This window comes from Dipodomys merriami, unplaced genomic scaffold (assembly GCF_024711535.1).
Source record: "Dipodomys merriami isolate MVZ:Mamm:240054 unplaced genomic scaffold, mDipMer1.0.p SCAF_16, whole genome shotgun sequence".
NCBI classification, from domain to species: Eukaryota; Metazoa; Chordata; class Mammalia; order Rodentia; family Heteromyidae; genus Dipodomys; species Dipodomys merriami.
This window is the reverse complement of record NW_027202937.1, coordinates 4,864,725-5,005,891: the sequence shown is the minus strand read 5'-3', so window position 1 is coordinate 5,005,891 and position 141,167 is coordinate 4,864,725. Positions and strand designations below refer to the sequence as shown.

At 51.8% G+C, this 141,167-nt stretch overlaps 1 protein-coding gene across 12 annotated transcripts; it reads left to right on the top strand.

Moving 5' to 3' along the window:
* Positions 1–58,577: 58,577 nt before the first annotated feature.
* On the top strand, positions 58,578–129,165 carry Foxp4 (forkhead box P4). 12 transcript variants are annotated; one of them, XM_070023785.1, is made up of 18 exons: positions 58,578–58,658; positions 74,179–75,376; positions 95,445–95,676; positions 108,158–108,253; positions 115,449–115,571; positions 116,053–116,139; positions 117,770–117,917; positions 118,045–118,258; positions 118,433–118,537; positions 119,231–119,318; positions 120,352–120,435; positions 120,542–120,746; positions 120,829–120,905; positions 121,485–121,586; positions 125,820–125,941; positions 126,679–126,745; positions 127,066–127,235; positions 127,586–129,165. In XM_070023785.1, exons 3-18 carry the CDS (start codon positions 95,461–95,463, stop codon positions 127,731–127,733), a joined length of 2,052 nt encoding a protein of 683 aa, XP_069879886.1. In that variant the 5' UTR covers positions 58,578–58,658; positions 74,179–75,376; positions 95,445–95,460; the 3' UTR covers positions 127,734–129,165. The 12 variants fall into 12 exon arrangements, with proteins under 12 accessions (XP_069879886.1, XP_069879891.1, XP_069879888.1 ...); XM_070023787.1 differs by lacking the exons at positions 58,578–58,658; positions 74,179–75,376 and adding an exon at positions 76,849–77,152 and having other exon boundaries at positions 127,586–127,735; positions 127,830–129,165; XM_070023790.1 differs by lacking the exons at positions 58,578–58,658; positions 74,179–75,376 and adding an exon at positions 76,706–77,152 and having other exon boundaries at positions 118,048–118,258; positions 120,578–120,746.
* The last annotated feature ends 12,002 nt before the right edge of the window (positions 129,166–141,167 follow it).

Genomic DNA, 141,167 nt, shown 5'->3' with positions numbered 1-141,167 from the left:
ATCCCTAATCCCCCAAGTTTCTTCCTTTCTAACTACAGTCCCTGTCTCTGTCCCTTGGCCCGGAAACTCTTCTAGAGCTACCTAACGGAGACAGTGGCCAGTCCTTCTGGGAGCAGCACAGTGAACAGTAGAATGTACTCTACCCCATATCCAAGCTTCCAGTACTCTCTGGGTAGAGGTCCCGGGGCTTCTGCTATGCATTCTCCAGGCAGGGAGTGAGCACTCAGGCTCTGGTTCTAGCCTGAACAGCATTGGTACAGACAGAAGCAGGAGCATGTGCTGGCTGGAGAAGCTGACAGCTGCCTCTCTGTCCGGGGGGGGGGGGGGGGGGGAGGGGAGTGTTGCAGGAACTGTTTGGTGCTTTAGCTTACATACGATTTTAATAGTTAAAAAGCAGGCCCAGCACATGCCAGGCGCATAATGGGTGACACCAGAGCTTGGGAGCCCAGCCTCCGTGAGAGGCAGGCACTTGGAGAGCTTCTCTGTCTCGTCTGCCAGGCTTTCTGAGCTCAGCTGCCACCGCCGAAAACATCCACTAGCTAGGTGCCATCGTGTTTGCCTGGTGAAACGGAGACAGAGAGAGGGCTGGGCTGCAGATGGCAGAGTTCAGCTTCTGCTGCTCTTCTAAGAGCGAACTCCACCGACTGATGAGCGACGAGGCTGGCATTTCCAGGCACCTGCCAGGCTGGAATTAAACACCTGTCCATTAAACTGACAGCTCCAGAAAGAAAGGAGAAAGGAAGAGAAGGAAGGGGGAGGGCTGAGAACCAAGCCACCGGCTGACTCTTGCCCAGCAGGAGGTCAGGGGAAAAGCAAGCAGCATGTCTAGGTCCCTGCTGTCTGGTTTCTGAGACAGTGGAAAGAGAACACACAGACAGACAGAGAGCAAACTCACATTAATCCAGGCATTAGAGATGAGGAAGGATCGATCATGGAATGCCCCTGAGAGGCACAAAGCTTGAAGTCCTGTGGCACCTTGGCATTCTCTCTGCCCTCTGTCACACACACACACACACACACACACACACACACACACACACACACACACGATCTTAGTTTATTCTGTACCCTTTAGGCCAGGAACCCAGGGACCCTTCTGCACTGCCCTAGAGTTGCACATTTGTTGTTGTTGAACATTGCAGTGGCCTGTCTTGTCTCCTCTATCCCCAAGGAAGCTCATAGCGAAGAGAAAGCTCCATTTCTGCTTTACCAATGTGGAGTGTATAGTAGAGAAGGGGGCTGCAGTGGAGCGATGGATGGGCCTTGCTGGGGAAGGAACATCTAGGTGGGCAGATGAGCCGAGAGGGTGGTGTCACATTGGTACCACCACGGCCTGTGCTGTGGTTACCATGTTCAGACCACTTAGAAAATATCACCATTGCTTCTTGCCAGCCAAAGGCCAGATCTCCGACTGTCTCGGCCACTGTGAAGGAAATGTGTAGGACCTCTCATGAGTTAGCAAGTCAACATTAGCACCCAGCCCAGCAGGGGGCCTCAGGACCCTGCTCCACTCTCTGATGGGCATTCTAACTGGCCTCGAGCGGGGCTCATGACCTCAGCCGATGCCTCTGGGTGAGCAGATGAAAAGGCCAGGACTGAGCACAAGCTGAGGTGATTTTAGAGAACCAGAAGGAAGGAAGTCAAGACCAAACAGCTGAATCGCTTGCCAGGTGGCCAGATTTGGTTTGAGTTTGCAAACCCACCATGGCCTTGGAAGATTTGGTTGCAACTTGACCCTTGTTTTTCCCACCTTCGTGTGTGTGTGTGTGTGTGTGTGTGTGTGTGTGTGTGTGTGTGTGTGTGTGTGTGTGTGTGTGTGTAGTGTGCCAGTCCTGGGGCTTGAACTCAGGGCCTGGGTGCTGTTCCTTAGCTTTTTCACTCAAGGCTAGTGCCAGTAGAGCCACAGCTCCACTTTTGGCTTTCTGCTGGTTAATTGGAGATAAAAGTCTCACGGACTTTCCTGACCAAGCTGGCTTTGAACCATGATCCTCAGAAATCTGCCTCCTCACATAACTAGAAGTACAGATGTGAGCCACAGCGCCTGGAGCGAAGGTCATCTTCCAGGCTGTGTCACTCAGCCGCTAGCTGCAGGAAGGAGCAAAGCCAGACCTAAGCCCCTTCACCACAGTAGGGGGGGCGGGGACACAGCCTGTCCTGATTCCATCATCAAGCCATTCTGTCTCTAGCCAGTCCCAGCATCCGTCACTGCCTACTTCCCAGCAACTCCAGCAAACTGGAGATTCCCTGCAGCTCTCCCTTCTACCTGAGAGTACCTACTTAGCATAGGGGGAAGAGGAGGAAGCAAGTGTGAGGGAGGAAGGAGGGAAAGGGAAAGAGGGAGGAGGGAGGGAAGGAAGAAAGGAGGAAGGGAGGAAGAAAGGAAGGAGGGGAGGAAGGAAAGAAAGGAAGGAAGGAAAGAGAGGGAGGGAAGGATGGATGGAGGGAAGAAGGGAAAGGCGGAGACTAGCACTGGATTTGGAACCCTGGATCCATCTCTCTGTGGATCTGTCCAGTTTCTGCTAGTTTGGGTGTCCTTCACTCAGTTTTTAGTGCTTCAGTTTCCCCATCCCTTTCCCCAGCACCTCTGCTCTGAGTGATCAAACCACACTCTCAGATCCCATATCTAGACAACCTTGTCCTCCTGCAGACTTCTCTAGACCCCAGTGAGCAATATGTGGATTCCCCCTTCCTCAGGTCCTCCGTGACCTTCCCCTCCCCACTGCACCTCACCATACCCTCACAGGGGCCCCCAACTCCCAGCCTGTGTTTGTGAGCTCACAAGGAACCACAGAACACGGGGCCTTTCTCTCTGCCGTAATGAAACCCTTTAATCATATTCAAATAGGTTACTGTTCAGGGGGAAAATAGAAATATGGATTTGATAGCAATAAATTTCCCTGGCTGGCTAAGCCCAGTTCTTAATTGTCCTGTCCCAGGGCTCGCACATTTCATTGTTCGTTAGGTGCTTAAGTCCCCACTCTCATTTTGTGGCGGTGACATTACCGTTGATGGCTCTAATACTCTCATAATTTGAAAGGGGATTTGCATGATAGAACGCAGAGTATTAAAAGAAAAAGAAAAAAAGGGAGAGAGAGAAATGGGGGGAGTAAGACGGGAGGAAGATCTGGGAAGGGGGGGCGGCACGCAGGGGAGGGGGAGAGGAGGAACTCAATCCAGCTTTCACTTTAAAAAAGTCACTTTCTTCAAAGTCAAATCATTGTTTTCATTAAAAGGATAAAAAAAAAAATGGAAGAAAGAAAAAAAAAAGCCGAGGCGGCACATTGGGCTGACTGGGCACTAGTCTCCTTATTGCTCCTAATGGTTATTAATTATTATTATCCGTCTGTGCAAGGCTCTGTGGACGTGATGTCCGCGTGTCCTTGGGGTGGCTTGGGGTGACGGGGAGGGGCTAGCTGTGCCCAGGAAGGGTTGGTCCTGGGAGAAGGCACATGCCCACCTGGAGACAGATGCTAGAAGAGCCAGGCTCCAGGGAGGTAGGTAGAAGATGGCCACTTTCCTGAAAAGCAGGCCTCTGTTTTCAGAACCTCAGCCTCCTGGGTCCCAGCCAGCTCTTCTCTGTGTCCAAGACACTTTTGTTTTTTTCTTTCCAAAAGCCAGGGAGGGGATTGGAACTTCACCAACCTTGCTAAATAGAAGCCAGGCTCCAGTGATTCTCCTCTACAATCCTAGCTCCTCAGGAAGCTAAGATTTGAGCATCATCGTTTGAAAGCTGCCTGGAGAATAAGATCCATGAGACTTTTTGTTGGTGGTGGTGGTCATGGGGTTTGAACTTGGGGCCTGGGTGCTGTCCCTGAGCTCTTTTGCTCAAGGCTAGTGCTCTACCGCTTTAAGCCACAGCGACAGTTCCAGTTTTCTGGTGGTTAATTGGAGAGGAGTCTCACAGACTTTCCTGCTCAGGCTGGCTTTGAACCATGATCCTCAGATCTCAGCCTCTTGAGTAGCTAGGATTACAGGTGAGAGCCGCCCGTGCCCAGTCCTTGAGACTCTTACCTCCAGGTAATCACCAAAAAGCCAGAAGTAGAAGTCTGACTCACATAGCAGAGTGCCAGCCTTGAGAAAAAAACTAAGGGACAACATCTGAGCCCTGAATTCAAGCTCCAGTATCTGCATGTATGGGGGAGGGGTGCAGAGAGGAAGGGAGGGAGAGAGGAAGAGAGGGGTGGGGGGAGAAAGCACAGATAGGCATCTTCTGAGTACTATTTCCAAAACGGAGTTCCTCACCTCCCTCCTGCCCCAGTCCAGAAGTAGAAAGTCTCCTCACAAGTTTGGGTAGATTCCCCAAAGAGCCCCTCCCAGCTCATCCAGAGTCTTTCAGGCTCAGTGGAAAGCATGGCGGAGCTCCCGCTGGCTTCCTTGTGGCTGGGTGGGGAGGGCTCTGTGCTTGGTGACTTTGTCCTTCTGCCTAGGTCTAAATAGAAGCTTTGGGCCCAAGGTTCTGGCAGTTACCTCAGTACTGGATTCGGGGGCCCTGAGTTTGGAGGATGGTTAATCCAGCTTCCTTTGAGTGATGGGTCTGTGTTCACAGCAAGGCCAGTTTAGGGGATTCTACAATCTCTTGAGATGTGAAAAACAGCCATACCTTGGTCTCCTTCGACAGATGGTTCCAATGCCCAGGAGAGCTACAGGGCTGGGCATGTGTTCCACATTATGAGGGTGTCATCTATCTGCACAGGAAGATGGTACCATCCATGCACCCCTGGCCCCAGCCCTGCTTTTGTCATCTTCTGATCACTGCCTCTAGCCTGGCCCTTTTCCCTGGGTCACCGCGAAGCCCCACAGGGAGCAGTGGGTGAAGCCTGGCTTGAAGCTGCCCTTGTGCCCTGCTCCTGACTTCCCTCACCCACTGCTCCAGCCAACTCTCAGCCCCACCCCCTTAGAATGTTAAATAGAATAAATTCTGGGATTGGAATGAAAGCTGACTGTAGAGATTCTACTCACAGGCCTTTCTCCCTCTGGTGGAGCATCCAGCCTGCTGGGAAAGTTCAGCCACATGCTCTCCACGGTCCTTCCTCGGGCCCTGGTCTCCACTGCCCCCTGACTCATGTGCACTGGGGCTCCGTCATTTTCTGTCTACAAGCAATCTCCACACACACACTGCCCCTCCCCACAACACTGTTCTCAGGACTCCGTCCATGCTGCAAGGAGACTCCCGGCATAGGCCTGGCTGCAGCTGAAAAACCTACACTAACCCCATTGAAAAGGGTGGGAGGATAAAGGCACCGGAGGAGATGGCAGGGAAGGATTCTACATCACTAGATCACTGCAGGGAAACAAGTCTATCCTGGATCACAAAACCCTGAGTACCAACATTCCTTTAGTGTTCTTCATTTTGGCCAGTAGTAGGGCTTGAACTCAGGGCCTGGGTACTATCCTTTAGCTTTTTCACTGAAGGCTGGTGCTCTTAACACTTGAGCCATACCTCCACTTCTGGCTTTTTGGTGGTGAGCTGGAGATAGGAGTCTCACAGACTTTCCTTCACATCTTGATCTTCAGGCTCTCAGCCTCTTGAGTAGCTGGGACTACAGGCATGAGCCAGAAGCTCCTGGTCTGTTTTGTTTTTTTTTTGTTTTGTTTTTCCTTTTATAAGAACCAAGCTAGCCAGGCGCCAGTGGCTCACGCCTATAATCTTGGCTACTCAGGAGGCTGAGACCTGAGGATCACGGTTCAAAGCCAGCCCGGGCAAGAAAGTCCATGAGACTCTTATCTCCAATAAACCACCAGAAAACTGGAAGTGGTGCTGTGGCTCAAGTGGTAGATCACTTGTCTTGAGCTGAAGAGCTCAGGGACAGCACCCAGGCCCAGAATTCAAGCCCCACAACCAACAAAAACAAAACAAAACAAACAAAATAGAACCAAGCAGAGAGATGGAGGAGGAATTACTCTGCCCTCCTCTTTCTCCCTCTCCACACGGAGGTGGTGGGTCTCCTGCCCCTCCAACCAGGAGTGATGGAATGAACAAGATTCAGGCTTCCAGATTCACAGCACTTTAGACAAGCAGTCTTCAGAGAGACAGTCTGAAAGACACAAGAGAACAAACACCCCCCCCCCCATCCCACTCTCAAGCTCCCCAGGGGAAGAAGTGAAGGGGGGGGGAGATGAAGAGACAAAGTGATTCTTAAATATTTTCCTTCTTTGTAGTGACTCTGTGAGGAGGGGGTGAGGGGCGAGGGAGGCTGGCAGGGGTGGGGGGGGACAAAGGGGGTTTAATAGGCTCTGGTGACAGCACAGTGTCCACATTGGGAAAAGATTAATGACGAAAATTAATCGCCTGACCTTTCTTTCCAGGAGCTGGAGGTGAGGCGGGCCATTAAAGCCTCTTATGTTGTAATTAACGTTGGAGGGGACGGGAGAGCTGCCTTCGGAATGGATGTGATCATTTAATTAGACTTAGGCATGAGTGCCACAACAGGTCCGGAGAAGTCATAATTTAACTAGAGCTTTAAATTACACAGGCAGAGTGGCGGCTGGCAGAGTTTGACAGCAGGACAGCCTACCGCGGGCTCGGGGAAAACAATTCAATAAACACCCCCGAGTGAGTGAAAGGAAGAGCGCATGCGTGCGGGAGGCACAGACAGACCAGACAGAGATGTTAGAAGTTGGCATCCAGAGCGATGGGGAGGCCGGAAGGGGTAGCAAAATAAGGCACAAGAGGGAGAATCTCTCTCTCTCTCTCTCTCTCTCTCTCTCTCTCTCTCTCTCTCTCTCTCTCTCTCTCTCTCACACACACACACACACACACACACACACACACACACACACACACACACACAGCTAGCGGCACCTGTGTTTTCCAGGGCGAGTGTCCTTGAACACCCCAATCCCAGCGCAGAGCGCAGTCTACAGACGCATTCCGACTTGCGCGCGCGCGCAAGCAGGGAACCTAATGGTCAACTTGTCCTTGCGGCCTCGGGGCGCTGCCGTCCGTGCCCCACCAGCTCCACACAAAGCTCAGCCGTGAGGAATCGTCTTCCTTTCCTGCCCTGGAGAGTCTGGGGGCACCCCAGTGTCAAGCACCGCCTGCGATTTAGGAGCCTTGGCCGTGCACCCTTGCGCGGTGCAGGGACACGGGGCGCAGGGGAGCAGAGCCGAGCAGGGCCGGGTGGACGAGCTGGGGTCGGCGGCGCCCGGCCGAGGAAGTTCAAGGCCAGAGCCCTGCGGTGGGTTCAGCAGCCTCCCTCCGGGGCGCCAGAGCCCTCGCGCTGTTGCTCAACCTGGGGGATTAGTCACTTGGCAGCCGGACCTTCAGGACGGTTGGGGAGGGATGGAGGGGCGAGGGGAGCATGAATGCGAGCGGAGCGCACTGCAGCCCAGGGGGCTTTGGATCAGGTGCTGCCACCAGCTTGGTGCCATGCAGGAGCAGGGCAGTCTGGGTAGAACATGGGACACCTGGGGCCCTGCCTGTTCCGTTGGCAGAGACCTGAGGATCTTGGGACGTCCTAGGCCCCAGGCGACTCTGGTGGCCTTCCTATCCCCCTCCCCTGCCAGTCCACGATGCTAGGGTGCTGGAGAGGATGCTTGGAGTAAGGAAGGATGAAAGGTGGGCGGGTGGGGTCGTAGTCCAGGAGAGGCTGGACAGAACTCCCAACTTCCCAGCCTTGGGGTCTAACCAATGGGAAGCACCACAAGGTCACCCCACCGTGTGGGTTGTCAGAGAGTTACTGCTGCTGGAAGACAAGCCCGCTCCCACCCCTCTTCTTGCCATTCACTGCCCCTCCCCCCCAACCCAGATGGCAAAGTCTCAAAACCTGACTCCTGCCCCTCCCCCACAGGAAGGCGGGAGCCACCAAATGGTCACCCAAAGGACAGGTTTTAATCCCAGAGCAGGGAAGAGGTTTTCCATTTTAATTATACTTCCACAGTTTCTCCAAATGAGTGAGTTTCTTTTCAATTGGTGCTTTGTCCCAACCACTCTGGTCCATTGATTGATTAATTGACGGGCTGATTGATTGCCTAATGGGCCTCTTTGGTCTCTTCTTGCAGTTCAGGAGTCTGTCCCAAGAATGTCCATCCTGCAGTGGGAATCAAAGAGGAACCATGTCTTGAAGTGGCTGCAGCCATATCATGGGAGTAGGCTGAGGAGCTAGGCAGAGGGAAAGGGATCATCTAGTGGGACAGAGGGGAGACAAGGCTCCCTTGCTTAGACCAGGACTGGCCCAGGAAGCCTGGGGTCATGCCTTGGGTTTTCCTGGACTGGCTTTGCTGTGTGATGATCCATGAGACTCAAAAGCCCTGATAAGAACTCCGGAGGATCCGACCTAAGTCAAATGATGCTGCATGGCACTTGGAGGGCCAGATGGAAAGGGAGGAAGGAAGTAGGGATGAACTGGGAAGCAAGAAGTAGGAAGAGGGGAATAGGGAAGAATAGCAGGGGAAGGGTGCAGAGCAGGGGCAAGCCTGAGTTGGGCCCCATCTTGAGTGGACAGCACAACCCCTGCTTATAGATCTCCTTGTATTTCATGTGTGTGTGTGTGTGTGTGTGTGTGTGTGTGTGCACGTGCACGTGTGCACACGCCAGTACTGGGGCTTGAACTCAGGAGCCTGGGTGCTGTCTCTTAGATTTTTTTACTCAGGTTGGCCACACATCCACTCTGGGTTTATTTATGCTAGTTATGGAGACAATAGTCTCGCGAAGCTTTGCTGTCCAGGTTAGACTTGAATTGTGATCCTACAATTGTGATCCCGGGATCTCAGCCTCCTGGGATTACAGGTGTGAGCCACCAACACCTGATATGGCTCCTTCTCTTTCCCCAGAAAGAATTCTAGAATCACTGACACCAGGCCAGATGTCCTCACTCTCGCTGGGTAGGTGCTCATTGCTCCTCTCTCCTGTCCCACCATAAACTTCAAGATTGGGCTTGAAACTAGATTTGCAAATTACACTTTGAAGACAATTAGATATTCTGTAGCGAGGTACACAGGAGCTGTTACTGATTCATTTTTTGTTGTTGTTTATTCCTTCATTCTGCAGGCATGAATTGTAGAGACAAAGGGTGAAGGACCTGCTTGGTCTGGTGAGAATCCTCTGGGGCTCAGCAAGTCCGTGGAGCTGGGCAGAGGGGCCCTGTCCTGGGGCAGGGAGCCAGGACAGTCAAAGAAACTTCCAAGGAGAGGTGACACCGTCAGCTTGGTTTTTGTTTCCTTTTGTCTCTCCACTGCTAGCCCTTCATCCCTATTGTCTAGTTTTCACAGGCTGATATAGATTAGAGAAAGCTGGAGAACTTTGGCACCAAATTAGAATGGGGGTGGCAAGCTGCAAGGAGACTTAGCAAGTAGGAGGTAGAGAGGATGCTAGGTTTTTTTTGTTTTTAAATGAGTTTTCCATTGTGAAAATACTGTACAGAGGGGTTACAATTACATGATCAAGGTGATGAGTACATTTCCTATCAAGAATTGTTGCCTCCTCCTTTGTGTTTCCCTTCCCATCCCTTACCTCCCATCTCCACAACTACATTCCTCCCCCCACCCCCACCCCAAGCTAGGTTTTGTGGGGCATTGAGTGGACTGGTTTGTCTGGAACTCAGTTACTGCCAATGGAGCCAGCGAGATAGGTGGACGAAAACCTGTTTGGCAATGACCTTGAGACTGCATTCGTCAGCCATCACCCAGGATTGCTGCCTCATAAATCACACGAAGCCTCCGCCGCTTACAACGGGCCATTGTTTCTTCTCTCATAGACTTTGATTTGAGCTCAAGACCACTCCGTGCTCTCCTGGAGTCAGGAAAGTGACCACAGGAGCTCCAGAGGCCGGGCCAAGAAATACAAACAGCTTTAATTCCATGCTTTGGGCATTGCCATGGGCGCGCATGCCCACTGGCCAAAGTAAGTCACCTGACCAAAGCTTATCTTCATTGCAGTAAGGAAAGCAAAGGGTACAGCTGTAGAATCCTATCCCTAGGAGAGGAGACTCGGTGCCAGGGACCCCCTCCATGTCTGCTGCTGTGCTGTGGCCTGCACTTGAGTGACATGAACAGTGTGTACAGCTGGTGTTTCCTCTTCTCCAAACCTGTCACAGATGCCTCCCTTCCCAACACTCAAGCCTCAGGAGATATTGTGGTCCCATTTTTCAGAGGAGGGAGACTTTAAAGAGCAACCTGGCAGCTAGCCAGGGGTGACTCACATCTGTAATCTTAGCTATTCACTTTGAACGTCGTGAACCTTAGATCAGGGTTCTTGGCCGAGAAAGGGCATGAGACTCTTATCTCCAATTAACCAGCAAAGAAGTGGAAGTGGAGCTGTGGCTCAAGTGATAGGGCATTAGCCTTGAGTGAAAAATCTTAGGGACAGTGCCTAGGCCTTGAGTTTAAGCCCCAGTTCACACACACACACACACACACACACACACACACACACACACACACACACACACACACACACACACACACACACAATGTAGCCTGGGTTTGGAAGGTAGCTCAGTGGTAGAGTGCTTGCCTTGTCCCTGAGTTTGATTTCTCAGCACCACATAAACAGAAAAAGCCAGAAGTAGAGTTGTGGCTCAAGTGGTAGAGTGCTAGTCTTGAGCTAAAGAGCTGAGGAACAGCGCTCAGGCCCAGAGTTCAGGCCCCACGACCAACAAAAATAATAATCATCATAATAATGTAGCACAACCAAGTGACATAGTTGGAGGGAGACAGAGCTGAGACTCAACCAGGGATCCTCAGGTGCCAAGCCCAGCTTGCTTTCTTCCTCAGCTGGTTTAGCCAGATGAGTCTGCTGCAGTGCACTGGGCCGGTGAGGGGGGGCTGCTGATGGCTGACAGCTGGGAGGTGGAACAGAGGCCCAAACTAGGCTGGTGGCAGAGGGAAGGGAGACAGAGGTGCAAGTCTTGCCTGTTTTTACATTTTCTTCTTTTATTGAGGTAGTGTATGTGTGTGTGTGTGTGTGTGTGAGAGAGAGAGAGAGAGAGAGAGAGAGAGACCTGGGGCTTGGACACGGGGCCTAGGCACCATCCCTGAGCTTTTTTTGCTCAAGGTTAGACCTCTACTACTGGCTTTTTGGTCGTTAATAGAAGAATCTCACAGATTTTCCTGACAGGGCTGGATCTCAGCCTGAGATCTCAGATCTCAGCCTCCTGAGTAGTTAGGATTACAGGCGTGAGCTTACCAGTGCCCTGGAACTCAAGGTCTGGGTGCTGTCCCTGAGCTTTTTTTTTTTTTTTTCCTCAAGGCTGGCACTCTACCACATGAGCCACAGCTTCATTTCCAGGGTTTTGTTTTGGTAGTTAATTGGAGATAGGAGGCTCACTGACTTTTCTGCCCAGGCCAGCTTTGCACCATGATCCCTTAACTCTGAATCCTGAGTAGCTGGGATTACAGATGTGAGCCACTGGCACCGGCAAGGTGTAATTTTTAATAGAATGAAAAACATTCCTTCCAAAGTTAGCAAACAATTCATAGTCCCAGAAAGGTTCCCTCCTACCCTTTCCCCATCCGTACAACCATTTCTTGGACTCTTATCAACATAGGTTAAATTTCCTTGTCATTGTACTTTATATAAATGGAACCACAGGCTTGTTCTCTTTCAGGTCTGGCTTATTTCACTCAGCATAATGTCCTGGAGACTCACCCACCACAGATGTGTGGAAATTCACATGACTGCTACTTATGTTTCCCAGTAGTTTATTATAATGCAGAATTCATTGTGTGAATTTAACACAGTTCAATTAATTTTGTTCCTGCTGGTGAATATTTGGGATGCCCTTTCCAGTTGTTTAAACTTTACTAACATGGCTGCTATGGATATACAAACAAGTCTGTGTGTGTGTGTGCACGCACACATGTGCACGCACCCCTGTATAGGGGCTTTGACTCAGGGTCTAGGTATAGTCCGTTAGCTTTTTTCGTTCCAGCCTGGTACTCTACCACTAGAGTCACAGATCTACTTTCAGCTTTTTGCTAGTTAATTTTTTTTTTTTGTCGGTCATGGGGCTTGAACTCTGGGCCTGGGCACTGACCCTCAGCTCTTCAGCTCAAGGCGAGCGCTCTACCACTTGAGCTACAGCGCCACTTCCGGTTTTCTGGTGGTTTATTGGAGATAGGAGTCTCACGGTCTCTCCTGCCCGGGCTGGCTTTGAACCGCGATCCTCAGATCTCAGCCTCCTGAGTAGCTAGGATTACAGGCGTGAGCCACCAGCGCCCGGCAGTCCTTGAGATTCTTATGTTCAATTAACTAGCAAAAGCCGGCACCGGTGACTCACGCCTGTAATCCTAGCTACTCAGGAGGCTGAGATCTAAGGATCTTGGTTCAAAACCAGCCCAGGCAGGAAAGTCCGTGAAACTCTTATCTCCAATAAACCACCAGAAAACCGGAAGTGGCACTGTAGCTTAAGTGGTAGAGTGCTTGCCTTGAGCTGAAGAGCTGAGGGACAGGGCCCAGGCCCAGAGTTCAAGTCCCACGACCAACAAAAAAAAAAAAGGAATCTCAAAGACTTTTCCTGCTCAGCCTGTCTTTGAACCTCCATCCGTAGACCTCCACTTGCTGGGTAGCTAGGAGTGCAGGCATGAGCCACAGGTACTTGACTGTGGCTACCTATTCCTGTTCTAATGGCTATTTATTCTTCCACATTCATGTGGGGTTCATGAAGGAAATATTTGGTCAGTCTTGCTCATTGCTGCAAAGTAAAGGACCATTTTTTTTTTTTTTTTTTTTTGTGCTCATGGATCTTGAACTCAGGGCCTGGGCACTGTCCCTAAGCTCACAGGGACTTTTCTGCCTTAGGTTGGCTTTGAGCTGCAATCCTCAGATCTCAGCCTCCTGAGTAGCTAGGATTACAGGCGTGAGCCTCTGGTGCCTGGCGGGACCAGTGTTTTCTACAAAGCATGCAAGTCAAACATTCTATTGAGTGAATAAATGTGGCCTGAGTATGAAAGCCCCACACTTCCTAGTGGTTTAGAACCACAGGCTTCTTAGTTCAGTGGGTGACAGTCCCAACTGAAAGGTGGGAACAGGGCGTCTCCCCTCCATCTTCACGTGACTGGAAAACGGGGGCCAAGCTTAGTTCAGGACCTCCCATGTTGAGACTCCACCCCCACCCCACCCCCACCCCCAGAGACCCAGAAAGCTGCTCCTGAACTCAGCTGTCAAAGGACACTTTTGGACACAAAAAGCCCTTCTTGATTAAAGTAGTGCTTTCATTGGAAAGAACGGGGTCAGAGGTCAAGATGGAGCTAGCCTGGATTTTAAAAATGAATCTTGACCCCTACCTCACAGCATAGACAAAAATCAACTCCAGATGGATTGTGGGTCCCCATGTGAACAATCTGACAGTCAGGGCTGTCTAGAAGAAAACAGCGTATCTTCAGGGGCTTGGAATTGACAGTGTTTTCTTTAAAAGAGAATACAAAGAGCACTTAAACATGAGGATGTAATTGCTAAGTTAGCCACCATTACAATTAAGAACTTCTAGGCCAGGCACTTGTGGCTTACACCTATGATCCTAGCTAGTCAGGAGGCTAAGATCTGAGGATTGCAGTTCAAAGCCAGCCCAGGTAGAAAAGCCCATAAGACTCATCTACAATAAATTAATCACAAAAAGCCAGAAGCAGCACTGTGGCTCAAGCAGTAGAGCACTAACCTTGAGCACAAAGAGGCTCAGGAACAGCACCCAGTCCCTGAGTTCGAGCCCCATGATTGGAAGAAAAAAAAAAAGAACTATTCATCAAAGGACACTTTTTCTTCAAGCTAGGTGCTGGTAGCTCATACCTATGATCCTAGCTACTCAGGAGGCTGAGATCTGAGGATGGTGACTCGAGGCCAGCCTGCACAGACAAATTTGTATAAGACTTTCATTTCCAATTAACCAAAAAACTGAAAGTGGAGGTATGGCTCACATGGCAGAATACTAGCCTTAAGCCAAAAATCCAAGCAAAAGCAAATGGCTATAAGTTCAGGCCTCAGTATTGGTGCATGCCCCAACACACACACAAATATATTTTAAAGGGAGTGAGAGACCATCCATAGGTAGGAAATGGTATTTGTAAAATATATGACTAGCAGCTAGGCACTGGTGGCTTACACCTGTTTTCTCAGCTACTCAGAAGGTTGAGATCCGAGGATCAAGGTTCAGAGGCAACCCAGGCAGGAAAGTCTATGAGACTCTTCTCTCTAATCAACCACCAAAAAGCCAGAAGTAGAGCTGTGGCTTAGAATGGTAGAACACCAGCCTTGAGCAAAAAAGCTCTAAGACAACACCCAGGCCTTGAGTTCAGCAAGTGGGTATGGGGTAGTGTCAAGGGGAAAAGAATGAACAAAAGAAAAGAGGGAGACAGTACAGAATACAAGAATCCAATGTAGGGCTGGGAAGGTGGCTCAGTGGTAGAGTGCTTGCCTTGCATGCCTGAGGCCCTGGGTTCAATTCCTTAGCACCACATAAGCAGGAAAAAAAAAAGCCGGAAGTGGCACTGTGGCTTAAGTGATAGAGCACTAGTCTACAGCTGAAGAGCTGAGGGACAGCGCGCAGGCCCAGAGTTCAGGCCCCATGACTGGAAAAAAAAAAAAAATCCAATGTATAGCTTAAAAAATTAAGAAGAGTGAGAGAAAGGGTGGTTTGAGAGGGATTGGTGAGAATTTTGAAAGGGTGACATTGATCAAGATATATAATATTCACCGGGCGCCGGTGACTCATGCTTGTAATCCTAGCTACTCAGGAGGCTGAGATCTGAGGATCACGGTTCAAAGCCAGCCTGGGCAGGAAAGTCGGTGAAACTATTATCTCCAATAAACCACTAGAATACCGGAAGTGGCACTGTGGCTCTAGTGGTAGAGCGCTCGCCTTGAGCTGAAGACCTGAGGGACAGCGCCCAAGCCCAGAGTTCAAGCCCCATGACCGACAAAAAAAAAAAGATATATTATATTCATAAACTGCTTTGTTAAATGACAACTTCTTTATACAACTACATAAGGATAATAAATAGAAAAATTTTAAAAGAATATATTACACAATTTAAACCTAGAGAGAGAGAGAGAGATTATATCTAATAAACATAAAGTCAAGATCACAACCTGATCAGAGGCTTAGGGTTTGAGATAAATAGGAAAAACATATATGACGTTGGATGCTAACAGCAAAACATCCCTGCAGGCTGAGGGAGGCAGGAGGTGTAGCAGCAGCCGTGTGTGTGTGCGCGTGTGTGTGCGTGTGTGTGTGTGAACTCACACTAGTGCACAAGTGTCTGGCTGGACCTGTGTGAATGCTATGTCTGGCAGGACTGGGGAGGGGGGAGGGGAAGTGCCTATTAGCAGAAAGTAATCAATGTGCAAGCGCCTCACGTGGTGGGTGGGCACACAGCAAATATTTGTCGAATTGAATTGAAATCCTGAGGAGGGTGCTCATGGGAGATGTCAAGGTCAATGCGAGATGTCAAGGTGAAATCCCCATCCATGGCACTCACCAATGCCTTCTGGGGCAGCCCTCTGGGGGATTTGCCTCCTAAGCTGGCGGAAGCAGGGCTCTGGTGGCTGGCGATCCTGGCAGTGTTTTCCATGACTGGGTTAAGGCAGCCAGTGAGGGCACCGATGCTCCCGTCCCTATGGGCAGAGGAGACAGAGAGGACATGGCTGTTTGTATTGTGACCACTCGAGGATGGCAGTTTCATCCAAGTATCACAAGTCTTGTTTATTGTGACCTTGATGAACAAGTCAAGAGGGCTGAACTCAGACCCTTCCTCTCCCTGTACCCTAGTTTCCAAGGGGAATAAAGCATTGCCACACAGAGGGTGGCTGGGAAAGGAAGCTGCCACCTGGTGAGTGTGCAGATAGTGTTGGCCACGATTATAAATACGCGGAGGTTTCACTGGAAGACCCAGAATCACCGGTCCAGACCCCTCAGGTAAGAAAAGTGAGGCCCAAGGTCACAGAGGTGACGGAGGTCGAATCAAACACAGATTTTCTTGTTGCCAGCAGAGCCTCCCTGACTTCCAGATGACCTCTGCTCTGGGCGGCTGCATCCATGAGGATGATCGTGAGGGTACAGAGAGGAACACCCTAATTCTCACCCTCCAGAAGGAGGGTGGTCATAAAACAGAGGAACAGGAGCCACCGTGTCCAGAGTGGAGACTTCCAGGGGAAACAGGTGTCAGCTGGGGTTGTACGGCCCCGCGTGGCCAAGACCATCAGCCCCTCAGCCTGCAGCTCTCCTCATCCTCCACACACAAGCCCCTTTCTCCTCCCTGCACACTCATTCCCCTCCCGGGACAGCCAGACTTAGCATCTTCCAAAATCTGAGAACCCTTTGCCAAAGCACAAGGAGAATTTTTCTTTGCTTTTTGTCAGTCGTGGGGCTTGAACTCAAGGCCTGGCCACTGTCTCTGAGCTCTTTTGCTCAAGGCTAGTGTTCTACCTCTTGAGCCACAGTGCCACTTCTGGCTTTCTGGTAGCATTCGTTGGAGCTAAGAGTCTCATGGACTTTCCTGCTCTGACTGGCTTTGAACTGTGATCTTCAGATCTCAGCCTCCTGAGTAGCTAGGATGACAGGCGTGAGCCATCAGTGCCTGGCTACAAAGAGAAATCTTGGGCCTTGAACTGGCCCCAACCCTCTCCACGCCCAGTGTTGGCCTTCCCAAGGCCTTCCCCATCCTCTTCCCTAGCCCGGGTCTGTGCTCTTCTGACTGTCACATAAACCAGGAGCCCTCAAACACCCAGGACACTGTGCCTCCTCCCCGGAGGTCCAAGGCCTTAAAACTTAATAGTCTTTCAAACGCTGTAACGCTAGAGGGGACTTTTATGGACTCAGCGGGGATAATAATATAAAGGGGCTTCACCCCCCTCAAATGGGCTGCTCACAGCCAGAGGTCCCTTCACACACTAGGGGAAACCAGGGGCCTCTGTGGGGACCCCTTTACAGCAAAGACCACCAGCTCCCCACTCCCTGGACGGTGGCTTGGGGCCCAGGGGCCTGGTGGGGGCTGGGCCCCACTGGCCAGGCTTGGCTCAGGGAACTGGGCTGGGGGAGGGGCCAGGGAAAATGTCTTGCTGACTAATGAGCGGGCAATTGAAAACTCCACGTGTCAATGGGGAACAGATGGGGAGGGAAGGGAATTCCTGTGGCCTGGCCCCTGAGGTGTGGGCGCTAGGAGAGAGAAAGTGAGAGAAGAGAGAAGAGGGAGGGAGGAAGGCATGGAAGAGGGGGCTTGTGGGGGTATAGAGGGGAGGCCTGGCTATCATCCACAGGTGTACAGAGTTCTGGAATCCAGGTCCTGGGCCAGCAGGGGCCATGGCCGGGTGGTGGGCTGGGGAAGGTCACTAGGGCACTATAGGACTCTCGCGTTTTCAATTCTCTTTGCTTTGGTTTTGTGCTGGTCCCAAGGCTTGAACTGAGGGCCTGGGCTCTGTCCCTGAACATTTTTGCTCAAGGCAAACAGTCTACCACTTGAGCCATAGCTTCACTTCCTGCTTCTTTTGGTCCATCATTGGAGATGAGTCTCATGGTCTTTCCTGCCTGGGTTGACTTCAAACCATGATCCTCAGATCTCGGCCTCCTGAATAGCTAGGATTATAGTACAAGTGAGAATCTCCATCTTTAATTCTCTTCTGAGATCCAGATTTTCTTCCTTTCTTCTTTCTTACGCTGTGGGTGTCTCCTTGCCTGCCCTTCCCCTCCTCCCTGATCTCTTTTCCCAGCACCCCTTCCCCTTCCTCAAGTTTGGCACAAACTAGAAAACCAGAAATAGGCTTTTGTCCAGGCAGAGTATGGGCGGCCTCCAAAATAAACAAAACACTAAACAACACCGAATAAAGGTTGTAGTTGATCTGTCAACACACACCCTTATCCCAGATACACACACATGCACACATACACAGTCATACACACATGTACTCCAGACATGCCTGCAAACAAACTTACACTCACCCAGACATGTGTGTGCAAACACACATACACTCACCCGACACGCATGTACTTGCACACCCAGACGCATGTACACACACACACATTTTCTTCATTAGCTCCTCTAATACTGTCTCTTTTTTCTCCCTCGTCTTGAGTTCAATGTTGTTTTTTGTGTCTTTTCCACCCTCCCCCTCCACTTCCCCTCAATTTATTCCAGCTGTGAAAACCTTTTTCCCATCTCCTCCGTCACCCTGGCAGATAGGTGAGTGGCAGGCGGAGGAATCCACTCGGCAGCCACCGTTGGTAATCGATGTCAGATGTGGAGCTGGCCTCCAGCCCAGCTCCAAGCGGGGCTCCCGCGCCCCTGCTCCTGCATCTGACTGTCAGAGCAGCTGAGGCCCAGGCCAGGGTCTGGTAGAATCAGGAGCTGGGCTCAGAGGATGATGTGGTAGGAAGGACAGGAAATGGGCTGCAGGAGGGAGGAGGCAAAGACATCAGAGCCTCTGGCTTCAAGGCTTAAGCCTCTCTGACAGGTTGGCTTGGTTGTTAGGCTGGGATAAGAAACCCAGGACAGCCCAGAGCCAAGATCCTGGAAGTAGGGTCTTACCTTGGCCTCTTGTCAGCCATTTTTCCCCCTTGTGCCAGAACTTGGACTTGAACTCAGGGCCTAAGTGTTGTCCCTTACCACACGAGGCACATCTCCACTTCTGGCTTGGGGGAGGGGAGAGGGGGTGTTAGTTGAATCTAAGAATCTTATGGGCTTTCCTGCCTAAGTTGGTTTCCAGTTGAGATCCTCAGATCGCAGCAGCTTGCGAAGGTAGGATTATAAGCGTGAGCCACTAGAGTGCAGCTCTGTCAGCCATTTTATTCCTAAAAGTATTTGCCACTGCTATTGTTCACAAATATATTTAGTAAAATACATACAGCCAACTTGGGGCTGGATGTCATGGCTCATGCCTGTAATCCCAGCTGCTTGGGAGACAGAGCTAGCTGGGCAGATCATGGAGGCCAGCCTGGACCAAAGTATGAGATCCTATCTGAAAACATAACTAAAGCAAAAAAGGCGGGGCAAGGAGGGAGGTGCACGTGGTAGAGCAAAGTAGGAGACCTGAGTTAAAAACACCAGGGGGCTGGAAGCATGGCTCTACTGGTGGAACGTGTGCCTCAGAGCACAAGGCCCTGAGTTCAAACCCCAGAACTGCCAAGGGGAAAAACAAAAAAGGAATCCAGTGGGCTCAAGCAATACACCAAGTACAACATTCTAGAATTCCTCGTGTCTATTCTACCACTGATAGCGATGGAACCAGCTAACATTGGCTGAGGAGAGTAAGAACCTTCTGAGTCACTGTCTGTCACCAGTGCATTTGCACAACAATCCTGTGAGATAGAGAATACAACAGTCTCCACTTCACAGACGCAACAGAGAAGAGATCCAGAGACTGTCATCGGCCCATACAAAAAAGGATTGCCAGCAGGATTTGAACCCAGGCCATCTGACTGGGCCAACACCATAAGACTATCGGAAGAGACTAGGGAACTAGTCCAAAACCTTCCTTTCATAAAAAGGGAACCAGGGTCTAGAGAGCTGGGTGCTGTGGTTCATGTCTGTAATCCTACCTACTGAGGATCACAGCTTAAAACCATCCTGGGAAGGAAAGTCCTTGAGACTCTTATCTCCCAATGAATCAGGACAAAGCTGGAAGCCCCAGTGCCGGTACAATGTGAAGTTAAGGCTTTGCCTGTAACAGACGTGTATGTGAGATGGGGTGGGTGCGCTTCCAGCAGCAGGTCACTGGCTGTGTCCAGCGAGCCAGTGGCTCCGCTGAAGGTATCACAGGCAAGGAGAGAAGTCCGTGTGGATGTGTAGCCAGTTAATCTAGAAGCAGCCGAGACGGTGGGGCCCCTGGTGCCCCGGGACCCCGCCCCACTGCCCTTTGATGGATGGCATCTGTCTTCTGCTTTATGAGACTCACACCATGATTCAGCCCTGGATTTGCAAACCACTTAATAAGCATTTGGAAGAGATAGGGGAGATGCAGAGGCTGGAATTTCAGGGGTTTACCAAGACACAGACAGGAAGGGAGAAGCCCCCAGGAGGGAGTCAGCTGACCAGGTCAATGGGAGCAGGAAGATTTGGTTTCACAAAGTACTTAGGGTCCCGGAGCAAGAGACCACAGGTCTTTGGTGCCAACCCTCCCCCTCACCATTGGTCATCTTCTGACCAATGAAGACAAGGAGAGGGCAAGGGCAAGGATGGGGAGAGAGGAACTGTTCCTGTCGTCTGGGTGTTCCCAATCGCCAGGGACAGAGAGACGCAGAAATCAGAGGCCAGTCTCCCTCCCGGTGGGAGAGAGCAGCCCCCAGCCTGCTCTCCCCGGTCCAAACTTCTGCACATTGCAGAGCGAGCGCTGTTAGCTTGGAGCCTGTTGTAGCTCACCTGGGTACCACTGAGGAAGGGAGCAGGTGTCCCTGGTCTCCTGCATGAGGCTGAAGGTCCCAGGGGAAAAGGTTGACCACAGAGGGAATACTGACAGCCCCTGTGACTATAAAAATAGTCTCCCTCACACAGTCTGGAAGTGGGGTCCTTCTGGATAGTGAAGATGAGACCCTTACTAATAAAGACAGTGCCCAGTGCAAAAAGGACTGTGAGTGACCCTCAACTATCTGGGTTCCAGTCACAGCTCCACTATCTACTTAATACTTTGTGAGGGGCTGGCTGTGTGGCACTTGACTGTAATTCCAGCTACTCAAGAGGCGGAGATAGGAAGATGGTGATCCCAGATCAATCTTGGCAAAAGCAGGAGACACTGTCTGAAAAACAAACAGAAAGCAAAAAGACTGGGATGTGGCTTAAGTGGTAGAACGCTTTCCTAGGAAGAAGGAGCTCCTGAATTCAATCTTCAGTGCAAAAGAAAGAAGGGAGGGAGGAAGAGAGGGAAGCGAAGGAAAGGAGGGAAGGAAGGGAGGAAGGGAGGAACTTTGTAATGTACAGTATTCAATTAGTGCTTGAGGGGATTGCTCTGTAACAAAATTAAATCATGTTTGAAAGATGCTTCAGAACAAGGTTTGCAAATGCAGCTCCTTCCCAGGTATCTGTTAGTGCTAAATACCTCGTAATTAGGTGAATACCACCAGCGATTACCACAGGGTGATTCCCATTTGACATATGGGGAAGTTGGGTTCAGATATGTGTTAGGTCCTGAAGTCAAAGACAGTGGTAGGTGAAGACCGTGGTAGGCTTTGAACCCAGCACCATCCAGCTTCAACAGCCCGGCTCTCTCACTGAGATGCCATTGGACTCCTTCAGCTTGGGGTATGGAGGTCATGCTGGCAGAAGTGGACCCTACTTTTGTCCTCTCTGGTCAGGAGCAGAAGTCAGCACGGGAACCTTTTCCAGGATAACATCCTGCCCCTCTCCCATGGCATTCCCTCCACCACCCCCACCCACTGGCCTGTGCCCTCAGGCATTCCAGAGGCTGGGATTACCTTACCAAGCCAGATACCATTTCCACTGGTGCTTCCCAGCATCTCTTTTCCAAGACACCCTTTCTGGAGGCCTTATTCCAGTCTGTCTTTCCCTGTCTCTGCCAGTGTCTCTCCTCCCCCTTCCACCCCACCCCGCTGCCCAGTCACCTGCATCTCCTCCCCAGTCTTCCAAAGCTACTATACCCTTGCTCAAAGACATTAGGGCCAGAACCCTCCGCCCGCCCCTTTTTGGGACTCTTCCTTCCAGCCTCCTTTCCCCCACCCCTGCTTCCTGCCGCCTTCAACTTCGCAGCTTCCTCGTTCCCCCCCACACCCCTTCTTCTCTTCTGCCTTGTGAGGTGCCTCTTGCGAGTCATCTCCGGCTGCCTTTGTGTCTCCTGGGGTCAGTGTGTTGCTCTGCCTCTTTGTCATCGGCAGGGTGTCTGTGTGTCTTGACTGTGTGTGTGTCTCTTGCCACCATTCTGAGCTATGGCGTGTGCATGCGTGCATGCGTATGTGTGTGTGTGTCTGTCTCGCTGGCTGTGTGTGTCTGTCTTCACTGCCTTCTCTCCAGGTCTCTCCAGCAGCTTCAGGTTTGTCAGGGCTGCACTCTGGAGTCTCCCGCAGGAGACCCCCCCACTACTCCCCCACCCCAAAGTTCACCGCCTTGTCAAACGGAGCTAATCTCCTGCGGGGGAGCAAGCCTGGCTCCTGCTGAGGGGTGGGACAGGGGGAGGGGGCGGGCTCGGGGCTCCAGCCTGAAAACACCCCGGCCCATAATACCCCTTTTGTTCTAGGCTGGTGGGAGGGGGTGGGCGGTGGAATGAAAGAAGGGGGATCTGAAAGGAGCAGGTGAAAGACATGTGTCTTCAGCAGCCACAGATAAGCACTCACCCCCTTCCAATCTGACTGAGGCCTATTATCTTCCCGCCACAGTCATTACTATTAATATTAAACACCCCCAGCCCAGCTGGAAAACAACTTGAAGACACTGACTCTTGGTTCCAGGGGAAGACTCTGCCTGGACGGGCTGCCCGCTTCCCGGCTTGACCACCAACCCGCCTTCCCAGGCCCCAAGGCCCTTGAACTTCCCCGTGACCTCCCGGATCCTCTAGCCCCACGCTCTGATCTGTAACCTTTCTTCCTCTTTTCTGGACCCCCATTGCAGCGTTTTTTCAGGGTACTTCTCTGACCCTAGCACTCTTCTCTCCACTCCTCATTGTAATCTGGAATATGGCCATCCATTCCCACATCCATTCGCAGCAGCCTGTGAGATCCTCGCAAGGTTTTGATCCTCTGAGTCTCCCATTTTCTACCTCTAAACATGGAGCCCTTAGGACAATCTAGGGTTACTGAAGGGTTAAACAATGGGGCAGATGAAGGGGCTCTAGTGTGTTAAGTTTGATGCTTCGGGTAAAAGCACCCCTGCAGCACTCTATTGGGCTCACCCCCCACATTAAACTTTCCCCTGGCCCTATGGTGGTGGCTCATGCCTGTAATCCTACTTACTACTCTGAAGGCTGAGGTCTAAGGATCACGGTTCAAAGCTAGCCTGAGCAGGAAAGCCTGTGAGCCTCTTATCTCCAATGAACCACCAGTGGTTGTATGGTAGAGCTCTAGCCTTGAGTGGAAAAAGCTCAGGGACAGCACCCAGGCCCTGAATTCAAGCCCCACAACCAACCAAAAATAAATAAATAAATAAAAAAGGAAAAGAAAAAAAGCTGGAAACGAAGGTATGGCTCAAGTGGTAAAGTGCCAGGCTTGAGTGAAAAAACTAAACACACACACACACACACACACACACACAGCTTTCCACTGGCTTCCTCTGAATTCTCTCTCACAAGGTGTGGTAACAAGAGACATACAAGTAAGTAAAGCAGCAAGAGAAGCTAGTACAAAGAAGCTGGGAAAATGAGACCAACAAGCAAGGGATTAACTGGCAGTTAATTCAGCAGCTACTAGGAGGCAAAAGGAGTTGTTGCTGTGCCCGTTATTATGCCCATGGGGCTGCAGGGCGCCTACCAAGATTGGCAAAGGTTCTGCATGGGCTTTTATGTGCTCCTGTCCTAGGCCTGTGGCCCTAGATGGTCACTGCTGGGCAGGGGAGTCTGCAGACGTGGGAGAGGAAGGAGTTGAGGGTTACAAAGTCCCAGCCTGCTGCAAGTCCAAAGCTTCTCTTCTGTTGTTATTGTTTTGTTTTAGAGATAGAATCTTGCTACATAGTCTAGGCTGGCCTCAGTCCCATTACCCTCCTGCCTCAGCCTCCTGAGTGCGGAGATTACAGTTGTGCACCATCAGACTTGGCTAAGTCTAAAGCGTTTTGACCTCTTTGGTATGGTTTTGTGTGTGTTGTTCTTTGGAGTACTGTGTTTTGCTTTGTTTTTGCAGTGATGGGAATTGAACCTAGGTCCTCATACATTCTAGGTAAGTGCTTAACCACTGAGCCACATTTCCAGCCCCTGGTATCTTGTCTATTTATCTGAGAAGCCTATGAACTTTGGAATTTTCAAATAACACACCTGGTTTGGTTTAAAAAATAATATTTTAAAATGCTCTTTTTTTAAACAAAAAAAATCTCAGATGAAAAGGTATGTTAGCTTGTTCTGTTGCTTCCTCTGCCTCTTTTGTTTGCTAGCTGTGTGTAGCTGTGTGTGCTAGCTGTGTGTAGCTGTGTGTGCTAGCTGTGTGTAGCTGTGTGTGCTAGCTGTGTTTGTTTGCTAGCTGTGTGACTTTGGACGAGTTGCTCACCTTCACTGTGCTTCCATGTCTTCCTTTTCCAAATGGGAATGAAAATGTGAACTAATGCCTATCAAGTGCTTAGAGTTATTCCCGGCACATAGTGTGTAGTGTCTGGTGCTTACCCAACAGCCTTGTCTTTTGGTGACTGTACCCACTTCCTTCATAGAATGGCTGCTCCCCCATTCTGTGGAATTTTGTGGCGCTGCCAATCACAGTTCCCCAGCTCCTCTGATCTGGGTGGGGAGGGGAGATAGGGAGGCATGAGTCAAGTTTAGCCAATCATCACACACCATTTTGCTAGCCACCTGATTTGCCCAGGAAGTGAGCATATCACCCAACCTAGGCCAATAGAAGCCCTTCCCTGGGATTTTATAGACCTAGGGTGTTGTTGGGGTTAGAGGTATGTCTCAGGCGGTAGAGCACCAGCCACTAAACAAAAGCAAGCTTCAGAGGATGTTCGGTACAGCAAGCGCTCTCTTTGCTCTAAATGTGAGGATGGCCCACTTCTCCCAGCCCTCTTGTGGACCAGAGACACCCGCTCGGACTTCTTCCTTCCCACTCCCCCACTGCAGATGGGGGGCGCTCAGCTGAAGTAGGAAAGCAACAACAACAACAAAATAGCACCACCATGCACCAAACAACATAGCCAAGGCATGGCTGCAGTCAAGGAAAAAACTGCAAGAGAGAAAGATGATGGTATCTTTTGAGAGAAGGCAGTCCTTAAACGTTACCTGACCTCATCAACACATGTGTGCATGTGCTCACACGTGCACGCACACACTCACTTCTGTCCTTCCTGCCTATGTCACTCAACAAATCCCATTGCTTTCTCCCTAGACAATGGCTCCTGACACTCAGTTCTACTTCATGTCACTCAGCCTCCAGCATAGGGCAGACAGGAGAAGGCTCAAGGGACACAGGACTCTGGGATTGGGAAAGCTCATGCAATCATGGGGTGGGGAGCAGGTGTCCCCTTCTCCCACCAGGAGCCTTCTGAATCCCTCCATCACAGATCTCCAGCAGAGGGAAGAATGGGGAATTGATCCCAGCAAACTCTTTGCCATCTTCAAGGGAGCATAACTGTGCTACCTGCCTTGAACACAGCCCCAGAGAAGCTTTTCCTGAGATATTACTACTCTAGGTAGCAGCAACTCCAGGCTGATTCATCTTGTCCTACAATTCAGAAAGCTGAGCCATTGCTCCTGCCTCTCCTCCATACGTTCAGAAACTCAACTCAACCTTCTCTTGGATGTCCCTCTCTCCCCATGAATGCTGTGTGTACCTTGAACTACGAGCTCAGAGTCTAGACAGACTGCCCAGAAACCAGTCCTGGCTTTTTTTTTTTATTAGCTGTGTGGCTTTGAGCACATTGCTTACCTTCTCTCTGTCTGTATTTCTACCTCTTCAAAATGATAATGAGTATATGAATTCATTCATAGAAAATGTAGTAACTGCTCAATAAATATCAACCACTATTAATGGTGTGTGTGTGTGTGTGTGTGTGTGTGTGTGTGTGTGTGTGTGTGTGTGTGTGTTCAGCCTCCTTACACCATCTAACTAGGAGTTTCTTGAAGGCAGGAAAGGAATCTTGTTCATCTTTGAAAGGGGGCTTCAAAGTGCTTGGCAAAAGACAGCTTAGCCAAGTACCAGAGGCTCACACCTGTAACCCTAGCCACTCAGGAGGCTGAGATCTGAGAATCACAGTTTGAAGCCAGCCTGGACAGTAAAGCCCCTAAGATTTACATTTCTAATTAACCACCAAAAAGCCAGAAGTGGAGCCTGTGGCTCAAAGTGGTAGAGTGCTGGTCTTGAGCACAAAGAGCTCAGGGACAGCACCCGGGTCCAGAGTTCAAGCCGAATAATTGATCCAAAAAAAAAAAAAAAAAGACAGGAAGCTCAAATGACTGTGTGGTGAATAACTGAATGAAGGGCCTGAATACTGACCTTTCAATCCCCAGTCCTGTCCTTTGGTCCCGCCCCCTCTCCCGGGAGCCCGTGGGCATTGGACCTCACCTAGGCCAGTCAGGCTGCAGGGGGCTTGCAGAAGAGCAAGCATGGGAGCACAGCCGTGCTCGGATCTCGGTCCCACACCCTCCTGTGACACAGGCAGCCATGCACCAAAAGCTCCTCCTTGTCCCCTTGGGCAGGCGCGACACTCAGCGGCCACCACTGCACCTTAGGGGAGCACCAGGGGGGAACGCTGGTCATCTCCCACCAGCCTGCGTGGACGGGTGGCACCTCCCATCTGTCTGGCTGTTTGTACAGCTCAGGTGGGGAGAGGAAGGGAATGCCCAGAGCCCAGCCGTGAAGGTGACTCCTCAGCACAATGGCCCATTGTGCCCCGGGCTCCCGCCCCCTCTCACCACACCCAGCACCCAAGTCCCGTTTCCCTGCCCCCAGGACCTGGCCCCAGCTCAGGTGCCACTCCAGCCAGGCCCACGCTCTGGCCTTGCCAAGCCTTCCGCCCACGAGGCCTGGCAGCCATGCACCGCCTTGGGAATGGTCGCCCCCAGCCTTTGTCCTGCCTCCGCTCCCTCTCCCCCAGGATAGACACCTCTTCCTGCCTCGTGGCACAGTCCTAGGCTCACAATCCATTCTCTGGAAATGGCTCCTGCTGAGGACTAGTTGACAATAATTACCCTTTACCAACGCCCCCCCCCCCAACTGGGGACATAGTCTTCTAGAAAGAGATCCTCCAAGCCTGGGGGGGGGGGGGAGCTTCCAGGAAGATGGCCAAAGGGGGACAGCACTAAGGAAAGTAAAGAAGAGGAGAGCAGAAAACTGTAGCTCCAGATAAGCAGGCTCCAGCAGGGAAAAGGGGGGGGGGGGGAAGGTAGTGGAAGGGACAAGCAGGACTCTACACAGGAGTCTGGAGACTGGCCAGTCTAGCTTACTCAGTTTACCCATAAGGAGTCAAAGGATCAGAGAGGGGACATGTCTTGCCCTAGGACACACAGCAAGTCTAGACTCAACCCAAAATCAGAATCATAGAATGGTGGCTCTGAGCCAGAGAGTATTTCTATGGTTTATCCTAAGCTAGGAGGAAAAAAAAAGAAAGAAAGAAAAGAAAAAGAGAAAAACAATGTGTGGATATGGGTGTGTGGGGGGGGTGTTTTGGTAAATCTTGCCTTGCTTGACTTCCAGAGATGTAAAAGTAGGAAGAGTAGACATCATGGTTCACCTTTTATTTTATTGCCAGACACTAATGGCTCATGCTTGTAATCCTAGCCTCTCAGAAGGCTGAGATCTGAGGACTGAGGTTTAAAACCAGCTCAGGCAGAAAAATCTAGAAGACGCCATCTCCAAATAACCAGCAAAAAAAAATAAGCTGGACTAGAGGCTCAAGTGTGCTCAAATAGCCCCAGCCACAAGTAGAAAAAGTTGACACACAGAAATAAGTATGTTAATGCTATTATACCATAATTATTTATAATATTAATGCATTAGTATTGGCAGTGTTAGTGGTTGAACCCAGAGACTTTTGCATGCTCTAAAACGGAGCTACAGTCTCAGACATTTCTTTTTCTTTTGGTCATGGGGCTTGAACTCTGGGCCTGAGCTCTGTGCCTCAGCTCTTCAGCTCAAGGCTAGCTCTTTACCACTTGAGCCACAGTGCCACTTTCGGTTTTCTGGTGGTTAATTGGAGATAAGAGTCTCACGGACTTTCCTGTCCAGGCCAGTTTTGAACTGTGATCCTCAGATTTCAGCCTCCTGAGTAGCTAGGATTACAGGCGTGAGCCACCAGCACCCAGCAACTCTTTCTCTTTTTTCTTTTCTTTTCTTTTTTTTTTAAGACATAGTCTCATTCTGTAGCTCAGGCTGGCCTTTAACTCTTTGCCTCCTGCCTGAGTTCTGGGATTGTAGATGAGCACCATCATGCCAGAATTCCCAGAAGCTTTTATAAATAATTCCCTTGGGCCTTATTTTCTGCCTTGTCTTAGACTTAATTGTTGACAGCCAGACACAGCCTGTAATCTGAGCTTCAGGGGGCTGAGATTGGGAGGATTACAGTATGAGGACAGACTTCCCAACCACTAGCTGGGTACAATGGTGAGCATCTCTCATCCCAGCTACAAAGAGAAGAAGAAAAACAAAACCAAAAACAGAGTATGTTGATCTAGGCACAGACCCAGGCAAAAAGTAAGACCCGATCTCAAAATAACCAGTGCAAGCTGGGAGTCAATGACTTACACCAGCAAAGTCTAATTATCCAAGAGGCTGAGATCTGGAGGATAGCAATTCAAAGCCAGCCCAGGCTTTGAAGAACTAGCAAAAAGCTGGACTGAAGACATGGCTCAAGTGGCAGCATGTCAGCCATGAACAAGCAAACTGAGCAAGTTTGAGGTCCTGAGTTCAAACCTTGGTCTTGGAATGGAAAAGTACCAAAAAAAAGGGGGGGGAGTTTAGGGGGGTGGCTTAGTAATATAGTACCTTCCTAGCAAGCAAAAAGCCCTAAGCTCAAACCCTACTAAAATTCTTTTAATTAATTTTTGTAAAGACTCTTATCTCCAATGAATCACCAGAAAACTGGAAGTGGTGCTGTGGCTCAAGTAGTAGAGCGCTCACCTTGAGCTGAAGAACTCAGGGACAAGTGCCCAGGCCCAGAGTTCAAGTCCCACAACCAAAAAGAAAAAAAAAAAAAAAAGAATTCATTGTTGACATTTCTGTCTGCTTATGAAGTCTGAGGGCAGAAATGGCCTTCCCTCTTTCCTGAAGCCCTAGTCCTTGTATAGAGCCTAGCCCATAACAGGTGCTCAATGACTTCTTATGGAATGAGTTAGCCACGTAGCACAAAATGAAAAAGAAGGCCCACAAGAGGCTTCTGCCCCCGTCCCCCCCCCCCAGGGTCAGGAAGAGTGCTTCATGCTTCTCTCTATTCTGAGTCTAGCACACTACCAGGCATGTCTGTGAGAACAAGAGATGTGAAGGTCCTTCAGATAAGAGTCTTCCCTGGGCTCTGAAAGGTGAGCGCAGGAGGTTTGGGACTGCACTGGTCCTGTCCAATATACAAAATCCTTCCCCAAGAAGTCTGAAGCTTTGTGCCAGGCCTTCATGAGAGCCTGCAGGGTACTGGGGTTCAGGGGGCTGGAGGCCTGTGTCTGAGGGCTCAGCCACCATAGCTGAGGGTCTGGGGGTCTAGAACCCACCCGATCAGAGTGCACGGGAGTGAGCGTCCGGAAGCTATTCTCCAGCCTCTTCCGCCAGCAGGTGCCTGAGGTCCATGCCAGCCCATGGCAGGGCCTGCTGACCCCAGCAAGCAGGAGTCAGAACAATGAGTGGCTGTGGCTTAGTCTCCAAAGTTGAGAGGAGCCCGGCGGCTGGACAGAGAGTTGGGGTGAGAGCCAGGAGGCCTCTGGGGAGGGGGGGAGGGAGGAGAAGCTTGCTGAGGAAGTCTGCACTTGGGGCCAGGCCCTACTTCTGGCACGAGCCCTACTGGGCCAGGGTCCCAGGGATTTATTGACTAATCCTCAAATGATACACTGTCCCTGATTTCTCCTTCGGCCTTGCACTGGCACAAGATTTCAGATACAGCTGGCTCAGGGTCTCCACCTGGAGGGCAGAGGGGGTGGAGGGGGTGGGGAATGGAGGCTCCCACTGCTGTCCAGCTTCCAGGCCATTCAGAGAGTGCCAGATAGATGGCTGGCAGCCCCCGGTCAGCCGGTCAAGAGCTGGTGTGTGGAGCAGACACCACGCTATTGCTCCAGGAAGTCTAGGAGAGGAGGCAGAAAGGGGGAAGGGAGAAGGGGGTAGTGGCAGCCAAGGGTGGGGGGGAACATCAGGGTGCTGGGTCAGGGGGGCAAAGCAAGGGCAGAAGGGAAGGATCCCTGACCCCCAAGTGCACGAGGGTAAAGGGAATTGGTAAAAAGCTTCTTTCTTCTTTGATGGTCTTTCCCCACCCCACCCCCCATCTGAGGGTCCCAGAGAAGACTGGATGCCGGCAGGGGCAGTGCCCACCTTTTACCAGTGACACTTAATTCCTGGGCTGGCCAGCGCCGGTGCTTGAAAGCAGCTAAATTAGCAAAACAGAAGTCAACTGTGGATTGCTTCATTGGCGGATTAAGTGTGATAAATGGAGGGTTTGTTAGCTCTCCAGTCCAGATGTTGTGTCTAAGTGAGGTGTGTGTGTGTGTGTGTGTGTGTGTGTGTGTGTGTGTGTGTGTGTTTTACATTCTTGGCCCAAGGCCCATATATATTTTGGATACTGTTGGGAGTATATAATATCATTGGAAAATGATGCGGTCTGCTAACCTTTTAAATAACATTTCCTCCCTCCTCTATTTTCTAATAGTTTGTTTTTCTTTCCATGTTTGCCTTTTATTGGGGGAAATTTTTTGGGGGGGAAATTAATGAGGCTCAAGTTTTGGAGACCAAAATAAAAAAGGGGGGAAGAGGGGGAGAAGGAGGGGCGCGAGTGGGGAGGGGGTGGAATGAGGCTGGGCTGGGGGCAGGGGTTCCCTCCCCCCATCTGTCCGGTGCCCGCGGCGTTCCGGCGGGACCGAGTGCCCGGCGCGCGTGGGCCGGGTGCCCGGGTGCCCGGGCCTCGGGGCTGCGCCCGGGCGCGTCGCCGCCGCCGCCGGCCTCCGGGAGGAACCTGCCGTTCCCCCCGCCGCGGGCCCGCCGGAGGGGGGGAGGGGGGCGCGGTGGGGGCGCCTCCTTCCTGAGCGAAACCTACGGAATCCGGCAGGAATTCGGGCCTCCCAGATTTAAGAAAACAAACAAAGGAAAGATTGTCAGCGAGGGGCCGCCGAAGCGGCCCGAGCGCCGCGCTGCCCTCGGCGCTCACCCCCGAGCGCCCCGGCCTCCCGCGGGGGCGGAACGCCAGGCCCGGGGAGCTCCCCCGGGTGGTCCCCGCTGGACTTCCCCGCCCCGGGCCTCGCCGAACCTGTCAGCCTCCAGTCTGGGGTGGAGGAGGAGGGGTGGGTGAAGAGGCCCCGGAGAGTTCTGGCAAAAGGGGGTGGCTACCTGGGAGAAGACGGATCCCTACCTGCCTTAGGGACCCCCCCACCTCCCCGTGCCCATAGGGAAATCCCTATCCAGAGCATCCAAGGTGAACCCCCCACTCGGGTTTGGGGTGCATTCTCGACGCCTCGGGTTCGTCCGGGGACGGGCGTTCCTCCGCCCCCGCGGCTGTCATTCAGCCAGGCCGGGCCTAGGTCACCGCGCGCGGGCGGACGCGGCCCGGCGTCACCGGGGTGTGGCGACAGCTGGACCGAGGGACCCCGTGGGGACGGGCCCGAAACGCCCGGGGTGTCCCCGGGTAGGCGTCCTTATTGTCTCGGTGGCTCTGGATTCGGCTCCGGTGGGTGCTGATCTGGGTGCCTCTCCAGGTCTTCCTCTCTCTCCCGGGGTTCGGTCCCCCTGCTACGTCTGTTTGCTCTTTCTCCCAGCGGGATCTGCGTCCCTTCCTGTATCTCTTTATGCGTCTGGTCTTACGTGGCCGTCTGTCTGTCTGTCTCTTCATACCCCCCCTCCCCATTCCACCCAGTCTCCGCCCCCCCTCCCGTCCCCCTCCCTTAGGTAAAGCCCCGCGGGCGGGCGCCGGGCCAAGGCCGCCCCGGGCCGGGCCTGGCTGGCGTTGACAGAGCCTCGCGCCCGCGGCCCAATTAGCGCGCGGCGCGAAGGCCGCGGCATCTGGAATTGCGCTGCGCTCACGGCCAAGGCCGATTGTTTAGTCTGCGCGGCGGGGCGGGCGGCCCGCGCGGTGGCCCCACATCTGGAGCCGCGGCCAGACGGCCCTGCTGGCGGCCGGCCGGGGTGCGTGTGCATTTTTAACTCTGGGATTTGCTGACAAGTTAAGAAGTCAGAAAGTCAGCGGCGGCGGCGGCGGCGGCGGGCGGGGGGCGGGGGGGGGAACCTGGCGAGGCGCGCGGGGCTGGGGAGGGGCCGGCGCGAGGGAGACCCGCTGGGGCTGGGGAGGGGGGACAGGGAAGGGGGCGCACAGCAACACCCGATCTGAGCCGGCGGGGCGCAGCGGCCCATCGCCCCCGCGGCGGCGGGCTGAATGATCTTCCCGGATGGCCTCCCTTCCTCCCCCCCCCACCCCCTTCTTCCTTTCCATTAATGAAGTGGCTGAATGATCCCGAAATCCCACACTCCCCCGACCCACGCGGGCCGGAGCTCCTTGGAGCCGGACCTCGCAGGAGGATGCCTGGCGATCCCAGGACTCCCACGCTCCGCAGGAAGCGCCCAGGGAGACTGGGGAGGGAGGGCCGCAGACTTGGCCTAGCCGGGGGCTCCACACTTCGGCTAACAGAGCTGGAACCAGCGGCCAACTCTCTTGACCCTTCTTAAGCAGACTCTTGGCATCGCGCCTGGTCCCTTTGGGGCTGGTCCAGTGGTTCGCACATGGACACGGTTCCTTCCCATGCTTAAAAATGTGCCTTTGCGCTGGAAGCCATTCATGGAACCAGGATCTCATGCAGGCTGTGGAGCAAGGCCTGGAGAACACGCCTGGAAACAAGCCGGGCTTGTGTGGCGAGCAGTTTACACGTGCAGAGAGAAGATAGAGACCTGAGCCATCCTAACTAACCAACTGCTACTCACAGGCTCACACAGTTACAAACTGCCGAAGAACAGAAACAAAATAGCTACTGCTTTTTGAGCCATTATTTTCTGGTCACCTTTACTGATACTTTTTGTTTGTATCAGCTTATCAACTCCTCTTTATCTTAATGAGGTATTTGTGTGTCTCTGTTTTGCAGGTGAATAGTCTGTGGTTAGATACTTTGTTCAAGGTCTCATATACAGGTGCACGGGTGATAGGGCTCAACCTTACCTTCAAAACCAGGGCTGGTTTATTGGTCTTTTTTCAACTTCAGGCTGTAAGGGCTTGGAGGAGAGAATGTCCTGGTTGGCCAAAACTGTGTAACTGGCATCCAGGTGGTAAAATCGCCTTCCAGCTTTGAAACCAGAGCATCTGAGTTTTGGGGGTGGCTTTTGGTAGTGATGGCAGGGCTTGAACTCAAGGCCTTGTACTTCCTTGGCTGGTATTCTACCACTTGAACCAGCTTTTGGCTGGGTAACTGGAGACTGAGTCTAACGGACTGTTCAGCCCACAGTGACTTTGAACCTAGAGCCTCAGATCTCAGCCTCCTGAGTAGCTAGGATTATAGGTATGAGCCACTGGCACCCAGCTATCAGTCTTTTTCTTTCTCTTTCTCTTTCTTTTTTTCTCTCTCCTTTCTTTCCTTCCTTCCTTACTTTTCTGTCTTTCTTCTTTTTATATCTATTTTTATGTGTTTAGTCCTTGTTGATCTTCCGTTTGAGACACATACATGATCTTTATTATACATCTGAAATGTACCAAAATGTCCATCTTTCACCCAGGTTTCAGTGTGTCCTACCTCAGCCTTCTAGGGGCTAATTATAGACACGTACCACCATGCTGGACTCCATTTGTGTGGGCTAGTACTGAGCTTGAACTCAGAGCCTGGGTACTGTCTCAGCCTTTTTACTCAAGACTAGAACTTTATTGCTTGAGCCACAAAATCATTTACAGTTTTTTGGTAGTTAAATTAGAAATAAAGGCCTCACAGACTTTCCTACCTAGGCTGGCTTCAAACAGAGATCCTCAGATCTCAGCCTCCTCCTAAGTAGCTAGGTTTACATGTGTGAGCCACCGGTGCCCAACTTTTAATTTGAAATTTAAGCTCTGTATCCCAGCACTCTTTCTCAGATAGCTCCTTTTCTCTCCAGATGTGGTCAGGTTTTGTTTTGTTTGTTTTCTTCTGATTTCCATGGAAAGAGACCTCATGGCCGCCATTCCCAGGGATAGTGACCAGCCCTGCTGTAACACTGCTTCCCCGGGATCTAAGAGACACCACCATGTGCTGTGGATCCAGACTTCTGTGAGCCAGCCTGCTTTTCTGGTTGTGCAACCAGACAGACCTGGTTTACACACACACACACACACAGGGTTAAGGGCCTGATGTGTAAGCAGCAGGTTACTTCCGCTCTCCGGATTTCAAACTTCTCTCCTTAGAGATAGAAGATTTGGGCTATAGCAAATCTGCTTTTCTTGGGCCACAGATTCCTTTGTCATTTTGCTGGAAGCTTCTGGTCAACAATTTAGAACAGGTCAAGTGCTCCACATACTCGCCCACTCACTCAGTGTTACATATATTTCCAAAAGATTTAGAAACTCCTAACACTTATCCTGGGGGGGCCACTAAGGAGTGTGTGTGTGTGCATGTGTGTGTGTATGTGTGTGACTATGTGTATGAGAAGGGAAGGTCATAGGGCTTGAACTCAGGGCCTCTCACTTTCTTCTGGTCTTTTGTTCAAGGCCAGCATTCTAAACAGATTTTTGCTGGTTAACTGGAGGTAAGAATTTTATGAAATGCAGCAATAGTACTCACTGTCCGCTATGTTGAAAATGAACTATACAACTTGTGTGTGGGGATAGGAAGGAAAACCTGGAAGAGAGCGAGGGAAAGGGTGACACTGTTCAAAACAAAATGTTCTCATTACCTGACTATAACTATAACGCTTCTGTACGTCACCTTTATTTTTATTTATTTATTTATTGTTCATTGTGGGGCTTGAACTCTGAACTTGGGCTCTGTCTCTGTGCTCTTCAGCTCAAGGCGAGCGCTCTACTGCTTAAGCCACCCAACCACTTCCAGTTTTCTAGTGTTTATTGGAGAGAAGAATCTCACAAACTTCTTGACCGGGCTGGCTTTGAACCACAATCCTCAGATCTCCTGAATAGCTAGGATTACAGGCATGAGCCACCAGCACCTGGAGACACTAGGGATTCCAAGATCTTCAATGTAGGCTTTTTTTTTTTTTTTTTTTTTGGTCGTTCATGGGGCTTGAACTCTGGGCCTGGGTGCTGTCCCTCAGCTCTTCAGCTCAAGGCTAGCACTCTACCACTTGAGCCACAGCACCACTTCTGGTTTTTATGGTGGTTTACTGGAGATAAGAGTGTCATAGACTTTCCTGCCTGGGCTGGCTTTGAACTGTGATCCTCAGATCTCAGCCTCCTGAGTAGCTAGGGTTACAGGCGTGAGCCACGGGCACTGGCCAATGTAGGCATGTCTACATTTCTATGCTGAGTGATTGCTAGGCTCATTTGCTTCCCCACCTCACTTCCCCCTTCCCTCCTCTGGCTTCCAGGCCTACCCCACCTGCATGTCAGGTCTCAGGCTGTTTCCCCAGGCCTCCAGGTGGCTGGCGATGCAGCCAGAGTGTCCAGGGAGGCTGAGGAAGACTTCCTGGAGAAGGTGAGGTTGTGCTTGAGCTCAAAGGACAAGGTAGACTTCCATGGGATGAGTGGAAAGGACAGAAAGTTCTAGATAGGAATGCGACAGTGACGATTTAGGTCTGGCTGACCAGGATGCGTGTGTGTCTTGAGACAAGTTGCGGGTGCACTGAGGATGTCTAGATCTTTCAACTGGGGGCAGGGGGCATGGAGGGTTGCTTTCTGCCTTACCTTGTAGCCTGTGTCAGAAAAGACACCGCAGAACAGGGATGGACAAGGCTGGGGACCGGCCAGCAGAGTCCTGCTCAGGTGGGGAGGGGGAGGAATGGAGTAGTCCCACCTGGACTGTCCCCCCCCTCCTTTTTTTTCCTAGCCCAAGCACCCCTGGTCTCAATCATGCCCCATTTCCAAGTCATAAATCTACGTAGAAAGCAACCATTTCCATTTAAAGCTCTGCAGCCCAGGGGGGAGGAGGGGCGGGCCTGCCTGCCATCTGGGCCCTTGTTTGGCAATGTTTGTGCTCACAACAAACTTGATAGACAGAGATTTACCACCGTTTTCATTAGCGGGGGTTGGTTTGGTTCGCCGTGCATTTCTACCCGGCCCCCTCCCCACATCCCCCACACATGCTGCCCAGTTAGATTTACGTTGTGGGGGCTCAGGGAGAGGGGAAAGAGGGGCAGAGCAAGGTATGGGCTTGGGACAGGGTGGAGAAGTGAGCCAAAATTATGTGAGAGGGTACGGGGGCCGCGCCAGCTCCAGAGAAAGAACCAGGGAGAGAAAAGCATGCTTCTGTGTGCCTGCAGGTCTTGGGGAGAGGCTGAAAGGCACCGACAGCTCCAGGCTGAAGATCAGGATGGATGGATAAAGACCTTTGGCTGGCCAGGTGCCAGTGGCTCACGCCTGTCATCCTAGCTACTCAGGAGGCTGAGATCTGAGGATCACAGTTCAAAGCTAGCCCAGGCAGGAAAGTCCGTGAGACTCTTATCTCCAATAAACCCAGAAACCAGAAGTGGTGCTGTGGCTCAAGTGGTAGAACACTCGCCTTGAGCTGAAGAGCTGAGGGACAGCGCCCAGGCCTGGAGTTCAAGCCCCATGACCAACAACACCAACAAAAACTTTGTCTGGACCCAGGCCATACTGGTCCAGTGTGTGTGTGTGTGTGTGTGTGTGTGTGTGTGTGTGTGTGTGTGTGTCTGTGTCTGTGTCTGTGTCTGTGTCTGTGTGTGTGTGTGTGTGTGTGTGTGTGTGTGTCTGTGTGTCTGTGTGTCTGTGTGTCTGTGTCTGTGTGTGTGGTCAGTTGTGGGGCTTGAACTCAGAGCCTGGGTTCTGCCTCTGAGCTACCACTTTGAGCCACAGCACCACTTCCATTTTTTTTTTTTTTTTGAACCATGATCCTTAGATCTCCTCCTCCTGAGTAGCTATATGATTAGAGTTTGTCCAGTAGCTGGTCCAGTCATATTTAATGAACATTCATGTAGCTTTCCTTGTGTGGGGAACACTGTTAGGGCTTTAGATGTCTGATCTGATTGATTTTACCTTCAAGATGGCTGGGGGAGCTGGGCGCCAGTGGGCTCAAGCCTGTAATCCTGGCTACTCAGGAGGCTGAGATCTGAGGATCACGGTTCAAAGCCAGCCTGGGTAGGAAAGTCTGTGAGACTCTTATCTCCAATAAACCACTAGAACCTGGAAAGTGGTGCTGTAGCTCAAGCAGTAGAGCACTAGCCTTGAGATGAAGAGCTCAGGGACAGCGCCCAGGCCCAGAGTTCAAGCCCCATAACCACAAACACACACACACACACACACACATAAAGATGGCCAGGGAAGGTGGGGGGAGACAAGAAAGTGTGCACACATTTGTGCCTACCTGCCAGTACTGGAGCTTGAATTCAGGGCCTCATGCTCTTATTTGTTTTTTTTAAGGCTAGCACTCTACCACTTGAGCCATACCTCCACTTCTGTTTGGGGTTTTTGTTTGGGGGGAGTTTTTTGCTGGTTAATTGGAGATAAGAGTCTCACTGAGGGGCTGGGAAGGTGGCTCAGTGGTAGAGCACTTGCCTTGGATGCCTGAGGCCCTGGGTTCGATTCCTCAGCACCATATAAGCAAAAAGAAAAAAAGCCAGAAATGGCACTGTGGCTCAAGTGGTAGAGCTCTAGCCTTGAGCTGAAGAGCTGAGGGACAGCGCCCAGGCCCAGAGTTCAGGCCCCATGACCGGACCAAAAAAAAAAAAGAGTCTCACTGACTTTCCTGCCCAAGCTGGCATTGAACATGATCCTTACATCTCAGCCTCCTGAGTAGCTAGGATTACAGGCAGGATGCAGAGGTTCCTAAATCTCTTCCTCTTTCTTCCTTGCTTCCTTCCTGTCTGCCTGTCTGCCTGCCTACCTGCCTTTCTCCCTCCTTCATTCCTGAACTAGAGATTGAATCTAGGCTTCACAATTTTTGTTGTTGTTGTCAGTTGTGGGGCTTGAACTCAGGGCCTGGATGCTATCCCTGAGCTCTTTTGTTCAAGGCTAGTGCTCTACCACTTTCAGGCACCAGCACCCAGCCCTTATGTCTTAGACAGGCAATCTATCATTGGAGTCTCCCATTACTTTTCTTTTTGAGACAGATGGTAGCCTAGGCTGCCCTTAAACTTGCTATGTAGCTCAGGCTAGACCCAACCTCTTGGTCCTCCTGTCCCTTCCTTGTTAGTAATTAGATTACAGGCACGCAGGATTACACCTGGCTGGGGATCTTGTCATCCTTCTGTCTTATAGGGAAGTGTCAAGCATGTGGAGGAGCTCTCAGAGAGCTCAGCTGGGCTCAGAACCCCTACACACACAGGGTCAGCTGACGATTCCCTAGCCCTGACCGCAGGGTGCAAAGACCTTTGCGCTCAGTCCAGCCTTCCCCCCCTGGGGCCACAGAGAGTCCACAATTCTCTATCAGGCTGGGATCGGAATCTCTTTCCAGTTGGATGGAAATTACCAAAGCCCAGGGGCCCAGGGTAGGGGTGGCAGGGAGAGTGTACAGGCAAATAAGATATAATCCGGGCCCTTGGGAGTTTTCCACTCACCCTCTCTTAGACCAAGCAAAAGTACAAATGGAGGCCCACATTCCATATGTCTAAATATTTAAAAGTTATAAATCAATTTAACAAACTGTTACATAAAATCTGTTCTAGTCTCCTGGGCTGACAGATATCCCTTCTAAAGATCTAAGCAGCCAGGTTTGAATTTAGATGGCTCAGACTCCACCCTGTCCCACAAAGGGACTCAAGGCAAGAGAAACTTGCCTTTGAGCCCCTAGCCACTGACCCCTGGCTACATACATCCCTCCCCGTCCAGCCATAAACTACACAGGGCTTCAGGGCAGCCTCCCCCTGCCCCCATCTACACATACAAGGCAAACTGTGTCCAAGTGCCAAACTCAGCTCAAAGCTGAGGCCCTGGCAGGATGACAGTGGCACTTGTAGGAGGCTGAGATCTCACAATCGGAGTTTGAAGCCAGCCCAAGTAGGAAAGTCCATGAGACTCTTATCTCTAATTAACCACCCAAAAGCCAGAAGTGGAGCTGTGGTTCAAGTGGTAGAGGGCTAGCCTTGAAGAAGGGAAAGAAGGAAAAAAAAAAAAAAAAGCACAAGCACAGCATCTAGGCCTTGAGTTCAAGCTCCAGAAGACACACACACACACACACACACACACAGAGACACACACACTCACACACACACACACACACACAGCCTCCCCCCAACACACACACACACACACATATACACACACAGACACACACACAGACACACACACACACAGCCTCCCCCAACACACACACACACACAGACACACACACACACAGACACACACACAGACACACACACACACAGCCTCCCCCAACACACACACACACACACACACACAGCCTCCCCCCAACACACACACATACACACACAGACAGCCTCCCCCAACACACACACACACACACACACATACACACACACACCACACACACAGACACACACACACACACAGACACACAGACACACACACACACACACACAGCTGAGGCCCTGTTTGCCTCTCCAGAGGTCAGAGGCTGGAGGCCTGCATGGGGCCTGCCTAGGCTTTGGGGATGGTTCTTGGCCATTTTGGACTGGGAATTCCAGCCTCTGGTGTCTCAAAGGAGAGGTAGCCCAGGTACCTGCAGTTTCCTCATACTAGGAGGACGCCAGAGGAGGCCCTCGGATGGAGTCCCTTTCCTAAAGGCCCTGGAACTGTGCATGGGTCACTATCCTTCTGCCTTTTCTTTTTGATGCCAGTAGTGGGGCTTGAACTCAGGGTCTAGGCACTGTCCTTTAGCATTTCTGCTCAAGGTCAGCATTGTAGCACTTGAACCACAGCTCTACTTAGGGCTTTTTCCTCCCTTCTTTTTCTGGTTAATTGGAGATAAGACTCTTTTTGTTTTGTTTTGTTTTTGGGTCCGGTTGTGGGGCCTGAACTCTGGGCCTGGGCGCTGTCCCTCAGCTCTTCAGCTCAAGGCTAGCGCTCTACCACTTGAGCCACAGCGTCACTTCCAGCTTTTTTCTTTTTGCTTATGTGGTGCTGAGGAATCGAACCCAGGGCCTCATGCATGCAAGGCAAGAGCTCTACCATTGAGCCACCTTCCCAGCCCCAGATAAGACTCTTAAAGACTTTCCTCATCAGGTTGGCTTTGAACTGTGATCCTCAGCTGTCAGCCTCCTGTAGAGCTAGGATCACAGGATAGCTTTCTGCCTTCTTTTTTTTTGGGGGGGGGGTCCGGTTGTGGGGCCTGAACTCTGGGCCTGGGCGCTGTCCCTCACCTCTTCAGCTCAAGGCTAGCGCTCTACCACTGAGCCACAGTGCCACTTCTGGCTTTTTTCTTTTTGCTTATGTGATGCTAAGGAATCGAACCCAGGGCCTCATGCATGCAAGGCAAGCACTCTACCACTGAGCCACCTTCCCAGCCCTAGCTTTCTGCTTTCTAACTCCTTTATCACTTCAGCCAGAGACCCAACTAGTTCTTGGGGTCAGATCAGCCATCCCATACTGCCTCCTACGTGCGATACTCTGACCCCATTACACTGCCCCCAGTCTCCTTTTTTTTCCCCTTCGTTTTTTTTTTTTTTTTTTTTGGGGGGGGGAGGTGGAGGTCCGGTCGTGGGGCCTGAACTCTGGGCCTGGGCGCTGTCCCTCAGCTCTTCAGCTCAAGGCTAGCGCTCTACCACTGAGCCACAGTGCCACTTCTGGCTTTTTTCTTTTTGCTTATGTGGTGCTGAGGAATCGAACCCAGGGCCCCATGCATGCAAGGCAAGCGCTCTACCACTGAGCCATCTTCCCAGCCCCTTCCCCTTAGTTTGAATTTACTTGCTAAGCAAGTGTTCTACTACCCGAGCTATATCCCCAGTTCAAATATATGCTTAGTTCTGGGAGCTGGGAAGGTGGCTCAGTGGTAGAGTGCTTGCCTTGCATGCATGAAGCCCTGGGTTCGATTCCTCAGCACCACATAAGCAGAAAAACCAGGAAGTGGCGCTGTGGCTCAAGTAGAGCACTCACCTTGAGCTGAAAAGCTGAGGGACAGCGCCCAGGCCCAGAGTTCAGGCCCCACAACCAACCAAAAAAACAAAAACAAAACAAAACAAATATATGCTGAGTTCTAAATAGAAGTTATAGTTCTGTTTTTGTTTTTGAGGTAGGGTTTTACTTTTTGTCCTGGCCAGCTTAGACTAAGGTGTTCTCCTTTACTCTTTTTTTTTTTTTTTTTTTTTTTTTTTTTGCCGGTCGTGGGGCTTGAACTCTGGGTTTGGGCACTCTGTGTGATGGAATGCAACTGTCATCCCAGGTATGGAATAAATGAGAGCCGGATGCTGGTAGCTCATGCCTGTAATCCTAGCTACTTAGGAGTCTGAGATCTGAAGATCACAGTTCAAAGCCAGCCCAGGCAGGAAAGTCAGTAAGACTCTTCTCTCCAATTAACCATCAGAAAACCGGAAGTGGCGCTGTGGCTCAAGTGGTAGAGCGCTGGCCTTAAGCTGAAGAGCTGAGGGACAGCACCCAGGCCCAGAGTTCAAGCCCCATGACCAGCAAAGAAACAAACAAACAAATAAAACCCCAAAACTTTGCTCATACTGTTCCCTGTTTAGTATCATCAATGGCTCCCATCTTGTTCTGGAATCCCAAGATCCCCCTGGGGACTGTAGCACCCTCCATGATCCCCCTGGGGACTGTAGCACCCTCCATGATCCCCTTGGGGACTCTAGCACCCTCCATGATCCCCCTGGGGACTGTAGCACCCTCCATGATCTGACCCCCCCATTCCTCCTCTCCTCCCCCCACTCTGCTCCAGTCACATTGACCTCCTTGCTACTCCTTGAACACATAGATACCTCAGGACCTTGGTACAAGCTGTTCTTTCTCTTTATTCAGGTTTCTGCTCAAATGTCTAACTCTTGAAAAGCATCCATCCTTTGCTTTGCTTTACTAACTCATCTCCACCTAGTGGCTTATGTATCTCTTCACTCATATGATTATAATGGTGAATCTCATCTCTCAAAGCCTCCTGCATGCTTGGCAAATGCTCTAGCACTGAGCCCTTCTCCTTCCTCTCTAGAAGCTCCCTGAGGGTAAGAACTCTGTGCCTCAGTTACCCTGGCAGCAGGGTGCACAGATGCCCATGGATGCCTCTGTTCGGATAATGGAGGAGCAGAGGGCATGGGGAAAGAGGCAGAGGTGGGGGTGGGACGCAGCGGCACAGGGCACATGGAGCTGAGGCAAAGGCCAGGAGGAGAATCTGACCCTCTCTATAGGCCATGGTTATTCCAACTTCTACAGCACAGCACTGAAGGCTCATACCTGTAATCCTAGCTACTCCAGGAAGCTGAGATCCCAGGATGGAGGTTCAAAGGCAGCCAATGCAGAAAAGCTTGGGAGGCTCTTATCTCCAATAAAAAGCCGGAAGTGGAGGTGTGGCTCAAGTGGTAGAGGGCCAGCTTTGAACAAAAAAGCTAAGGGACAGCATCCAGGCCCTGGTTCAAGGACCAGTACCAACACACACACACACACACACACACACACACACACACACACACACACACACACACAACGAGACAGAGACAGACAGAGTGCTACAGCAGGAAGAATAGTAATCAGGAAGGCATGAAGATATGAAGACGGAGATGGTAAAAGATTCTTGTTCCAAAGTCAAAGCACCATCTTTAAGTCCAACAGGCTGGCCTCAGGACCTTGGCTTAGCCACTTGCTGAACCTTGCTTGTGGACACAATCAGTTCCTTCCTCCCTGAGGATGGTGGGTTTGAAAAAAGAGAGAGAGGTGAGGGGTTCCTAGGGGCGGGGGGAGGAGATCAGGAATGGGGGGAGAGGCGGGGATTACAGAGGGTCCACCCACCCACTAAGGTCCCTATTTGACAAGGCCTCTCACCTTGGCCTTGGTCACCAAGGAAGGCCAGGGAAAGGCGGCAGAGTGTCTAGGGCCTCTCTCGGGCCCCCCCTTCCCCCCAGGCTTTCCTCAGTGTTGGTTGGAGCCTGAAGTGGCTTTTAAGCAATTAGACTGAGCGTTGGGCACTTGCAAATTTAATCGTTTCAACAGCCCTTGAAGGGTTGAAGACTGTGCTCTCAAAATGCCAGAGAGGAGGGAAATCAGTGGGGGTGGGAAATGCCCAGACCCCAGCCTCTCCCCACCCACTTCCCGCTGTCCGTCTCAGGAAGGGCCAGCTGAAGACTGACAGGCCCTCCCTCCTCAGGCTCTGAGAGCTCTGTGTCCCTTCTTAACTGTGTCACCCAGCCCCCTTCTGGCAGGGTGGCTGAAAGCGAGGGCTAGCCAGTGTGCTGATTTCCACTGAGTCACAAAGTAGCTCCCTACCACCCTGGAAATCAGCTTGTCAACCTCTTAGTGACAACTCACCATCCTGAAAGCCAGGGGGCTTCTGGCTTCGGGAGCCCAAAAGTCAGGTGAGGGAGGAGGAGGGAGGAGGGCGCTGAGAGGGGAGAAGCAGCTGAGCGAGATCTGGGGGCCATGCCACAGATCAGGTGATGTTGGAATTTGGAAAGCCAAGTCAGAATGGAAGGTGCCTGATGAATTCTGGGAAAAACCTTGAGCCCAGACATGGGAGGGTGGAAGACCCAGTGACACGCAGGCTCGGTTTTGTGGTCTGGAGAATGGACATCTGGGCTGGCCTGGCCTTTGCTTGTGTTCTCCTAAGCTTTGCACGGAGAAGCTTTGGGACCCTTTAGGAGACAAGGGGAAGAGTAGAATGGAAGAGTCCAGGCCCCTGTCTTCAATTGGAGCGTCAGCTCTCCCCTGTCTTATATCACACCTGTAATACTCAGGAGGCTGAGATCTGAGGATTGCCAGGCCAGGCAGGAAAGTCTATGAGACTTTTATCTCCAATTAATCACAAAAAAAGCTGGAAGTGGCTCTCTGGCTCAAGTAGTAGAGCACTAGCCTGGAGCCAAAGGAGCTCAATGACAGTGCCCAGGCCCAGAGTTCAAGCTCCAAGACTGGCAAAAAATAAAAAAAATCAAAAGCCAGAAGAGGTAGTGTCTCACATCTGTAATCCCAATTACTCACAAGCACAAGAGGAGGATCCAAGTCTGGGACCTGCCCTAGGAAAGTGAGTGAGACTCCCATCTCAATCAATAACCTAGGTATGGTTGGGCATGCCTGTCATCCCAGCTGTATCAATCTTGACCAAAAAAAAAAAAATACCAGACTCTACATTGCTCAAGCCCTTGATCCCTGTCTCATCACAGCCTTTCTTCTCTGCTGAGGACCAAGAGAAGATCCTGTCTGTCCAGAACCCTGATGGCCAGTGGCCCTTTTGGAAATTGCACCTTGAGGTCTGATGTCCTGGGCTTCCCTGGGAGTTCTCAGCTCCCAGGGACCAAACTAGAACAGACCAACTGACGGCTGGTGACACCTGGGGCTCTGTCACTTAAGCATCTCCTTTGTCGATCTAGCCAAAGTCCCTCAACTTTTTTCATGAGAGTGAATTAACCTTTGTGGTGTGTGTGTGTGTGTGTGTGTGTGTGTGTGTGTGTGTGTGTGTGTGTTCAATTGAAGGTGCAGAAAAGAGAGCTTGGGCTGCTGCCAATGTGCCAGTGTGCCTACACACAGCCAGAGGGTGAGGGCAGCCCAAAGCTTGGCCTCAAGCCCATTGGAGATGTCTGGGGGGGGGAGTATGCCAAGGGAGGGGGCCGCTCCACAATCAAAGAATGCCTGGACAATCAGGGGCCAATGCCAAAATGCACTTTTCCCTTGAAAGGGTCATTCTGGAAGCTGTTCTCAGTCCTGTTTACCTTGGTGTGAAGGAAATCACTTAAAGCAAGGGCTGCTAAGGAGGAGGGAAAGGTTTGGGAAACCGGATGTCACTAGTTCAAGCACCTACATGATCCCTGTCCTACCCCCTTCCCCAGCTCCCGTTCCTCCTGCCCCCCCCCCCAGCCTCTTCTCCCCTCCTTTCTCCCCAGTCCTGTGCTGGGCTGTTGACAGGTGCTTTCAGGGTGAAGGAGAAGGTATTTGGCCTGCAGGATGGGGGGGTGGGGGCAGGAGGGGGTGTCAGCCTGTGCCATCCCCAGGGGTGTGGCCCCAAGAATGTACACAAGGAGAAGGGAGTGGCTTCCGGCATGAGCTTTGAGCCCAGTGGGAGTAGAAATTCCTACCTGGCCTCCGGCTGCCTTCCTCACCTGCCACCCTGCAAGTCACAAACCCAGGCAGAGAAGACCCTGAAGTCTATCATGATGGGCCCCTGCCACGGTCTCTGCCTTTGGAGTTCCCAAGAGAGGCCAGTTCTAGTCTGGCTGGCCCCCAGGTCAGCCCACAGCCTGGTCCCCCCACAGGTCTCCCACGTTGTAGGTGGAGAAGTTGCTCCCCTTTTTACCTGGATTGCCATGGTTTTCCTCAATGGGCAAAAGATGTGGAGAGAATAACCAGGTGTCCTGGTGCACACCTATAATGCCAGCACCTGAGTGGCCAAGGTAGGAGATTGTGAGTTCCAGGCCAGCCAGGGTTTTGTGGCAAGAAAAAAAAAAAAAAAGAACCAGGCGCTGGTGGCTTACACACCACTAATCCTAGCTCCTCAGGGAGGGCTGAGACCTGAGGATCAGGGTTCCAAGCCCGCCCAGGCAGGAAAGGCCGTGAGACTCTTTTTTTTTTTTTTTTGTCGGTCGTGGGGCTTGAACTCTGGGCCTGGGCGCTGTCCCTCAGCTCTTCAGCTCAAGGCGAGCGCTCTACCACTTGAGCTACAGCGCCACTTCCGGTTTTCTGGTGGTTTATTGGAGATAGGAGTCTCACGGTCTTTCCTACTGGGGCTGGCTTTGAACCGCGATCCTCAGATCTCAGCCTCCTGAGTAGCTAAGATTACAGGCGTGAGCCACCAGCGCCCGGCTTAAAGGGTTGGTTTTTTTTTTGTTTGGGTTTTTTTTTTTAACTGTATTTTTTTTGTCTTTTCTTTTTTGGTACTGGGGATCGAACCCAGGACGTTGCACTTGCTAGGCAAGCGCTTTGCCACTGAGCTACATCCCAGCCCGGCCGTGAGACTCTTATCTCTAATAAACTCCCCCCAAAAGCTAGAAGTGGGGCCTTCACCTCCCACTTGGGTCATTGCAGCGATTTCAGAGCCTTCATTTCTCAGGAGATGACCTGGACACTTTGGAAGGCGAGCAAGACAATGCATGCACTCATAGTGGCTCCTGACACATAGTAGGTGCTAACTAAATCCAGGAGACCTGCAGACAAGTTGCCTTAGTCACATGATCAGCCCTGCCCCTCTCCCCGGGCCCCACTCTGTCCTCCGGTGGGTGGGGGCAGAGGCTCTCCTGCCCAAAGGCCTTTTGTCCAAAGTTCAAGGGAGCCCTACCCTCCCAGGCAGGGCCCTGACTGGCCCCTGGCCAGGCCCACGCATGGTGGGCACAGCCACACCCCACCTGCCACAGCCGCCAGGAGTCAGTGACAAGAACCAAACCTCCCCAGCCTCTCCTCCTCCCTCCCCCTTTCCTGCTTTTATTATTTTCTTTTCCATAAAGATTAGTCTCTGCTGCTGCTCTATCAGGGCCCAGAGAATAAACATGCAGTCCGGAGGCAGAGAAACCCCAGGCCTGAAGGTCTGGCCGCCCGCCCCGCCACCCCCCCACCCCAGCATAAACCCAGGGCTTTTAAGGCAGGAATGGTTTTCAGTAAATCTCTCCTATCAGCAGAAACCTTTGAAAGAGTTTGTTTAAAGGCCAGGGAGATACACAGGCCGGAGAAGTGTTTGTTTAAGATGTATGTTCTGTGTGGCCACTCTGGGGCCCAGATTTACATCTGGGGGGTGGGCAGCCACTGGGAGGCCGGGGCAGGGGGGATTCCCAGGGGTATCCCAGACCTTCTGGTCATGGATTGCAGCCTAGGCAGGGGCCTAGGTCCCCCTGGGAGGAAGATAAGATGTACCCCCTCACCCCGCCCAGAGGGGCAGCCAGAAGGCACTGCAGGAAGAGAAGGAACCCCCCACACACACACATACACACACACACACCTTATATCCATTGGAAGGACTTGCGGGTGCATACAGAAGCCCCTTCTCTCTGTCTCAGTCACACACACACACACACACACACACACACAGAGCTCAGCACAGGCCCAGGCTCAGGGTGGTAGCCCACACAACCTAATTCTCAGCAGGCCAGAGCTCTGGCTCTCGATGGTGGAAATAGCATGCCTGTCCCCAAAGGTTTTAAGTATTTCTTCTTCCATTTGGCAATAAGTCCCGTGCAGTGCACCTCCTTCATGCTGGGTCTGCCGGAGGTACCTCAGACCCAACAAGGAACATCACTAAGCCTCCATACCTGGAGAGACTGCGGTACTGGAGGTGACGGGCGGCCTGGGAAGGAAGCAAAGCAGGGGGCAGGACCAGGGTGCGATGGTTGGGGGGGTGGCCTAGAGAAGGAGATGCAGAATTTGAGGCAAGGAGGTGGGAGGGGTGATCCAGGAAGAACCCTCAGCCAGGGCAAATGCCTGAAGCACTGGGGCAACTGTGAAATATTGAATGCCAGCCCTGGGATTGGCACCCATTCTGTGGTCAGTAAATAAACTGTGCTGTGTGATCTGGGCCAGTGACTGAAAGCTTTGTACGTTAGGATCTTTCCTTTCTAGTGTGAGAACAGTCGATGTTCCCCTTGCTCTCCAGACAGTGGGTGTTTGTGTCTGAGCTATAGTAGATGCTCAGTAAATTCAAAGTTTGCTCTCAGATTTGTTTTTCGCTTTGCCTTAGGAGGTGAGCTGGAAGGTCCACACAGGTTCCAGATTTGGAGAGCCACCAGCAGACAGGTCAGGACCTTGTCACTGGACAAAGTCGAGATTTGTGCCTGAGGCTCCCCCTGGAAGGTAGAAAAAAATCAGGACTACAGATTTTTCCCTCACATTCAAGAGGAATTTTCAGGGGTCAGTACTGTTTAACAGAGGAAGGGACTTTAGAGATGCTAAGCTCCACACTGGGTAGGAGGAGAACACAGTGGAGATGGGGGCGGGGGTGGTGGTGGTGGTGGTGGACCTCTTATCCTGGAGGAATTCAGACACTTTGGTTTTCAGCGCCCCATCCAGATCTAGGATGTGAGTTTTTACTTCCATTCCCTCCTAGGCTCCAAAGTCCACCAGGATTTTCTCCAATACTTCATGAAAATTTGCCTGGCCTGTGTCCTGTCATGTGACAGGCCAGACAGGTCTGGGAGATAAGTCGATGCTAAATTTGGGACAGCCCCACATTCCCATGATGGCTCTACCAGGGAGTCCAGGTGGGGTCAACAGGGTCCCAGACAGGTTCCTTCGGAAGTACAAGTTGTAAGCCGGGTGCCAGTCACTCACGCCTGTAATCCTAGCTACTCAGGAGGCTGAGATCTGAGGATCACCATTCAAAGCCACCCTGGGCAGAAAAGTCCATGAGACTCTTACCTCCAATTAACCACCAGAAAACCAGAAGTGGTGCTGTGCCTCAAGTGGTAGAGCGCTTGCCTTAAGCTGAAGAGCTGAGGGACAGCACCCAAGCCCAGAATTCAAGCCCCACAAGTGAAAGGAAAAAAAAAAGTTCACGACGTAGCTGGGTATGGTAACATATGCCTATAATCTCAGCTACTCAGAAGGCTGAGACAAGATTTTGGTTCAAGACCAGGTTGAGGAAAAGCTAGTGAGACCCTATTTCAAAAGTGAACAGGGTACACACCTGTGCTCACAGGAGGTTTGGAGTGGGGGGCATTCCTGGGTTAAAAAAAAAAAAAGCATAAAATCCATCTGAAAGATAACTAAAGCAGCCAGGTGCTGGTGGCTCACACCTGTAATCCTAGCTACTCAGGAGGCTGAGATCTGAAGATTGGGGTTCAAGGCCAACCCCGGGCAGGAAAGTCCGTGAGACTCTTATCCAGAAGTAGAGCTGTGGCTGAGATAGATTCTAGCAAATGTGAGGCCCTGAGTTCAAATACCAGTACTGCCAACAAAAGAAAGACAAGGGCAGCCAGGCACCGGTGGCTCACACCTGTAATCCTAGCCACTCTGGAGGCTGAGATCGGAGGATCTCGGTTCAAAGCCAGCCCAGGCAGGAAAGTGAGACTCTTATCTCCAATAAACCACTCAGAAAACCGGAAGTGGTGCTGTGGCTCCAGTGATACAGTGCTAGCCTTGAGCCGAAGAGCTGAGGGACAGCACCCAGGTCCAGAGTTCAAGCCCCATCACCAACAACAAAAACAACAGAGAAAGAGAAGGTGAGGGGAACGGAGGGAAGGCGAGGAGAGGGGAGGAGGACTAGAGTCATGGATCTTTTATGCTCTGTGGCGGGGTCAGCCATGTTGGGGGAAGTAGGTCTGATTATGTTCCTAACATCCTCCAATTCTGACCCAGAAGAAAGCGATGAACTTTAGCTCAGACCCCAGACCATGGCTGGGGGATTTAAAGGGCCAGATGCAGCCCGTGCCCCTCCTCAGGGAGCAGCTGGGGCGCCTGGGATCTCTGAGCTCCTTCTCCCTGCCCCATGGATGCCTTTGCCAAGGAGAGCCTGCACGCCTGGCAGCTGGAAGCCGGCACTTTTCTTTTCAAAGCCTGTATCTCCTTTGCCTCCTCCTCCTTCCTTCCCACCCCCCCACCCCACCCCACCCCCCCAAAAAAAGGAGGATGCCCTTCTGTTGAGTACACAGCCTATAATTTTGCTGTCAAATCTCAGCCAGGAGGTCAGTGTTGTGACTGCTTGTGTAAGGATCGCTCCCTTAAGGGTAATTACACTAAATTCCTCTCTGAAGGACAGCTCTTGCTGGATGGAATACAACAGCACCCCACATCCCCAGTCACGGAAATGCAGGGTTTCTCAGCCTGGTGCTGGCACCGCAGCATCCAGGACACTTCAAGGCAACGCTCATGGCTCAGAGGTGAGATGGCACTGTAGAAGCTGGGACGGGACCCAGGCCACCGCACTCGGGGGCCAAGTAGCAGGGGAAAAGGGGTTACTCTGGGGAAACTGAGGTTCTGTATGGCCCAGCAGGAACTGGCTACTGTCAGGAGACTCTCTACCTGAGCAGGCCACGCCCCAATTCAGGAAAACAAGTAACAGCCCTCTGCTAGCATCACATCGGTGTTCAAAGTGACGCAATCCTTTGTTTCACCAATCAACTTTGAGTGTCCATTCCCTCCCCTCCCCCTCCGGTCACTCTATCAGAGGTACTTAAGATAGGGCAGAGCTCTAAAGAGTTGCATGGCTCATTGGCAAAACAGGCCACTGACCAGCATGAGTGGCTTGTGCCTATAATCCTAGCTACTCAGGAGGCTGAGATCTGAGGATCAAGATTCAAAGCCAGCCTGGGAAAGAAAGTTTTTGAGACTCTTATTTCCATCGAACAACCGAAGAGCGGGAAGTGGAGCTTTGACTCAAGTGTTAGAGCACTAGCCTTGAACAGAAAAGCTCAGGGACAGTGCCCAGACTCTGAGTTCAAGCCTCAGGACTGGCACAAAGCAAAACAAAAAGCAGAGCTCTCGTGTGAAAGGTGAATTCATATCCAAGGTTTCCCCATCTCTAGCTCCCACTAGGAAGCCATAACCTCCCCACCCCCCTCTCTTTTCCCCAGGGTAGCAGAAATAGCCATGACCTTTCCAGGTCTAAACCTGTACCTCCACTCTTTCAATCCAGCAGAGTTGGGGAGTCACTCACCCACAACAAACAGTTAAAAGGAAGAAAGCAGGTCTGGCGATATCAATGCACTCTTGATAACAATAAACTCTGCTTTTAATTTATGCTAATGTGTAGGGCTGTGGTGACAGTAAGAACTAAATTACAGAGTGGCTTTCGAGCCGGTAATTATCCCTCCATTTTTCACTGCTCTGGAAGATGGACACACAATTATGCTCTCTTGCTGTATATTAATACAGATTCTTGACATCTTCAGCAGACCTGGAGCTGTCATGGAGCTTTTTGTCTCCTTTAATTGAAAATTAATGGTTACTGGGTTGCCACGGAAACAGAGGCCACGGACGCCAATGGTGCTCACGTCTCACTGAGGGGCTGGCGGCATCGCGAGTCCGGAATGACCTTGAAAGTTAAAAGAAAAAAAACTTAAAAAAGAAAGGGAGAGGAGGGGAGGTGAGGACAGGAGGGTGGGAGAGTGTGGGTCAGAGCTGAGAGAGAGACAGAGACAGGAGGGAAAAGGAAAGGAGAGAGGGAGAAGGAAAAAGAGATTGAAAAGAAAAAGAAGAACATTTCAGGAGATTGGAACATGGACTAGACACTTGGAGAGAAAAAAATGAAGTTACTAAGTTTTGCTCCTTAAGCTTTGCCTTCCTGTCTCTCTCTTTCTCTCTCTCTCTCTGTCTCTCTTTCTCTCTCTCACACACGCATACACTGAGCCAGGTACTGGTGGCTCACACCTTTAATCCTAGCTACTCAAGAGGCTAAGATCTGATGAACAAGGTTCAAAGCTAGCCCAAGCAGGAAAATCCATGAGATTCTTATCTCCAATTAGCCAAGAAAAAAATCCAGAAGTGGGGCTGGGAATGTGGCCTAGTGGTAGAGTGCTTGCCTTGCACGCATGAAACCCAGGGTTTGATTCCTCAGTGCCACGTACACAGACAAAGCTGGAAGTGCTGCTGTGGCTCAAGTGGTAGAGCACTTACCTTGAGCTGAAGAGCTGAGACACAGTGCCTAGGCCCAGAGTTCAAGCCACACAACTAACCAAAATCAATCAATCATTCAATCCAGAAGTGGAGCTGTAGCTCAAGTGAGCAAAAAAGCTGAGAGACAGTATTGTCCAGGCCTTGAATTCAAGCCCAAGTAGCAGCATTAAAAAAAGAAAAACATAAAATAAAATAGAAGACCCCTTGAAAACACTGGGAGCTGGATCTCAACTCTAAAATCTGTGCATCTTTAAGAGATGAAAAAGAGGGCTGAGAATGTTGCTTAGTGGTAGAGTGCATGCCTAGGCCTTGAGTTCAAGCCCCAGGACTGGCAGAGAGAGAGAGAGAGAGAGAGAGAGAGAGAGAGAGAGAGAGAGAGAGAGAGAGAGAGAGAGAGAGAGAGAGAGAGAGAGAGAGGAGAGGAGAGAGAAGAGAGGAGAAGAGAGAAGAGAGAAGAGAGAAGAGAGGAGAAAGAAATGAATCATCTGCCCAGAGCCCCAAGAGGAAGATGAGACCTTCCTTGGTCCCATGGGAGCAGCAGGTGGGGCAGGAGCAGGGATATCGGGCACCAGGCATGCCACAGAGAGCCAAGTGGGCTGTGTGCCCAAAGTGGGGACCACAGAGAGGGATTTGCGCGGGGATCTGGGGAGCTTCAGCCACACTGCACCCCCCAGCACGCCTGCCTGCAGCATAATGAGGACTCAAGAGTCAGGGATGAGGAAACGAAGGACAAAGTCCAGGCAAGGGAAGCCAGAGTTGGTTTGCCTAGGAAGATAAGGGATCAAGGAGACAGCCGGGGGGGGGGGGGGGGGGGGGGGGGGGGATGGCTGATGGCACTGGGATTAAGTGAGGTTGAAAGGCTCCCTATAAGGGAGGGAGGGGCTCCCAGAGCATTCCAGAAGGAAAAATGAGCTTCTTTCTCATCAGGAAGTAGCACCAGCTCCAGAACATGCTGTGTCCAACCATCCCTGAAAGCCTGCAGGGAACCAGGGCCAAGCTAGACTTGGGGACCACGAAGATGAATCAGAGGTGGATCCCTCATAGAAAAGGTCAAAAGTAGGATTGGGGAAAGATAGACACGAATAGTTTCAACAACTAAAGGTGGATAAAAATGAAATGCCTTATAATAGATCTCAAAGATTAAACACTATCCAGTCATTTTAAAATATCTAGAAGAAGAAATATTTAATGACTTTGGGAAGGTCTTTGATGGGTCGTATATTTTTTTTCTTTTGTGGGCTCTAGGGCCCAAACTCAGGCCCTGGGAGCTGCCCCTCAGCTTCTTTTGCTCAAGGATAGTGCTCTACCATTTGAGCCACAGCGCCACTTCCAGCTCTTTTTGTAGTTTATTAGAAATAAAAGTTTCATGCACTTTCCTGCCCAGGTTGGCTTTGAATCATGATCCTCAGATCTCAGCCTCCTGAGTACCTAGGAGTATAGGCATGAGCCATTGGTGCCTAGCTTGGTGGTCAGTTTTATAATACTAAAAAAGAATTCTGTTTATAAGCTGGGTGTGTGACTCAAGTGGTAGAACACTTGCTACTAAGCTTAATATCTTGAGTTCAAAACTCCAGTATCAGTCAGACACTAGACACTAATAGCTCACATCTGTAACCTTAGCTACTAACCACCAAAAAGCCAGAAGTGGAGCCGTGGCTCAAGTGGTTGAATGCTAGAACAAAAGAGCAGAAGAGCTGAGGGATCGCGCTCAGACCTTGCGATCAAGCCCCAGGACTGGCATGCACACGCATGCACGCACACACACACACACACACACACACAAGATATATGTACCTTATGCATGGTATGCTGTAATCCAAAGTTATATCTGTACAAGTGTGTGTGCATGTATAAGCATCTATATGTGTGTGTACCATCTGGAAATCTAGAAGACACAGTAAAGTCTCATGATGGTTTTTCTGAATGAAGGAATTGGGGCCAATCTTCATTTTCCCTTTTCTCTCTTTTCCAAATTTTCTATAATAAATGTGCCTTTGATTAATGAGAAAAGAGAAAAGATGATTTTTATATTAACTTTTCTTGAAAACAGCCCTCTAAGAGAGAAAATTCCCAGTGAGTATTCTCTCCATGTTTCTGGTTTTCCTGAGAAACCAAAACCAAACTTGGCAAGACTTTCCCTAATTGCCAGACCCTCCCCTTCCCCCTCTCCCCGCCACCTCCCAGCTAGGGTTTTCAGAGGTGGATGAGGGGCTGAGGACCCCGGCAGGGTCTCCAGGGTGCTAGCAGGTGACCAGCCATGGGACCTGGAGATGGAGCCATGTCTGGGTTCTTAGAGCTATCTTTTTTGTTTGTTGGTTTGCTTGTTTGTGCTGATACCAGGGCTTGAACTTAGGGTCTGATATTCTTGCTTGGCTTCTTTACTCAAGGCTGGCTCTCTACCCCTTGAGCCATAGCTCTACTTCCATCTTTCTCCTGATTAATTGAAGATAAAAGTCTTACAACCTTTTTTTTTTTTTCTGCCCAGCCTTGCTTTGAACTTAAATCCTCAGATCTCAGCCTCTTGAGTAGCTAGGATTACAGGGGTGAGCACTAGCACCTGGACCTATCTTGAAGACGGTATGGCTGCCTCAGCCCACATGTTTACATTTGGCTGTGGACCATCAGCTCCCTGGGGCCAGATGTAGGTTCATTCATCAGGGCCCAGCACCCCTCTGGACTCAGCTTTTATACTCATCTAAGGTAGATGTTATTAGCCTTTTTTTTTTTTTTTTTTTTCTAAATCAGTCGTGGGGCCTGAACTCTGGGCCTGGGCACTGTCACTCAGCTCTTCAGCTCAAGGCGAGCGCTCTACCACTTGAGCCACAGTGCCACTTCGGGCTTTTTTTTCTTATGTGGAATTGAGGAATTGAACCCAGGGCCTCATGCATGCAAGGCAAGCACTCTACCACTGAGCCACCTTCCCAGCCCTTATTATCCTGTTTGCAGGCCAGCTAAAGGCGGCCCAGAGAGGCTGTCCCGCTCTGAGTTAGGGCTAGTAGGTGGCAGAGTTCTATCCCGAGAGGAACTTCCTCCCTCTAGATTTGTACTCTCTGTACTGGCTCCTTCCTCAACACCTCCAGACAGCCCAGGTGCAACCAGAATCTCTGAATCACTAGGATCCCTGGAATACGCCCAGCTCTGGGAGGGAAGTAATGAAAAAAGCATCTTTTCATGGTCTGTGCATCTTGGCTGGCCTTTGGGAGGGCTGAGAGTCGCCATCTGACCCCTAGTTAGAACAGGAGCTTCAGAGACAGCCAGGCCAGCTCACTGGTCTACTTAGCCTCTCTCCTGAGCACACCACCTCTCAGCTGTACCTGGAACCCTGGCCAGCAGGCTGGGGCAGGGAGAGCCTCTGGGGAGCAGCCCATCCTTTCTACCTCACCTCTCCCCCCTCCAAAAAATGGGGGGGGGCAGTGTTAGGGTTTGAACTCAGAGCTTTCCATTTGCCAGGAAGGCATTCTCATACTTGAGCCCATATCTCAAGCCCAGGGAGCTTGTTATTTTTCAAATAAAGTCCTATTTACCATTCCCACAAAGCTGGGATGAGAAGAGCGTACCAGCACACCCAGCTCTTTATGGGCTGGAGAGCTTGTTTTCCCAAGCTGGCCTTGAACCTTAATCCTCCCTGTCTCCCTGACTTTCAAATAGCTAGGATTAGAAGCGGGAACCACCATGTCTGATTTGTTTGTGTTTGAGACAGGAACTCACTCTGTAGTCCCAGCTGGCTTCAGACCTGAGATCTTCCTGCCTCAGCCTCTGGAGTGCTGGGATTACAGGTGTACAGCACGGTGCTTGGTCTCAGGAATCATATTAACCAACACATTAGTGAAAACATACAATTGAAGTTCCCTGGAGACCGTCACACCAGAAGACCTGGGAGTCAGGAGCTCTTTGGCTGGGCTTTGGTGACATTCTGGCAATGAAGGAGGTTAGGTGATGGTCTTACCACAGAGCAGAGGATGTCATGCTCACAGAGAAGAAGAATCCAGTCCATTCTCTTTCTGCAGGTGCGTCACAGCTACTTTTTCGGCCTGGAGTTCCTCTCAGTGAGACCTGGCCTCTTCTCCACCCTCTTGGATGCCCTTCTCCCTCTCTCCTGTCCTTGTCTCCTGCCTCACCCCTGCCTGCTTCCACTCCTCACCCACTTTCCCAGGGTGAGAACAAACAAGAAGACAAACCCAGCTGCAGGGCGGCCGCGGTGGCAGCGCCGGATGCAGAGAACTTGCCTTCATTCTCGGCTTCCCTGATCCCAACCTTAATCCCCGCTCAGCATCCTGTCAGCCGCTGTTCTGAGCTGACATTGCTGCAGGCGTCTTCTCCGCAGCCCTTCCTCAGATCTGCCTCCTCGGGGGACTTCTAAAGAGGAGCCCGAGGTTTCTCTGTTACAGCCTGCTTCACTCGCTGCCCTCAAGCAAAGCCGGGGCTCCCAGGGGGAATGCTGGGAGGAGGGATGGGGGGGAGGGAGGACAGGGCCAGGCCTGCCTGACGTTTTAGAGAAAGAGGGAGAACAGAGGTGGCTGGACTCAAGAGGCTTCCAGAATGAGGGTCAGACCTGGGGCAGGGGTCTTCTCAAAGTATGTCGGGCCTTGCTGCATTTAGAGGCCTCAGAGATAGAGGGGAAACTGAGTCCAACTTGAGCGCTGGCCTTGGAGGAAGTCTGGGGTCTGTGTGTTTCTGAACATGCAGGAGATGGGAACTCAGCAGGGGCTGCTAAGCCCTGAGCTGAGTTTGTGTGAAAGAAAAGACAAACCTGCCAGGGGCTGGGAGAGAAAGGGACTCCCAATTCCAAACTCAGCTCATAGCCGTGTGAGCAGCATTGGGCCAGTCTGTTGGCTTTTCTAAGCTCCTTTTGTCTCCACTCTAAGGCCGGAAGGGGCAGATAACAACTTCCTTGCAAGATCAATGAATGTGATGGTAACAAGCACGCATGGCCCTGGCAAGTCGCTGTCCCCAGGGACTGGATTTCCAAGCACCATGAGGATCCACTAAGCTGCTCTGAGTCCCTATGTGAGATGCAGTCTGCAGCCCCAATGCAAATCCGGGTCTGCAGGTGTAGTGCCTCACGTCCACCCTGAGGCTTGGGACACCCGAGTCTTGCCAAGTGGATGGTGATGCAAAAGGTTTCTGGAAACCCAGGGAGGGTGTTTCCCAAGCCCCCAGAGTGGGAGGGAGAGTCTTGGGAAGAGACAGATAGCCAGCCACACAGACAGACAGATAGTCAGACAGGAGACAGAAACAGAGAAAGCCAGAGACAGAGAGATGCAAATCAAGATCTAGAATCCCTTCCTTTGCCTTTCCAATAAGATTCCTGCATTAAAAAAAAAAAATCATTGGACATTGGTGGCTCATGCCTGTAATCCTAGCTACACAGGAGGCAGAGATCTGAGGATCGCAGTTCAAAGCCAGCCCGTGCAGAAAAGTCCATGTGACTCTTCTCTCCCATGAACCACCAGAAAACCAGAAGTGAAGCTGTGGTTGGAAGTGGTAGAGCGCTAGCCTTGAGCAGAAAAGCTCAGGGACAGGCCCCAAATTCAAGCCCTATGAATGACAAAAACCAACCAACCAACCAACCAACACACCACTAGCTCCTCTCATTGCCAGGCTACCGAGCCTTAGACAACTTACTAGACCTCTGTGAGCCTCTGTGTCAGCACCAGTACACTGGGAATATTGCTGTCTACCAGTGCGGTGAGGTCCTGAAGCAGGCAGGATGTGATGCCCAACAGATGATCCAAGGCCTGTAGAACATCCAGCTGACCAAGACGTGTTGACTCAGGGTGGAACAGGTCTGTCTGTGTGAGCATTTCTAGCCAATAAACAGAAAGTCGCAGTACTGTAGGTTCAAGAATGGGGATGGATGCAAATGGAAAAGCAGCAGGTCAAAATGTCATCATATCTCTTGGTATGTATGCCATAGATGTTGACAAATTCCCTTCCTTCTTTCCTTCCTTCCTTCCTTCCATCCTTCCTTCCTTCCTTCCTTCAGCTTCCTTCCCTCCTTCTTTCCTTCCTTCCTTTCTCCTCTCTTCTTTGTCCCTCCCTCGTTGCCTCTTTTCCTTCCAAACCAATCATACCTTCTTCTGACCAATGATTTCCACTCTAGAGATGCCATGCTCTCTCCAGACCTGACCACCAGACTTCCTTCTCATCTGTGTGGACGATGCAGGAGGTGAAAAAAGGGGAAGGGTGGGGGGAGGTCTCCAGGGCCCACTTAGGGTCATGTTGTCTTTGGGAAATCACTGCTTTTGGAATTCCCAGGCACTAGTTCTCCAGGCTCATTCCCGATACCCTTACCAGCTCCTGGAGAGGGAGCCTGGGGCTCAGCCTCCAAGAACTCCGTGGGAATCTAACACCCATTCAATTTGAAAATGATCTTCTGCTTTATCTGTCTTGCACTGGGCCAGTGTTGTATATTCTCCGATGGGTGTTTAAAGTTCCTTTTTCGTGTATGTGTATATGTGTGTGCTGATTCTGAGGCTTGAACTCAGGGCCTGGGCACTGTACCTTAGCTTCTTCACTCAAGCTGGTGTTCTACCACTTGAGAAACACTCCATTATCAGTTTTTTGCTGGTTAATTGGGGATAAGAGTCTCGTGGACTTTCCTGCCTGGGCTGGCTTCAAACAGTGATCCTTGGCTCTTATTCTTCAGAGTAGCTAGGATTACAGCTGTGAGCCACCAGCGCCCACCTTTAGTTTTTTTTTTACAGGAAAAATCCTTTTACACCTCCATTCCCCGCGCTGCCCACTCCCCCGCCCCCCCCAGCCTCGGCACAACAGGTGCAGACTAACTAGGAAGCCCCTGTTTCAACTGCCTTCTCTCAGGGAGTCCTCGCCTGCCTCAAGCTGTCTGGCTCTTAAAACGAGCCCATCTGTTTGAGGGGTTTCAGAGGCAGCTGGGAGAGCCCCCACCTCAGTTTCTTCCAAATTTGTACGAGTGGGAGAACCCCATTTTGAGATCTCTTTGAGGCAGACTGATGATCTGTCCTGGGGGAGGGGGAGGGGTCAGGGAGGCAGAGGCGGGCCGAGGAAGGAGGGGGGGGAGGCTGCTGGGAGCCAGATCCTGAAACTCCCATGGGTGTGAGACCAGAAACCAAAGCTGGGGGCCCCTTACCCCACCCCCAGCCACCGTCCGGAAAAAATAAACGATTTCCTGCAAGCAGCTCTGAAACAGTCTGTGAGTGCACTGTGACACATGTTACATAAATAGAAGCCGCAGAGGGGAAAAGCCTGTTTTCTCTTTCATTATTTATCACTCTCTAACCATCTCCAGCTGGGTGAGTAAACAGGCGCATTGGCCCATAATGAGGAACAGACGTGGGGCTGCCGGAGGGGCAAGAGGGAGTGTGAGAGGAGTGTCTGTCTGTCTGTCTGTCTGTCTGCCTGCCCGCCCGCCCGTGATAGGGAAGAGTGGGAGTCTGAAGAGAAGGAAGACTTGGTGGAGGGGGTCATTGATTGCAGAAGGGAAGCAAGGGCCACCACAGGTGGGTGGGTGGCCCTGCTGAGGGGGGTCCCCAGAGAAGGGGGGTGGCGCAGCTAGGCAGAACACTGGTTGGAGGTGGGGGATCCGCAGGCTGGAAGGAGGAGTCAGAAAGGGAGAGTGTGTGGGTGGGAGGGGATGTGTAAGGTTGCAAATGTGTGTGGGGGCTTGGGAGCCGGTGACCTTCCCAGGGTGGCCTTGGAGTGCAGCCACGGGGAGGTGAGGGGTGGGTGGGGCAGGGAGCCCAGGCAGGGCTGAGTTCCTGGAAACATATCTGGGTGTGCGTGATTTTGTCACTATGACACTGGAGTACGTACACCTATGCGCCACCGTGGGATTACGGTTTTTGCCTGTATGCTGAGGCCACAGGCAGTGTCACAAGGGAAATTGTGCTCGCTACTCCTACGAAAGGAAGTCCTAATGCCAGTACCTCAGAATACGGTCTGATTTAGAAACCGGATCAGTGCAGATGTGCTCAATTAAAAGTTGTGGGTAAGGCCAGGCCCCAGTGGTGCAGACTGCAATCCTAGCTACTCTGGAGGCTGAGATCTGAGGATGGTGGCTTGAAGCCAATTGGAGGATGGGGGCGGGGGGAGAGAAAGTCCATGAAACTCTTATCTCCAATTAATCACTAAAAAGCTGGAGGTAGAGCTGTGGTTCACGTGGTAGAATGCCAGCCTTGAGTAAACCATTTTATTTTATTTTATTTTATTTATTTTGTCTGTCGTGGGTCTTGAATTCTGGGCTTGGGTGCTGTCCCTGTGCTCTTCAGCTCAAGGCAAGCGCTCTACCACTTGAGCCACAGCGCCACTTCCCCAGCCTTGAGTAAAAAAGCTAAGGGACAGTGCCTAGGCCCTGAGTTCAAACCCCAGGATTGGCACAAAAAAGAAAAAGAAAAGGGGTGTGTGGAGCTAGGAATGTGGCTTAGTGATAGAGTGCTTGCCTAGCATTCATGAAGCCCTGGATTCAATTCCTCAGTACCACATACACAGAAAAAAACAGAAGTGGCGCTGTGGCTCACATGGTTGAGTGCTAGCCTTAAGCAAAAGAAGCTCAGGGTCAGTGCCCAGGCCTTGAGTTCAAGCCCTAAGACTGGCAAAAAAAAAAAAAAAAGGTGGGGGGGGGTTGAGTAGGATAACGCCCCTGTGGGGTTGACAGACTATTTGTAGGGATACAGAAGTAGGTAGAGAAGGCCTGGGAGGATGCCACAGAGGCCGAGACTGAAGTGCAGCATCTCCAGGCCAGAGAGCACCTGGGGCTACCCAGGCCCTGGGAGAGAAGACAGACATATCCTGTCCTACAGGCCTCAAGAGGAGCCTTCATTATGGGCTTCTTGCCTGCCTTCCAAACTCTTGAGATGGTAAATGCTATTTTAAGCTGCCCATTGTGCAGGACTTGGCTAGAGCAATCTCTAGTGTATGCCTATGTCGTGCGGATGAATGTTATGAAAACTTGGGTGTACACAAAAACAGACTGTGTGTGAGGGTAAGATTTGGGTGGTGTAGATGGTGTGGCTATGAGTGTGTAAATATGTGTGTGTGTGTGTGCCAGAACTGGAACTTGAACTCAGAGCCTGGGCTCCGTCCTTAAAGTTTTTTTGCTCAAGACTGGCACTCTACCAACTTGGGTGTGCGTGTGTGTGTGTGTGTGTGTGTGTGCTGGTCCTGAGGTTTGAACTCAGAGCCTGATAACAGTCACTGAACTCTACCACTTGAGCTACAGCTCTACTTCTGGTTTTTTGGTAATTAATTGGAAATAAGAGTCTCACTGACTTCCCAGGCTGGCTTTGAACTGTGATCCGCAGATCTCAGCCTCCTGAGTAGCTAGGATTATAGGCGTGAACCACCAGTGCCCAGCCACTTCCAGATTTTTTTTTAAACAGGTTAATGAAAATAAGAGTCTCTCAGACTTTCCTTCCCAGATTGACACTGAACCTCCACCCTCAGATTTCAGCCTCCTGGGTGGCTAGGATTACAAGTATGAGCTACCAGCACCCAGCACTATGTATGTGTACCAGCACATGCACACACATTCAAAACCTGTATCTCAGCATCCTGGAAAGAAAGCCCCCCTCATCCTTCATTCCTAGCGGCCTTTGCTCAGGCCTAAAGACCTCCTTTGACTGTGGACAGCTTACCTGAGGCCAGGGCATCCTCGGAGGAGGGCTGCCCCTAGCCTGGCCCCCAGCCTAGCCAGGGCTCCTTCAACACAGATGAGGCCAGGCCTGCCTGAAGGCTGGAGGCACTGGGGTAAAGGGTCAGTTTTGGTGGTGCTGGGTAGTCTTGCCTGAAGCCCAATTCCTTTTTGGCTTCAGGCTGCTGTGCAGATTTCCTGTGCTGCGTGGGCAACTAGAAGGGAGACAGGCCTGTCCTCAGGGATGGAGGAAGCTGCTCTAGGCTCCTGAGCACCCATGTGGATGAACCCCATTGCTCTTCACTGCTAGGTGACATAGCCAGCAGAAGATGCAGCCTTGTTCACATCAGCCCAGGCCCCAGCCTCTGCCAAGCAGCCAGGAAACAACACAATTATTCAATTAATCAAAGAAGTACACATTCTAAGTCTGAGACTCCTCAAAGTTGTCCCAGAGAGGCCTCGCTAGGCAACTTTGAGCAAGCCACTTTGAAAGGACACAGCCATCTTTGCCCTGCATGCTTCATAGGCTGTCAGCATTAAAGGGCCCAATGAAGAGGAACTTGTCTTATCCAGAACTGTCTAATTAACTGTCTGCCATAGCTGGACTGTGACAAGGCAGAGCCAGGGCGTCGGTGCCATCTCCATCACTAGAGTGCTTCTCCATTCGCTTTTCCAGATCTGCATAGCCTCTTGACTTCATTCTGTGATGGCTGATTTCATCAAGGGGTCTGCAGACTGTGGCTCTAAACAAAATCCTGCCTCTTTTTGTACGATCTACATGCTGAGAATGTGTTTTGGTTTTGTCTCTTTCACAGTGATGGGATGGAACCCAAGGTCTCACACATGCAGGCAAGCTCTTCAACCACTGAACTCTATCCCCAAACCAAGAACAGTTTAGTTAATTAATTAGGAGTGTTTGTGTGCATGCATGTGCACTGGCTTTGTTGCTTGATCTCAGGACCTGCGCACTGTCCCTGAACTTTTCTGTTCAAGGAGAGTACTCTGCCACTTGAGCCATAGCTCCACTTCCAGCTTTTAGGTAGTTAATTGGAGACCAGAGCTGCATGGATTTTCCTGCTCATTCCTACTTGAGCTGGCTTTCAATTATGATCCTCAGATCTCAGCCTCCTGAGTAGCTAGGATTACAGGTATGAGCCATGGGCAGCTGTTTTTTTATATTATTATTTTTACACAAAGCTGGTGTTCTACCCTACTTGTGCCATAGCCCTACTTCCAAGAATGGTTTTAATAAATGAATATTTGCCATCAATATGATGACAGTAAGCATTATCTTTGAATTCAAAGATAGAAGCCGGACGCCGGTAACTCACGCCTGTAATCCTAGCTACTCAGGAGGCTGAGATCTGAGGATCACAGTTCAAAGCCAGCCCAGGCAGGAAAGTCTGTGAGACTCTTATCTCCAATAAACCACTAGAAGTGGCACTGTGGCTCAAGCAGTAGAGCACTCGCCTTGAGCTGAAGAGCTGAGGGACAGCGCCCAGGCCCAGAGTTCAAGCCCCCATGACCAACAAAAAAAAAGAAAGAAAGATAGAAAAAGCCAGGCACTGGTGCTCACACCTGTACTCCTAGCTACTTAGAAGGCTGAGATCTGAGGATTGAGGTTCAATGCCAGCTGGGATAGACAATCCAAAAGTTGTTGTTGTTGTTGTTGTTGTTTTGTCAGTTGTGGGGCCTGGGCGCTGTCCCTCAGCTCTTCAGCTCAAGGTAGCGTTCTACCACTTGAGCCATAGCACCACTTCCAGCTTCTGCTGCTTTTGTGGTGCTGAGGAATCAAACCCAGGGCCTCATGCATGCAAGGCAAGCACTCTACTGCTGTGCCACTTTCCCAGGCTCCTTGAGCTCTTTTTGCTCAAGGCTAGTGCTCTTCCAGTTTTCTGGTAGTTAATTGGAGATAAGACTCTCAGGCACTTTCCTGCTCAGGCTGGTTTTGAACCACAGTCCTCAGATCACAGCCTCCTGAGTAGGTAGGTCTACAGGTGGCTCCAAGAGATTCTTTTTTTTTTTTTTTTTTTGGGGTCCGGTCATAGGGCCTGAACTCTGGGCCTGGGCGCTGTCCCTCAGCTCTTCAGCTCAAGGCTAGCGCTCTACCACTTGAGCCACAGCACCACTTCCGGCTTTTTTCATTTTTGCTTTATGTGGTGCTGAGGAATTGAACCCAGGGCCTCAGGCATGCAAGGCAAGTGCTCTACCACTGAGCCATTTTCCCAGCCCTCCAAGAGATTCTTAACTCCAAATGACCAGCAAAACACTGGAAGTGAAACTGTGGCTCAGGTTGTAAAGTATCAGCCTTGAGTTGATACCAAACATGAAAACAAGGATCTGAGTTCAATACTCAGTACTGGCTCATACACACACACACACACACACACACACACACACACACTGCTGTTTTCTCTGCCTCTATTAACTAGCCTTTTTTTCTTTTTCTTTTTCTTTTTTTTTCAGTATTGGAATTTGAACCTAGAGTCTCACAATTGCTAGGCAGGTACTTTACCACTTGTAACATACCCCCCAGCCCTTCAATACCATCATCTTAGCACTAAAAATAGCCATAGTTAGAACTGGGTGCTGTTGGCTCATGCCTGTAATCCTAGCTACTCAGGCTGATATGTGAGTATCGTGATTCAAAGCCAGCTTGGGCAGGAAAGTCCATGAGACTTTTATCTCCAATTAACCACCAGAAAACTGGAAGTGGCGCTGTGGCTCCAGTGGTAGAGCTCTCACCTTGAGCTGAAGAGCCAGAGTTCAAACCCCACAACCACCAGGAAAAAAAATCGCCATAGTTGGGTGTGGCTATGTTCCAACTCAACTTCACAGAAACAAGTGGTAGGCAGGATTTGGCCATAGAGTGCCAACCCCTGAACCAGAACACAAGCCATTGGCCATTTTTACTGCTTTGGAAATAGGCAAGAAAATCCTTAGTGAAATTCAGCTGAGCCAGTGTTTACTTGAACAATTCATGGGACCGGACTGAGCAAGGTGTGAGTCTGAAACTGATGGAATGACTTGCAAGGAAGCCCACCCAGAGAAAGGCAGAGGTAAGAAATAAAGGGACCCAGGGGCATCCTTGTAAGCCGCTGGATCACACATTATCTGCAGCGAGCTCTACCCCTTGATTTTTCAGTTCCAGGAGCAAATCAATTTCCGTTGTTACTTAAAGCCCTTTGAAGTAGATTTTTCTGATAGTTGCACTGGTAGAAGAGTACAAAAGAAGAGTGTCTAATTCAGCCTGTGGCATTCGGGGAAGGTTTCCAAAAGGAGGTGCTAGCTTACCTGGCCCTGAGAATACACAATGAAAACAAATGGGAGACAACATGTTCCAGGCAGTGTGTCAGGAGAGGAGCCCAGCAGGCTCACCCAACAAGTCCCAGGGGCCAGGGGCAGAATTGGAGTTTCAAGAAAGGGCTCCTTGCCAAGCTCCAATGGCTCACGCCTGTAATCCTAACTACTCAGGAGGCTGAGATCTAAGGATCGTGATTCTAAGCCAGCCCAGGAAGGAAAGTCTATGAGACTTATCTCTAGCGGACCACCAAAAAGCCAGAAGTGGAGCTGTGGCTCAAGCATAGAGCATTAGCCTTGGGTGAAAAAGCTAAAGGACAGGCTCTTAATTCAAGCCCTAGTACTGGCATGTGTGCGTGTGCGCGCACACACACACACACACACACACACACACACACACACACACACACACACACACACACACACACACACACACACACACACACACACACACACACACACACACACACACACACACACACACACACACACACACAAAAGGACTGTTTGTGCCCTGTGCCAAGGTGCTTAAATTTGGAATGGGTTTTGGGCAAGGCATGATATGTTCAGATGAATACTTTTTTTTTTTTTTTTTGGGGTCCGGTCATGGGGCCTGAACTCTGGGCCTGGGTGCTGTCCCTCAGCTCTTCAGCTCAAGGCTAGCACTCTACCACTTGAGCCACATTTTGTTGTCCTGGAGATCAAGCCTGTGATCTTTTGTATGCTAAGTACCAGGTTCTAGAGGTTGTTTGTTGTTTTGAGACAAGGTCTTTTTATGTTAGTTGATCACAAACTCACAAGTGCTGGGATTATAGACATGAACTACTATGCCCAGCCTGGAATTTCTTTTATTTTTTTGGGGGGGGAGAATCCGGTCATGGGCCTGAACTCTGGGCCTGGGCGCTGTCCCTCAGCTCCAGCTCAAGGCTAGCGCTCTACCACTTGAGCCACAGCGCCACTTCCGGATTTTTTCTTTTTATGTGGTGCTGAGGAATCGAACCCAGGGCCTCATTCATGCAAGGCAAGTGCTCTACCACTGAGCCACCTTCCCAGCCCCCCAGCCTGGAATTTCATGAGAGGGGGATCAAGCTAGAAATAGAGAGTCTAGGTCAGAGGCTGCTGGAATTCTCCCCAGGAGGAAGGTAATGAGAATCCAGACCAATGGCAAACAGAGAGGGCTAGAGAAGATGGAAGGCTCTGGGATGTGCTTTGCAAGCTGTATCAGCAGGACTTGATGACCGGAGGGATGAGGAGGGATAGGACAGTCAAGGGAGGCTTGGGTTTCTTGGGTGTTTGGGTGGATTGTGTAGAGAGCACATAGGTGGGGCTTGCTTTGGATGAAGATCATGACTTGGTTGGAGATGTGCTGCTCCCGGAGCCTCCCAGGCATAGGTGTGGGCTCAAAGTGCCCAAGGCAAGATGGTACTAGCAACCACCAGCTCACAGATAGATGGACATTAAACCCCGAGAGCAGGGTATGCTGGTGGCTCACACCTGTAATCCTAAAGAGGCTGAGATCTGGGGATCTTGGTTTGAAGCCAGCCTGGGCAACAAATCCAAGAGATTTTTTTTTTTAAAATCTTTTTAACCACCAAAAACCTAGAAGTAGAGATGTGGCTCAAGTGGTAGAATGCCAGCCTTGAGCAAAACAAAGCCAAGCAAGAACACAAGGCCCTGTGTTCAAGCCTAGTACCAGCACACTTATACACACACAAATACAAAACCATGAGAGTAGATAGGCTGCTCCAAGAAGACAGGTAGCATGGGGAGAGCATGAATCTAGACTGAAGCCCTCAATGAGACCTGGGGAGGAGGAATGAAGCCCACAAGGCACAGGAGAGACAGAAGTTTAATGAGGAGAACAGAGGGCAGGGTGTTGTGGGAACTGGCATCCTGCCTCCCCCCCCCCCACCCCCGCTTCTCTAAATGTAGAACGCTGCTGGCTGCCAACACCTGCTCTTTGCCTGAGGATTCTTTGGGGGGGTGGGGAGTCTGGCCATAGAAACACTCTTGGCTCCAGCCAGGGCCACATGGAAGCGCTAGTCAATCCACTTGCACACAGTCTCCAGCGGCGCGGAGGGGCTGATGGGTAAGCACCCTGGCGTCTGGCCCTGTGCACAGCTGGTTTTTGTTTTTCCTTTTTGTGCCAAGTCCTGGAGCTTGAACTCAAGGCCTGGACACTGTTCCTTTGCTTTTTTCACTAAAGGCTAGTGCTCTACCACTTGAGCCACAGCCCCACTTCCAGCTTGTTGGTGACTCATTGGACTTTTATTAGTCCACTTATGAGATACTCTTATGAGTATCACAGACTTTCCCACCCCAGCTGTGGCTTACAACTACAATCCTCAGATGTCAGCCTCCTGAGTAGCGAGGATTACAGGCGTGAGGCACCATGTTTTGAGGTACAATGCACAGAGCTTCCAGAATCACAGTGGGAACGCCTTCCTCTTGTCCACAGAGGAAACTTGAATGGTTACTTGGAACTAGCTGCCTCTCCTTCCCCTTTCCCCCTCTCTACTGGCATTTCTGGGACCACCTCTCAAATACACTACTTATAATTACATCCTTGTCCCTTCATCTGCTTCTGGGAGTGTCTGAACTAAGACAAAGGAAACTTCATGGTTTTCTCTGCAGGAATAATTTTAGTCTTTGTGAGTGGATCAGGCTATCCTGCATCCAGGTTCCCATCTCTACATAAGATCATGAGATGTGGAGCTCCTGCCTGTAATACGAATTTACCTAAGAAGCAGAAATCGGGAGGATTGCAGTTTCAAGTCATCTCCAGGGGACTGAGGGAAGGAGTTGAAGAAATATTTTTCAACCAGTGAGATCACAGCCCAGGTCAGTCTGGGCATATAGATTTTTTTTTTTTGGGGGGGGGGGGAAGACAAATAACTAAAACCAAAAGGGCTGAGGGCATGACTGAAGTGGTAGAGCACCTACTTAGCAAAGACAAGGCCCGGTGCTAGGTACTTGGTGGCTTATACGTATAATCCTAGCTACTGAGGAAGCTGAGATCTAAGGATGGCAGTTCAAAACCAGCTCAGGCAAACAAATCTGAAAGATTCTTATCTCCAACTAACCAGCAAAAAGCTGGCACTGTGACTCAAGTGGTAGAGTGCTAGTGAATGGAAAAGCCAAGTCCCAGTAGCTCAGACCTAATAATCGCAGCGAATCAGGAGGTAGAGACCTGAGGATTGCAGTTCAAAGCCAGCCTGGGCAGGAATGTCTATGAGAAGCCTATCTCCAATAAGTTATCAAAAAAGGCAGATGTGGAGCAGTAGCTCAAGTAGTAGAGTGCTAACCTTAAGCAAAAAGAAGCTCAGGGACAGCACCTAAGCCCTGAGTTCAAGCCCAGGACTGGCACAAAAGGAAAAAAAAAAACAACAGACCAAAGTCGGATGCCAGTGGCTCATGCCTGTCATCCTAACTATTCAGGAGGCTGAGATCTAAGGATCACAGTTCAAAGCCAGCCCACGCAGAAAAGTCTGTGAGACTCTTATCTCCAATTAACCACCAGAAAACTGGAAGTGGTGCTGTGACTCAAGTGGTAGAGCACTCACCTTGAGCTGAAGAGCTGAGGGACAGTGCCCAAGCCCAGAGTTCAAGCCCCACGACCAACAAAAAAAAAAAAAAACAGAAGCAGGCTAAATTCAACTTCTCTCCTAGTCCTAAGATTCTCAGCAAGGGCTATTGCTTACCTGCAGTGGGGATGTAGCTTACTGGTAGAGCACTTGCCTACCATGTGTGAGGTCCTTCAGTCCCCAGCACCACAAGTAAAACACTTTTCTTTCTCTCACTCAGTCACGCCTTTGGTAGAAGCCACTGTATAATGGAAAGGCTTGGAAATCCTCAACCCTGGAGCCTGCTATCTCTCTGTGCCCCCAAGACAGAGCTCTTCTGTTCCAGTCTCATTTTTCCAGTTTCACTTTCTCCCAGGCTATTCTATCTCCCGCCTCTCGCTTCTCACCCAGTCTTTCCATCCACAATGAGCTCTGGCTATAACTGCTGGCCAGTGGCCCACAGGGAGGCACAGTGGGCTGAAGAGCCTGGAAATCCTGCTTGCTCCCAGCCTGCGCCACGTGCTCCTCACCTTCTACCCTCAAGGCAAGAAGCCAAAAGGGGCGGGGTGTGCCACTGCTGGGCTTGAACTCAGGGCCTCATGCTCTCACCCAACTTTTCATCCAAAGCTGCTGCTCTACTACTTGAATCACACCTCTACTCCCATTTTTTGCTGGTTAAGTGGAGATAAGGATCTCTTGGACTTTCTGCCCAGGCTGGTTTTGAACCTTGCTCCTCTGATTTCTGCTTCCTGAGTAGTTAGGATTTACAGGTGTGAGCCACAGGCTTCCAGCCAGCTTTTTTCTTGCAAGCAATAAAGACTTGATTATTCCATTTGTTCTAGCCATGTCCAGTTTCTACCTGCAAGGCTTCAATGTCCCCTATAGAACCCGGTTAGTTTTGTTTGTTTAACTGTGCTTCAAAGGATCAAATCATAATCAAATAACGTGAAATCAGCCAACATTCACTGTGTACCTACTATATGCAAAGGGCACTAAGCTGGTACAATGGGAAATCCCAAATGACTAGAATCCCAAAAAGGGGAGGGTGGTGACTTTAAGATTTTATTATCTAATTGGAGAAATGTGACATAAAAAGCTAAGCAGTTAAAATACAATGTGTTCAAAGTTACTAGGTGCTTCTGAAATAAAAGTTAGCCAACAATACATTATAACATCAATGACCAGAATCCCAAAGAGGGGAGGGGAATGATGTGGGTGTGGCCAGAGTAATCAGGAAATAGCACCAGGAGGTAGGTCCCTCTAAGTCTGCACAGAGAACCCCACCCCAGCCTCACCATTCCTCACTGCCCATTCTGCCGGATCTCACACAACTGAAGAAACAGATCAAGCCTCTTGCTTTGAGATTCAGGCTAGAAAATGGCAGAACTGGTATTTAAACGAGGAAAACGTGGGATCATGCTTTTTAAAAAGAGAAATAAAATGGTATAGTAGTGAGAGCCTGTAGTCCCAGCACTCCTGAAACTGAGACAATGGATCCCTTGAACCCAGGAGTTCTTAGTCTGGCCAAAGTAGTGAGACTCCCATGAAAGAGGAAGGAAGGAAGGAAGGAGGGAGGGAGGGAGGGAAGGAGGGAGGGAGGGATAAGGGAACCAAGTGCTAGTTGTTCACACTTGTAATTCTAGCTATTGAGGAGGCTAAGGTTCAAAGCCAGCTCAGTAGTCAAATCCAAGAGAGGTGTGTGTGTGTGTGTGTGTGTGTGTGTGTGTGTGTGTGTGTGTGTGTGTGTGTGTGTGTGTGTGTGTGTGTGTGTGTGTGTGTGTGTGTGTGTGTGTGTGTGTGTGTGTGTGTGTGTGTGTGTGTGTGTGTGTGTGTGTGTGTGTGTGTGTGCTAGTCTGGTCCTGGGACTTGAACTCGGATTGGGTGCTATCCAAAGCTTTTGCTCAAGGATAACACTTTAATCACTTGAGCCACAGCTATACTTCCAGGGTTTTTTGTTTTGTTTTGTTTTGTTTTTGTCTTTTTGTAGTATAGTAGAGATAAAAGTCTCTCAGACTTTCCTGCCTTGGCTGGCTTAAAACCATGATCCTCAGATCTCAGCCTCCTGAATAGCTAGGATTACAGGCCTGAGCCATCCACACCCAGCTCTGTGAGATTCTTAGTGTTCAATTAATCACCAGAAAACCGGAAGTGATGCTGTGGCTCAAAGTGGTAGAATGCAAGTCTTGAGCAAAAAAGCTCAGGGACAAGGCCCAGGCTCTGAGTTCAAGCTCCACAACTGACAACAACAACAAAAAGTATCAAAGTTCAAAGCCCAGGCTGGCTTTGAACTGCGATCCACAGATTTCAGACTCCTAAGTAGCTAGGATTAGAGGTCTGAGCCACTGGCACCCAGTACTGAAAGACTCTTATCTCCAACAAGCTGGGAGTGCAAATGTGGCTCAAGTGGCAGATTCCTAGCCATTAGCAAAAAAGCTAAGCAAGAGCATGAGGCCCTGAGTCCACGCCCCAGTACCTGTAAAAGAAAGAAAGAAAAAGAGGAGAGAAGAGAGAGGGAAGGAAGGAGGGAGGAAGGAAAAAGAATGGAGAAATTTCTTTGTTCCTTGGCCCTCCCTGCCCTGTACCTCCTCACTTCTCCCCTCCCACCCCCATAAATGACAGGGGGAGGATCAGTGCCAGACCTGCTCTCTTGCCCATTTCTAGGTGAGTCTTACTCTCTCAGCACACAGAAATCCCAGTAGAGGAATCTCATTTGACCCAACCACTCGGTGTTCTAATTGATGGAAGATTCCACACTGCTGTCATTACTGTTCATTGCCTCATCTTTAATTTTGATTTCCCACCAATCATCCCCAAGTCCCCTGGTCCACAACCATGAACAAACCAAGTGATTTCAGGGGGGAGAGCAGTCTGTAAACATCTCCCAGGGCCCAACCACCTAGCCAGCCTGGCTCCTATGACAACTGCACCTTGTCCTGTCCAGAGACTCACTACATGGTCCTCTACTCAGGCCAATATGGTAAAACCCATAAGCCTTCCCCAGCGCTGGGATACGCCCCCCAACAAGGGAGGAGTCTAAAGAGTGCCTTGAAGGCTCTTGGCACAGTTCATTAAGATATCAACCCTTAATGAACTATTTCTTTGTTTAAATTGTCATTTATCTTGGGGAACAGGGGTCTTTGTGGAAAAGGAAAAGCCTGTCCCTTCCATCTCTCCCTCCCCCATCTCCACTGAGCACAGACTCTGGGTCTCTGAGTTGGAGACATTGAAAAGCAGGGTAGATGAGGAGGAAAGAAGATTCCAGAGAGGAAAGATAGGGTGAGGAAAAGGGAAAGTCTTGATTAAGCAGGAGGCAAATTGGGGTGGGGGTGGGGAGGCAGAGAAGAAGGTCTGTTGGAGTAAGATCACTGCCAAGCATCAGTGCACTTTTTGTTGTTGTTGTTGGTTGTGGGTCTTGAATTCAGAGCCTGGCCACTGTCCCTGAGCTTTTTTCCCCTCAAGGCTAGCACTCTACCACTTTGAGCCACAGCTCCATTTCTGGGTTTTTGTTTTTTTGTTGGTTGTGGGGCTTGAACTCTGGGCTTGGGCCCTGTCCCTGCGCTCTTCAGCTCAAGGCAAGTGCTCTACTGCTTCAGCCACAGCACCACTTCTGGTTTTCTAGAGGTTTATTGAAGAGTCTCATGGGCTTTCCTGCCTGGGGTTGGCTTTGAACCGCGATCCTCAGATCTCAGCCTCCTGAGTAGCTAGGATTACAGGCGTGAGCCACCAGTGCCCGGCTTATTTCTGGTTTTTGAATGGTTAATTGGAGATAAGAGTGTCCTGGAGACTTTTCTGCCAGGTTTGGCTTTGGACCGTGATCTCAGATCTCAGACTCCTGAATAGTAAGGATTACAGGTGTGAGCCACCAGTATCAGGCTCAATGCACTCTTAACTGTCCATCAAGGTAGGAAGCTGGAGCTGGTGCTAGTGGCTCACGCCTTTAATCCTAGCTACTCAGGAGGCTGAGATCTGAGAATCATGTTTTTTGTTTGTTTGTTTTGTTTTTGGTCCTGTTGTGGGGCCTGAACTCTGGGCCTGGGCACTGTCCCTCAGCTCTTCAGTTCAAGTCTAGCACTCTACCACTTGAGCCACAGCACCACTTCTGGCTTTTTTTCTTTTTGCTTATGTGGTGCTGAGGAATCAAACCCAGGGCCTCATGCATGCAAGGCAAGAGCTCTACCACTGAGCCACCTTCCCAGCCCCGAGAATCATGGTTTGAAGTCAGTCTGTGCAGGAAAACCCATGATACTTTTTTTTTTTTTGGTTGGTCATGGGGCTTGAACTCTGGGCTTGGGTGCTGTCCCTCAGCTCTTCAGCTCAAGGCGGGCACTATACCGCTTGAGCCACAGCGCCACTTCTGGCTTTCTAGTGGTTTATTGAAGATAGGAGTCTCATGGACTTCTCTGCCTGAGCTGGCTTTGAACTGTGATCCTCAGAACTCAGCCGCCTGAGTAGCTAGGATTATAGGCATGAGCCACTTGGGCCCAGCTTTTATATCCACTAAACTACCAAAAAGGCTGGAAGTGGAGCTGAGGCAAACACACACACACACACACACACACACACACACACACACACACACACACACACACACACACACACACACACACACTACCTAGAGATACAGGCAACAAACCTGAATTCATTCATCTCAGCAAAACAAAAGTTGAATAAAACACAAGTAAAGCCTAGTAGCTCACACCTGTAATCCTAGCACTCAGTAAGTCCAAGGTAGAAGGGTCACAAATTCAAGGTCAATTTGGGCTACACAGCAAAACAAAAACAAAAACAAACAACAAGTGAAATCATAGAGCCTAAGGATACGTTTTGTTTAATTTTATTTATCCCTCACCTGTCCCTTAGGCCTCATGGGTAGGCAAGTTCTCTACCACTGAGCTACCCCTTGGCCATTTATGGTACTGGTTTGTGAAGGAACAGACAAAGGGAGAGAGGGAATAATGGATAGGGAAGGGCCTCCACTTTATCAGTGAGGACTTGAATTTTTTTTAAGCAAAAAGATATACAAATCATAAGTATACATACAATTAGGCTGGGTGCTAGTGGCTGTAATCCTAGTTACTCGAGAGGCTGAGATCTGAAGATCATGGTTCAAAGCCAGACCAGGCAGTAAAGTTACTGAAAGCTAGTATTTTATCCCTTACCTTCTAGTTTTTTAATGGTTAACTGGGGATAACAGCCTCTAGGATTTGTTTCTTGGCCAGCTTTCAACCTCTATCCTCAGATCTCAGCCTCCTGAACGGCTAGGATTATAGGCATGAGCTACAAGTGCCTGGTGGCAGAAGAACCATCTTTTTTTTTTTTTTTAAATTTACTTATGTGGTACGGAGGAATGTGTGTGCTAGGCAAGCCACATTCTGAGCCCCAAGACCCATCTATTGTTAGTGTGGATTTTAAATCATTGGTGTATGGGACTAGACAGCAGACAGCAGAGCATGGTAGCCTACGCCTTCTGGCAAACATACATATGGATACCTTTCTGTAGGCATTTACTTAGGAGTGTAGCTACTTCATTTTGCTACGTTTTGTTAATCAAGTGCCATTCCTTAATACCTGGGGGAAAATGTTTTTGAGAGGAGGAAAAATTCAGATTCAAATTCAGTCAGGGGAATGGACTCATAAGATATTGGGGCTGTGAGAATGCGACTCATGTGTCCCCATGTACACATGAATCATCAGCTCCTCTCACGCTCTCCCAAGGTGTCTTGGATTAGTCAACTTCAAGCCCTCAACAGGGAGTCAGCAGACCCTGGGGAAGGGCATCTATTTCTGAGCACAGAGACCTAAGCATGAACCCTTGAGTCCCTGCCTCCAGCTCTGTGGCTAGCAGCAAGTTACCTGACCTCCCTGAGCCTTGTCTATAAATGAAAAGAGCCACTACGCATAGGTAGAGCAATGAAGCTTACTTAGCATGTTAGGCTAGGACCTGGCACACAAGGCAGGCACTGAGCAAGTGGTAGTTAGAACTTTCTTTCTCTTTCTCTTTCTTTTGCTTGAACTCAGGATGTCACGTTCTCGCTTCTCTTTTTCTTGTGTGTATGTGTATATGCAGATACTGGGGCTTGAACTACAAGCCTGGGTGCTGTTCCTGAGCTTTTTTGCTCAAGGCTAGCCTCTACCACTTGAGCCACAGCTCCATTTTTGAATTTTTGTGGTTGTGGTTCACTGGAGATAAGAGTCAGACAGATTTTTCCTACCCAGGCTGGAAAAGATTAAACCAAGATCCTCAGATTTCAGCCTCACAAGTAGCTAGGATTATAGGCATGAGTCACCTGGCCTAACTTTTGCTTGGCTTTTTGGCTGCAGGTTGGTGATCTATCACTTGGGGGCCACATCTCTACTCCTAGCTGTAATCCTCAGATGTCAGCCTCCTAAGTACCTGCTGATTTGCAGCTTTCTGAAGCCACTATTCCATGTTTTAAAGTGAGAAAATGGATTCACAAAAGGAAAATGAAGTATTTATGTAAAACCTTTGAAGACCTGGCCCTCAAGCCTTTTCTACTCTCCTTCCAAGCGCTCACAGATGCATTCTCCAGATGTTGTGGGTGAAGAAAGCGAGGCTCAGACCCCTTGTGTGTTTCGTGCAGGGCACAGACTAGGAAACGGTGGCAGGGGCTGAAGTTCAGCTGGAAGCTGCCTGATTTAGACCCCCAGGCTCCTACCTTTGGCCTTCCTAGTAGCACCAGGTAGCAAGCTTTTGATTCCTGCCATTGTTTGGTGTACCTATTCTGCATTCTGAGATGGAACAAGACTGGTTGCTCCCACTCAGGGTCAAGTATTCCTGTCTGAAATCTCCCGGAGAAAGTGCACCAGGAGAAAGTGCTGCTCTGGACGGGCTTCTGGCATCATTTAGTCTGCATTTTTCTTCAGAAGGAGCTTGGTTTTCCTCATTGAACACCCTTAGAGAGGACAAGACAGTCTTCCCACTCCCCTGGGCTTTCCACTGTGACTCCCAGAGCTCTGGAGACTTAGCAGGACTGGAGATGAGCCACTCTAGGCTCTGTGTGGGCTGTCTGCACACTGTCACATCCACCAAGCTGGCTTTCTGCAGAAGATCAAGATCTTCAGGAGTGGCTTCCAGTGCTCGTCTAAGCCAATCTGGTTGGAATCATGGGCATGTGATGAAAGCTATCTGTGTCTCAGTTTCCTCCTCTGTAAAATGGAGGTAATAGAAATATTAGCTTGCTAAATAAGCCAATGTGCCTGGCATGAGTGCCACTTCACACTGTAACTGTCATCTGATTCTTAGTGCTACAGCTATGGCTACATTGGAATAGGCCACCGTGATATCCAAATGAATGGCATGGAGCCACAGGTGTGGTAGAATATGTGTTCAGCATCCCTGAGGCCCTGGGTTCCATCCCCAGCAGCCCAACTTGCCCAAATAAATAACAGAGTCCACTTCCCAACTCACAGCTTCATGTCAGAAAAGCTACAGCAGGACCAAGGTGTGCCTGTCTCACCTGCCCAATTGGACACAGACAGAAGACCTAGGCCTGTGCAGGTATCACATTTACAGCTACTTGGAATGTTGCTCTTACAGAGTAAAGACAGAATGAGAGCAACCCAAGGGGAGCCTCCTCACTGAGGCCCCTTTCTTCCACCCGGGACCTCCACCCTCCCAGGCAATTAGGCCCAGACCAGGCCCAGCCCACCCTGAGGGAGAGTGCATCACGTGGCTGCTCCTTGTCCACCTGCCACTGGTGACCTGGGGCCAAGAGGGCCTTCCTGCCTTCACCCACCATCTGGGCATTCCCTTGCTGGTGGGGCCTGAATCACAGTGGGGAGGGGGTTGCTTATGGATCCTGAAAGGGGGGGAAGGGGGGGAAGAGAAAAGTAAGGGGATTGATCAGATCAGGTGTGGCAGATCGGGAGGATGTGTTCAGCTGTCCACAGCTGCCAGCCGCGATCTTGGTCAGCTACCGATGCCGGGTCTTTCCTTGCCGGACTTCCCCCCCTCCCTGCGCCCCTCCCACCCCAAATACGCGTCGCCACCCCCCCCCCCCCAGTCCAGGTGGGCCGAAGCGCGGTTCGGAGTCGCAGAGATTTTGTTTACAATCGGTAACTCGTCTGTAATTCGTCCAGATAATTGCCAGATAACAACTTTTTCGCCACTTTCCCCGGGTGGAGTGGATCCAGCTCTCACGGGTTTTCAGAGAAGATTCTCCACGGGAAAGTCCCCTTCGCAGGTGAAGGGGGTAAGGGGAGAGGGGGGGTGAGTGATCACAAAGCCCAGAGGGAGCCTCCCCACCCCCACCTCCGCTTCAGTAAGCCCACCCTCAGCCCCCACGCAGCGGGGAATGAGAGGGGGCCAGGCCGGGCCTCAGCGCCCCGACGCCGGCTCCGGGCTCCGGACTCGGAGGCGGGGTGGGGGGGGCTGGCCACTCCCCGACCCAGGCGCAGCCCGCCGGGAACCAGTGAACCGCGTGGGAGCAGGACTTGTCCATTCCTCCAGACTCTAGGGGTCAGGGTGAACATCGGAGATCCCCCTGCCTATCCTCGCGCGCGCGGATCCGCCACCCTGCGTTCTCCCTCCCCAGCGGTCGCCGGTTTTCCTCCCCAGAAGTTTGGTCCACGTGGTGGTGTCGCGCCGGCGGCTGGCTGGCGGCCTCGCGGCGTGAAAGAGTCCGCGTCGGCTTTAGGCGAATTACGGTAGCCCTAGAAGTTGGTTCTCCCCTCCCTCCGCGGCTCCCTCGCTCCCTCCCTCCGGCTCCCCTCCCCGGCGCTCCGCGCGCTCCCTCCCTCGCTCCCCCTCCCCCGCCCGCCCCGCCCCGCCCGCGCGCCGCGCGCTCGCAGCCACTCGCCGCCCGGGCTCAGTCGCAGCCCCTCGGAGTCCGCAGCCGGCCGCCCCTGCGGGCCGGACAGTGCGGCCGGTGGCCGGAACCGAGCCCCCCAGCCCGCGGAGAGGGCGCGGCGGCAGCGGCGGCGGCGGCGCGGGGTGGGGAGGAGCCCGGGCCGGAACCAGGGCTGGGCCGGGGGCGGGGACGCCGGGGTCCCGGAGCCTGGGAGCCGAAGCGAGCGGAGGAACGTCGCGGACGGACCGGGGAGGAAGACCGGAGCCCCGGGCGAGCCGAGCGACTCCCAAAGTGCGATGCCCCGGCGGGACTGAGGCGCGCGGCGGGCGGCGCGGCGCGGCGCGCGGGGAGGACGCCCGGGAGCGGCGCGGAGCGGAGCGGCCGCCCCGGCGGGCGGCGGCGGGCCCGGGCTGCGCCCCGAGCGCGCCCCATGCCCCGCGCGGGCTGACGGGCCGGAGCCCGCACGGAGCGGCCGGGCGGGACAGGTAGGTGGCGGGCCGGGGGCGCGACGCGGGGGTGGGGGAGAGCGGGGCGGGCGGCGGACCCCCTCCCGGGCTCGCCCGCCCGGCTCCCCCGCTCCCCGGCTTTACTTTGTGTTTGCAAACTGCCCGCCGAGACGCGCCGGGCGCCGGGAGGAGCACTTTGTTCCACCCGGGCCGGCCGCGGTCCCCGGATCCCGGGGAGCCGCGAGACCCCGCCCCCCCGGCCCGGGCCCCCCGCGGGCCGGGGCTGCCTGGGGAACAGGTGGGGCCGCAGCGCGGCGGCGCGAGTGGGGCCCGCGGAAGGCGTGCGTGTGGGGGGGGCGCGGAGACGCCACCGAGGCCCGGCCTGCCCCGGGAAGCCCGGGCTCCGCCCCTCCCGGCCTCGCCCCCCCTCCCCGGAATGGGGTGTCTGGGGGGCGCGACCCCCCCTTCCCCGCCCCGAGTCAGACAAAGAATACTTCCCGGACTTTCCTGAGCTGGGAAGGGAGGTGGTGCGCTGGGAGCCTCCAACTCGAGTCCGCTTGGGAACCCCCCCCCGACACGCCCCGGGCGCGGAGGGGACCCCGGGCACGCTCCCCGCGTCGCCTGGGGTGAGGCGGGCACGGGCTGGGTTGAGGTCGCGCCTCGGAAGTACCGAGACCCCCGAACCCTCGTTCCGGAACCCGTCCTCCTGCCTGGACATAGAGCGGAAAACTTCTTGGGAACTTGAGAGCGTCTGGAAATGGCCCCTGTGTGGGGGGTTCTGATTCTTTTTCTCTTGGGGGGTGTGTGTGTGCACACGCGTGTGCGCGCGCGCCGCGGGGATAGGGGACTGATCTGGGTGACACCTCGATTCATCTCCTTTGGGAACACCTCCCGCCCTAGTGGAAGTGGGGGCCCAGCGGGGTCAGAGGTCATCGGAGAACAAGGTCCTTCCTGGCATACCCCAGCAGGACCCCATCCATCCACGCAAGACCGCCCTGGGACAGGCCCCCCACCCCCCACCCCAGCACCTCGGACCCGGCCCCTCCTGGGCCTCTCCAGCCTCACGCTCCGCCTCAGCCGCCAAACAAACTTGTTGGGCTGTGCGGGCGCTGAGCCGGTGGCGCTAGAATGCGGGGTGCCCTTGGAGACTTGGGGGATCGCGGCTATCCGAGGGAGGAAAGTCGCTCATGTGATTTCGCGGGATGCGAATGCCAATGCAGAGGCCCTGTCTGCGGCCGATTACTTCTTTCCCCCAACTGTGGCGACCTTGGGAGCACCGGGGTGGCTCCCAGTCTCTCTAGGTTAGAGGAAGATTAGGGGTCCTGACCTCGGAGAGAGCGCACTGCTCCCTTGGCACCCCAGTCTCTCCGAGCCAGCTCTGGGGGCCGGTTTTCTTGCTCATTCTGCAGCGGCGCACCTGGGATTGAAGGCATCTAGGGTGTCGAGCACCACCCCAGATCATGTCTCCCAGCTGGTTGATGGGGCATCCGGAGCAGGAGAGAAGAGTGGGGGGCCTGGAGGATGTGAACCCGCGTTCTGAAGCCACGGTACCGCAGACTGGATGAGAAAGCCCAGGAGCGTTTTGGCCAATGCGGGATTTTTACATGAACTTTGCCACTGTTTCACGGCACCCGGCTGGATTCCTCACAGATCCAATTTAGGTCTAGAATTGGGGGGGGTCGCAGACAGTGAGTGCAACATGGGAGACAGCTGCTATGGTTCCACGAAGGCCTTCTCCCGAAGGAAGAAGGGGCAGCAGGACCATCTTGGTAGCCTGGCATGGCACGGGGCAGCTCCCCAACGCCCAGCTTCTCACCAGCACGCCTTTTTTCTTTTTTTTCCTGGAGATTCAAGAACAGCAAGGAGTTGACTCCTTGTCCCCCATGCCTTTGGGTCTTTTAACCTCCTTGGCAAGAGCTAGGAGGAGCTACTCAAAAGGGAACCGCAGGACCCAAGCAAGCTCCGTTCCCTCCTCTCAAAACACCGCCAGGCCGAAGTTGGCAGGTTTTTTTTTTTTTTTCCTTGACTTGATTAACTTGGTCTTGCTCTGAGGGTTTGGGGTTCTTTGTCACCTAGTGGGTGGAGAGAGGACACAGAGTGCCTAGATTTTGCATGCTCCCATGTCACCCTTAGACCAGAGTTTCTAAAGACTGTTGGAGGGCCTCACAGGTTGTGTAAAAGAAGGGGTTCTGAGGGGCTGCAGCTAAGATCTGAACCTCTGCTTTGGGACCCCCCACGTTCCTACTTTACCCTGGCCACTAAGCTCTGGACTCCAGGATGGAATTTTCTGTTCTCCCTGCCCTGGGAGATGGGAAGTGGGGGATAGGGGAACCCCTGAGACCTGGACAGGAAAAGGTCTGGCTCCGTGCTGGAGAATGGGGGTCAGGGCATACAGGCCCAGCTTACCCAGGGACCTGCCTGCCTCTGGTCCAGTCTGTGTAGCCACTTTCCCCCCCCCCCCCCCCCTTCGCCACTCTGCCTTTGGCTGAAAACTTCCTTTCTTGGCTATGGGCAGGTAGATCTCTTCTTCTCAGGAATGTGCTATCCTGCTGGGCCAGTCCTCCAAACACACCTCTTCCTTGGGTGGGTGGTGGTAGGGGGAGCAGAATGGCTTAAGTGTGGGTGGCAGGGGGGGGGGGCTTCAGTAATTGCCCAAATGTTGGTAGCTGAGTCTTTCCTCTGTCTGACCAGGTCCTGGGGTACCTGAAAGATACCAAAAGTACCTGAGAGGCTGAGGTCTGCCCTCTGGACTCCAGTGCTGGGATGAAAGAGAGGTTGGGGAGGCAGGGCATCTGTTTTACAGGAGGGGGGTGGTGTAAAGTCCCAGGAGAAGGAAAAGCTGTCTCCCCTAGAAGCCTTCCCTGTTCCACAGCCACCCTCCTTATATCTTAACCCTTCAGTTGTCCTGGCCGGTCCCAGAGGCCTGCTGTCTGTCTTTCCAGCTGGCCATAGTGCACCCAAGCAGGCACAGAGTCTTTTCCATTCATGCCAACTGATATTTCCTTTCATCCAGGGGCTCTTCTCAGCCTCCTCTCTCCCCTGCATCTCACCCCTCTCCTGGCTTCTCTAGGCCTAAGGCCACAGGCACAATTTCGTCCAGGTTCTGCTGCTTTTCTCCATTGGCTGCAAATGGCTTCCTAAGACTTGGTTCCATAGTTCTGGATCCCAGGCAAAGAACTCCGACCTCCCCAGGGCAGACCGCGTGTCAGAGTGGAAAAGGCTTTGGAACTTGGCAATAGAGATGCGACTCTGGGGAACTTAATTAAGCTCCAGGAACCTCAATTTTCTTAGGATGGAAAGTAGGTCGGTGATACCCAGGTGGAGAGTCTGCTTGGGAGTTGAATGCGAGGTAAAGTCCTCAGCATCCTGCCTGGCCAGGGGAGTGCCCGTCCAGGGATTTTTTTTTTCCTTTTTTTAATTAGTTTACCAGCACTGCCAGGCCACTTATTGGGCTGGATACTAGAAATACTGGAGTATTAACCTTCATTTTATAGGGTGGAAAATGAAGTCAGAGAAGAGGTGACTATGTCTGAGGTTACACAGCTGCTTAGCAGCAAAGCTAGGACTTCAAATTGTGGGGTTCCTGACCCAGTATAACCAGTAGGGCTTGAACCTCTGCTATAGGTAAGAGAGCTAATAGAAGGGGTAGAGGGGCTACTAGCCCCCCTTACCATACCCTGTCCCTCAACTCTTTTTTCCTTTTCTCACCTTTACCAGTTTGAAGTGATTGTTCCTCTTACACTTGGGCTACTGGTTACCTTCCTGTCTGCCTTTAGGAAGGATCTGGGAGCAGAACCTGGGTACCCCATATACACCCTGGAGTGCCCCCTCTAGGGCAAAATGGGAGCAGAAGAGGAAAAATGACTGGGACTCCCTTCTCTCCAAAAAAGAATATTCTTCGTTTTTGAAATTCACTGCCTTCACATCCTTTTGGAGGCAGCTGCTGGTCTCAGACCAATTTGGGAGCTACCACTGGAATGGATCATCTCAGAGAGGAAAAGAAACTTCTTCCCTTGCGCCTGAAGTTGCTGGCGGCTCTGTTCACAGTTGCCTTCCAGATTTTTCATTGGACTGCACTCCCTGGCTCACGGCGAGTTCTGCCTTCCTAGCTGCCGATCACTGAGAATTCTGGATTTTGCCCGCCTAGCCGGGGATCACAATGGGAAGCTTGCTCCTCTGCCCTTCAAACTCCGTGGCATCTCCTCTCTGTTACAGAGCCTCCACGTAAGGCCCAGGCACAAAAGGCAGAGTCTGCGTCCAACCAGACTTAGCCAGTGTCACCCCTTGCCCCCATCCCAGGACTACCCCTACGCAGGGGGCCTATTTTCCACATACCCCCTCCAGTGAAGCCCTTCCCTGCCCAAGAAGTATCTTGTGGCCTGTGCCCTGAAACCCAGCTTGTCTGTCCACCCTCTTGGCCCTTTCTTCTGTACAACTGGCCTCTTCCGTGAGTGTGGTCCATTGGTGGTACAAGATAGAGGTAAAGGGTGTTTCCTTTCCCACTAGAGATGGTTCTGACACTTCTGACCTAGCTATCAGGTTCATGAGCAGGGGGAATGAATGGTGGGTTTCCCCAAACAGTAGCACATAGTATGAGAACAAGCTCTGGCATGAACCAGCATTGACAGAAGTGATGGGAACACAGGTGACCTAGATTTTTCTTTGTAGTTTTCCTTGTGCTACTGGGGGTTGAATTCAGAATCTCACACATGCTCCAGAATTCTGAATGGCGGGAAGGGGAGGGTGATGACCCCTGTAAGTCAGGGTGACTCGGGATGGAGACCCGTGCTCCTAGCACCACAACGCTGCTGTGGAGTGCTCATGGGATAGAACTCAGAGATGAGATGAAGTAAGAATCTGTTTGCAGCTGGGAATGATGTGGCTTAATGCTAGAGTGCCTGCCTAGCCTGCATGAAGCCCTGGGTTCAATTCCTCAGTACACAGACACAAAAAGCTGGAAGTAGTACTGTGGCTCAAGTGGTAGAGTGCTAGCCTTGAGCAAAAGAAGCTCAGGGACAGTGCCCAGGCCCTGAGTTTAAGCCCAAGGATTAGTTAAAAAAAAAAAAAAAAAACAATTGGTTTGCATACAACTTGGAAACTCTGAAGTGAGAAGGTCGTGGCTCGTGCCCGTAATCCTAGCTACTCAGGAGGCTAAGGATTCTGGTTTGAGGCTAGCCTGGGTAGGAAAGTCTATGAGTGCGACTCATCTCCAATTAAGCACTAAAAAGCCAGAAAACTTAAGAGACAGTACCCAGGCCCTGAGCTCAAGTCCCCAGGCTGGTAACAAAATAAAAATGAAAATGAGTAGGAAGAAGACAGATCTTTCTGGAGAGTGTTTGCCTTGGAGGAGGGGGGAGTGCCAGTGTGAAGGGAAGGTAGAAGGTGGGTGAGGAAGGGGTGTCGGTTCTTGTTTCGTCAACCCAATGGTCTGAGTTGGCCTCCTGGGACATGATTCCCCACTGAAAAGCCCTTCTAGGAGAATGTTACTAGAAGCCCACATTCCTAGGAGAACCAGCTTTAAAGAGATTGCTCCAGTGCAAGGCTCAAAGTCCAAACCCCTATATTCTGCCCTCCCCCATGTGCACAAAAGTTGTATCAAAAGAAAAGAAGGGAGCCGGGTGCTGGTGGTTCACGCACCTGTAGCCCTAGCTACTCAGGAGGCTGAGATCTGAGGATCAGAATTCAAAGCCAGCCCTGGCAGAAATGTCCCCATGACACTTCAGTTAACTACCAGAAAACCTAGAGTGCACTATGGCACAAAAGTGACGAGCCACTAGCCTTGAGCAAAAAAGCTAAGGGACAGCATCTAGGCCCTGAGTCCAAGCCCCACACCCAAAAAGAGTAAAAGAGAAAGAAGGGTACGCTGGCTTTTGGGGAGCAAAGCATGAGCTTCTCCAAGCTAGGAGCTAGAGATGCCCAAGAATTGGGCTGTATTGAGGATTGAGCATTGGTCCCTGGAAGAATTCCCTTTCAGGAAGCGAATGGGATTTCCCCTAAAGAGCCAGGCTCTTCCCATCTCTCTCTTATCTTGGGGTACTTGCTTTGGGTTGCTATTCTGCCACCCCATTTCTGAGCCCCTGGAACCTCTGTGCAAACGCCTTGGTGTCTGAGACCCAGCCTTCGGCATGCAGTTCCTGGGTTTGCAGCCCTCTTCAGAGCATGGAGAAAATGACTACAGCTTGGGTTGCTCTGACAAACCCTAGCCTAGGGGTGAGAGCTGTCAGCTCCCAAAGTTGGATATCTGAGCCACACTGAGGGTAACCTATCCCTGTGCCTAAGCTTTGGGTTCAGGGCTGATGGGGTGGGCCTGGATTCTAAACAGGATCCAGACTACACTGTGCAGGAAGGCGCGGCTCAGCCTGTGGAGATGGTCTTCTCTCTGGGCCTCTGGCTTTCTACTGTATAGTCAGTGAGCACCTGCCGTCGCCTGACTTCTCACCCAGCCAGGCACACCTTCTTTGTTTCTGCTGCTTCTGCGGGTCCTTCCTGAAAGGGGAGCTCTGGGGGGCTCAGGACAGGGGACTCTGACACCCCAGCTAGTCTCCTTGCCAATTAAGCAGCCCAGCCTGATGAAAAGGGGTGCTGCCCACCCCCTCCCACCTGATCCCCATCGACGAGATTTCCCTTCATCAAAATCTCACATCCTCCAGAAATTAATTTGATGCCTCTTGTTATCAATTAATTGAATCTCGTTGGGAGAGCGCGCGGGTGACGCGGGCTGCAGCTTGGCCCTTCTGCGTAGCCATTCTCCCCACCCCCCCACCCCAGGACAGTCTTCCCTTCCCCCATTCCTCTTTTTCTGCCTTGCTTTCAATTTTCAGACATTTTCTAAAATAAAACCACTGCTATATGGTTCTCTTTCCCCAGTTTGGCTTCGTCAGAGCCCCTGGGCTGGTTACTGTCTGGGTGCTAGGTAGGGAAACTTCCTTTCCCCTAGGCTGTGTTTGATCTTTCCTTAAATAAACAAAATCTCACCCTTTGGGAATTTGGCCCTGACCCTGACCACATGTGCTCCAGGGGCTACTGGTGAGAACTTGAAGTGGGGGAGGGAGGTGGGGATGGCCTTAACCCTAGTTGGGGGAAGGGAGACACAGAAGGACCAAAGTAGGGACCTCTGGTCATCTTACTTGGTCCCTTCTAGGAGTCATTTATGAGCTATTTGTCCCTGCTAGGGCTGTCCATTAAATGTAGGGCCAAGAACATAGCTGTGGTACCTCCCTGCTTCCCCAGCCCGTTAGGCAACTACAGGAACCAGACATTAACATGTTCAAGGACACTTGGAAGTCCTAGCTCCGGGCCTTCCTGACATGGAGTATGGGGGAAGAAGGTTCTGGAAAATGTCCTCATTAGGAAATCTGGGAAAGGATTGAAGCAGGTACAACTAGGTGCTCGCTAGACCCTCATTGAGGAACTATGCCTTACTGTAGCCTCTTGTTCATTTAATCCGACAGCCTAGCGGCACCTCAGTTGAGATGCTTGTTACTCTCATGTGGACAAGTATAAGGTTTAGGCCTAGAGAGGTGATGTGACTCTTCCAGGGTCACTCAGTTAATCAGAGACTAATTTCACCTCTACTGAATGTGTGTGTGTGTGTACCCGTGCGTGTGTATGCATGTGCGCATGCCAGTATTGGGACTTGAACTCAAGAGTCTGAACTCTGTCCTGAGCACTGTCCCTTAGCTTTTTCACACTTGAGCCACAGCTCTCCATTTGGCTTTTTGCTGGTTCATTGGAGATCAGTCCCACACACTTCCCTGCTAGAGCTGGCTTCAACTTGTGATCCTTAGATCTCAGCCTACTGTGTGGCTAGGATTACAGGTGTAAGTCACTGGTGCCCAACTCCAAAATAATCTTTAAAGAAAATCTAGGGAGGTTCATGTGAGATGGATTTTTTTTTCTTTTTTTTTTTTTTTTTTTTTTTTTTGTCGGTCATGGGGTTTGAACTCTGGGTCTGGGCGCTGTCCCTCAGCTCTTCAGCTCAAGGCGAGCGCTCTACCACTTGAGCTACAGCACCACTTCCGGTTTTCTGGTGGTTTATTGGAGATAGGAGTCTCATGGTCTCTCCTGCCCGGGCTGGCTTTGAACCGCGATCCTCAGATCTCAGCCTCCTGAGTAGCTAGGATTACAGGCGTGAGCCACCAGCGCCCGGCGGATTTTTTTTTCTTCAGAGAGTTGTACAGCACCAGCTCAGAGAAGGCCTATAGGACAATCTGACCCAAATCTAAATTCCACACCGCTGCATAAAAACTGAGGATGAAGGATAACTCTTTCCTCTTCCAGAAGGAGGGAAGACAAGTCTGTGTCTCTCTCCTTTGCCCAGTGAGACCTTGGATGAAAGTTTGACCTGCTGTCCCCCCCAAAACTTACTCTTTGTGTACATTTTGTTGGAAAGAGGTTTCTCCCGCCCCCTACCCCCATGGAATCACAAGTGGGTCCTGGCCCACTGGGGACTGAGAGAACAAGGCACCCTTCTGAACCCAATCTTCTGTCAGCAAAGAGGTGGAAGAGTGGGAAGTCTGTCCACATCTGAGTTTGGCTGTGTTCTGGATGTTTCTGAGTGTTGAGGCCCAAGATCCCTGGAAATGCCACCCCTAGAAATCTGGAGAATCAGGGACCAGGGCATGTTAGGGCCCCACAGGAGACCCTGGTACCAAAGGTCCTACCCGAACCAGGCTCCAGATGCCCACTCTGGCTTGGAAAGTGTTGCCCCTACCCTTCTAACCAGCAGGCCCCCCAGTAAGACGTCACTATTTAATTAGCCGGCTCTGATTAACCAAACTTGGCGTTAGGCTCCTCTTGCCCTCATCTTTCCCAGCTCCAAATCAATGGCTTTGATATGCTAATTAGGGAGTAATTTAATTTCAAAAGGCCGCAATTAACAAGGGTGTTGTGGACATGCTGTAGTTAAGCGGGAGTAATCTAATTTGCATTAGTAACAAGCAGGGACTAATTAGAAGCTTAATTAGACACTTAGATGGCTCTTATGTTTACTTTCTTAATGAGATGGAGTAGGATCTTTGGTTTATGCTTGTTCTCTCTCTTTTTTTCCCTCTCTATTGTTAATTCTTCCTTTTGGTCATGGTAGTTGGGAGGAGTGCTGAACCAGGCTTCCTAGCCAGGGCCTAGTGGAAGTATTTGGGGTTGGAGCCAGTAAAGGGGTGAATTGGAGAGGAGAGAGGTAGTGAGGGGGCTCAGATCCTCAGAAATTTAAGAGTGAGGCTGGTCTTAGGTCCTTGTCACCTCTTAGGGGAGATGTTCAGCCACTTAGCAGCCAGGTGACCTTGACAAGTCACTTGGCACCTGTGGGTCAGTCAAAGTGAGTGCTGGAATACGGAAGAGAGCAGAGGGACCAGGTATGGGAGGGCTCTTCAAGGAATCTAGAGAGGAATTTTTTTTTGGGGGGGGGGGTCCGGTCGTGGGGCCTGAACTCTGGGCCTGGGCGCTGTCCCTCAGCTCTTCAGCTCAAGGCTAGCGCTCTACCACTTGAGCCACAGCGCCGCTTCCAGCTTTTTTCTTTTTGCTTATGTGGTGCTGAGGAATCAAACCCAGGGCCTCATGCATGCAAGGCAAGCGCTCTACCACTGAGCCATCTTCCCAGCCCCGAGAGGAATGTTTTTTAAGAATGAAATGCTGAGCTGGGCACTGGTGGCCCACACCTGTAATCCTAGCTACTCAGGAGGCTGAGAGCTGAGGATTGCAGTTTGAAGCCAGCCTGAGCATAAAAGTCCATGAGACTTATCTCCAGTTAACCAACAGAAAACCAGAAGTGGAGCTGTGGCTCAAAGTGGTAGCGAGATAACCCTGAGCAAAAGAGCTCAGGGACAGGGCACAGGTCTTGAGTTCAAGCCCCAGGACTGACCAAAAAAAAAAGAATACTTTAAGCCTGGAAGCCTGGTGCTGGTGATTCATGCCTATAATGCTAGCTACTCAGGACAGTGAGATCTGAGGATCACAATTTGAGGGGCTTGGGAACAAGGAAGAAATCTCTGAGACTTTTTAATCTTCAGTTAGTGAAAAGCCAGAAGTAGAATTGTGGTTCAAGTGGTAGAGTATCTATAAGTGCAAGGTCCTGAGTTCAAACTCCTGTATCACTAAAACAACAACAACAACAACAACAAACTGTTGCCTAAAGTATTTGATGTCATGGAAATGCTATGATAGTAAGCAGAAAGTGGAAAAATAGGAAAACTTAATATATAGAAGGTGACAGTTTCACTGCTGTATGTGTGTGTGTAGGAGTATGTGTGGATGGAGCCAAGACCCCATAAGCACTCTACCACTTGCATAGCCATTTTGCATTTTAGATGTTCATATGACAAAAGGCAGTGAAAATGGATTGACTACTGACCAGAAGGTGTTATCCTAAAAGGCTAGATCTCTGGAATTCTGTTTTTCTTTCTTATTTTCATTTTTTGCACTATTAGTTAAACTACTATATTGGGACTTGAACTCAGGACCTCATTCTCTTATTTAGCTTTTTCTGCTCAAGGCTGATGTTCTGCCACTTGAGCCAGAGCTCCACTTTTGGCTTTTTGCTAGTTAATTGGAGATGAGATTTGTCTTCCAGTCTGGCTTTGAACCAGGATCCTCAGGTTTTAGCCACCCAAGTGTCTAGGATAACAGGCACAAGCCACCAGTGCCTGGCTTTTTTCTTTTTCTTTTCTTCTTTTTTAAAGAGAGGGGGGCAGGATAGAGTCTCCTGTGGGGTCTTGGGTGGCCTTGACCTTCTATCCTCCTGTCTCAGACTCCTGCATGGTAAGACTGGCAGGCATATGCTACCATATCCAGTTTATACATACCTTCCCCCACCCAGAAAAGAGAAACATTCTACCAAGAGGCCTGTTATTTTAAGGATTAGAAAATAAAATTCTCTGAAACTTGGGAGGGAACTTGGCACAGATAACTATGGACATTGAAAGCTGTGTCACAACCTTTTAGGTGGGCATGTCCTTGCTCTGTCACTTGTACCAAGAGCCCCTCTAGCCATGAAGTTCTGTGCTGAGGCTTCCAGTTGTCCCTGGGGTTGGGGCAGGTACCTCCTAGGGTGTCACATGTCATTTGTGGAGAATTAGGACTCAATCCTCAGGGAGAGGTAGAAGTGGGGAGAGAAGCTGAAATGCCAGCCTCTGGCCTCACACAAGGAAGAGCCCCAGAGTTTAGAAAGGCCAGAGGCTTAGGGGACAAGGAGTAGTATTTTTGTGCAGAGGAAGGACCGTGCATGCACACAGAGGCGCGTGCTCTATCACTGAGCTGCATCCCAGTACCACTGTGGCATCTAACCCCAGCCTTGCCTTGTTTTTCTCCAGTCCTGAACCAAGGCCGGGAAGAAAGGGATAGGATGAGTTTTTCCAAGCAGCTCAGTCTGAGAGTTGGCTTGCTTGTACCTGGAAATCTGGGCTCAAAAAGTAGGCATTCTTCTCAGGCCATCTTGTTCATGCAGTGTGTCTCTTTTGGTATTAAGCACTCTCCCTGTCGTAGCTCTCCCTCATCTCCTGGTTACAGATAAGGAAACCAAGGCCCAGACTGGTGACATCACTGGTCAATGTCCTCAAGGTAAATCAGAGGGCAGGGAAGGGCATTAGCTGCTATATAGTCACCTGGTAGCCTGAGCCAATGGGGGCCGGGGAGGGTGGTGTCAAAGGTACCGGAAGTAGAAAAGGCAGCCCCTGGGCCTAGGCCTTGAGAGGTACCCCCAGTTACAAGTACACAAGCTAGGCTGACAAGATCCTATATCAGGGTAGCTAGGTAAGGAGGTGTACAAAGAGAAAGAGGGGGAAAATAAGGTGTGGTTCATGCAGTATTCTATGGAGTGCCCGGGGTATTTATGTGTAACCCAGGAAGTGTATCCATTTTAAAGACTTATAGCATTGGGAAGTGTGAAGACAGTTTACAAAAAGAGAAAGGAGGGCTGGGAATGTGGCTTAGTGGTAGAGTGCTTGCCTAGCAAGCATGAAGCTCTGGGGTCAATTCCACATAATACAGAAAAAGCTAGAAGCGGTGCTGTGGCTCAAGTGGTAGAGTGCTAGCCTTGAGCAAAAGAAGCTCAGGGACAGTGTCCAGGCCCTGAGTTCAAACCCTGCTCTGGTGAGGGGTGGGGAGAGGGGTGATTCCTCTGTACTTGTCATATGAGGGACTTTGAACATGCCCCTGTATTCAGTATCCACTAAGCCTAAATTCCAAATGGCTTTTCCTCAAAGTGAAGCCCCCCCTCACACACACTTATTTCCTATATTCACAGAGGATAGAATTTATCTTATTTGAGCTTCACTACTTATGTTGCCTCTTCTTTATTCTTTGCTTTCTTCTCTGGACTTAAGCTGAAGGAGAGAGAGCTGATGTCTTGTTTAGGTCTATAGACAAAGCCATACAGCTTCTGGTACTTGAACCAATATGTGGTGAAAGTAGCTGGAGACCTACTGTCAGATTTGCATAGCAAAGGGGGAAGGGATGGGACCTCTGTCTCTACTCCTTGGCCGAGTCGCTCACACATAGCTCTCAACCCCTGAAGGACACCCTTGCACAATCTAGTTCCCAGGTCAGCTAGAGGCCACATGCTGCTAGATCCTTACTACCTAGCTCCACTGGGCTCTAAATGCCCGGTGGGTTGTTGTTGTTGTTTATGTATTTATTTAAGTTAGTGCCCGTACTGGGGCTTGAACTCACGGCACTGTCCCAGAACTTTTTTGCTCAAGGCTAGTGCTACCTACCACTTGAGTCACAACTCCACTTCCGGCTCCTTTTGGAAGTTAACTGGAGATAAGCATCTCACTGACTTTCCTTCTAGTCTGGCTTCAAACTAGGATCCTTAGATCTCAGCCTCTTGCATAGCTAATATTACAGGCTTGAACGCCCAGCCTGAGCCTTTTTGCTTCAGGCTAGTGCTCTACCACTTGGCTACAGCTCCACTTCCAGCTTTGTGCTGGCTAAGAGATAAGAATCTTAGGGAATTTCCTGCCCAGGCTGTCTTTGAACTCCCGAGTAGTTTAGGATTACAGATGGGAAGCAACCCTGCTCCTAAATGCATGTTGAATGAATGTATGGCCTTTGGAAATCCATCCTCCTGTTTTTGGCTGCTGGCAAGCTCGTTCTGTTCATCATTGGAACCCAAGTGCCTCTGAAAAGCAGTTCCACATCCGGTGGGAACTTGTTAGAAATGCAAATTTATCAAGCCCACTCCAGACCTATTGAATTAGAAACTGGGAGTGAGGCCCAGTTACAAGCTCTCCTAGGAGATAGATAGTCACAGGGCTAAAGTTTGTGATCTCTTGCTTGCAGATTTGGGTTCATTATTCTTTTTTTTTTTTCCATTCCATTGTATTATGTTTTAGCAACTTTTCTTTTAGTGCAGTCTGTTTCCCTTTCTTGCAAATAGCTAAGTCCAGTCCAGCCAGTTCTTCCCATTCTGCAGAGAAAAGTGAAGAATTAACTCAGCAAGTAACTGATAGTGGGAGGGCTAAAAGCCATGCTACCTTCTAGTGTCAAGATGTCCAGGTGGCATTCAGAAACCTGGCAGGTTTCTGAAGATCTGAAAACTGGCATGTGTGGGGGGGCGGAGTGCGTGCGTGCGTGCGCACTTGCACAGCTTGAGAGACTGGGCACTGTCCTTGAACTTTTTTGCTCAAGGTTAGCACTTTACCACTTGAGCCACAGTTGGAGATAAAGAGTCCCACAGACTTCCTTGCCTGGACTGGCTTTGAACCACCATCCTCCTTAGATCTCAGTCTCCTGAGTAGCTAGGATTACAGGCTTTACCTCTCCTCCCCACCCCCAGTAGTCGCAGCCTTGGCCCTGAGTTCAGACGACCTGTGGGGTCACGTCCCCAGCACCCCCATCAGCGCACGCACGCTGCCTTGGGAAGGAGCTGGGGTGCTGTCCCCTCTCCAGTTGCTTGCCCAGCGCGCCCCGCCCCCTTCCTCCTTCCTCTCGGGTAGGCTCTGGGCATCCATCAGCCTGTTAATTGCACTAATTAGAGATCGCGGAGGTGTTAATTGGAAAACCCTGGTATTGTGCCTGTTTGAGGAAGAAAACGTCAATAAAAATTAATTGATGAGTTGGCAGGGCGGGCTGCACGGGTTCGCTGCGAGGAGAAGGGTGTCGAGGCAAATGTTACAACTCAGATTAACCGATTGTTAATTAAAAAGCTATGGTAATTAATACTCCCAACGCCATATGGGGCCGCGAAAAGGCATGAAAGGTTTCCCCACATGGGGGGCCCCCAGACTCCCTCTCCCCTCCCAAAGCACCCTAGGCCTTGGGTCACCCTTTGGCCCCAAAGTAATGGGGTTCTCACTTCCGGACAGGGCGGACCCCGGCGAGATCCCAGAAGGCGTCACAGCTTTGGGGCCACCTGGGCCCTTCTGAGAGGCAGGAGCCTCAGGGGGATCCCCCGAGGGCGCCAGAGGCTCCCCCCACCCCCACCCCGGAAGAGGCAACTGTGGCTTCTAACCCAGCTTCCTTCCGACAGCACGTGCTGTCAGCGCAGGGCCTGGCCGGGCTCCCTTCGTGCCTTGGCTCTCCCACGGGAGACTCCACAGAAACCACGCACCACCCCACGCAACAGGCTGTGGTGAGAGTAGCAGCCCCAGCTTCAGGGTCCTGGAAAGATCTCCGGCGTCCCATCTGTGAAAAGCAGCCCAGAGCCTTGGGAAAGGGGCGGTGACTTGCCCAAGGCCATGCAGTTGGGTTTTGGAAACAGGTGGGCTCATCGCAGAGCTTCTGCCCCTGTGCCGAAGGTGGGCCCTGGGGCTCCTTGGAAAGGAAGGGGGTGATGGGGGATGAAACGAGGTTCAGGAGGGTAGGGAATGTGTGGAGAAGACTGAAAGATGGCAGCCTGCCCCACCCCCCTTTACAGGGCGCATCTCTTCATTGGAGCCCATTGGGAGAAGAGATTGTATTCATGACTCCAGGGGCTCTTTGCTGGACTAGGAAGTTTTGCCCCAGCAGCTCCCAAGTCAGAAGAGACCTTCAAACAACCTTTCTGAGCAGAGAAGGGAAACTGAGGCTCAAGAGACCCCGGAAGGCAAAGATGTACAGTTAATTGTGGCTGAGCCTAGGCCCTGGCCTTTATCCTAACAGTCGGGCTCCCACCCCCCATCTGCCACGAAGTTACAGGGTACTGACACCCAAGCCTCCCAGACCCCCACATACACAACTCCACCCACCCCTGCAGTTCCTAGCTGGCCAAGGGGGGCCTCAGGCACTAGCACCCAGTCTCACACAGTGTGGGGAAACACCCTGTAGAGCGGTGGGTGGGAGGCTGAGGCTGGCAGTGTGCTTGGATCCCAGCACTGAGGATGCAGAGTGCCTGCCATACAAGTTTGGAGGGGAGGGTGTTGGTGGGTGGGCAGGAGTATGGAAGGAAGTATCTGGGTGTGTGTCAGTGGGGCGAAGGCCCCGCCCCGGGAAAGGGCAGAGCATGCCACACAGGAATTAATGCCATTCATACACCCTGCGGAAATGACTTTTCAAAATGCATATAATCTCAAGCATGCAAATGAGAGGCTTGCTTCACCCTGTTTAATATGAATGATCAGCCCTTGAATAGCTATTATTACACGCCACATTGCAGCAATTATGTTGTTCTCTGGGTGTCTCTCTATGCCGCCCCCCCCCCCCCCCCCAGTGAAAAGACAGGAAAGAAAAAGACACCTCTATTTGCATCTTCCTGGCCTTTATTCTCCCTTTTTCAAACTTGCTGTCTGATCTAAACTTTCTGGTGTCCCCGTGAATGTTAGAAGGAACCTGTCTCCTTTACCCCAGGGAAATCACTGCAGGGATTCTCCGGGGGGGCTTTCTCCAGTGTGTGCTCACACCCCTGAGGCTCTGGGCTTTGTCCCCTGGGGCCCAGGACTTTCAGATCTCTGAGCAGCTAGACTGGGCTTCAGTGCTGGCAGCTGCTTTCCCACCCCCACTGGGGCCGGGATTGGGGAAAAGGGAGATCCGTGTGGGCCCCTGCTGCCTTCCCCTCCCCCCCTCCCCTGTAGCTGGGGCTCAGGCCTGAGTGGGGAAGTCACTCCTGCAGGCTCCAGGGTGGGTGGCTGCAGGGAAGGGGGTTGGAACCCTGTGCTGTGGTGGGTGGAGGATGGCGCCCACCCCATCCATCATTTGGCAGCCACTAGCCCTGGGGCTGACATGGCCATTAAGGCCTAAGACCAAGTACTCAATCTCTTCCGAACCGTCACCCCCATCCTGGCCCAACTCAGAACTCCTGCGTGGGAACAGCAGCTGAGGGAACCCACAGGGAGAACTGCAGGGGCACTGGGACTCCCAGCAGGCCTTACAGATCCACTGGGAAGGGACATCAGAGGGACGGGAGCAGCGGTGTAGCTCCCTAGCAATGTGTCCATGCCGTCTGTCCTCTGTCTTCCCCTCCAACCCCAGAGCTGCTTCTTACCTCTCCACTTCCAGCAGGGATAAAAACAGCAGGTGGCCTAGTGCAGAGAATTTGGGAGTGGAAGGGGGACCCTCTTGGGGGTGAGCTATCCTCTGGGGAACAAAGGGGGAGAGGGAAAGGAATCCCCTTATCTTCCTGCTTCTCCCCAGATCTATTACCAAAGATCCTCATTCACCTAGTGGGTTAAGAGGGCTTCTGAACCAAAAAAAAGAACACTGGCTAGCTTTCCAGGGCCTTACTGTATGCTTTTATCTAGGCAAGTCATTAACCTCTGAACAGGGTCTCTACCCTTAATCACAATTAAGGTAGGTGGAGAAGAGGCTGGTGAGGCTTATTCTTCCAGGGACCTTGTATGCCAGTTCTCTTTACTCCTCAAAGGACTAAGAGGGAGGGCTAGGAAGGAGGCTCAGTGGTAGAATGCTTGCCTTGAATGCATAAGGCCCTGGGTTCAATTCCTCAGCACCACATAAACAGAAAAAGCCGGAAGTGGCACTAGCCTTGAGCTGAAGAGCTGAGGGACAGTGCCCAGACCCAGAGTTCAGGCCCCACGACCTACCAAAAAAATAAAAAAAGGATGAAGAGGCCTGGCGTAAATAGTTCACACACAGTAGACACCAACCACCTTCTGTTGAATTGAAATCCACGGTTCTCTCAAGGGGTGATAGCTTTGGGGACTCTGGCATTTTGTGAATTTGAGAACAGCTTTTCTTGGGTATCATCACCTCCGGCCCCATACTGGCTTTAGGCTTGCTGTGTAGCTCAAGCTGGCCTCAACTTCAAAACCCTGTTGCCAAACCCTCCCTCCCAAGTGCTGCAGTGCTGGCATTACAGGTGTGAACTACTAGCTCAGGACTGGGAACAGCTTTCCCTATTTTTATTGCTGTCTGTGTGCACAAACCTGTGGGATATTGGGCTTCCATGATTGATGTAGGCCACCTGCTCCTCACAGCCCAGGTCCATCCCAGTCACATTTTTTTTTTTTTTAAGATGTTAGTCCTGGGGCTTCAACTCAGGGCCCAGGAACTGTCCCTGAGCCTCTTTGTGCTAAGGCCAGCACTCTACCACTTGAGCCACAGCACCATTTCGGCTTTTTCTGTGTATGTGATACTGAGGAATTGAACCCAGGGCTTCATGCATGCTAGGCAAGCACTGTACCACTGAGCCACATTCCCAGCCCCCCCCCCCCCTCCAGTCACAGTGTTCATGTAGAAGTTCTGGTGTGTCTGTGAGGAGGGGACTGCTGATGGATTGATTTGGTGCTGGAGATGGAGCCCAGGCCTTCGAGCATGCAAACCTCTCTCATCACCAAACTGCACCACCAGCATCCTTTTTTCCTTCTTTAAAGTGGGTGTGATAGAACCTCTTCTCCGGTGGGGGAATGGTGGGCCTATACTACTAAGTAGTAGTTTTGACTGTCTACTTTGAGTAAGATGCTGGCCTGAGGGTAGGAGCGAAGAAGATGAGAAGTGGGCCTAGGGCCACTGCTGCCTCCTGTTGGGGACAGGGTGGGACCAATGGCTGCGGCCTTAACTATCACTTGTTGATTAGGGGTTGTCCTGAGTAAACAGGCCCTACCCTGTACCCTGAGGGAACTCCGGATCCAGTGTGCAGTCCACCGCTGGGGGGAGGGGGGGCAGCGAGTAGGACAGCCTTCCGGAAGATCCCAGCAAAATAGTTCTCCGTTTCATACCCTGACCTAGAAGGCCCTGATCTCGAGTGAGAGGCCAGAACTGGGTTAGGACCCCCACAAAGGTTGGGGCCAGGACTCCTCTGCCTGGGAGAGGGGTGGCATTAAGAGGGACCCCCACCCAACCTCCCTCTAGGAAGCTGAGGGAGTACAGGGGTTGGCAATGGTGCTGGCTGTGTGGTTGGGTAAAACCTTACGATCCCGTCTAGAGTCTCAGCCCCTTTCCTTTCCTCCCCTCATCTCCTCTCCAGGTCCCGCTAGAACGACATGATGGTGGAATCCGCCTCAGAGACAATCAGGTCTGCTCCATCTGGTCAGAACGGCGTGGGCGGCCTCTCTGGGCAGACCGATGGCGGGGCTGGGGCTGCGGGCACAGCTGCAGGCAGCACCGGCAGGGATGGCACAGGTAGGGACACGGCAGGCAGCGCAGACAGCAATGGAGAGATGAGCCCCGCGGAGCTCCTGCACTTCCAGCAGCAACAGGTAGGAGATGGCGCCCTGCCCACCCTTCCTCTTCTCTCCCCTCCCCTCCCAACCTCTTCCCATCCCTCCCAGCCTCCCATCATTCTCGGCCTCCAGATCCTGAGGTAGTTCAGTCAGTGTTCCTAAGAGAGGAGCAGGACTGGGGGGTCTGAGTTCATGGAGCTTGGGAGAGCCCTAAAAGTACCATAAAAAAAGGCCCATATCTGGCCAGCAGCAGGCTTGAGAGAGAGTACATTAACATGGAGGGGGTGTCCATAGGGTTATCTTTTTGTGTTTCTTTTTCTTTTTTCTTTTATTTTCGGTGTAATACTGGGGCTGGTATTTTGGGTGTAATACTCAGGGACTGAGCTTTGTTACTTGTTACTCAAGACTAGCAACACTCTACCACTGGAATCATTACCCCCCCCTTCTTGCTTTTTGCTGGTTAGTTGAAGATAAGAATGTTAATTGTAGATAAGACTTTTCTACCCTGACTGGCTTGGAACTATAGCATCCTCAGATCTCAGCCTCCTGAGTAGCTAGGATTTCAGGTGTGATCCACTAAGCGCCCAAGGATGTCTTTATTTGTCTAATAAAATAGTCTCTACCTCCCATACTCCAGTCAGATCCCTAGTCTGAGCCCAAAAGAGATTATAGTTCCTGGTGTGGGGAGGGGAAGGGGAGAGGGGAGGCAAAGGCAGGCCTCTTTTAGGTTCCCTGGGAAGCTCCTTGGTGTTCTTTCTGCCCTACCTGGAAACACAGGGTTCAGGAGTTTAGGACCAGCCTCTGAGAAAAGCACTAGTGCTAGGGTGGGGAGCCTGTTTGGGTGGCAACTGAACAGGGGGCCCCTGGGTCCCAGCTCCACCTGGAATGGGGGTGGGGGGACTGGGCTTGACAAGTTGAAGAGAACCGGCCCAGCCAGCTTGAGCTTTGGTTGAGATTCTTGTCTTTGATTTTCTCCTCTGATCATAGCTTGGTAGCTGGGGGGCTCTTCTGAGAGGGTGGAAAAGCAGGATCTTGTACCCTCTTCCCTCCCAGTGCCCTCATTCCCACTCAGCTGTGTACCCAGTTCCTTCCTTATCCCTTCCAGGCAACTGCGCTCTCACTCCACCCCAGATGGTCATGTTATCCCACAAGGGGTGTGCTCTCTCGCTGCTGCTCAGTGGGCACTAAGGCAGGAATGAAGAAACCCTAGGCTGAGTTCCTTTCACTGCCTAACAGCTGTGTGTGACACTTTGATCTGTGGCACCTTTAGCCCTTGCCTAGCTAGCTTGGGGACTGAAGTACTGGGTTATTAGGCTTCAGTGCTATGAGACCCCTTACTACAGCACTGTGGCTGGAACTCAGAGCCTCATACTCTTTCTTGCTTAGCTTTTTTTTTTTTTTTTTGGGTCCGGTCATGGGGCCTGAACTCTGGGCCTGGGCGCTGTCCCTCAGCTCTTCAGCTCAAGGCTAGCGCTCTACCACTTGAGCCACAGCGCCACTTCCGGCTTTTTTCTTTTTGCTTATGTGGTGCTGAGGAATCGAACCCAGGGCCTCGAGCATGCAAGGCAAGCGCTCTACCACTGAGCCACCTTCCCAGCCCATCTTTCTTGCTTAGCTTTGACACTCAAGGCTGTTGCTCTACCACTGGAGCTACATACACTTTGTCCAGCTTTTTGGTGGTTAATTGGAGGGAAGAGTCTCATGGACTTCTTTGCCCAGCTGGCTTTGAACTGTGATCCTTATTAGATTTTAGCTTCCTGAGAAGCTGATTACAGGTCTGAGTCACCGGTGCCCAGGGTGACTTGCCAGAATGTGTATGTGAACAGAATCAAGAACTTTTTCAAAATCACTGGATCTTGTCAACTAGGAGACTAAAGCTGGAGGGCCTGGATCCTTTCCCTGGGGAAGAAGGTCTTTGGGACTTTGTGGGTGAAGAAGTGAGATCCCTGGGGGAAGATACCCACTGAATCTGTGCAGTCTTCAGGGACAGAAATCCTACCTTTATTAAAGAACTATACAAAAGTCCAAATGTGTTAGGGGGAAGGAGGTGAGGAGATAGCAAAACTGGGAAGTTGTTTCTTTTAACAACTGACTTAAAGTGAAGCATGACCACAGCTCTCTGGGTAAGTGAGGAGATGTTTTTGGGGTGGGGAGGGATGGAACTGTCTGTACGCATCGGGTTTCTCAGTTCTGCGTTACACATGAACCATGTCTTCCCATCCGTAGCCCACGTTCCAGTTATTCCTGTTTGTTTTGGGGAATATCCCAAGGTCCTGGAAAATCTTGTATCAGTTTCACAAATAAACTGGGGTGGGGATTTGGAGGCAGGCAAGAGGGCTGTTTTATCCATTTGGGCTCACTATGGGCATAGCCAAGGAAAATATTTGAGACTTAAAAAAAAAAAAAAAAAGTTTTGTTGGCTTCAAACTATGAAAAAGAGCTCTGCAAAATTAAAATTACAAAAATTTCAATCAAACAGTCTATGGGCCATCCCACCCCTCCCTCCCCGCCCCCAGTATTTGAATAAGGCTTTTAAAGGAGTTTAGGGTAACACTTGCTAGTACCCCAATGATAAGTATACTTATTTGTAGGGTAAGCACCTGTGGAAAAGAGAGCCTGGTCTCTTTTTTATTTCAGCCCCAAGCAAGAAGTCCTTAGAAGGCCTCTTCCACATTCATTACATAGACTCATCATCTCGGTGGGGGCGAGGTGAATATCATTATTCCCAAGTTCAGCCAGAGATAGATAGCAGTTTTTGCAGGGGGTAGAAAGGCCACAGCTAGACCTGTCTCCAGGTTCCTAGTTCAGGGCTTCACACACAGGGCACAGTTCTCTATGGGACCTGACAAGGGTGATTCTCATATGTAGTAGTAGGTACTGTATAGATGTGTGTTGATACTGGAAGGGTTTCTTCAGACAGCAAGAAGCAACTCCATGTTGAGCATCAGTGTCTAATCCTAATTTCTCAGAAGGCTGAGATTTCAGCATTGAGGTTTGAAGCCAATATGGGCAAGAAAAGTCTATAAGAATCTTACTTCTGGGGCTGGGGAGGTGACTCAGTGGTAGAGCGCTTGCCTTGCATGCATGAGGCCCTGGGTTCGATTCCTCAGCACCACATATGCAAAAAGAAAAAAGCCGGAAGTGGCGCTGTGGCTCTAGTAGTACAGCGCTAGCCTTAAGCTGAAGAGCTGAAGGACAGCGCCCAGGCCCAGAGTTCAGGCCCCATGACTGGACCCAAAAAAAAAAAAAAAAAAAAAAAGAATCTTCTATTTCCCCCCGAAAAAGGCAGAAGTGGAGACATGGAGATAGGGCTTATGTGGTAAAGTGCCAGGCTTGAGCAAAAAGCTAAGGGACAGCTCTCAGACCATGAATTTAAGCCTCAGTACTAGCACACACATGTGTGCACTCACATGTGCACACACACGCGTGTGCATGCGCACACACACACAAAAGCAAAAGCAATCCTTTGGACAAGGGGTGTGGCTCATTTAGTAGAGCACTTGCTTAGCAAGTGCAAGGCCTAGAATTCAATTGCTGATACTACAAAAGTAAAATATAAAAGAGACTTCTCCCTCCTGCCTCTTCCTCTTACAAATAATTATTTTGATCATCATTATTATTTTATTTTTTGCCAGTCCTGGGGCTTGGACTCAGCACTTGGTCACTCTACCACTTGAGCAACAGTGCCCCTTCCAGCCTTTTCTGTTTATGTAGTACTAAGGAATCGAACCCAGGGCTTCATGCATGTTAGGCAAGCTTTACCACTAAGCCACATTCCCAGCCCAAATTATTTTTTAAAAAATGGGTGCCAGTGGCTGTTGCCTATAATCCTAGCTACTCAGGAGGCTGAGATCTGAGGATCGTGGTTCAAAGCCAGTCTGGGCAGGAAAGTCTATGGGACTCTTTATCTCCAGTTTACCATGAAACAGCCAGAAGTGGAGCTGTGGCTTGACATGGTAGAGCACTAGCCTTGAGTGAAAATGCATAGGGACAGCACCCAGGCCCTGAGTTCAAATCCCATGACTGACAAAAAACACCCCAAAGGGCTGGGAAGGTGGCTCAGTGGTAGAGCACTTGCCTTGCATGCATGAGGCCCTGGGTTTGATTCCTCAGCACCACATAAGCAAAAAAGAAAAAAGCCAGAAGTGGCGCTGTGGCTCAAGTGGTAGAGCGCTAGCTTTGAGCTGAAGAGCTGAGGGACAGCGCCCAGGCCCAGAGTTCAGACCTCACGACCGGACCCAAAAACAAAACAAAACAAAAAAATACCCAAAGAACTTTAAAGCCAGGTGTCATGTCAGAGTGTCCATCCTCATAGGGTGAGGAAGCCATGGACCCAGCACTATGTTTCCTGTCTTTCTCGGACCCTCCTGGGGTCTCCAAGCCCCTCTCCCTTCATTTCTGTTGGTCTGTTCCAGGTAAACAAGCCCTGGAAAAAGCAGTCCTGGCCTTCAGGAGTAATGAGTTGACCAAGAAGAGACAAAGACAGGGCAAATCAAAAGTCAGCCGGGCAGGCGGGTGACCCGACTTTAGGCTGAGACAAGCAGGGCCAGCAGCCTTTCCATGCAACGGCAGGCTGACCCAGCTCAGCGGCCAGGCCAGGTCTAGCTAGACAGAGGGTCCTTGGCTGGCTGCTGTTAGTTCAGCGTTCCCAGCACCCTTACTGATAAGTGACAGAGCCGCTGGAGTACTGAGCTCCAGTCTGTCCTTGAGGCTTTCTGATACTTGGGGAGACCCTGCCATGAGCTGAGGTATTGCGGGGAGGGGCTGTGGCCCTCAGAGGACTCAGTCACTCAGCAGGTAGCCATTGATTCTGTACCTGTCCTAGCACTGAGTGGGCCAGCTGGACTTGAAGTCCTCTGCAGCTGTCCCAGTAGCGCTTGGATACATGGTCCCCTCTCTCTCCAAGGCAAGTAGCTCCTACCCTGCTGGACCCTTTCCTGCCTTTTACCCCACATGAGGGATGGTTTCTCTGAAAGTGGCTTTTACATTTTTGGTGTGTGTTACACGGTACTGGGGCTTACACTCAGGGTCCAGACCTCTGTCCCTTAGCTTTTTCAAAAGCTCAGGGCTAGCATGCTACCACTTGAGCCACGGACGGCTCCACGTAGGGTTTTTTGGTGGTTAATTGGAAATAAGAGTCTCACAGACTTTCCTGCCTGGGCTGGCTTCAAACTATGATCGTCAGCTTGGAGCCTTTTGAGTAACCAAGAATATAATCCTGAATGCACCAATACACAGCTTTTGGTTTTACCTTTTATCTTAATCTAGTATCCATGTAAAAATGTTCCCCATACCCAGGGGCCCTAGATAGATCCTTTGGGCTCTCTAATGAAGGGCAAGGAGGGTGAGGAAAAGTGTCTGCCAGATTTTGGAAGTGGAGTGTCTGGAAAGGTCTTAAAAGGCTGGTCTGCCACGCTGGAGGAGGGGGAGCTGAGCTGGTGATGGGGGCAGGCAGAAATGGGGGCAGGCAGAGCGGTCTGGCGGCTACTGAAAGGCATCCTGGGCCTCTGGAGTTCCAGTTCCCATTGTCCATGGGTTGCAGGGGTGACAGGTCAGGGAGGGTCACCAGAGAGTTGCCTAGTGTCTGGAAACTCCCACTGAAGTTGTCATGGCAACCAGGCCAAATCCCACCCCGTCCACATCCTGTGAGGGGATTCAAAAGGGTTTTGGAAGGGAAGGGTTCTGCACATTAATGGTCTTTTAACTTACCCCCTCCAAAGAGATTTGGGGGGGGGGTGTCAGAGTTGGGGGAGGGGAGAAGAAAGAAGACTTTTTTTCCTCCAGTTGGCCCTCCTCTGTCCAGACTAGGGAGATACGGTGGTGGGAAGGAGGTTCCCGGGGGGAAATCTCCCACCCCTACATGGTCAACAGTTGTCTGCCATCCTCTGGTAGGGTCCATTTCTCTTTTGGACTCCCAGCTTGATGCCTTGCCCTGGAGCCTTGCTCTTATCTCGGCTCCCACACCTACTGGCTCCTCCTTGTTCATCTGGAGACCAGGCCCCTCTCTCCTGGGGGTGGATGGAGGGGTGGGGCCCTCATACACTTCACCCTCTTTCATATTCACACCAGCTGCTGGGAAATCTTAGAAGCTAGCACCTCTGCTTAGGAATGGGTGGAGGAGGGCAGGTAAGAGGAGGGGGGAGGGCTGTAGACACTCACTCGTTGTCTTTTCTCATAGATATTAGATTAAAAGCCATTGTAAGAATTCCCTAGTCTGAGCTTGGCACTGGTGGCTCACACCTGTAATCCTAGCTACTCAGGAAGCTGAGATCTGAGGATCACAGTTCAAAGCCGGCCTGAGCAGGAAAGTCCGGCAGACTCTCCAATTAACCACCAGAAAACTGGAAGTGGTGCTGTGGCTAAAGTGGTAGAGGGCTAGCCTTGAGCTGAAGAGCTCAGGGACACTCCCAGGCCCAGAGTTCAAGTCCCACGACTGACCAAAAAAAAAAAAAAAAAAAAGAATTCCCTGGTCTGTAATCCTAGCTACACAGGAGCTTGTGATCTGAGGATCATGCTATGAAGCCAGCTCAAGCAGGAAAGTCCTGAGACGCTTCTCTCCAATAAACCAGTAAAAAGTTGGAAATGGAGCTGTGGCTCAAGTGGTAGTAGATGCACTAACCTTGAGTGAGGAACAATCTGAGCACCCAGATCCCAAGTTCAAGCCCAGGGAGAGGATAGACCCAGGGCTAGGAAGCAGGGGCACACATCTTTCCAGACCTCAGTTTCCTCAGGCTCCCAACAGGAAGCCTAACATAGAAGCCTCCCCCGCCTCTTTCTGGAGAAGGCACATGAGCATTTCTTCTGAGGACAGTGTCTTCGGATAAGGGTTGAAGTGGGGAGGGCCGCACCCCAGGCTCCTAGCGAGCTGCTTTCTCTTCTGTGGGGGGCATGGGAAAGTGGGAAAGAACCTGCATGCACCCTACTAAATCCCACTCTCACAACATCCTGCAGAGGTGACTAGGGTGAGGCAGATCAGGCGCCAGACCCACTTTGGCTGAATTCCACCATGAGAGAGGACAGCCACTGTGACCACGCTCACCTCTCTCCCTCCACCATGCATACCTTGCCTCTTTCCTTACTTGCATCAGTCAGATGCCCTTCCAGGCACTGATCCCCAGCCCTGTCTCTCCCAGTATCCTGAAGCTGGCCTAGGCGATGGCTGGGAGCTGAGCTGCTGAGGCTGGGTCACCATGCTGTGAAGCCTATCTGGGCAGTGCTGGTGACAGAGAGGAGAAAGGAGGCCTCCCGAGGATGGTTCCCAGGACCAGCTCCTTGGGGACAATGGGCAGGGATGGAGGAGGGTCCAGAGACCGCCACTGTGCACACAGGATGTATCTCCTACCCACGCGGGACTGTCTGTCTGCAGTGCGTTGCTGGTTTTCATTTTAATAGTTCTAATTTGAGAATGTGCCGATGTCATTTTTATGAGGTTGGTGTAAAAAAAATTTACTGCCTTTTCCAAAAAGCTTCTTTAAAAAAAAAAAAAATCCAAGGCTGGGGGGGTGGGGGTGGGGGTGGGAATGTGGAATCACTTCAGAGTTTTATGGTCTCCTCTACCTACCCCACCCTCCTTTAGTCTCATGTAATTTCCTCCTTCCTTCCTTCCTTCCTTCCTTCCTTCCTTCCTTCCTTCCTTCCTTCTTTTTCTTAATGTCCTTTTGCTAGAAGACAAAGTCTAGCTGGTCAAGAACTTGTGTTTCTCTAGGTCAGTGCCCTCCATGGTGCTGGTCACTGACCTGACCTCTGGTCCCACCTCCCTGATTTCCCTCTCCCCTCCCCCCCTCTGCTCCCTGAGGAGTTCAATTTTGAGGGATGGGTGTTTAGTTGAAGTCAAGGAATATTTATTAGACACCTGCTGTTTTGTAGCAGGGAATTAGGTATCTACCATTAAAGATTAATTAATCACTTTCTATTCAAAGTCCTCTATGTATCCATCTATCTGTCTGTCCATCTATGTTCCTATTTGATGTAACACCTGCACACCTCTGGGGCTACTTTGTTTTACTACACTAATCTTTATAATTTGTCTCTTTTTTTTTTTCCCAGTTGGGGGTTTGAACTCAGGGCCTGGGTGCTGTCCCTGAGCTCCTTTTTTCAAGGCCAGTGCTCTACCACTTTGAGCCACAGTGCCACTTCCAGTTTTCTTTTTTTTTCTTTTTTATTTATTTTTTATTGTGAAAATACTGTACAGAGGGGTTACAATTACATGGGCAAAATAATGAGTACATTTCTTTTTTTTTTTTTTTTTTTTTTTTTGCCGGTCATGGGGCCTGAACTCTGGGCCTGGGCGTTGTCCCTCAGCTCTTCAGCTCAAGGCTAGCGCTCTACCACTGGAGCCACAGCACCACTTCCAGCTTTTTTTTTTTTTTTTCTGTTTATGTGGTGCTGAGGAATCGAACCCAGGGCCTCATGCTTGCAAGGCATGCACTCTACCGCTGAGCTACCTTCCCAGCCCATGAGTACATTTCTTATCAAGCATTGTAGCCTCCTCCTTTGTTTCCCCTTCCCATCCACCCCCTCCCCCCAACACTTCCAGTTTTCTGGTGATTAATTGGAGATAAGAGTTTCATGGACTTTCCTGCCTGGGCTCACTTGAATTTTGATCATCAGATCTCAGCCACTTGAGTAGTCAGGATTACACCTGTGAGCCATCAGCCACTAGCCATTTATCTCTTGTTAGTGAGTGAGTGTGTGTGTATGTGTATGTGTGCACTTTTTTAATTTTTTATCTTTTTCCCTGTCGGGTGTGTGTGTGTGTGTGTGTGTGTGTACTTTTTTTATTTTTTATCTTTTTCCCTGTCGGTCATGGGCCCTGAACTCTGGGTCTGGAACTGTCCCTCAGCTCTTCAGCTCTAGGTTAGTGCTCTACCACTTGAGCCACAGTGCCACTTCCAGCCTTTTCTGTTTATATGGTGCTGAGGAATCGAACCCAGGGCATCATGCATGCAAGGCAATCACTCTGCCACTGAGCCACCTTCCCAGCCGTTTTTTTTTTTTTTTGTTTGTTTGTTTTTTTAAAATAGATTCTTGCCACATAGTCCAGGATGGCTTCAAACTCCCCATTCACCTGTGTCTACGACAGAGGCCTGGGGTTACAGGTGTGTGTTGCCTCACTTGGCAGGTCCTTTTAGTTTATTATGACCTCTTTCTTTAGTTTTTCCCACCTTGGGGCCTTGGTACCATCCATTTCTTCCACCTTAAATTGTACCCCTTAGGAAAAAAAGGCTTTTCTTGCTATAAGGTGTCTCCTCAGAGAGGCCTTTCCTGGCTACACATCCTAGGTGGCCTATCCTCTGCATAAGACTTACACAGAATCCAGGTTTCCTGTGTCTTTGCTTAGTGTTTATGGCTATCCAGTAGAAGGGAAGCCCCTCAATGGGAGGGCAGGGCGAGTAAGTGGTCCTCCCTAGCCACTCCTTTGATTATTGGCCAGTGACTTAGTAAATTACCCTGGGCCCTGGAGTAAAGTGACAGGCTCTCCTGGGAGTACTTCTAGGTTTGAGATGGGTGAGGGAGGCAGAACTCCTTCTAATCCTCCTGGTTAAACCCAGTGACAATTAATTCTCAGGACAATGTGGATGAAGCTGAATCCTACTTTTGTCAAAATTCCCAACAAAAAACTGGGGTGTGGTTTGTTTTGGCTGCCTCATTCCCCAATTCAGTGAAACAGTCTGGCACCAAGCTTTGTTAACGTCCACAGCCCTGAGCCCTCCTCCAGCAGAAATGTGGAGTGTGGTCTCATCCAGGAGGTGATTGACCACCCTTTCCCCCCCCCCCCCCGCTATCTCAAGATTCGGTTTTCTTTTCATAGGGGCCCCCATCTCTCTCATTGCTGTAGCTCTGCTTCCCTCCATCCCTGTGTCCTAGCTGCTTGCTGGGTACTGGATGCCATCCGTCATAAGCCATTTGTTCCTAATTGTGGAGATCCTGCTCATGACTTCTGAATGGGGTTGGGGGAAGGGAATTCAGCTTCATTAAGGAGACTGAGAAGTATGGGCTAGAAAAGGGTTTTGTTTGCAGAGTCTTGGTGATAGATTAATAACAGTTAAAATAGTTTTGTGGGTCCAGGACCTGCTGGGTGCTGTGTGTAAGGGCTCCATGTGGCATATGTTGTTCCTTGCACACATTTCCTGTGAAGGAAGTGTGAACTTGCTCCAGCATTACAAAGGGAAAATCTGAGGCTCAAACCCAGTGCTGGTTTTCATGCCTATAATCCTAGCTACTCAATGCAAACTGAGGATTGTAATTCAAAGCCAGGCCAGGCAGAAAAGTCTATGAGACTCTAATCTCTGATAAACCAGCCAAAAGCCAGAAGTAGAACTGTGGCTCAAATGGTAAAGTGTCATACCTAAGTGATAAAGTGCGGAAGCCCTGAGTTCAAGCCTTGGTATTGGCATGCGCCTGTGCACATGTGTGTGTTCACACACATAAACACCCCCCACCCAGGCTTAGCAGGCTGATCTGTCTTACCCAAGGTCACCCAGTGTCAAGGGGAGCCAGGATGACCCATGATTCAAGCAGTACTATATCTCCCCCCCACCCCCTACCACCCCAAGGAAAACTAGGCATTGTCCTCCAAACCACAGCACTGGACATGGTTTTAAATCCAAGACATGGAGAAAGAAAAGGAGGGGTAAGGACCAATGGCTGCCAGGTTTCCAATCTGTGTTTGTCTCTCTTCACCTCTCCCACTCCCCAGCTTTCCCTCTGTTGTTGTTGCTGTTGTTGTTCCTGGGGCTTGAACTCTGGGCTGTTCCTGAGCTCTTCAGCTCAAGGCTAGCCCTCTACTACTTGAGCCATAGTGCCACTTCCAGTTTTGTAGTGGTTTATTGGAGATAAGAGTCTCACAGACTTTCCTTGCCCAGGCTGGCTTTGAACTGTGATCCTCAGATCTTAGCTCCTGAGTAGCTAGGATCACAGGCATGAGCCACTGGTGCCTGGCATAAGCTTTCCTTCTGTTTCTGCAAGTTTTCCCAGGCTGGGAATGGGTGGCAAAGCTGGTGGCAGGCAGGGAGTGGGGCATGAAGCGGCGTCTTCATGGTGGGTGGCATGCCCAGGCCATCTGAGCAAAGGCATTCAGAGCCCAAGCTCCCATCAGTTGGCACACCAAGATGATCTTTAGGCTTCAAATGGTTCTGGGTCTCACACTGGTTCCAGGGCAAGCTGTAAGCACATTATATGTCAGGACACTGGTATCTGAGGTCAGCTTCCGAGTTCCAGGTGCTGGCTTGCAGGTGCTGAGCTGATGGTGAGTGAATGAAGCAAAGAATGAAGGGAGGAAAGGGCCTGGAAGTCAAGATTCCCAATTTCCAGAGGCCTCTGTAGGCCTTTCCAGCCTTTTCCTAGTGCAACCCAGGAGCAGCTCAGCTTTCTGCCTGCCCTGGGGATAGTTTCAAATCCGAGTCTGGGATTTGAACTCTGGCCTGCTGTCACTGCAATAACACCCTTCTCCTTACTTCTCCACTTGGACCTGGCTCTTCAGAACGCTGAGAGCCCAGTCCTCCAGGAGGCCCGCTCAGCCCTCACCACCAGCAGAGGTGGAGGTTCCCTTGTATATCACTTTAATGGTCTCTCTAGTCCTCTGCCACAGCACCTCAGCTCCTGGGGCTGGGAAGGCATAGATAGCTTCGACCAGGCCAGGAATCTTACCTGGTTTCTCTCCTATCTGGTCTAAAGGAGGGGGGACCCTAGGCATGGTGGGAGGAGGGGGAAAGGACCTGCTGGGGGGGGGGGGGGGGACCTGGAGTGGAAGGCCTGTCACAGGGAGGAATGAGACTGCAAGGCCCTGTCATTTTTTCCCCCTGTAAATCTTGTAATTTCATGCTCCAGGGGACCACAACGTGAAAGAGTCGGCAAGAGTGAATTCAGCTCCCCTGGCTACTTTTCTCTGCCCCAGAGACCGAGTTGGGATCTCCCCCAACTTCCCCTCCAAGTCCCACCCCTGCTGTTTCTCCACCCCACCAGGGATGGTCGCATGTCATCTCATCCTGAGCAATGTCTCCTTGAGGTCATCTGGGCTGGCCAGCTCTAGGGCTATTGCCCCCTGATATCTGGCCCCTACACCTCTCCATGCTATATCCTGGGCACCCTTAGCTTTTATCGCCTCAGGCTGGCAGTTTGCCACTTGAGCCATAGCTACACTTCCAGCTTTTTGGTAGCTAGTTGTAGATAAGAGTTTTATGGACTTTACTGTCCAGGCACTGGTGTTGAACTGCCACCTTCAGACCTCAGCTTCTTGAGTAGCTGGAGTTACAGGAGTGAGCCCTGCAGCCCTGGATCCTGTTTGATCATCCACTTTCCACTCATTGTCCTCAATGAACCCTCACAGAATCTCACTGGTTCCAGGGTGAGTCCCTGAGGTCTGTGACTTCTACAGACAATTCTCAGTGGTTCCATATGGACCTGCGAGCTTCAAGGCCTCCTCCTGCCCCCTAAGCCACCCCTCACCCCCATCCCTCAACTCCTTGGGTACTTAGGCTATTGCTGGGCTCCCACTGACTCAGCCCCTGTCTTACAGGCTCTCCAGGTGGCCCGCCAGTTCCTGCTACAGCAGGCCTCCAGTCTGAGCTCCCCCGGGAACAATGACAGCAAACAGTCAGCCTCTGCCCTGCAGGTGAGGAGGGTGTGCTGCTGCTGCTGCTGCTGCTGCTGCTGCTGCTGCTGCTGCTGCTGCTCTAGGCTGGGGGACTAGAAAGTGGGCAACTTTTTCCAGGAAGAAGTCTAGTCACTACAAGGGTGTGGGTGGAGACACGTCCACTTTCCCTGCCCCTCTGGTCCCCAGGCCCGGGTCACTTTTGCCTCTTTGTCTTTTTAGTCACTGTCTCTGGACCTCCTTTGCCGGGCCTCCTCTGCCCTGCCTCTCCACTTGGGGTCTGTCCCAGGCAATCTTCCCAGTGTGCTTCCCTCTGCCCTGGAGTCTCCGCCCTGGCACCTCCCTTTGCAGCGATTCTCTCCGCCCCCCCCTCCCCCCCCCCCCCCCCCGCAATCTCTCGACCACTGACTCTCCCAGTCTCTCCCTGTTTCCCGTCTCTGCTGTCTCTCTATCTCTCTTGTTTTCCTTTGTACAATCTGCCCTTTTTTCCCCCTTCTCCCTTCCCCCCAGCTTGCCGGCCCATCTGGCCAACTGGGGGAGGGAGGAGGGGAAGCCAGGCCTTCTGTTTACCTTTTGTGACACAAAGAACTTGGGAGAATTGAAGTCTGAGTCTGGTTGGGTCACTACTGGGGCAGCCATTCCCCTCCCCCTCTGCCCTGCAGTGAAGCCCATCCCCCCCCCCCCCCCCCCAGCAGTGCAGACGGCTGGGGACTGGGGAGAGGATTAAGCCAGGCTTTGAAAGGAAGTTTATCTAAGGGAGGAAGAGAGAGCACTGTACAGAGCTGATCCTGAGCCTTCTAGGGGCTGAAGGGGGCCAGAGGGGGAGGGGGGTGTGAGGAAGGGACGGGGAATATAGGATTCCTTTCCTACCCCCACCCCCCCACCCCAAAAAAAGAACCTGGTCCTGAGGAAAGTTCCAGAGCTTCAACAAAGGATCTGTTTTATTTTTTAAAAATTGAATGTACAGTCAGAAAGTGCTTTGAAAAGTTCAAGGTGCCCAAGGAACAATGCGTGAGCTATCTAAATGGCTCTCAGAGGGGACTGGAGAGGAGGGGTGTGGCTGGGGAGGGGTACAGAGAGGAAGAGAGACCCTACGCCTGTCTTCATACATACACTCTGAGTTGTCAAGACTGGGTTTGCTTGATGGATTGACACTTCCCACCACCCCCACCCCGAGATGCGCTCTGGTTCTGCAGTGGCTGCCCTCTCCTTGCCAGCCCAGCTCAGGGATTCCCTATAAGAACGGGAAAGGACTGGCCCCACAGTAAGACTGGCCCCAAACCAAATGGGACCTGCTGGCCCTGGCGGGAGGGATGGAGCTGGGTGGTGCTGGAGGCCCAAGACAGGCATGGCCGGAGCTTTGGAGTCTGGTACTGTGGCAAGGTCTGAGACATCCTTAGGACACTCCCACCCCTGAGAACATGAGAGCTATCCAACAGCTTTAAGGTTTTGTTGTCATTTCCAGTGCCGGTACTGGGGCTGGAACTCGGAGCCTTGGCATTGTCCATAGGATTTTTCACTCTGTTACTTGAGGCACGACTCTACTTCCAGCTTTTGGCTAGTTAATTAAAGATAAGAGTCTCACAGACTCCTATGCCTGAGTTGGCCTCAAACCACAGTCCTCCGATCTTAGTCTCCTGAGTAGCTAGGATTACAAGTATGAGCGACTGATGCCCAGCCAGTTTTGAGCTTAGAGGAACAGATAAAACCATCTTCTCTCTTTTTGCTTCCTTTCCTCCCAGTAATCAGCTCATTGGTTCATTCAGCAGACCTCACCAAGTATTTCTTACTATGCCAATGGCTGACATGTATGGAGTGTTCTAGAGATGGGCTCCAAGCTCTTTATATGTACCATGTCATTTGCCCTCATATCTGTGGGACAGGTGCTTTCATCAAACCATCCTGCAGATGAAGACAGTAAGGCCTAGAGGTTATGTTGTCCAAAGTCATGCCTCCAACACTCACACTCCTGGGTCCCCACACATTACTGCCTGTGTCTCCACCATAGAGACCCAAGTTCCCTGGGATCAGGTCTGAACTTCCCCAGGAGCTGGGAGCCCTCACTGTTGATTCTACTTCCTGTGCCTAGAAACAGAGCTTTCCTGTGGGCTTCAGGCCCTCAGGCAAGGAAGAGAGGGCTGGGCTTCTTACCTGAGTGGAAATGCTTATTTTCTATTAGGAGGTTGATGGTGTCCTTCCTGGGGCCCCACAGGTACCACTCTGCTCCCTAACGGCATGGCCTGCCACTCACTTCCCAGCCTCCTTCTCGCCCTTCAAGAGCAGCCTCAGATGGCCTTCCAAACCGTATTAAGGCTCCAGGTACAACATGGGGAGATTGACTGGTGTGGTCAGGTCAGGCCCGAACCCTAGGCAGAGAAAGCCAAATCACAGGAGGTGGTACAGGTAGCTGGGAGTTCAGAGGAGATGGCTGGGGCCAGCCATATGGTATTTCTGGAAAGTTTTCTAAATGTCCCACCACTTTCTTGCTATAACTACACTGAAACCTTGCTTGCTTGCTTGCTTGCTTGCTTGCTTGCTTGCTTGCTTGCTTGCTTGCTTGCTTGCTTGCTTCCTTCCTTCCTTTTCCATTTCCATTCATTTTGTGCCATTCCTGGGGCTTGAATCCAGGGCCTTAGCACTGTCCATGAGCTTTTTTGCTCAAGGTTAGCCATAGCTAGTGAGCCACAACTCCACGTTACCCTGCAACCTACACACACACACACACACACACACACACACACACACACACACACACACACACACACACACACACACACACACACACACACACACACACACACACACACACACACACACACACACAGCCTTAGCACTGTCCATGACACACACACACACACACACACACACACACACACACACACACACACACAGCCTTAGCACTGTCCATGAGCTTTTTTGCTCAAGGTTAGCCATAGCTAGTGAGCCACAACTCCACGTTCCCCTGCAACCTGTGTACACACACACACACACACACACACACACACACACAGCCTTAGCACTGTCCATGAGCTTTACTCCACGTTCCCCTGCAACCTGTGTACACACACACACACACACACACACACACACCCATCATGGGGCTTGCACTCAGGGCCTGGGCGCTATCCCTGAGCTCTTTTGCTCAAGGCTAGTGCTCCACCACTTTGAGCCACAGCGCCACTTCCAGTTTTCTGGTGGTTCATTGGAGATAAGAGCCTCACAGACTTTCCTGCCTAGGTTGGATTTGAACCGTGGCTGTAGTCCTAGCCATAAGCCACTGGCACCCAGCTCGCTTCAGGCTTGTTAATTAATTAAAGATAAGAGTCTCCCAGACTCTCCTGCCTTGTCTGGCTTCAAACCTTGATCCTCACATCTCAGCCTCCTGAGTGGCTCACATTAATAGGTATGAGCTACTGGTGTCTGGCCAGTCTGCAAATTTTCTTCTGGTTATTTGCAAGGGAGTCAACCCAAATCACACTCCGTGCTGATGTTTCCATACTGCTCCCCACTCACCCAGGGACTCCTGACTTACGTGTGTGAGTCCTTCACTCAGGCACCAAATTGCTTCCACTCTGACCTGCGCTCCCCAGATGAACTTCCTCTGTCAGATATCGTCCCTGTCCCCACTAGCACCCTGTGTTTATGGTAGGTAGAAGAGCTGGGGCCTGAGCAGAGTTGCTAGGGGGCTGGATCAGCTGCTGGCTTTCAGTGCAGTTCTCCCGGCCAGGGAAGCTCCTGGCTGCTCTCCAGATGGGGCCTCCTGGGGCCCCGTTGAGCTTACCAGCTGGCAAGTGCCTGTGATAACATGTCCCAGTCTGGTGAGTCCATGGGGACTCGGTTCTCAGCACCCCTAAGGGGCACAGTGGTGGGTGGCTGTACGCAGCCACTTCATGACACTTCTTGGTCCCATCAGGCCACCTGGAGGCCGGCATGCATGAGCACTCCACCCTCTGGGTCTCATAGTGGCCTCTGCAGCTACCCTGGCAGGAGCCTCTGAGCCAGGGAGGCCATCCGAGGTCTCTTCTATTTCTGTCTGTGAGGTGGAAAGCCCCGGGGAAGGCCAGGCCAGTCCTTAGCTGTGTGCTTCTGCCTGTGACTCACGGTTCTAGTGCCTGGATTGATGCTCTGGGCAGCTCTAGTCTGTCTGTCCTGTCTGTCTCTTCTGAGTTCAGTTCTCGCTGCCATAGGTACATCTGCTACTTTGGGTCTCAGTGTCCCTGGCCATGCAGTGCCCTTTGCTAACCCCCTTTGCTGCCCCTTTGGGAGCATGACAAGTTATTTAGTCAGTGCTCATTCATGAAATGGCAACCATCACAGTACCACCTCATAGGGCCGGGCCCCATGCCCCGAACCTGCTTGGTGAGCGCAGCCTGTGTACAGTGAGAAACAGGAAGGGCAGGTGTTCTGAGTCTCAGCCAGAAGGTGGGCAAGGTGAGGCTTGGTGACTTCAAAGAGCCTCGATCACCTGACTCAGAAAGCCAGGGCTTGGCACTTGCCGCTGCAGGTGCCCTGAGAGAAGGGAGGAAAGGACAGGCCGGGGTCCCTACCTCATGTGGAACACTTCCTGCCTGGGCTTTTGTAACCCTTCCACCCAGTCTCTGGATGGAAAACAGAATGGTTCAGGAATGAAGGGAATTACTTCTGAGGCCTTGGCTGCTTGACTGCTGCATCCCCCATCCCCGGCGTGCCTGCTTACCCATTTCCAGATTTGCCTTTTTGCCTGGGCTGTTCCCATGGGAATGGAACGTGGACAGGCTTCTGCACGCGTAGTCATCCTCTCATGAACACTATGATTCTCTCAATCTCTGCCTTCCCAGTAGTTAGGATTACAGGCATGAGCCACCACACCAGCTATGTTTTGTTTAATGATGTGACACATGTCATTATCAGATGAATCAAACACTGCTGCACAGAGAATTGTCCTGCTGATAATGTTCATATTTGAAAATAGGAAACACTTAACAAGACACTCTAAGGTCTTCTTAGCTGTTCGTTATGAAAAAGAGGAAAATGAATTTGTAAGTTAAGTTTGGCATAGCATATGGTTGCAACTTTTGAAAGTCACCTCTGGGTCTGTGGTTGAGAAACTAGTGGGAGCTGCAAACACCCAGAGCCACGGCTTCATAGACCTGGACTTAAATCCTAACCCTCCTACTTCAAGCCCACGTGTGGCCTCGCTGATCTGCTCCTGGGTGGAAATGGGCTGTAAGGAACAAGCCCCAAAGAGCTCTCCAGCCTGCCTCACCTCACCTGCCACCTGCTTAGAGGTCCCTGGCAGGAGCCTTCCTTTATATTACATGGTACAGCTAGCATGCTAAAAGCTAGCTTGCCACACCTCCCAGAGACGGGGAAAAGCTCAGGAGTGGGGCTTAGCCACCAGTTGGGCAGGGGGGGTTAGCAGTGGACCTTCCAGGGTATGCCTGTGTCCCCTGTTTTGCTCAGACTCTGCCTGGGGAAATTTCCTATTCTGTGGCTTATAGGATGGCTGGATACTGAGTCCTGCCCCTGCAGGAAGGGAGCCAACTCCTCCTCCAGCCTCCAGGTAGGGTTGGGGCTCTGGGGACAAGTTCCTTCCTGACTGGGCTGTCCCTATACCCCTCCCTTCCCACCCCGTTTAGGAAGCTTATACTTAGTTAAGAGCACCTACTGTGTGCCAGGCTTGGGAGTGAGAGATTAAGCAGGGTAGGCAGGGTAAAGCTTCTAGAACGATGATGGGGTTGGCAGAGAGCCGCTTCAAAGCACCTGCTCTGTACAACAAGGGGAGAGGAGAGTGTAGTGGCTTAGAGCTGTCTGTTGGTGACTGTGCAAGCCTCAGGAGCATGGGGTGGAAAGAGTAACAGTGGTGCTTTATCCCGAGCCTCTTGCCTGTAGTTGGACCACAGGACAGAAGGTGTAAAGCTGGTATCCCCCGAATCCCCTGTGTTCTGTTCCTGCTAGGAGCCAGCCTGTGCTTTATGTATGAGGGAAGGGGACACCTCAGAGAGGGCAGACCACCTGCTAGAAATTGCCCAACAAGTTTAGCGTGAGCTAGAAGGAGAGATGTCCTCCTGATCCCCCACTGCACCCCACCCCACCCCACCTGCTGCTCATCCCTCCCTCTGCAATAGGTCTTCATTTCCTTGTACACTCGGTAGGGCTTGAACTCAGGGCCTTGTGCTCTCCTTTGGCCTTTTTTTGGGGGGGGAGGTGAGGGGGTCCAGTCGTGGGGCCTGAACTCTGGGCCTGGGCGCTGTCCCTCAGCTCTTCAGCCCAAGGCTAGCGCTCTACCACTTGAGCCACAGCGCCACTTCCAGCTTTTTTTTTCCTTTTTGCTTATGTGGTGCTGAGGAATCGAACCCAGGGCCTCAGGCATGCAAGGCAAGCGCTCTACCACTGAGCCACCTTCCCAGCCCCTCCTTTGGCCTTTTTTTAACTCAAGGCTAGCATTCTACCACTTGAACCACACCTCCACTTCCAGCTTTTTTCCTGCTTCATTGGAGATAAAAGAGCCTCACTGACTTTGCTGCCCCGGTTGGCTTTGAACTGTGATTCTCACATCTCAGCCTCCCAAATAGGCAGGATTACAGGATTATACCAGCACCTGGCTGGGACACTTGTTAAAACCTTCCTGTGTCGGGTTGGGAGTGTGGCTTAGTGGTAGAGTGCTTGCCTAGCATGCATGAAGCCCTGGGTTCGATTCCTCAGCACCACATACACAGAAAAAGCTCTGTGGCTCAAGGGGTAGAGTGCTAGCCTTGAGCAAAAAAAGCTCAGAGACAATGTCCCAGCCCTGAGTTTAAGCCAGGACTGGAAAAAAAAATTCTTCCTGTGGTTGTGCACCTAGTTGGTGGTCTCAGGACAGACTGAGCAGAGGTGGGACTATCCTGTGTGCTCCTCCCCACACTGAGTGACAAATCCTCCAAAGGATGGCTTCCACTAATCGGAGGTCACAGCCCTCTAATTTTCCTGCACCAAGGACAAAGTGTCCCACCATCACCGCCAGCCCTTACAGGCATCTGCCAGGCTCTGCCCTACCACTAGCCATTAAGCCTTGTGTTACCCTCTCAAGGTAGGCATTGCTTTCCTTTTTCCATTTTAGGTTAAGTCATGTGTCTAAAGAGACAGGGCTGTAGGTGGCAGGGCCAGCATGCAAACCCAGGCAGTCTCATTGGAACGGTCCCTCCACCCTGTGTGAGGCCCCAGGCTCTGCCTGGCACTAACAGGGAAAATCCTGCAGGTGCCCATGTCAGTGGCCATGATGTCGCAGCAGATGCTTACCCCCCAGCAGATGCAGCAGATCCTGTCACCCCCACAGCTGCAGGCCCTGCTCCAGCAGCAACAGGCCCTCATGCTCCAGCAGGTGAGTTCGACCCCAGGATAGCGGGATTCCCCAGATTGCCTGGCCTCTGGCCTCCCTCTCTATCACCAGCCTGCTGAGGGCTCAGGCTGTGGTAGAAACCAGAGAGACTGCCCAGGCTGGACCCATCCACATTCCTTCAGGGCAACTGGGAGAGCCAAAGGTCTCACCTGTCTCAGCAGCTCCCCCTTCCAGGTTTTCTGTGTGCTGGCCCCATGTCCATCTCTAGGACTCAGGAAGGGCAAAGTACTGGAACATGCCGACCCCTTGTCCCTGTCACCTGTTCAGGAAATCTAAGAAGTCAGAGGGGCAGAGCTGAGGGACTGCCTCCTCCCTCTTTTGCCCCCACCCCCGCATTCTGCTCTTGGGCATCACAGACCCTATCAGGCCAGTTTTTCTAGGGAACCCTGCACGACCCTGGGCAGAACAAGGCTAGATTTGGAGCCAGCAGACCCTGTGGCTAACCACCCCCTTGCTCCTCCAGCTGCAGGAATATTACAAGAAGCAGCAAGAGCAGCTCCACCTACAGCTCCTCACCCAGCAGCAGGCAGGAAAACAACAGCCCAAAGAGGTGAGTAGTTGTAATCACCACCAGGCCCAAGTCCAGGATGGCCCTCGGAGCTCCCCTCCCCCACACCTGCAGCCCAGCCCTCTCCTGGACGCAAGCTGCAGTCTGGAAGTGGTCAGCCTTGTGGAAATAGAAAGGCCAGGAAAAAGCTAGAGGGAAGACGTTAAGGGAGTGAGAGGGAAGGTTACTCGCATGCCACCCATTTTTTTCTTTCTCTCCTTGTCTGGAGCTGTCACTGCACATGAATGCGTGTTACCAGCGTGAGAGTGATGTTCTGTGCTCATGTCTAGCTGCTTGCTGTGGTCATGCCATCCTGCTGCCCACCTCTGTTAGAGACCCAGCCCCTCAGCAGAAGCCTAAGCTGCTTTCTGTGTGTGCTTGCGTGCGTGCGTGCATGCGCACGCGCATGCGTGTCTGTGTACACAGTAGAGCTTGAACTTAGGGTCCGGGTGCTGTCCTTCACTCAAGGCTAGTGCTCTACCACTTGAACCACAGCTCCACTTCTGGCTTTTTGGTAGTTAAGAGTCTTACAGACTTTCCTGCCAGAACTGTGATCCTCGAGCTCAGTCTCCTGAGTAATTAGGATTACAGGTATGAACCATGGTGCCCAACCTATCCTTTCTTATAATGCCTTGCCCAGCCCCACCAACTTGTTCCAGAACTCCCCAGCCCAGACCCCCTGCCCTATTTGGGTCACAGTGACTGCGTCGGGTTCCCCACATCCCAGACATCACCCATGTCCCGGAAACTGGCCACAGTGCAGCCTAAGGTTCTCTAATGCCTCTTTCCAGGGCTTTCCCCATCCTCTCCTCAGCCACCCTTCATCTTACAAATGCTCCAGATCATCAGTCTCTGTTGGTTTAGCCTCCTGTCTACTCATTCAGTAGCCAGTCTCCACCCCAGGCAGGCAGGCAGTGATGACCCTGCTTCCAAACACCCAGGGCATGCATGGCTCTCAGGACTCAGAGTGGTTGGTGACAGCTCGCTTGTCAGTGCATGTGAGAAGACCTGAAAGGGGGAGGGGGCGGGCAGAAGCTGTCCGCAGAAGCAGAAGCCGTGTGTGCTTGGGCCGTGGTAGTGGAACTGCTCTATGAGCTGATCTCCCGACCAAGTCCCACCCTCCCCCAACCCTGTGTCCAAAAAGCAAGAAAGGATGGGATCTAGGGGTGGAGGAATGCCGGGACAGAACCTCCCCCCAGTGGAGGGGGCCCTGGGCCTGTGGAAAGGATGCCCTCCAGGCAGGAGTGGTCCCCAGATATGACGGGCTCATTGATCATGGTGATAGGACGAGCTTCCTCCCCTCCCTACAGATGCACAGCTGTAGCTCGGGAGCCAGAGCCGCGGAGGAGGGAGGGGGAAGGAAGGAGGGCTTCGTGCTGCGTGTCTGGGTCTGGCTGTGTGTGTTTGTGCGCGCGCGCGTGCGTGCATGCGTGCATGCGTGTGTTTACTGTGAGGAGGCATGCAGCCCTATGGAAGCTGGGCCGGGAGCAGAGAAGCTGCAGCCGCGGACGCCACCACGGCAGCTCCGGGGGCTGACAGGCCCTGGGAGGGGGTGGCCGCAGCGTGGGGGCCAGATGGCACGGCTGAGGCTAACGGCGCCCCTCTCTGCCCACCCCCTCGGGCCCCCTCCCAGGCGCTGGGGAACAAGCAGCTGGCCTTCCAGCAGCAGCTCCTCCAGATACAACAGTTACAGCAGCAGCACTTGCTCAACCTGCAGAGACAGGGGCTGGTCAGCCTGCAGCCCAGCCAAGCGTCAGGGCCCCTCCAGACTCTCCCGCAAGGTGAGCCCACTCCCACCCTCCCCCACCCTCCACCCCCACTCCCCCACCATCCCTGAGCCCCCGAGCCAGGTGAGATGCAGGCCGTGGATGGGCCCGAGCCCTGCCAGCCTCCCCATCTCTCCCGCAGCAGCCGTGTGCCCGACGGATCTGCCCCAGCTGTGGAAGGGCGAGGGTGCCCCTGGACAGCCTGCTGAGGACAGCGTCAGGCAGGAGGGGCTGGACCTCGCCGGCACAGCTGCTACTGCTACCTCGTTTGCCAGTCCCCCCAAGGTCTCCCCACCCCTCTCCCACCACCCCCTGCCCAACGGACAACCTACTGTGCTCACAGCACGGAGAGACAGGTAGAGTGGGGGTGGCTTGGGAGCGGGAGGCAATGACCTGTCCCACGGGCTGGCCAGGACTCCAGGCGAGAGCTCAGGGACCCAGAAGTTGGCCCTGTCTCCCAGAGCACCAGCAGTGGAGCTGGGGCCATGGGGGGCGGTCTCTAACCACAGCTACCTCCTGCCTCCCCCCAGCTCCTCCCATGAGGAGACCCCCGGCTCCCACCCCCTCTATGGACATGGAGAGTGCAAATGGCCAGGCTGTGAGACCCTGTGCGAAGACCTGGGTCAGTTTATCAAGTAAGTGTCACCCTGACCCCTCCCCAGCAGCAGCTCCCCGCCCCAGCCTGCCACCAAGCTTGTCCCTTCTGGGGCCTTCGGTCACCAGCTGGCCTGTGTCTTCCTTGCAAGGGGAGCGGGGAGTGGGAGGGGGTGTTCTGGTTCTTCTTTGGCCCCCATCACTCCCCTCCCCCTCTGTTTTCCCTGGCTGGCAGCCTGCCATCCCTACCCAGACAAGGGGGAGTCTCAGGGGGAAGCACTTCACTCCTCGCCGCCCTCCCCACCGCCTGGAGAGGGAGGGCCGCGGACAGGCAGGGCGGGAGGCCGACAGGCGGCTGGCAGCAGGCGGCCAGCTGCCACCGCAGTGCCAGGCTGTCACTGACTGATTAACTCTGCTGTCTCCCGGACCCATGCAGCATCAGGGTCAAACAAATTGTTTTCACGCTTCGTCAGAGGTTTACTTAATTAGTTCATTTGCAATTAGATCTCTCTGTAGCTGAGTTTTAGCAAAGACATCAAAGGAGCCTGACGAGAAGGCTTCCTCCTTTGCCCTGTTTTTCTTTTCTTTTCTTTTTTTTTTCCCTCTCTCTCTTCTTTGTATCTCTTGGTCTGTCTGCTTTGCAGACCAAAGGCGAGTGGGATTGGAGGTTGGGTTGGGAGGTGAAGCAGGAAAACCCAGACCCATTCTCTTCTCTGCCTCTTTTCCCCTCCAAGACACCTCAACACTGAGCATGCGTTGGATGACCGGAGCACGGCCCAGTGCCGTGTGCAGATGCAGGTGGTCCAGCAGCTGGAGATCCAGGTGTGGCCCAAGGGGGCGGGGGTGGGGGTACAATGGGCTGGGCCCTGCCCAGTATCATGTGGGCTTTCCAGGAAGGGTCTCTGTAGTGTTGTGGGAGTGTTCTATGCTAAGTCTTAATTACCTCGGCGTGAGGTGAGGACAGCTGAATTCTGAGTGTGAACCAAAGTGGGGAACTGAAAAGACTCGGCTACACAAATACAAAAATAACAAGCTGGGCGACGGTGCTCATGTCTGCAACCCTAGCTGCTTTAGGAAGTGGGGATCTGAGGATCGATTCGAAGCCAGCCCAGACAGACAAAGCTGAAAGATCCTTTATTTCCAATTAACCAGCAAAAAGCCAGAAGGGGAGTTATGGCTCAAGTGTTAGAGTCCTAACACTTGAGTGGAAAAGCCAAGCAACATTACTGCTGAGTTCAAGCCCCAGTACCAGCCCCCCCCTCCAGAATAAAAACTAATGTGCAGGGCAGGCAGCCTCATGTGGTCACACCTGGATCATTAATCCCATTTTGTATACAGAGAGCACAGAAAGCCATTCTGGTGGTTGCTTTGCCGGCAAGTGACAGAGCTGTGCCTAGAACCTAGGCAGCAGTCGGGCTCCTGTGTTTGAAGCTCCGAGGCACAGTCCAACAAGCAGCCAATCTGCTAGGCACAGAGCACTCTCCCGGGAGAGGGTTACAGCAAAAGACCCATTGAATTAATTAATGAGCTTATTTGTTTGTAGTGGGACTGGGCACTGTCCTTCAGCCTTTTTGCACAAAGCTAGTGCTCTATAACTTGAGCCATAACTCTGCTTCTGGCTTTTTGATGCTTAATTGGAGATAAATGTCTCTCAGGTTTTCCTGCCTAGCCTGGCTTCAAACCATGGTCCTCCTCAGATCTCAGCTCCTGAGTAGCTAGGATTATAGGCATGAACCTGAGTATGTGAATCACTAAGTACATAAGGGTCTTCTGACCCAAAAACCCTCCTACCCAAGTGCTGGCGCACTGGGTAAAGGAAGCCCAAGGCTCACCTCGCCCCGCTGCCTCTCCACAGCTCGCCAAGGAGAGTGAGCGGCTACAGGCCATGATGGCGCACCTGCACATGCGGCCCTCTGAGCCCAAGCCCTTCAGCCAGCCCGTGAGTGACCCTCCTGCTCCCCCCGCCCAGCCCCCCACAGTCCCTTGTACCCTCCATTCAGCTCCCTTGGTGCTGTTCTCAGCCCCCCCTCCCCCATTGCTCACAGCTGAACCCAGTCCCCGGCTCCTCCTCATTCTCCAAGGTGACCGTCTCCGCAGACCCATTCCCAGATGGCCTGGTGCACCCCCCAACCTCGGCTGCTGCCCCCGTCACCCCCCTGCGGCCCCCTGGCCTGGGCTCTGCCTCCCTGCACAGCGGGGGCCCAGCCCGCAGGAGAAGCAGTGACAAGTTCTGCTCTCCCATCTCCTCAGGTAAGGGTGCGCTAGAGCTGCAGGGCTGGGGGGGGGAGGGGGGCGCCGCCCGCAGGGCCTCACTCCTGCCTGTCTCCCCCAGAGCTGGCCCAGAATCATGAGTTCTACAAGAACGCCGACGTCAGGCCCCCCTTCACCTATGCCTCCCTCATCCGCCAGGTGAGCTGCGGGAGCGGAGGAGGGCTGGGGAATGGCACAGAGGCACTGCCCTGCCCTGCCCTCCATCTTGCCTGCTCACACAGACCTGCTGCTCACACATGTGTCGCACGGTGACTAGGGGCACACTGATTTGACTGCCCACACGCACTAGATCTGTCAGGCATCTGTCATGTCCATGTGCATATACTTGTGATAAGCGGGCAGCACTCTCTTTCTCTGTCATACCACACACACACATGCACTCACACAGAACCTTATATACATTCTCATGTCCCCCTCCATGCTCTGGGAAAATCCCAATCAACTCCACCCCAAGGACATCACTTCTGAGAATTTTACTCGTCCTCCCTCCAGGACCTGGTGTGTGAAGCTGTCCTCAGGAGCCCCTGTGCTCCTGGAGGCTGGCCGAACAGGCCCGGCTGACCCTCAGGGGACAGCCACATCTGCCCGTCTCTATCCTCTTGCCTGCAGTGACTCTCCTCCACGCTGGCTAGTTAGGGCCCAGGCAGAGGGAAGGAATACGGGAGTGAGACCCTACCAGGCCCAGATTGAGGGTCTCTGCTCTTTTCTCACCCACAGGCCATTCTGGAAACTCCTGACAGGCAGCTGACCCTGAATGAGATCTATAACTGGTTCACCAGGATGTTCGCTTATTTCCGCAGAAACACCGCTACCTGGAAGGTGAGGTATACGCCTCCTCCCCGCTGCCCTCCCGGCACCCCAGGCATCTCCATCCCATCCAGGGCAAGACTACCTCAGTTCCTCCTCTCAACCTTGAGTTCTGCAGAAATAGCCCGCCAGGGCCAGGATATGGCTCACTAGAAGGCTAGTGAGGCTCTGAGTTCAAACCCTAGTACCACCCCCCTCCCAAAAAAGAAAATGAATAGCTCATCAAGCCTCAGGCAGAACCAAGGCCTCTCTCCCCAGCTCAGCAAGAGCTGCTGAGTGTTGTTCTGTGACTAGCTTTTTTTTCTTCTTTGAGATAAAGACTCACCATGTTGCCCAAGCTGGCCTTGAACTCTTGGGTTCAAAAGAAGATCCTCAGAAGGATCCTGCCTCAGCCTCCCAAGTAGCTAGGATTACTTACAGGCATGTGCTACCAGGCACGGTCATGAGAGAGAGAGAGAGAGAGAGAGAGAGAGAGAGAGAGAGAGAGAGAGAGATTGTGGAGAGAGTGTGTGTGTGTGTGTGTGTGTGTGTGTGTGTGTGTTACAAGATTGAATCCAAAGCTTTATGCATGCAAAGCAGGCATTCCCCTGTCTTTTAATGATCCTATCCAGCTTTATGCTACTTCTTCCCCTCCTTTTTTTTGAGCTGGTTCCAGAGCTTGAACTCAGGGCCTGGATGCTACCCTGGGTGGGTTTGGTTTGGGTTTTTTTGCTCAAAACTAGCACTCTACCATTTAAAACTGCAGCTCTACTTTTAGCTTTTGGGTGGTTCATTGAAGATAAGAGTCTCACAGACTTCCCTGGCCAAGCTGGCTTTGAACCATGATCCTCAGATCTCAGCCTCCTGATCAGCTAGCATTACAAACATGAGCTCCCAGGGCCCCTCTGTGTTCCTGCCTTTGTGGAAACCAGTCCTTCTCTTTTCTCGGTTGTTCTGCTCTAGTCCACAGACTCAGCCCCATGCAGTAGGGCCTCAGGAGGCAGTAGTGGGCAGGCTGGTGGTGAGTCCACGCTTAGATCTGGACGGTTGGCTGAATGCTCCACCTGGGAGTGGGGGCGGGGATAACAGGCATGGATGGGGGCTAGTGGAGCATACTCAAACACAAACACAGCCACTCACACTCCGCAGCTCTGCCACCAGTGGCAGGAAGATAATTGTTTCTATCCAATTAGTCATTTTAACACCTTCAGTCATTAAGAGTTTTCCTGAGAGACCAGGGGAATGCAAGAGGGGAACCCCTAGAAAAAATAGGACACAGAGATGTGAGCTTGGGTGCTAAGCCATTTATTTTTTTTATAGCCAAAATAGGGCGTGTGTGTGTGTGTGTGCGTGTGCGTGCGTGTGCGTGCACACACGTGTGTGCATGTGCATGTGTGTGCTGTCCATACAGCAGGGACACCTGAGGGCGTCCCTATCGCTAAACCTTTCTGAATCTCTGGCTTTCGAGTCCCCCTGCTGGCCAGTTTAGAAACTGCACTTAAACAAGCTCATCCTTCTCCCCTCCCCCAAGATTTCAACAAGTGTTACTGGGAGGCCTCTTTCCACCCACCCCTGGCAGCGCCCAGGGCGAGGTGGGGTCTGCATGGCCCCAGTTGCCCCTGCCCTGGAGTATGCAGCTGCAGAGTGCAGGAGGAGGTTCTGCTCCATATTCTCCCAGGTCCCCATGCCTAGCCCCCAAAGCCCGGGAAGAGAGACTAGATAGCTAGAGCAGCTGCTCTGATTGGCTATGAGTGATGTCATTTCCTGCCAACCACAGTCTCACCCTCTTTCTGAGCCAGCCTGGCCCTCTTGGGGCTACCAGGGCTGATCTCCACCCTTCAAGCCAGATCAGATACCAGGTTTTAGCAATGGTGGTTCTGTACAGAGGAAAGACTACAGTTGTAATCTAACGTTAATTTGGATGCTGCCGTTTGTTAATCCTTTGCCTCTTTTGGGGTGGAATGTAGAGCTTCATTTGCATCCAGTAGCCTTTTCTCTTAGAGGAGAGTACCTTTTTCTCTCCTTGGATTGTCTGCCTGTGTCTCCTCTTGAAATCAAGAGCTGAAAACAGGTCACCCAGGATTGGTCATGTCTGCCTTCACCTCAATCTCTTCCCTAACTAGCAGTAAGCAGCCAGCCAGGCTAGGCAGAGTGAATGACTGAGTGGCCGTCCCAGTTAGCAGTGCTCTGCTGCCCGAGGCTGCCATGCCGGGCACTACCAGTGGCAGACGAGATTTTGTCTATGCTTAAGATCCACTTTGACTTTCAAGGGGGTTGACTGATTGGTTGAGTGATTGATTGATTGATATTGCCATTACTGAGGGCCTTGGGTTCATTTGGCTTGCTTATTCAGCTGTTGTTCTATCACTTGAGTCTCGCCTACGGTCTACCTTTTTGCTGGTCATTTTGGAAATGGAGTCTTAAGGATGTTCCTGCCCAGGCTGGCTTTCAACTGTGATCCGCAGATCTTAGTCCCCTGAGTAGCTAGGATTATAGGTGTGAGACACCGGCTCTGGACTCAAGAGGTTTTGTTTTTCTTTTTTTAAAGCCACACTTCATTTGTGTTACTTGTGAAGTATTCTCGGTCTACAGTTTCCCTCTGACCTCCGCTTTCCACCACTTCCCTGCCCTACGGTATTTGGTCTTCCTCTTACCCTCTCTCCTTCACCCTTTCTGGCCCCCACCCCACACCCAGGTGCCATTTGCTTCAGAGGAGGGCAGGACCGTGAGTGGGTGTGGGCCTGGCCAGCTGCTGCTGCTCCAGAGACAGAGCTGCCATCTGCCGAGGCCTCGTCCTCTCGGCCTGCGTGTCCATCCCCTCCCAGGACCCGTGTTGTGGGCCCGTCCTTTTGTTTACGCAGCCCCCGCCAGACCCCTTAAATTGCCGCTAATGTTTTAGCGTAACGAATTAGTCTCCCATCACGAATCAGGCTTCGAAATGAGGGAAAAAAGCCCCGGTGAGGCCATCCTCGGAAATTGGGGTCATTCTCATTTGCAAAGCGGAGGATCGGAGCCCCGTAATGCGGGCAAATTTATTCCAAGGCAGGAGCCCAGCGTGATTAGGCCCTTTGTAATTATCGCTCCATGAGATTCCACTCCAGCCGCCCGCCTCCCTCGTGGATTAGCAAGCGAGTCGGAAAAATACACAGGATTTAATTAGAGGCAAATTAAAATTGGTAATGAAATCGGGCCAGTTGCAAGTGGCAAGAGTTGGAAGGGAGAGAGGGAGGGGAGGTCTCCAGGGGCATGGGCTGCCCGCCCTGCCCGTTTTCTTCCCCATTTAAAAATGTAAAGAAGAGATGGGGGGGGGTGGACAGAGGACAGGTAACAGGGATGGGGCGGGGGGGTTGGGGGCACAAAGGCAGGGATGGTGATGATGGTGATATTGGAGGCTGGAGGTAGGGGACAGAAAATCTGAGGACAGAGTGCACAGGCAGGACTGAGGGACGTGGAGGAGGAGCAGGAGATGGATTAGGTCCCTAGCCTGGGCTGTCAGTGGAGAATTGGGTCCAGCCAGCCTGCTGTCACCCAAGTGACCTACAAGCCAGATGACCTCAATTCCTGAATTTACCTTGCCAGGAGGAGAGAGGAAGAACAAGGTGACAGATTTTCCTCTCCTTTCTTTTCTCTTCTCCTGTCTTGTCTTCTTTCTCTCCTCCCCCTCTCCTCTCTCTCTTACTCTCTGTCTCATTCAGTCTTGCCTGTAGCTCTTCACTCCTTCCCGGTTAGCAGGTGGTTTCTTTCTACAAGTGTGCATTAGGCAGTCGCTCCAGGCTGTGGCTCTCGGTCTCCCTGGGGTAGGTGCAGATCACCATGAAGGTCATGAGTGACTTCCAAACTTGTCAGAATCCAAAGGGAGCGCTGCATGTGCCCGTGATGAGCTGTGTCCCGGGCTCTCCTGGGTGCCAGCTCCCGGATACCCTATCACCATCCTACCATCAGCAGCTCTGAGTCACAGCCACGCGTGTCTTTGATCAGTGATGACAGGGAAAGTAATCACTGCTGCCTAGATGTCATTTAGTCGGCAAACAGCGTTTTCTAAAGTGTGGCAGGGAGAGGGGGCCGATAGCGAAGTGGGCTGCCAGTGAGAGCAAGTGGGGCTCCCTGGTGGCAGGATGGATAGGGGAGGGACCTTCCTTCCCTCTGGCTGTCGCTGTCACTGTCCCACCTGGGACGTGGGACTGCTGGAGGACGCCACCTCAACGCTCACTGAATGGAGAGCAGGCCCCATGGCTGCCTCTGAGCGCCTGTCCCCTGCTCCCCCAGAATGCCGTGCGCCACAACCTCAGCCTGCACAAGTGCTTCGTCCGTGTGGAGAACGTCAAGGGTGCTGTGTGGACTGTGGATGAACGCGAGTATCAGAAGCGGAGACCGCCAAAGATGACCGGGTACGTGGACCCCCTGAAAGCAGACGCTTGCGACTGCTTTTTCCTTTTGTGTGTGTGCCCATACTGGGGCTTGAACTGAGGACCTGAGTGCTCTCCCTTAGCATGTTCATTCAAGGCTGGCCCTTCACAGCAAGAGCCACAGCTCCACTCTGGCTTTTGCTTGTTAATTGGACATTGCTTGTTAATTGGACTTTCCTTCTCAGGCTGGTTTTGAAGCACTGTTCTCAGATCTCAGCCTCCCGAGTAGCTAGGATTACAGGCGTGAGCCACTGACACCTAGCTTCTTATGATCAAGAGAAGTAGCCAAGAGGGACCTGGTACCACAATGAGGCAGAGTCCCCACAGCCAGGGCTGGAACATAGACAGATGCCATCTGCTATCGCCTGGACCATGGCTGAGGGTCTGCTGCCCCCGAGGGTCCACATAGCATAAGCCCACCTGTGATACCTGCCCTCAGTTCTTCATTTCATTGGTTGGGGGGGCGGGGCACACAGGCCATCAGGGTGCCCAGTTGTGAAGACAGACTGGGAAGCATCCTGTGCTCAGACAGGACAGGTCCCAGAGCCAGCAGGTGCAGCGGGCGCCTGGGGGGTGGGGGTGGGGTGCTACCTCCGGGGCCAGGTGGGAGCCAGGAATAAGGACCCTGCTCCAGACTCCCAGGCTGACACCCACACAGCCCGGCGTGGCCCTGCCCTTAGTTGGGCCGTGGATGAGCTGAAGCCCCCCTCTCTCCCCAGGAGCCCCACCCTGGTGAAGAACATGATCTCCGGTCTCAGTTATGGAGCACTTAATGCCAGCTACCAGGTGACTGTCCCCTGCCCCATCCGCTTTGGTCCAGCCCTTTCAAGGCTGGGTTTGGGCAGCACGCAGGACCAGGACGTAGCCGCTGCCTCCTGACGCGTTCTCCGCCTCCCGGGGGAGGGTTTAGCCAGGTCAGGTGCCCAGGAAAACAGGGCGGTGGGAGGTCAGAGCTCGGCCTAGGAGGGGCGGCTGGATGCCAAAGGCCGAGTTGGGCCTGGCAGCTGTGGTGAAGTGGCTGATGCACGCGCAGGAGGAGGGCGAGAAGGCGCCGCCTCCTTCAGCTGCTGATCACCCCAGCCCTGCGTGTCCCCCCCCCCCCCCAGGCCGCCCTGGCAGAGAGCAGCTTCCCGCTTCTCAGCAGCCCTGGCATGCTGAACCCAGGCTCCGCCAGCAGCCTCCTGCCCCTCAGCCAGGACGATGGGGGCGCCCCTGGGGAGCCACTGCCCAGCAATGGCAGCAGCAGCCCTCCTCGCCTTTCCCCTCCCCAGTACAGGTGAGACAGGTCACAGGGAGCCCGCAGACTCCAGGAGGAAGCCCTTTCTGCCCCAGGACCCTTCCCTCCTCTTCCCTCCAAGGCCTCTCAGCGCTCCACTCCCGCCTTCTCTCCCCATTTTCCGTTCTCCCTCCTCGTTCTTCCCCCCTGCGTTCACCCTCTCTCCCCATGGCTTCTCCCCGTGTCTCTCTCCACTCCATCCTGACACCCTCTTTTTGGGGTGCCTGGGAAAGTCGGGGGTGTTGCTGTTCCGGGAGGGCCGATGGCTTCTGGATACATTTGGGGGCAAGGGGATGCGGAGCCCATCCCCACACCTCCCTCCCCCCCCCCACCTCATCCCTTCTGCGCAGCCACCAGGTGCAGGTGAAGGAGGAGCCCGCAGAGGCGGGGGAGGAACGGCGACCTGGGCCCCCCTTGGTGCCCCCCACTCCTAGCATCGTGGGACCCCCCGAAGACAGGGACCTGGAGGAGGACCTGCCAGGAGAGGAGCTGTCCTAAGGGTCTGGAGGGGTGGGCAGGGCAGGGCAGGGGTGAGATACCATGCGCCCCCCTCCCAACTGCCCAGACCCTGAGCCCATCTACCCCACTCCACAGCCCCTCCAACCTCAAGGCACTTCCAGGACTCAGGTAGCCGAGGCCTGAGCTAGCAGCTCCCAAGACGACCTGACCGACAAACACTTGGGGACATAGGACCCCTGGTCTGGGACCGGTAGAGGACATGGAGGGTCTGGCCCTCTCCAACCCTCCCCTACACCTGAACACCGCTTCCCCCAACCACCAGCAGCAGCAGCAGGGCCCTCCTCCCCACCAGCGCCCCCTACAGGCCCCTCAGTGCCATGGACACCCGCAGGCGGGGCTGAGCTCCCTCACTCCCCGCCCCTGGCCTGGCTCTGGCAATGGTTTCTGTCCAGAGGGGGCCCCCCCTCCTCTGTGCCCACCCTCCCCCCATCTTTTCTGTACTGTGAAGATTTGCTCTGTAACCCTAACTAGCCCTGACCCCTGGGTAGGGTGTGGACATTCAGACCAGCCCCTGGGCCCCTCTGTTCTGAGACTGGACTGAGGCTGGCCCCCATGCCCGTACTGGTTGCTGGGTGCTGTGGCAGGTGGAGTCGGGTCACCCCTGCAGCCTGAGCGCCATCTGATAGACTCTAGAAACATCCACCGTGGCACAGGGGGAAGCCAGGCTGAAATCCAGCCTCGCCCCAGGACTGGCTGGAGATCCCCCCCCCCCACTGCAGTCCCTACACACCCCTCCCCAGCCCCCTACCCCATCCCCTAGTTAAAATGGATGACCAAAGACCTTTCTTATGCCAGAAGCAAAAACCAAAACTTTTTGTTGGCTTTTTCCTTTGTCGCCTACTGAATACCTACTGCCCCTCCCCGGCCCAGCCCCTCCACTTAACTTATTGTTTTAAACCAAAGTTTACAGTGTCTGTTGGTGGCAAGACCCTCTCCCTCCGCCCCTCCTCAATCCCACCCGAGGACCCTGGGACTCATTAGAGGCTGGGGGCTCTGATCCCCTTCCTCGCCTTCCTCCCCTCTGCCCTTGCCCCGCCTGGGGAAAGGAGGGAGGAGACAGAGCCCTGGCTCCCGACTCTGGGCTGCTTCCTGGGGGCTCCCGGACCCCTCTCTTTTTAGGACCAAGTCCCCCATCCCACTGGGAGCGTGGATTCTAGCAAAAGAGCTGGAAATGTGGGACTTTCCACCAACCCCCTATGGGGGACCCCGAACCAAAACCAAGGACGAGGTGTGGGGGGATACACTGAGCACCCTGCCAGGCCCTTGGCTGAGAAGACTCCTTGGATCTCTCCCAAGCAAACCCCATACCCCTGCACAGACCCCCCCCCCCGAGGCAAGAGCCTCCCCCATGTTCCCCACCTGTGCTCCATTCCACCTGCACAGAAATATTAAACGTCCTCTATTTCCTGGCCCTGTGTGTGTCGCCAAGCGAGGGGGCGGGGGGGAGCTCCTGCAGGAGGGAGCCAGGTATGTACCTGAACCCACAGACCGTTCCCCAGGCCTCTCCCTCCTTTCTCCCACAGTCCAAGCCTCTGGCCTCAGTTCTTTCTGGGTGAGGTTCTGGTCTCTGCCCAAGTGTTTGGTGCTTTCAGCCAGCGTGGGAGGTACGAGATGGCTACAGAGATGTCACCCGTGCCCTCCTGGGCTGCCATCCACGTCCTCAGAGGGCCAGGTGCTCAGGCCCCAGTGCCCCGGCACAGGGGTGGGTGGCATGCCGACAATGTAAGCGGGTTCGTGCTCGTGGCTCCGGTGGCTCTGGTGACTGGGAGTTGGGAAGGACGTTTTCATATGCCTACGCCAGTCTTGGGGCTTGAACTCAGGGCCTGGGCGCTGCTTCTCAACTTTTTTGCTCAGGGCCTGTGTTCTACCACTCAAGCCACGGCTCTGTTTCTAGCCCTCACAGACTTTTCTGCCCGGCCTAGCTTCAAGCCTCAATCCTCAGATCTCAGCCTCCTGAACAGCGAGGATTACAGGTGTGAGCCCATGGTGCTCAACTAGGAGAGCTGCTTCTTGAATGCATTCAGCGGAGGCGGGGCAGTCAGGAGACGGGAAGCTGGCCGAGACACTCAGTAGCAACCGCCTCATCCTGCTTCCCACCTACTGCCAGGGCCCTCCCAGCACCAAGGTCACCTTGTGGGCCCTCCCCCAGGGTCTTCGGTGGGGACGTCTATCTGTCCTTTTCCACCATCCGGGTCCCCACAGCTCCCTTCCCAGCCTCCCTGCTCTCCCGCCCTAGTCCTTGGCATACTTGCACAAGGCCTGTCTCATCCTCGCACCCCAAATGATGTTGGGACTCCCCCTCTTGGGGGTCCCATTAGCTTGCCCTTGACATTAGAGAAATCTGTGCCCCCCCGCACCCCCCTTGTGAGACCACACCCCCTGCACACCGGAACAAGCTGTTTGTCTTTGTGCAATGCTATGAAACCATCACCCATGGCTCTGCCTACCCCCCAAGCCCTGAGAATTCAGGGGCCTTGGCTTAGGCACCCAGCTCCCCCACTGTCTCTACTACGACTTCCCAATCCAGACTTTGTTTGGCTGCAGAGCTGAGGCCTTGCAATTGGCCACTAGCTAAACCCCCAACCTTCCAGTGCAGGCTCTTAAAGGGACAAAACAGACACACCCCTGCTTTCAGGCCCCAGCTCCCAGCTGCCCAGCTTCCATGTCTCCTGCTTCAGCTGAAGTCCTGCAAAGAGCTGGAAAACTGGAATCTTTTGAGCCTGGCGCCAGTGGCTCACACCTGTCATCCCAGCTACTCAGGAGGCTGAGCTCTGAGGATCTCGGTTCAAAGCCAGCCTGGGCAAGAAAGTCCATGACTCTTATCTCCAATGAGCCACCAGAAAGCTGGAAGTGACTCAAGTAGTAGAGTGCTAGCGATAGCACCCAGGCCCGGAGTGGAAGCCCCAGGACTGACAAAACCAGAAACTGGAATCTTTTTCCCATGGGACTATGCCCAAATGTCCAGTCAGGGTGTTTGTTGGGGGGTAGGGGGGTTGGGGGTCTGTCTCAGGCAAGGAGAGGAGAGGGGCTTGCAGTGTAAGGCACGGAGGCTGCTGTGGACCACTCCCTGGGTGGGTTGAGATTGTCAAGTCATTGGAGCACTTTTACCTTCCTGGGTACTGTGTGGGGCTGACACACACACACACACACACACACCCTCTGCACACACACACACACTCTCACCTCTGATTCAGAAGGACCTGGAAGCCGTCCCCAGTTCTGTCATTAACTTGCCACCCTTGCCTAAGACCATCAGCTAGTGGCCAGCAGAGGGCGCTTCGGACAAAGCAGACCTGCTCCTGTGGACAACAGCTGGACTGAGGGGGACCTGTGCGGGAGTCTACGCCCAGCCTAGGATGGAAAGAGCGCCATGTGCCATTTGGGCCTTCCCAGTTGCAGCTTGTGACCAGGAAGCACTAGAGTAAAAAATAGAGAAGACCCGAGGGAGGGAAGAGGAGGAGAGTGGAAATAGCCAGACGAGAGAGCAGACAATGAAGGGAATCTGGGTTTGTTTTGTGTTGTCTTATTTGAGTCTGAGGCACACTTTGTAGCCCAAGCTGGTCTCGAACTTGTCATCCTACCTTAGCCTCACCTTCCCAAGCTGGAATTTTAGGTGTGCACCACCACGCCTAGCTTCAACTATTTTTTAATAGTAATCATTATTAGCACTGAATGAGCTTTTATTGTATGCCAGACTGCCTTGCAGATGCTTTGTGTTTCACTACACCTCCGAATTAGATGCTGTGATTATTTTCATTTCCCACGGGCGGGAGCACATGGGGTCAGAGGGCAGCAGAGCACTAGTCATGTTTGCACAGGGAGAGGGTACAGGAGTGCAGTGCTTAGTCCTGGCTTCCCTCCTCCCCCACCCACTGTTTCTTCAGAGATGCCTGGTGGGGAAACTGAGGGACAAAGCACCTCAGAGCCAAAAATTAGGCCATGGCTTCTGAGTTCCCCAGCTACTGTTTGTCCCTAGGTAGAGTGAGGTAAATTGGTGCTTGACACAGTCACTGAAGGACAGAGAATGAGGCCAAAATGCCCCACGAAAATAACACAAGGGGTGTACCGAGGGAAGACTGAGCCAGGGCACACAGAAAGGCCTTGTGTGTAGTGTGAATTCGCCAGGACCCATACATGTCCACGTGCACAGACTAACAGCACACTCCTGAGAGTTCACACACACACTGCTATTCACATAGGTCTTTGCCAAGGCCCCTTTAATGGTTTAGCATCTCAGGCAATCAACCTGGCCATCCCCACCGTCATGTGCCACACACAGGCCCTGACCCTCCCCTAGCCTGCAGTCTGCATCCACAGGATAAAAAGTTTAGAAAAACAGGAGAGGAGGGCCTGGGCAGATGGGAGGGGGGCTCACAGGTGCAAAGGAGGGAGGGGTACAAACACTGAGCACCCAGGGGTTTCTGGGATGGGGAGTTCTCAGTTAAAAAAAAAAAAATACCAGACCATGCCAGGCACTGGTGGCTCACGCACATAATCCCAGCTACACAAGAGGCTGAGACCTGAGGATCACGGTTCCAAGCCAGCTGAGACAAGAAAATCAGTGAGACTCTGACCTCCAATTAGCCACCAGAAAACTGTAAGTGGAACTGAGGCTCAAAGTTGTAGAGTGCTAGCCTTGAGCAAAAAAAAACTCAGTGCCCAGACCCTGAGTTCAAGCTCCAGGACTAGCACTCACACACACGCACGCACGCACACACACACACACACACACACACACACACACACAGCAATATGTAAAGAAATGAAACAAGATAAAGCTGCCTGCAAAAAAAAAAAAAAAAAAGTCCTTCACCTGCTTTTCATCTAATACAGAAGCCACCTAGAATTCTTCTGAGAGTCTAAATTATTTAAAGAGCTTCTGATGAAAATTGTCATTAATATGGTGACAAGGAAGAAAGTGGCAGAGGGAGGAATAAAAATAGACAAATACTGAAGTAGAACTGTGAGGCCGATCACTCACACATTCAAAATTGATCGAGGACAAAGCAGCAGACAAAGCACCAGGCTGAGGCTGCAGGTGTGGGGTGGATTAAAGAAGGGGAACACACAGTCCTTGGACAGAGAAGTCTGGGAGCAGAAGAGGGGCAGCCCGCGGGGCGGGGGAGCTGGAAAAGGGTCTCCGCGGCTGTCCTGGCACCCCGATGATGCTTCATGTCTGATGCAGGCTTTGAGCTGAGCTTGGGAGGTGCATGGGTGGAGACGCTGTGAAAGGCCTAGTGTCTGGAAGGGCCTAGACCTGGAGAGCACGGCTGGGGTCCGATGGCTGACAGCTAGCTGCCTGCACACCTCAGAGGCCTGGACTTCAGCTCCAGACAAAATAAAATTTTTGTGGACAAAGGAAATGGCAGGAGCTTTGTTTTCTTTTCAACATTTTGTAGATTTGCCAGGTGCCAGTGGCTCACGCCTGTAATCCTAGCTACTTAGGAGGGGCTGACATCTGAGGATCCTGGCTCAAAGCCAGCCCAGACAGACAAATTCATGGGACTCTTTTCTGCAAGGAACCACCAAAAAGCCAGAAGTGAAGTGTGGTTCAAGTGGTAGAGTGAAAAAATGCTTAAGGACAGGCCCTGAGTTCAAGTTCCAGGGGAGGGGGAGGGTCAGACAGAAAAGACAAAAGTTGATGACCAATTCAGGAGGCCTAACATCTGAAGGAACTATAGAAAGAAAAAAAAATCTAGGAACAGGAAAAAGAAACTCCTTGAAGTGACCACACCTGGTGGTGTAGGTAGAACTGTGCGGGCTACTCCAGAGGCTGAGGTAAGAGGATCACCTGAGGCCAAGACTGAGGCCAGCCTGGGCAGTTTAGCAATGGGAAAAGAGGAAGGGGTATAAGGAAAAGGGAAAGGAGGGAAGAAAGGAAGGAAGATAGGAAGGAAGGAAAATGAGGGAGGAAGAGGGGAGAAGGCTGGGAGGGAAAGGAGGAGGGGAGGGTAAGGGAAGGAGGGGAGAAATAATTCAAGAGCCTATTCCACAATTGATAAACATGTTTCTGAAGAGCAAACAGAAATATTCTCTCACCAAAGAACGCCAGCACAGAATTTCAGAAGCCTGGAATCAAAAACACTGATCTTAGAAACTTTCAGAGAAAAACTCGAGGCACATAAAAAGATGAGGACAGAATAACATTGGATTGCTCAACCATTCTGTGGGAGAAAATAACATAGGCTTGCCTTTAACATTGACGTTCAAAGGGAAAATTAATTCCATCCTAAAATTGCACCTGGTCAAGCTATTAATTAAATGTTGAGGGCAGGGGCGGGGGAGGAGGGTGACATGTGGAGACTGGCAAATTCTCAAACCCCAGGTCCCGATCATGGCTTTTCCGGATGAGAGGGTGGAGGATGTGTCCCCTAACCACAAGCCACAGGAAGCTGGGGGTCAAGGTAAGGAAGAGGTCAGGGGAACTCATTCCCAGAGCAGAGTCACCAGGAAGTTCTTCCAAAAGATGAAATATCTAGCATGCAGGGCATGTGAGCTTGCAGCAATGAGCTCTCTACTCCTGTGGGCCGAATCAATCATTTGTATGAATAAAACTAAGCCAGGTGCTGGTGGCTCATGCCTGTAATCCTAGCTACTCAGGAGGCTGAGATCTGAGGATCACAATTCGAAGCCAGTACCGGCAGGAAGGTCCACGAGACTTATATCCAATCAACAACTCAGAAAAAGCCAGTAGTGGGGCCGTGGCTCAAGTGGTAGAGTGCTAGCTTTGAGCAAAAGAAGCTCAGGGACAGTGCCCAGGCCCTGAGTTCAAGCCCCAGGACACACACACACACACACACACACACACACACACACACACACACACACACACACACACACACACACACACACACACAACCATCTCAGAGAGCCAGGAGAGGGCCAGGTGCAGTAGTGAGTGTCTAGAATCTCAGCTCCTCAGTAGCTGAGTTAGCAGGGTATGGTGGTGTGCACCTGTGATCCCAACTACACAGGGCTTTGGTCACTCTACCCAGGCTGAGCAAAATTAAAGAGACCCGACCTGAAAAATTATAAAAAAAAAAAACAAAAACAAAAACCCAAAACAACTGGAGTATGGCTCACGTGTAGAGTGTCTTCCTAGCAAGCTTGAGGTGTTGAACTCAACCCTGATATAGCCAAGGCAGGTGGAGAGGGAGAATTAACTCCAAAGAGAAAAATATTGAAAGAAAAGCCATCGTAACACATCATTTTTTAGTAAATAACACTTAGTGCTGATCGCATCTAAGTAAGAGGATGACTCAGTTACCACCTCACTTAGTGCTGAGTCCTAAGTAAGAGGATGACTCAGTTACCAGCTCAGAGGTAGGGAGCAGGGACAAGGGGAGAGCCACACAGAAGGGTGGTGAGTGGGAACTCAACCTGTCTCTTACACAGTGAGACTTCCACGGGCACCTCAATTGAAAATTTTAGATGTAGCAATGCAGCCGGAACCAACGGCTCAGGCTTGTAATCCTAGCGACTCAGAAGGCTGTGACCTGGAGGACTGAGGTTCAAAAAATAAAATCTTCGGGGGCTGGGAAGGTGGCTCAGTGGAAGAGCGCTTGCCTTGCATGCCTGAGGCCCTGGGTTCGATTCCTCAGCACCACATAAACAAAAAGAAAAAAGCCAGAAGTGGCGCTGTGCTCAAGTGGTAGAGCGCTATCCTTGAGCTGAAGAGCTGAGGGACAGTGCCCAGGCCCAGAGTTCAGGCCCCACGATCAGACCCAAAAAAATAAATAAATAAAAAATTTTAAAAAAAAATCTTCAAGACTCCATCTACAAAACAACCAGCAAATCATGGTTCAAGTGGGAGAAGAAGGTCAGCTGAGCAAGCAAGACAAACAGGTATCAGCAACAAAAGAGAGGGAGAGAGAGAAAGAAAAAGAAAGAGAGAGAAAGGAAGGAAGGAAGAGGGGAGAGGGGGAGGAAAATTAATGGTAAAAGCCAAAAGAATCTTCTGAATAATTTAAGGTTAGAGCACACCCTGAGTTCAAGCACACACACACACACACACACACACACACACACACACACACACACACACACACACACACACACACACACACACACACACACACACACACACACACACACACACAGCTGCAGGAGGCAGCTGGGAGCCGGGAGCCTGGGATCCTGGCTGTTCTCAGCCTGGTAGAATGGATGGATGGATACTTTACCTGCAGTAGAAGTCTGTGCTTTCCTGCCAGCCTGGGCTCCCAAAACCAATGCCACCAGGACTAGGAGCAGAGGCAGAAAGGGGACCGATGCTGGTCCCTGTCAATTTCTCATTTGCACATTGGCCCATTCTAGGTTCAAACAGGGAGGGCAGAATGTCTGAATGTGTAGAGGCCTGCAGAGGAGAGATGACACATTTCCAATACTCAGAGTAAGTGACAGAGTAGGGGCCGCCCTGTGAGCTGTAGGGTCTTCTGCCCAGAGCTCTCTAATGCACAGGGGCTGTGGAAAGCTGTGCCGCTATGAGTGGCCAGCAACTCCTCTGGGGCTGAGGATTTAAAGAGAGAACACAGGAGACAAAATGAGGGCTGGGGATTTGCTCAGTGGTAGAGTGCATGACTAGGATATGCAAGGTCATGGGTTCTAGGCCTTGTCCCCAGCACAAGGAAGGAAGGAGGGAAGGAAGGAAGGAAGGAAGGAAGGAAGGAAGGAAGGAAGGAAGGAAGGAAGGAAGGAAGGAAGGAAGGAAGAAAGGAAGGAAGGGAGGGAGGGAGGGAGGGAGGGAGGGAGGAAGGGAGGGAGGGAGGGAGATAGGGAGGGAGATAGGGAGGGAGATAGGGAGGGAGGGAAGGAAATAACAAAGAAAATAGGAAGGAAGAGAAAACCATCTAGGAGAAGCAATCCATGACAGCAGTATAATTGTGCAACACTGCCCAAACTGAGAGTCAGGAAGTGGCCAGTAGTCCCCAGGGACCCACAGTAGACCAGCTACCCCCACCCCCAAGGTCCCACTGAAGCAAGAGTTCAAGAACACACCCCATGGCTAAGACCCAAGGATCTGGAAGCTGCTACTGCTACCACCAAACCTTTCTTTCTATAGCTGGAAGGTTCTGGAATGGGCTATGGAATTTCCTTGGGGGGGGGGGGGCATGCTGCAGGAACATTTCTTAATTTCCATCCCTTCCCTGAGTGTGAAAGCAGTTTACCAAAAGAGCAAGGAAGCAGCACCTGCCTCACGTCTGCCTTCCTAACTCGGCTAAGTACATTGCTCTCTGGTGGAGAGGGCTTGTCATCTGCATCCCTGTTGCAATGGATTTTGGGAAGTGTCCGCTTTCTGACATTTCTCAAGAGATGTAGCCCGGAAGTACAGGTTGAGGCCTTCCAGATTCCACCATGTCATCCTTCTCTTCTCTCCCTCTGATCCAGAAGCTTCCTGTCCTCTCCCAGGCCCTCAGAGGAACATCACCTCATGCAAATGGGGGTCTGAAAGGACCTCTAGTTCCCCCTACCACATTCTAGCTGATGCTCTTAAGGAAGACAGTTATAGGTGGCTTGCTTTTTCTATTTTGGTCCATTAGAAGAGGACTCAGCTTATCCTGAGAAAAGATGGACTTCAGGTTTGGCTTGGGTTCATGTGGAAGAAGATGTCAGGTAATATCCCAGGTCCTTTCTAAAAGACCATGGTATGTCCTTCTAGCCAAGAATACAGCTGTATGTGGGTACTGGGCCTTTTGCACCTGGTGAAAATCTAGTGGTGTTTAAGATAAAGGAGGAGGCTAAGGGGAAACAGCATGCTGTTCAGGTTGGCTTGCATCTAGGAGTCCCTGGCCATGAACAGTTTTCTTCAAGAGCCCTTGGGGACCTAGATGTAGAGCCTGGTGTCCACCCCAGCCAGCAATTGTCTTTCTTTACCTGATCTTCTCCTGCTATGACACAGACAGTCCTCTGGGGGGAGAGATGGGCAGCATGACTTGTCCCTTCCTCCTCTCATGAGGACACAGGCTCTTCTCGCTCCTCTTCTAACTAGAAGCCAGACAGTCCTAGGTCTCCCACCAGGCTCCACCACTATCCAGCTGTGAGCCTGAAGGCAAGGTGACATCACTCTGAGACTCCTCATCTGAAAAAATGGAGCTACAGGCGACAGCCACAGGGCTGTCATGAGGACTGTATTGATGACATACAGACACCTCTTAGCAGTTCCTGGTACATGTTTCAGTTGTTCCCAGCTATGTAAAAACACTCCAAAATATTGTTAGGTCAAGAAACAACTACTGGGCTAGGAAGGTGGCTCAGTGGTAGAGCGCTTGCCTTGTATGCCTGAGGCCCTGGGTTTGATTCCTCAGCACCACATAAGAAAAAAGAAAAAAGCCAGGAGTGGCGCTGTGGTTCAAGTGGTAGAACCCTAGCCTTGAGCTAAAGAGCTGAGGAACAGCGCCCAGGCCGAGTTCAGGCCCCACGACCGGACCCCCCCAAAAAACAAAACAAAACAACAAAAAAACAACTACTGTGACTTCTGATTCAGAAGCCTGGCTAGGAAGTCCTTCTGCTCCCTATGCTATGGGCTAGGGGCATTCATTTTAGCTGGCTTGGCTGAAATGAATGGGTGAAGGCTGGCTGGATGTGAATCTAAAAGGGCCCAGAGAATCTACACAGAAATGAGCCAGGCTTCATAAAGCCTGGCCTGGAACTGCCTGGCCCCAGTATCTTTTCTGCCGTATGCTGCTGCTCAAAGCAAGTCAGAGGAGGCTGAAATCTGAGATTTGAAGATCTATCTTTTTTTTTTGGTCGGTCATGGGGCTTGAACTCTGGGCCTGGGCGTTGTCCCTCAGCTCTTCAGCTCAAGGCGAGCGCTCTACCACTTGAGCTACAGCGCCACTTCCGGTTTTCTGGTGGTTTATTGGAGATAGGAGTCTCACAGTCTTTCTTGCCCGGGCTGGCTTTGAACCGCGATCCTCAGATCTCAGCCTCCTGAGTAGCTAGGATTACAGGCGTGAGCCACCAGCGCCCGGCTTGAAGATCTATCTTGAGATGTGAAGATCTGAGATTTGAAGCTGGCCTGGGCAGAAAAGTCTGTGAAAATCCTTCTCCAACTAATTAGCACAATGCCAGACTGGTGGTATGGCTCAAGTGGTAGAACGCCAGTTGTAAGCAAGAAAGATGAATGAAAGGAGACCCTGAGGTTAAGCCCTGATATTGGCACATGGACACACATGCACACACATATACTACACACACACACACACAACACACAACACACACACACACACACACACACACACAGAGTTCAAATTCCAAAATTCCCCCAAAATTGAAAAGGAAACAAGCCGGATGCTGGTGGCACATGCCTGTAATCCTAGCTACTCAGGAGGCTGAGATCTGAGGATTTCGGTTCAAAGCCAGCCTGCGCAGGAAAGTCTGTGAGACTCTTATCTCCAATTAAACACCAGAAAACTGGAAGTGGTGCTGTGGTTCAAGTGGTAGAGAGCTCGCCTTGAGCTGAAGAGCTCAGGGACAGCGCCCATGCCCAGAGTTCAGGCCCCATGACCGACAAAAAGAAAAAAAAAAAAAAAGAAAACAGTCCCCATCTTTCAGGAATTAGAGTTTTCAGGGGTACCCTTGGCAGTGTTTTCTTTCTCTTTCTTTCTTTTTCTTTTCTTTTTTTTTTGGGTCCAGTCATGGGGCCTGAACTCTGAGCCTGGGCGCTGTCCCTCAGCTCTTCAGCTCAAGGCTAGCGCTCTACCACTTGAGCCACAGCGCCACTTCCGGCTTTTTTCTTTTTGCTATGTGGTGCTGAGGAATCGAACCCAGGGCCTCATGCATGCAAGGCAAGCACTCTACCACTGAGCCACCTTCCCAGCCCACCCTTGGCAGTGTTATACCTAGCAAATAGAGTTAGATGTTTCTCTCAGCCAATCAAATTAGCACCTGCCCTCTTGGCATTTGACTCAGTCCATGCAATGTTTCCTGGACCACAGGAACTGTGTTTCTGAAGACCTGGAGGCTATTTTGTGGACCATAGGCCGGGTGAGAATTAACTTCACAGTCTGGGTTTTTTTATTCCATCAAAGAACTATCTTGCCCAGTGTGGCCAATCTCTCTGGCTCTGAACCAGCAGTGTCTGGTAGGCAACAGTTACCTGGTTACACGCTTACCTTGCTTTGTCTCTCCTGCACTTAGGATTGCAGGTGACACTGGCTTCCAATCCGAGGGTGATGGGGGGGGGGGTGGCTGAAGGAAACGAACCACCTTGACAGATGGCTTAGAACTACCAGCTTCTCAGCTCCAGACTTCCAGCTCTTTCCCGTCAACATCTCTTTCATGCCTCCAGCATGTCCTCCAGTCCAGGGCCACAAAACTCCAACTTTCCATTCAACTCCCCACAGAAGTTCTTTGATATCGTCCTAGACCTCTTCCAGAAACTTCTGCGTTCTGTGCTTTTCCTCAGCCCCTTCTCCGGAGTCTTCCTCCCAAGCAGTGTGACATAAGGTGGCAGCAGCTAGGTCCTGGGCCAGGTCACTGGGGTAGGGTCCTGGCTCCAGCACCTATTAGATGCAGCCCCCTGTCACTTTTGTAGCCTGGGGCAAGAGTGCAAGGAAGGACCCCTGGAATCTGTATCTTTAGAGTTCAATGTTACAAATAGAACACTGGATTGTAGGCATGGCCCAGGTGGTAGAGGTCCATGGGCAAAAGCAAGCATCAGATATCAGTTTGAGTCCTAGTCTTGGAGAAATAAATAAATAAAGGCAAGCTGGGTGCCAGTGGCTCACATCTGTCAACCTAGTTATGTGGGAAAGCTAAGACTGGAAGAATCACAGTTCCAGACCAGTCAAGGCAGAAAAGCCAGGAGAATCCAACTCAATACAAAAAGCTGAACATGGAGGGCACATCTGCCGTCCAACAGGAAGTAAAAAAAAAAAAAAAAAAGGATCATAGTCCAGGCATGCAGCAAAAAGTAGTGCAAAAGAGGCAGGAGGCATGGAGCAGCAGTAGAGCACTTGCCTAGAAACCATAAAAGCCCAAATTCAAACCCACATACCACACACACACACACACACACACACACACACACACACACACACACAAGTACCAGGCATGGTGGCTTATACTTGTAATCATAGCTATTCAAGAGGCAGAAAATGGGTAGATCAAAGTTTGAGTAAAAACATTAATGAGTCTTCCCCTCCACCCCCCACCCCCAGTTCTTTCTCATCTCAAGCATGTCTGTTATCCCAGTTGTGTGGGAAGCATAAACAGAATCACAGGTCTAGGCTGGCTTGGGCATAAATGTAAAGCCTTATTCAAAAAATAAGTAAGGGCTGGGAAGGTGGCTCAGGGGTAGAGTGCTTTGCCTCACATGCATGAAGCCCTGGGTTCGATTCCTCATTACCACATACACAGAAAAAGCTGGAAGTAGCTCTGTAGCTCAAATGGTAGAGTGCTAGCCTTGAGCAGAAA

Coding starts and splice junctions, on each gene's coding strand:
- Foxp4 (XM_070023785.1), top strand. CDS start 95,461: ATGATGGTGGAATCCGCCTCAGAGACAATCAGGTCTGCTCCATCTGGT. Junction 119,319..120,351: donor TCCAGCAGCTGGAGATCCAG/GTGTGGCCCAAG, acceptor GCCTCTCCACAG/CTCGCCAAGGAGAGTGAGCG. Junction 120,747..120,828: donor CTGCTCTCCCATCTCCTCAG/GTAAGGGTGCGC, acceptor TGTCTCCCCCAG/AGCTGGCCCAGAATCATGAG.